This window comes from Andrographis paniculata, unplaced genomic scaffold (assembly GCF_009805555.1).
Source record: "Andrographis paniculata isolate CXL003 unplaced genomic scaffold, ASM980555v1 Contig21END, whole genome shotgun sequence".
NCBI classification, from domain to species: Eukaryota; Viridiplantae; Streptophyta; class Magnoliopsida; order Lamiales; family Acanthaceae; genus Andrographis; species Andrographis paniculata.
Genome location: NW_026137502.1, coordinates 2,100,485 through 2,222,380, shown reverse-complemented (window position 1 = coordinate 2,222,380; position 121,896 = coordinate 2,100,485). Strand labels below are relative to the sequence as shown.

General features: G+C 29.4%; 10 protein-coding genes across 17 annotated transcripts; 4 read left to right on the top strand and 6 right to left on the bottom strand.

The window, feature by feature from the left end:
- Positions 1-378: 378 nt before the first annotated feature.
- On the bottom strand, positions 379-9,654 carry LOC127244904 (uncharacterized). Its single transcript, XM_051265499.1, has 18 exons — positions 9,037-9,654; positions 8,192-8,261; positions 7,482-8,090; positions 7,223-7,396; positions 7,011-7,124; positions 6,595-6,653; positions 6,343-6,409; positions 6,183-6,234; positions 6,000-6,092; positions 5,739-5,822; positions 5,208-5,596; positions 3,706-3,767; positions 2,689-2,758; positions 2,308-2,388; positions 2,113-2,214; positions 1,691-1,815; positions 1,469-1,571; positions 379-815 (listed from the first exon to the last, which is right to left on the bottom strand). Exons 1-18 carry the CDS (start codon positions 9,099-9,101, stop codon positions 669-671), a joined length of 2,466 nt encoding a protein of 821 aa, XP_051121456.1. The 5' UTR covers positions 9,102-9,654; the 3' UTR covers positions 379-668.
- A 2,712-nt stretch (positions 9,655-12,366) lies between these two features.
- On the top strand, positions 12,367-15,550 carry LOC127244731 (CDP-diacylglycerol--glycerol-3-phosphate 3-phosphatidyltransferase 2-like). The gene is made up of 7 exons (XM_051265210.1): positions 12,367-12,963; positions 13,232-13,329; positions 13,722-13,772; positions 13,901-14,014; positions 14,635-14,691; positions 14,843-14,928; positions 15,057-15,550. The coding sequence occupies exons 1-7, from the start codon at positions 12,477-12,479 to the stop codon at positions 15,175-15,177; spliced, it is 1,014 nt and encodes a 337-aa protein (XP_051121167.1). The 5' UTR covers positions 12,367-12,476; the 3' UTR covers positions 15,178-15,550.
- A 2,716-nt stretch (positions 15,551-18,266) lies between these two features.
- On the bottom strand, positions 18,267-21,327 carry LOC127245074 (paired amphipathic helix protein Sin3-like 4). 2 transcript variants are annotated; one of them, XM_051265715.1, is made up of 10 exons: positions 21,183-21,327; positions 20,565-20,718; positions 20,315-20,440; positions 20,047-20,233; positions 19,848-19,949; positions 19,567-19,752; positions 19,332-19,486; positions 19,011-19,138; positions 18,682-18,931; positions 18,267-18,383 (listed from the first exon to the last, which is right to left on the bottom strand). In XM_051265715.1, exons 2-9 carry the CDS (start codon positions 20,615-20,617, stop codon positions 18,699-18,701), a joined length of 1,170 nt encoding a protein of 389 aa, XP_051121672.1. In that variant the 5' UTR covers positions 20,618-20,718; positions 21,183-21,327; the 3' UTR covers positions 18,267-18,383; positions 18,682-18,698. The 2 variants fall into 2 exon arrangements, with proteins under 2 accessions (XP_051121672.1, XP_051121673.1); XM_051265716.1 differs by having other exon boundaries at positions 20,565-20,708.
- Positions 21,328-27,568: 6,241 nt separating this feature from the next.
- On the top strand, positions 27,569-38,606 carry LOC127244832 (inositol 1,3,4-trisphosphate 5/6-kinase 4-like). Of its 3 annotated transcripts, XM_051265353.1 has the most exons (14): positions 27,726-27,823; positions 28,465-28,500; positions 28,849-29,113; positions 29,813-30,002; positions 30,338-30,364; positions 30,539-30,630; positions 30,994-31,062; positions 31,464-31,666; positions 32,065-32,218; positions 33,330-33,443; positions 35,190-35,252; positions 35,570-35,715; positions 35,835-35,967; positions 38,132-38,606. In XM_051265353.1, the coding sequence occupies exons 4-14, from the start codon at positions 29,951-29,953 to the stop codon at positions 38,276-38,278; spliced, it is 1,200 nt and encodes a 399-aa protein (XP_051121310.1). In that variant the 5' UTR covers positions 27,726-27,823; positions 28,465-28,500; positions 28,849-29,113; positions 29,813-29,950; the 3' UTR covers positions 38,279-38,606. The 3 variants fall into 3 exon arrangements, with proteins under 3 accessions (XP_051121309.1, XP_051121308.1, XP_051121310.1); XM_051265352.1 differs by lacking the exon at positions 28,849-29,113 and having other exon boundaries at positions 27,569-27,823; XM_051265351.1 differs by lacking the exon at positions 28,849-29,113 and having other exon boundaries at positions 27,569-27,823; positions 29,798-30,002.
- A 410-nt stretch (positions 38,607-39,016) lies between these two features.
- On the bottom strand, positions 39,017-42,579 carry LOC127244831 (U-box domain-containing protein 35-like). 3 transcript variants are annotated; one of them, XM_051265349.1, is made up of 11 exons: positions 42,390-42,579; positions 42,157-42,272; positions 41,925-42,043; positions 41,467-41,690; positions 41,309-41,366; positions 40,887-41,157; positions 40,703-40,804; positions 40,326-40,628; positions 39,495-40,226; positions 39,242-39,332; positions 39,017-39,149 (listed from the first exon to the last, which is right to left on the bottom strand). In XM_051265349.1, exons 1-11 carry the CDS (start codon positions 42,577-42,579, stop codon positions 39,136-39,138), a joined length of 2,220 nt encoding a protein of 739 aa, XP_051121306.1. In that variant the 3' UTR covers positions 39,017-39,135. The 3 variants fall into 3 exon arrangements, with proteins under 3 accessions (XP_051121306.1, XP_051121305.1, XP_051121307.1); XM_051265348.1 differs by lacking the exon at positions 39,017-39,149 and having other exon boundaries at positions 39,210-39,332; positions 41,467-41,687; XM_051265350.1 differs by lacking the exons at positions 39,017-39,149; positions 42,157-42,272 and having other exon boundaries at positions 39,210-39,332; positions 42,390-42,548.
- Positions 42,506-48,372, top strand: LOC127245037 (WPP domain-associated protein). Its single transcript, XM_051265682.1, has 6 exons — positions 42,506-42,599; positions 45,606-46,219; positions 46,388-47,845; positions 47,921-48,047; positions 48,124-48,225; positions 48,316-48,372. Exons 2-6 carry the CDS (start codon positions 45,723-45,725, stop codon positions 48,370-48,372), a joined length of 2,241 nt encoding a protein of 746 aa, XP_051121639.1. The 5' UTR covers positions 42,506-42,599; positions 45,606-45,722.
- A 981-nt stretch (positions 48,373-49,353) lies between these two features.
- On the bottom strand, positions 49,354-52,387 carry LOC127244761 (uncharacterized). Of its 3 annotated transcripts, none has more exons than XM_051265246.1 (8): positions 52,247-52,387; positions 51,924-52,152; positions 50,924-51,311; positions 50,683-50,823; positions 50,422-50,563; positions 50,181-50,328; positions 49,953-50,111; positions 49,354-49,789 (listed from the first exon to the last, which is right to left on the bottom strand). In XM_051265246.1, exons 1-8 carry the CDS (start codon positions 52,330-52,332, stop codon positions 49,595-49,597), a joined length of 1,488 nt encoding a protein of 495 aa, XP_051121203.1. In that variant the 5' UTR covers positions 52,333-52,387; the 3' UTR covers positions 49,354-49,594. The 3 variants fall into 3 exon arrangements, with proteins under 3 accessions (XP_051121203.1, XP_051121201.1, XP_051121202.1); XM_051265244.1 differs by having other exon boundaries at positions 50,422-50,581; positions 52,247-52,386; XM_051265245.1 differs by having other exon boundaries at positions 49,953-50,093; positions 50,422-50,581; positions 52,247-52,386.
- A 7,128-nt stretch (positions 52,388-59,515) lies between these two features.
- LOC127245056 (patatin-like protein 6) lies at positions 59,516-62,169 on the top strand. Its single transcript, XM_051265700.1, has 2 exons — positions 59,516-60,790; positions 61,832-62,169. The coding sequence occupies exons 1-2, from the start codon at positions 59,672-59,674 to the stop codon at positions 62,105-62,107; spliced, it is 1,395 nt and encodes a 464-aa protein (XP_051121657.1). The 5' UTR covers positions 59,516-59,671; the 3' UTR covers positions 62,108-62,169.
- Positions 62,170-76,903: 14,734 nt separating this feature from the next.
- LOC127244834 (chorismate synthase 1, chloroplastic-like) lies at positions 76,904-81,611 on the bottom strand. The gene is made up of 13 exons (XM_051265356.1): positions 81,350-81,611; positions 80,811-80,961; positions 80,478-80,554; positions 80,332-80,390; positions 79,848-79,931; positions 79,273-79,365; positions 79,012-79,092; positions 78,429-78,560; positions 78,180-78,282; positions 77,947-78,041; positions 77,799-77,864; positions 77,382-77,466; positions 76,904-77,226 (listed from the first exon to the last, which is right to left on the bottom strand). Exons 1-13 carry the CDS (start codon positions 81,498-81,500, stop codon positions 77,078-77,080), a joined length of 1,326 nt encoding a protein of 441 aa, XP_051121313.1. The 5' UTR covers positions 81,501-81,611; the 3' UTR covers positions 76,904-77,077.
- Positions 81,612-89,187: 7,576 nt separating this feature from the next.
- LOC127244835 (chorismate synthase 2, chloroplastic-like) lies at positions 89,188-105,937 on the bottom strand. Its single transcript, XM_051265357.1, has 13 exons — positions 105,765-105,937; positions 98,425-98,575; positions 98,183-98,259; positions 97,734-97,792; positions 95,139-95,222; positions 94,971-95,063; positions 92,936-93,016; positions 92,354-92,485; positions 91,555-91,657; positions 91,297-91,391; positions 91,167-91,232; positions 89,677-89,761; positions 89,188-89,495 (listed from the first exon to the last, which is right to left on the bottom strand). Exons 1-13 carry the CDS (start codon positions 105,898-105,900, stop codon positions 89,347-89,349), a joined length of 1,311 nt encoding a protein of 436 aa, XP_051121314.1. The 5' UTR covers positions 105,901-105,937; the 3' UTR covers positions 89,188-89,346.
- Between the last annotated feature and the right edge of the window lie 15,959 nt (positions 105,938-121,896).

Sequence of the window (121,896 nt, the reverse complement as noted above, 5' to 3'; positions counted from 1 at the left end):
ATGATATCCATATTGCATATATTATTTAATTGCTATATAATTTTTAAATTTTTAAACATATATTTTAATTTTTTAATTATATATATTAAATTTACTTTAAAACTATAAATATTTTTAATTATACAAAAAATAATATAATAATATCATAACTAATTATTATTAACTAATTAATCATTCTCACATTTAATACCGTGTCTCTAATAAAAAGGTTCAATTCTGGTGAGACGAATGGAGTATATTGTGTTTTAAATTTTAAAATTTTAAGATGATGATAATAATGAATTGATTTAGTACGCCTTTGTAAGAAAAATAAGTATCCGATTCTTGAATTGATATTCTAGAAGGAAAACCAAAAAAAAAAAAAACAACATAAAAATATACAAGCATAATCTCAAACAACATTGTCATATACCTCAAAGAATACAAAAAGTAAGATTACAAGAACATCACAAATTTTAAAAAGAATACAACTTTACATTTGGCTAAACTCTCACCTATTATTGCAACATTCAACAACAAATAATGAACAAATTCGCTGAGTAATCACAACCTCAGACATAGAACAGAACCAACATCTTTTTTTATGTTATATAAATAGAACACAAAGGCATATATATATATATAAATATGTATGTATATGCAAGCATCTGTCCATTGAATCACTGTTCTTACAATGTTTTCTCCTCTGCTTTATGGCCATTCATGTCTTCTGGCTCCAGGGTTGGGCTTTGTACCTGCTCCGATGATGAGTTCCCTTCATTTGGTTCATCCGATGATTTTCCATCGCCTGTCTCCTCAGCGTTGTTGGGCTTCCCCTGTCAGCATCAGAATTTTTTAGCTTTACTTTTTTGAATGTCAGCATCAAAATCATCGAGCCAAATGAAACATTCTTCATCCAAAGAACCCACAGAGAAACAAATTGAATGGAAGCAAGACAAAAGAAATGGAAGCATTCATAGTTCAAAGCTGTCATTTCATTCAATGCAAAACACAGAAATTTAGTTGTCGTAGAAAAATGTGTCGACAAGTGTTAGAAATTTTGGGGGAAAATAATGAGATTGTCTTATTGATCATCAGGCTTATATATAGGCAATATAAAGCAAACTCATAGACTCAAATCTAAGTAATCTAATCGGTAGATAAGACTAAATCTAAATATAGATCTACTAAATCTAAAACTGCATATCTAAAATATCTCAACAACAAGCATTACTATATCTTATAAAATTAAAAGAATTTGATAACTCAACTTCCCAGATATGTATGTTCTAGGTTTATTTTATTTACCACTAATTTTCTTCCCAACTTACTATGTACAATAGAATCAGCAACAAAAATTAGTAAGAGGTAAATCAGTTGCAATTATATTCCGAGTTGGAATTATTTTTTGAGTTTTTCCCCATCATGTCTTGATTTAGTTACACATTCATAATCTGAGTTCTAGAAAGAGAGGAGGGCCTATGCTAACCTTGTTCTTATCTCTCCATCCTAAACCAAATGGTCTAGAAAGCAAACTTATCTTCCTCGTCGGAATTTCTTGGGAAGCATCTTGATTATTTTGCTGTGTCGGTCTGCAAAGAACACCAACAAAATATTAACTGGAGTAGGAGGCACTAGTAATTGTTGAAATATAACATAAAACAGACTAAGTACGGCAGACATATAGCTTGAGCATCAATACTAGTATTACCGAGGGGAAGATAAGGCTTTGGTTTGCCCAGACTGGTACTGCAATGTAGCTTCGAGCATAGACTCCGCCATAACTGCCCTTTTTTCCATCTCAGCAAGATCGGATGTAGCTTTCTCATACTTCTCCTGCATTTTGCGAAGGTACAGAAAAAATGCTTGATTAGAAATAAAATCGAATGGAAAACAACAGAAAGTTCAAACATCAAAATAAGTCGGGATGTGTGCCCAACAACATTTTAGGATTCTAATGCCAACCCCCATGACTAGTTAGGTACTGTATCATAAGTATTTGCATCATAATATGTCATCATTAGTCATCCAGAACAGTGATCGAGATGGCTAAACATAGGTGGACGAGAAAAATGATTCCAGGGCATGAAAGCTAACAGCACATTAGTATTTCTGTTTAAAGAAGAATGAAACCTGAAGTACTTGAGCAGCATATTTCTGGGCAACAGCATCTTGCTCGGCATATATGCGAGCATCCTCCGTCACTTTTTGTTCTTGTTCCACCCTCATTAAAATCTGTGAAAGAAACCAGCAATGCCAAAGGCCATGTGAAAATAGACAAAACCAGAAGACTCACAGCAATTGTTAATATAAAAGCAATAATCTTACTTGAAGCATGGCATTCTCTTGTTCATGCTTTTCGAGAAGAGTTTGTCGAAGCTCAGAGACCTCATGCTCTAACTGCTCGACCTGGTACCAACAAAATGATCGATTATCATGTCAAATACTTAAAAGACGGTCCAAAACAAGGGCAATATTCAGGCTGAATATGTGTCCATATTCTACATGTAAAAGGTGGATTGCGACACTGCTATTCTTGTTTTCCAAAAATTCACAAGATGTCCATTTTCAAATGGACAGCAATCTAGTGCGCATTTCAAATGCATGAACCATTGCAACAAACTAGTGCACGCCAACAAATACAATTTCAACAAGCAAGATTTGAGAAATTAAAATACAATAACAGAAGGCATCGAGTTTTTTAGATACCTTTGCACTCAATTGTCGACGATTGTCCTGCTTAACCATCTCCACAAGTGCTGTTTCCAGTTCTTCAGCTCTGCATCAAGAATAAAAGCGTTCAATTGCATTCTAGTGAAAAGTTTAATATATGCATTTCCCTGATAAAATTATTAATATATATACATTTCAGTCAAGTTTAGCACTAATTTTGTCTCAACCATGAAATGTATTTCATTTGATCACCAAAGTCACAGATAACACTAATGTTTCACAAATATGCAGCAAATTACTGAACTACAAGATTTTACTCTTCTATCGTGCATCCAAAAATAGTAAATCTTTCTTCAATGATGAGAACATTATAAATGATGAATAACCACATTTTATAATTTCCTTTTTTGATGTCCAGGCAAACTTTACAAGTCCTATATATCAATTCATTTAAATAGAGCTTGGAGATCTCTTATATAATTGCAATAACTGCAGATTGACAGAAAAAATAAATTAATAAATTAAAATAAAATATAAAATAAATTGAAATGCAAAAACTTCTCAATCAATTCTTCAAAGCAGATCACCAAAACACTACAGAGAAATTAAGTGGGTTGCAAATGATCATGTCCTCGTACTAAGTGTTTGAATTGTTTATAGACAAACAGATGCTTTTAATGTCATAGGGGCTGAAAAAGCAATGATCACTATGTCCTTAATTATCTTAGACTCAATACTTCCACATCTGAAACATGCTTCATTTCTTGGAGAAGAAGTTTAGACTATAAAGTTAAAAATCAAGAACCACAAAAAGGACAGAAAAAAAAAAAAAAAAAAAACCCCATAAAATAGGTTATTGTAATGCCAATTCAAAGAAAAGCTGGTTTTGAATACAGAATAGCTCATGTTTCAGCAATGAAATGTAAAAGGTTCAGTCTGCAGTATATAATCATCCAACCAAGTGGAGCTGGGTAAAATGTTAAACTATCCATCTCCTAACTATAAATTCAACATAAGGTTGGAACATCCAGCGGCAACAAACTTTATGTTTACCTGAGCTCAGCAGAACGTTTTTCCTCAAGCAGCTTGCACAGCTCTACTTTAAGCCAAGTCACCTGAATAAAGCCACAGTTCACAGCATTCAGATTGATTACACATACAAAGAATACTAGAGGTGGGTTTGTGTTTGCATAGTAGTTTTATGTCATGTTTTGTAAGAGTAAACAGTGTATTTTTCTTGGGGAGCATAGGGATTCCAATCATTCCATAGTAATGAACTAGAAAAAAGTTAAAAGAATAGTGCTGGCTTTTATACAAAATTACCATTTCTCTCTAAAAAATAAAAATGAAGGCAAACTAGGCACATTCCATGCATGTGAAAATAACTAATCCTTGTATAAGTTGAAAGTAACACCCTCGGAGAAGGATATCATTAACAGATATTGTTTGACAGTAGATGAAAAAAATTATATTACATAAGGGCTGTCCAGCATATATTGCTGTTTTAATAATGCAGATACCTCTATGGTGTGGAATTTTAGACAACATACAAAAGAAAAAGGAACCTTCAAAAGAGAGTCTAGTGTGTTAATTAAATATTAATAAAAAATATATTCCGAGAAAGTGGGAGGGGAATGAGAATGGTATCATACACACTTTCATTATGATTTCAACATTGATATTTGAAGGTTAGAATGATCTTTCTCACTATGAGACATTGAGAGTGTGTTTCCTTGATGATTTTTTTTTTTTTTTCATTTAAATAGGATGTTGTTAGTGATGTTCTATGATGTTCTATGAGAGAAAATAATATATTTTATAGAAAATAATAAGAATTGTAGAGTTAAAAAAAACCAAAAAAAAATCTCAAAGTAAGCTGTGCTGAATATCTTATAAACTTGCAATTTAATTCTGATGCATACTAGCCATGGGAATGGATTTTCAACATGTTTCATTCCCAATTTCATATTCCTACCATTCATTCATGCATGGTAGCCATACCCATGAAAAGTAGTCTATTGGCATATAGACCGCCAGTTTATTTCACTTGAAGGGAGCTCCAATATTTTTATAAATGTAATAATCCCTTCGTCTGTAAATAATCTTCTCATTTACTTTTGGCACGTATATTAATATTTTATTAAAGTGCAGTATAAATGATGTATGTAAAGACAATTTTGCCCTTACATTTAGTGTACGAGTAATGTTGTATTTATTTGGGATGTAACTATATTAAAAAAAGAAAATGAAAAGATTTGAACAGACAGACTAAAATAGAAAAAATGAGAAGATTTTGAGTGGACAGAAGGAATATGCTATTACACGGAAAATTAACTCAAATGTCCAAGGGAAACAATTGTACTTGGATAAGCAAGATTTTGATTTTTAAGGTAGTTGAGGCTTTCAATACCAAATAAACATGAAGTGTTTTCAGTGATACAACTAAGTGCATATAGCACATCTCACTGGTTAGAAGCAGGCATGAAAGGAATAAAGACAAGTGAAGAAGTTTTGAAATTAGAACGTAGAAGGCGTAAGACACTGTACACAGGTACCTGGTCTTGAAGATCTTTTGCAGGGTCTATCACCACATCACCATTCAAGCTCATATACAAGCCATCCGCATTAGCATTCATATCGCTGCCCATTCCCTCTGGTTTGTCAGTTTCGACGGTTGAATTTGGATTCTTTCTGAAATCATATAGCTTTGAAACCAGACCTTCCGACTCCTTCCAAATTCTATTTCCCTTGCATCTTTCTTCCACGGCAGCATTTATAGCTGGCCGGTGTTTATTTCTTACTTCTTGTAATCTTTTTTCATTAACATTTTGGAAGCCCCTGCAAGCTGTAAATACAAGTTGACTGCTATCAAACGTGGAGCCCGCTAATGACTGAAGCAGTGTAACTGCGTCTCCAGCATCTTTGGTTGTAACCAATGCAGGTCCTGTACAAAACTGAACACATATAAATCTTATCCAATAGGAAAACGAAAAAAAAAAAAAAAAAGTAAAATAAATAAAGGAACGAATCTACTCATAAATACAAATATTTATTTTCTAAATCCAAGAGAAACATCAAGCCAGTACCATATAACTCCATTAAAGCAAGTGCGGTCCGGAATAGCATTACTCGATTTCCTTCATAGAGAAGCACATCCCAAACTCTAAGGACTGTAGAAATATTAAATGTATCAGTTTCACGGTCAAAGAATTGATACATTTTTTATTGCCTAAAGTTGATATAGCTTGCAACACTGCAATGAATCAAATTTCTGTTTACAAAGCCAATGACCACATTCTCAACAATTATCCAAATTATTATTAGATAACTAAATCAAAGAACCTGACCACTTTCCCATGGAAGCATATTCAAATATATTGTGAGGAACCAGGGTCCGGCCACACATGCCACTTGCACTCCCAGGTAGTCCAGATGGTTTACTGTGGCACACAGAGATAATAAGAGACTTACATTATACTGAAATCTCATTTGAAAAAGTAAGCAAGTGAGAAGCTATAAAAGCAACAAACCTAATTTGGGGAATTTTTCGCGCACCAAGTCCTCAAGAACAAGTTGATCAACCTACCAAGACAATTTAACACAGGAGATCCCTTATCATCGAATCATGCTACCTTATTTGAGAGATATATTTGAACAAGTAGCTCTGCTCATTACAAGTCCATAGGATACCTGAGATTCGATCATTTCTTCTGAATAGTAGCCATCGAAATAATCATCCAGAATGCCCATCAAAGTCCTGAACATTAGCCAATAATGTATTTAGGCCCATTTTAATAACATCATGTGTGTCTTAGATTCACTCCACTTTCTTGGCAGCATTTCAAGGATCAATCATGACTTAAAAATATCATGAAATGTACCTCTTGCATAAGTAGATCTAGAGTACCACAAGAAAAATATCACACCAATGCTTCAACTCACCAGAATGCATTTTCCTCGGGCATTAAAAGCAATAACAAGCCTGCAAAGAAGTTCATGGCCTGCAAAAGTAAGATATAAGCATCAGCAATCTTTCCATGTAACAGATCGAACATCACCAAACCATGATGCTAGAATGCTACTCGAAAAGTCTTAACCTAGCACCACTTCCAAGTATATATGAGAGATTTGAAGTTGACAAACAGGACAGAGTATAATTTTTTTTTCTTACTCTACAATCACTCTATGCATATATATTGTGCACAGAAAAATTAGTTGAAGTGAACAAGACATCCACACTGATGGTAGGTACCATGAGATGTCTCATTACAGAATGGAAAAGGCTAAAAACCAGTAAGAAATATTTTATCATAAAATTCGAAAGAAATAAAAAAGGAAAATAAAAAGAAATACAAAACCTGACAATATCCAACAGATGGATTATGTCGAGCATATGCTGTCAGTATACGCCTTAGAGCATCTCTACCATTCTCATCTAAAGCAGGATGTCCAGGAAAAGTTCGAGGCAAATCCTATAACAAAGGTATGAAGTTGATCTTCTATTTAATATTCTCATGGTTACTCAATAAAACTAACACTAAAATGACAGCACAAGTGGAGCTTGAATAACCTTCTCAATCTGGGTTTTCCACTTCTCAGGCATACCCAAACTCTCTGCATTTGACTCGAGATTATTGTCCTCCAATTCATTGTTCTTACTTTCCAGGCAAGCATCTTGAGCGAGTAAATTTTGATAGTATTTTTCCACTCGGCGTGCTCTAACACCAACAAAGGATTGCCAAAGCTGAAATTTCAAGTGGAAAGAATAAAAAATAAGACTCTATCAGAAAATGGCATGATATAATACAGCATATATTCAGATCTTTCACCTCTCCCCTAAGCGCCATCGGAACCCCTCCTTGAACAAGGCATTCCAATTCCTCCTTTAAGGGAGGTGAAGATTCTGATTGAGCACCATTGTCACCCAATCCCATGCCTGGAGCAGGAGTATTGTTTCCTAAAGGTACATCCTGCAAGGGATCTGATTCAGATCGATCCAAGTCAAAAAACTCTTCCTCAGAGTCCTCTTCACATGCTCCTTTTCCAGGTCTACCCTCTTCGGTGGAAGAGAACTGCTTTCCAGCCCCAGGGTTCACTTCATTTTTAGTCAAACTAACTTTCTTTTTCACACGAGAACTCATCATCTCCTCTATGGCATGTAGGGATGGCCTGATCTCCGCCCATATTTGTAATTGATGTGTTCTTTCACCCACAGCATGTGATTCCTCTTTGTTTTGCTCCCCCGAAGGGTTGGTCTTGTTTCCAATTGGATCATCAGCTTGATCACCATTACTTGAATTATCATCAGTTGCTTGAACGGTTGATTGTACATCCAAAGTTTTTGTCTCGGCAGACAATGCAGTCCTGGGCGATTGGGCGGACTCCGATTGCCTTTCCAGAAAGTTCTTCCACCTCTCTGACCTCTCCTCTTCTTCTTCCTAGAACAAATAACAAGACTTAATCTCAGTGAAGCATTCGACTATATAACAACTATTCTGGAAACGTTTACACAAATGAGACTAATCGAAAGGTGGGAAACCTTGTATATATTAGCATATTCTCTGTATCTATGCAGATTGTGAGGTCTGACAGCAAACCCATACGCATCCCTGCTCACACAATTTCCAATGTTTAATGCAGAATTACATCATGGTTTATATATCACAGAGAAATAAAACATAAATCAGGATTCATAGAAGAAATATCTAAATAGATATAGCAGTAGCAAGTGAATTTTCCTTGAACAGAATTTCTGGTTACAACAAACTCAACAAAAGGAGAGTCCATCCCCATCGAAACAATCACCTTTGCATACAATTCTCACAAGACTGGTCAAACAAGCTAACACAAGATTACATGTTGAAGAACTTTACAAACACTGCTACTTGCACTATATTTATTACCAATCCAAAGGTTGTCACTACCAAAAAAAACAGGGTTTTAGCATGGCGTCACTGTCTTCTCACGACATCACAGCTGCCACATCAAATTCCATTGCACGATGGAAGAATAAATGAATAAATCATACGGAAAACTACATCCAAAAGTTCTGAACCAATACCCAAATCATCAAAGTGTTTGCAGAAGAAGTGAAATCGAAGAGAATCACTTTACAAGAAGCACAAAATACACATCTCAAACTCCAACCTATTAGCCAATCAATCAGACCGACAGAAATAAAAGGAAATTAAACGAAATACTGTGTATCGAATTCAGTTCCAACTGTCGGCAGGACCCAGACGAACAAAGCCACCAAGAATCTCAAAACTAAGCCAATGCAGAGCAGAGATTAACAACAGAGTAACAAATCCAAACAAAAGAACTTAATTCAAGCAAAATAAAAATGGCCGACGAGCAACGAAAACGGCAAGACCATTCTAGTACCTCTTCTGATCAAAAGAAACAACAGGAGCCGGATTCCGCACAACCGCCGCCCCCTTGGTCTTCATTCTCGGAACCCAAAAAAATCCAATCCAACTCCAAACACGATATCCTCGTGCTCCTCCTCCTTAAATGGGTCTCTTTCTTCCAATTGGCTCGATCTATCCACTCTCTCCTGAAAACTCTGCAACAGAGGAGAAGAAAACCGCGCAGTCAATTAATGCGGAAATGGGTCCTCTTGCTTCACTGTTTTTGGGATGCAGGCGGCTCTCAGTCAGTAGTAAGTAGCTTCAACACAAGTGTGGGAATTGTGGGGTAAGGGAATGGATGGGAGGCGGGGTAAGGTAGGGTAGGGGGGACGCATCATCATTATCACATGGGCAAGATCGAGTTAACATGTGAGATAGAGAGAGAGAGGAAGGGTTCGATTACTTAGCACGGAGTTCGAGTGTGAATTGTGATGCAGTGTAAGGAGGTGAATTTTGCAGGCAAAGAGGCGAAATCAAAGGCGAGATTATTGTCCATGGCAGGAGCAGAATTGGTGATGCTTGAAACTGCAAAAAAGCATTCGGGAGAGACAGAGTGGTGTTGTGTGTTTTGGGTTCGGATAATATTATGAAAACTGTTCTGTCCCGTTGAGTCGAGGAATGGATTTTAAAGATGTAATAAGTTACCATAAATTATACTGTTCTGTACCGTTGATATTGATAATCAGTAAAAGTAATTTTTTTTGTCACACTTTTGCACTAAAACTTCCTCCCTCACAAAATGGTCTTTTTATTTAGATATAAGAATTTAAATAGTATAGATTAATTATTTAATGATTAAAAAAATTAAAATATATATTTACATATTTTTAATATTATATTTTAAAAAAATATATTATTTTTGTCCGGCTCTAAAGTTTTATGCGTGTTAATTTGTTTAATATTAATTATTATATCAAGACGTAGTACAAATTAAGAAAAAATTGCAAAAAATACTTTCATTAATGTCTTGAAATATTAATAGAATGACATTTATACAAATATAAATATATTTTTAATGTTAAGTATAATGACGCAAAATAAATGTGAACTTACAAGCGGACGAAGAGAGTTATATAATATGAATATCATTTTGTAGATAATAGATTTTATATAATACAAATAAATAAAAAAATAGTATATTTATTTATTTATTTATCATTATTATAAATTAGTTTTATAAAAAAATGGGGAGTTTTAAGATAAATAAAAATATTTGTTAAATAAAAAGAGATATAGAAAAGAGTAAAAATTAAAAATTAATTAAATTGATTTATATTTATTAGTGTGTTTAAAATTAATAAATATATTAAAAATTGAAATGACTTGGACAAATAAAATAATCTAAAAGAGTATTACTGAATATATAATACTGCTTCCGTCCACTTACAATATTTACATATTTCTATTTTGGGAAACATATTTATATTTTGGGACGTCCAATTACAAAGTTAATATTTCATTAGATACTCTACTTTTTTCCACAAATATCGTTACTTTACATCACATCATTACTTTTATAAAAAAAAAAAAAAAAAGAGTAAAGGCAAAATATCATTATACTATTTTTAACTACTCACTATAATTAAAATACTATTATTTCTTAAACACCGCGACTAAAAATAAATGTAAACTTTAGGTAAGAGGGATTTTTGGGAATTTGCTTTTTATTATTTCAAATATAATGTATTCAAGTAAGATTTCTTTAAATTCTTTTAGATTTTAGAATGTCTATTATTAGGGGTGAGCATTCGACTTTTCGGTTCGGATTTTGCTAAATTCGAACCGATCCGAAAATCCAAAATTTTTGAAAAAATCAATCCAAACTGAGCCGAAATATCGAAATTCGAAATCCAAAAATCCGTAATCCGAACTAAAAAATTCGAATCAAACCGAAAAATTCGAAATTCGAAATTTTTATTTTTTTAATTTTAAAATTTCTTTTATATTTATTATTATTTTATAATATTAAATATATATAATATATATAAATTAAATATATTAAAATATAATTAATAAATTTGAGTTTTTTATATTAAAATATAATATTTTCTAATAAAATATTAAATATGTATAATAAAAAAATATATTAAAATGTTATATTTCGGATTTCGGATTGGTTCGGATTTTAAGTATACCTATCCGATCCGATCTAAAAATCCGAAATTTGTTAAAAATTCAATCCGATCCAATCCGATAATCCAAAAAATCCGAACCAAATTTTAAATTTCGGTTTGGTTCGGATTGAATTATATCTATTATGAATTGATGTAAATTTATATAATTCATAAAACTAACATGAAGGTTGCTTGATTTTGTATATTGATATATATATAAATTTTGATAGATTTTACTAGATTGTTTATTAATTTTTATAGATTTCATTGAATTTACATATTTGAATAAATATTGTTTTATTAATATATATAGTTTTTATAAATTTATGTCTAGCAAATATATACAAAGTACATTTGTGTATATATATAAATTATTTAAATATTTAAAAAAAATGTTAAAAATACATTAGTATCCAAAAATTGTATTATTTAACAATTATAATAATAATACTTTGTATATTAACATTTTAAAGTTTATATTTTTTATGATATTACTCCTTATTCAATCAAAGGTATATATTTATTGTTATGGGTTAACTCTTTCAATTTCACCTACTATCTAACAGCACATGCTAATCTGAAAATTCAGCACGATAATTTTTCAAATCAATTATTTATTAATTTGTTTATAACATATTACTTTACTTTATTTACGCTTGTATCTATTTTATTTTAATGTTTAAATATTACTTCTTCCGTCCGAAAAATTTAATCCCACTTTTTTGTAAAAATACAAAGGAAATTGGCTAAATTTCCCAGATGGAGGGAGTATTATTTTTTAATTTTCATATCCAAATAAACGTACTTAAATTTTCAACCGATGAGTTATTTATTTATTTATAAAAAAATAAAATTACTATCTCCGTCGTTCTATATTATATTTACCTTTTGCGTTATTGTATTTAACATTCAAAACATAATTTGTTTTTTACAAATATCCTTCTATTAGTATTATAAAATACTAATGAAAGTATTTTTATATATATTTTGATATAATAATTAATATTCAAATATGAATACCAGACAAAGGTAGTATTAATTTATTATAGAATTAAATTATTATTATCATTAAAGATTTAAACTATCAAGTGAGTCCAGGCCCAAATCGTCCATCAAAATGGCCCAAACGAGGGCCCGGACCATTAAAGGAAGTTAAATCCTAAAAGGAAAGTAGAAAGTGGAAAGGAAAAAAGAAGCTTTCCTTCCGTTGCATCGAAATGCCGAATGTATTCTTCCCGTCCACCATCATCAAACGTGCGCCTCTCCTGCTAACCTGAGCCTCCCCATGCGCATTTAACATATGCTCCACCACCCACCCGCCATGCCAGGCGCCTCCAAACTGTCAAATTTCACCGTCCTTTGCGCTCGCAAACCCTATAAATTGTCCAACAATTTCTCCCCCTACCCCTCCGCCGTTGCTGCCACCGTCGCTTCCCCTAAGAGGTATTTCGCCGGCTGCCGGTGGAGGAAAACCGCATGGTTATCTGCCGGACGCATTGAATTCGCCGCCTATCGTTTTTGCCATATCCGGCAGAATCCTCCCTTTGCTACCTCTGATCCTTTGGGTAAAGGGACGGATTGTCGTTTCCATCGTCGTGCGGACGGTAAATTTGGGGCTGAAATGGGTGCCGCAGCTAATGGCAAGGTCGACACACAATGCAACGCTTCCGATTTAGCGTCGCAGCGAAACAGCGGCGAGAAACCTTCGGGAAAGCAGCCTAAATTTCTCACGTTGCCGACGATCTTGACGATTGGTCGCGTTGCCGCCGTGCCGCTCCTTGTCAGTAGTACGTATTGCATTATGTTTCTGGCTCCATTTTTTAACTATTTTGTCCTTTTTTTTTCCATTAGAGATACATTCGAGAATTACGGTGGAATGTTCGATGCGGAATTGTGTTTGAATTTGGAAATTGACTTGTAATGCCGCTTTCAATTGGGGATGCAGAATAAGTTTAATAGTAGAATGCAAAAAACCTAACTTGTCTATTCTGTTGAGAATTTCTAAGATTGGAGTCTTCAGAAATGGTGAAATTGACGTTAATCTATTGTGGTCAGCCTTTTATCTTGAGAGCTGGTGGGGACCTGCTGCTACAACTGGAATTTTCATACTGGCTGCCATTACGGATTGGCTCGATGGATACCTTGCTCGAAAGGTATGGCTTTGGAGCTTTGAATTTAATGGAAACTCTGAGGCTTTATTTGTGTTTTGTTAATTTGGTAAATTATGCTGTTTTTGGTTTTAATATTTGTGTAACGGCAGGGAGTTTGGTGAAGGAAAAGAAAACTAAAAGGATTCAATATTACATCTTGTTACCTTGAAGAGTTTTTGTGTAAAGAAAAATATTGAAATAGAAAAAGGAAAATCAACTAATATACCTTATAGATATTGGTTAAACAAATAATGGGTGAGGAAAATGGAATCTATTTTGGAGGACAGCCGATTGTAATTTCTCTCATGTTTCACTCTTCATGGTTAATTGAACGATTTAAAAGCAACTAATGTTAACATAATGTCAATGTTTACATTGTAAACTACTTGTTGCAGATGAAATTGCTTACCCAGTTTGGTGCATTTTTGGATCCAGTGGCTGATAAGGTAATAATGATTGCTAAATTAGTTTCTAGAGTATAGATGAACTAATGCGTGGTTTTACTTTAAAGAGCTTAATTGGTTGTCCTTGTAATGTAAGTGGATATTTCATAGTGTTTTCTTAATTGATGCAGCTTATGGTAGCTGCCACTTTGATCTTGTTATGCACCCGGCCAGTTGAAGTTGGTGTGTTAGGTCCAGTGCCATGGTTATTTACGGTCCCCGCAATTGTCATAATTGGCCGAGAGGTAACCTCTTAGGATTTTTGCTCAAAACTGTAACTATAATGAGTGTACTGCTGGAAACATCAATCATGTGAATATTTGGCATGATTTAGATTTATTGTTATTTTTAATAGATTATAAATGTATTATATTATAAAAACATTTGCACTATTAGGCGAGGATATGTCTCCAGAAATAACTTTTTAAGTAACTGACTATTCTGCTAGTCTGCTACACTTGCTCCATGATTACAAAAGAGATTTATTCGATTCCTCTGCTAGACTTCTTGTACTGGATTAATTAGTAGATGAGATAATTTCATATGAAAAACTTGCATATTTCCAGTCATAATAAAGATAATGTCTAGATGACTTACTTATGAATTTGATTGATAAAAATGGGTTATAAATAAAACGGGTGGACATAAGTAGTAAGTACCCACATGTATTTGCTCATTATGCTAAATACCTTTTGTGTTATGATTGGACAAAGATGCTAAAACATAAGATTTCTATACTGTTTTATTTGCATCATAGCCAAGTTGGTATTTATAACAAACGTGCGTACAAATGGAAGAACACCAGATAATATGTTTACTGTGCTGCTTTTACACAAACATTGTAATGATCAAATGTCATGTGTAGATAACCATGTCGGCATTAAGGGAATGGGCTGCTTCTCAAGACAAGAAGCTTTTGGAGGTACTGATAGCAGATGGCACGAACTTGCATCTAAAAATATATTATTAACCTGTGACTTTATAACTGATCCACTGCATCTCTCTCTCTCTCTCTCTCTCTCTCTCTCTCTCTCTCTCTGTATATCTATATATATATAAATATACATATACAGGCTGTTGCTGTTAATAATTTAGGGAAATGGAAAACTGCTACACAGATGTGTGCATTGACCATTCTTTTGGCTGCCAGAGATGGAAGGTTTCCTCTTAATCTTATTTTTTTTGCATTATGATAACATATCATTTTGAGGTTAGGTTTCTGATAATGCATGAACTTCCTCCCTCTCTCTCTCTCTCTCTCTCTATATATATATATATATATCTCAGTCTTGTTGGAGCTGGAACTCTGGTGTCATCTGGGGTAGTGTTGCTCTACATCTCAGCATGGCTTTCGTTGTGGTCGCTGACAGTATATATGAGGAAAATTTGGAAAGTGCTGATGCTATAGAAAGAAGTGTATTTTTGTGCAATCCAAGGCAGGCATACATACAGTCTTGACTGGGATCATCCTACCCTTACCGCTCTCGCTCGGTCATTACAAAGGGAGGGATACGACCAAGTAAGTGCCGCTCCTCAAGATTCTTTCACTTAATGCATACATAGAAGTCCAATCACATGAGAATGCTTGTGAATTTTTGTTGTCATTGTTGAGACCCGAATGTTTAGGCTTTCGGTAGGCTATAGCACTATAATTGTTGGGCTTCGACTCTCACCGGGGGGGATATGCTCACTTATCATAGTTTGTGTCTTGGTTTGTGCTTATTCATTCTTAAAGGTATCTTTGATTTCCTTCGTAAATACATGAATACAAGTATGTCCTATGTGTGTTGATTCAGGTTTGTTCACTTTGTGTCAGCAATATAAAAAATAATATTTTGTATCGAATTGTTTTGTTTTTATGAGTGAATAAGGTATATAGATTATATATATTGTGTTAATGTATATATATTGTATTTGTTTGATAATATTCATAGAAATTTATGTCATCCAAAAACATTAAATGAACAAATGTGTAGGTAGATGAAGAGTGCTATCATTTTTATATGTTGTATTATGTTTTGAGAGACTAGATGCTTTTCGATAATTAGGCTATATTATTTAATAAATAAATAAATATATATATATATAATTTAGTGAATTGATTGTTATGTTGCTGATTCTCAAATATTTGGATATAAATATTAATAAAAGTGAGTAATAATTATTATTTTATTTTTTTTTGTTTTCTATAGTAACAAATGCAAAAAAAAATGATGTGTACTTTTGCTAAAAAAGAGGTAGATAATTTTTTAATGAGCATAAATTTGAATAGATGAAAAGAGTAATTTCTATTAACAAATGTGTTTGGATTGATGATTAGACTTGTAGTTTATATGTGATTTATTTAATTAATGATGTAATATATGTATAATAAGATTGTGAAGAGATAAAATTATTTATTATAAATAAATTATATATAAATTTAATAAACAGTCGAACAACTAAAAGCCGAAATCAAACTCGGATTGAAGCCTCCAAGTAGAGATGCCTCGCCACTTATTTTCAAGAACTGTTTATTTATAATGGTTTTTTTTACGTACAATCAAGTTGTGTTTTATTTTATTCTATGATTTTCATATTAAACGTAGCTAATGATAATAAGTTATATATTTAAAAAAATAATAATTGATTGAATAAAGAAACAAAATATGTAAATATATATATATATATACATATAAGTAGCAAATAAATTTAAAATTTGTGAATAATTTCTAATATATTTTATTTAACCACGTTTGGATTTCCAATTTTTTTAATGAAAAGGTAAATAGATACATATATGGTCGTTTTCTTTGTTTAAGTTTCTTTTAAATTTTTTTTTTATTCTAGAATTTATTAAAAGATTTATAAAAAATATTTATTTATTTGTTATTAATAATTATTTTAAAAATATCATCAATGATACTTAAAATTTTAAATTATTTATATATTTATTATTTAAATTCTACAATACAAATATATTTTAATATTAAATATATAAATAAATATTTTTAAAAGGTCAATAAGTTGGTCCGCTTGGCTCATCCCGCCGGTTGCCGGTTGATTAAGGTGGATGACCAGCAAATAACCTGTTTATTTACATATTATAATGAATTGTGAACTAATTTCGCCAACTCATTTTGACGGCTATATACTAGACACGAAATGGGCCTAAATATAAAACAAAATATTAATTTTATATATATATTTTACAAAAGATATATTGATAAATACATTTTCAAAAAAAAAATTATTAGAATAATTGTTGAGCAATTAAAGTTCATATTGATATTAAAAAACAGTTAGTATTTTATAACAAAGAGATTAAATTGTCAATTTTGGGATGAACTAGAGTGGGTGTGTTTCTATTAATGCACAATAATAATAATAAATAATTTAGAGACTTAACAGTAGCAATAGCTATTGAAAACCTACTAAAAATGTACTTAAAAGGGTGTGTTCGTTTAATGAATTTTGACAAAATTTTACTATTCATCTAAAATTTTTTCCCTAAAAACATCAAATTAAACACCTATTTTTTATTTTTTACTTTATACTAAAAATTAATTTTACATTCAAAATCAACACCTATTTATATCACATCATACAACTATTCAAATTCAAAATTTTTACTATTCAAATCCTAACTCAAAATCCAAACCCCCAAACAGACACACTCCAATGTCAACAATTGCCAAAAGTGTACAATTTAGAGACCTAAGAGTGACAGTAGCTATTGACTGCCTACTCCAGAATGTCCTGAATCTACACAATTGCCAAAAAAAATGAATGATTTAAGACCCAAAAGTAGCATTACTTATTTTAAAGCTTACTAAAGAATAAACTAAATCTAAACAAGTATTTTCAATTTTTACACTAAGGTGTGTTTGTTTGGAGGTTTGGATTTTGAGTTAGGATTTAAATAGTAAAAATTTTTAATTTGGATAGTTGTATAATGTGATATAAATAAGTGTTGATGTGATATTTTGAATGTAAAATTGATTTTTAGTATAATATAAACAAACACACCCTTAAAAAAAAACAATGATATCTTACTCGAAGATGTGATCTTTCATCTTATTCAAGCTACAAATGATGCAATAACATATGATAGTTACAACTCCGCGAATGGTAAAAACTTCGACGGGTCGAGACTAATTTACTCAAACTTGACCTGTCACAGAATGTGATGTTAATCAGAGCTAAGTTTGTTACCATCTAAACCATGATGCAAATCGTGGTTGCAAATCGGCCTTGACCATTCCAAATATTTCACATATCCGGTCAAATATATAAATTACAAATATAATAATAATTTTATAATTAATAATAAAAAATTTATTTAAAAATATAAAAATTTAAACAATAAATTTACAATCAATAAAAATTTTATTTTTAAAAAATAATATTAAACCATATACATTTAATTAAATATAATTCAAATAATAATGAATTTTAAATTTATTTAAATTTTATTTTATACAAGTATATTTCAAATAATTAATACATTTAGCTAAACCCTTCTTCATGCAGTTTTCACACTTTTTCTCCCTCGCACACCGCCAGCTGCACCACAAACATCACGACGGCTCCGCACCGCGGCCTTCTTCTTCGCCGGCGAACCATGATCCAAACCTGTTTACAAATTTTCGTAATTAGTGTTTGTTTTTGCATAGTCTTACCAAATCTGTACAATTCAAAAAAAAAAAAACAAAATAAAACCAAGTAAAAACAAAAAAAAAAAAAGCATGCATAAACATGAGTTAGCATTACAACAAAAGTAATAGATATCAATAAACCAATGTCTATCACTTAGACAAACAAATAAAAATGCTATTGAAAAGTAATCCTATTTAATAAAAAGCACACATCTCAAATGATGGACCATAAAACTATTAAATGTATTGTAAGACATGAAAACAATAAATCGAACCTATTTGCTTTTAGGACTCAAGTCTTCTTGATATCTTCATGCTTATGATCAAGTGATTTGAGATAGTTTTTATGGTTAACCTTCTCCCAAACCTTATTAAACTTGGCACGGGACTTTTCGCATTCAGCCATTTTATTGTTCAACCGATTTAAGATAATCGGTAGCGACAATTTAATATTCTTCTTAAGTCCTTCAAGCACGTCAAGCCCATACTCACCATATAAGTTCTCAATGCACCGTAGATCTTTAACTGAAAATTAAAATTTGAGAGCCATCAACTTCAATGCATGATAAATCCTACGAAACAAATTAACCAGTAATCAATATACCTTTTAAATGATCTCCAATGCAAAATGTAGAATCTAATTTAATTTTATTATTTTCAATATCATTCATTAATTTCTCGACATGGCTTGCCGCTGTCTTGGCCGTTTCCAAGAGTATATCCAATTCAAACCTGAAACAATAAACAGATCAACAATAGCTACTTCAAAAGATATTTATATCATAAAAGCATATTAGATTTGTTTGGTTGTGTTTTAGGAATAATAAAATTTTAAATTGTAACAATGGACTGATTTATATAAATAAGTGTTTGACGTAATGAATGGCACAAGTATTAAAGTTACAACAGAGTTCAGTTTTTTTACCTATCGTCCTCACATTTAAACAAGCTTTCTTCGTATTGATTTTTGGGTATGTGTTTGGAAGAGTAATCCTCACTTTCTGAAGCAACACACACCCAATTGTCGTTCAAAACTTCATAACCAATCTTTGTTCTTTGGCTTGGTATTGAGATCACAACCTGTTTTATCGAAATTGGAATGCAATGAGTAACATATCAATAATATCAACTAATTCTATTTTATAAATAAATAGACCTACATCACCAGGCACAAGTTGATAACTTGGATGGTGGCTTTCACAGTTGGAGGGATTTTTATCTTCCCCATATGGGATAGGATTCCTATAAGACTGTGGAAGCTCAACACTCGCAGTCCCCGTAAGAAGAGGTAAAAAATGGGCAAAATCTATAATAAATTCAACGTGGTCCCCGAAAAGAACTGAGATCTACAAAAAGAAACATTATTCAGTATCAACTGTCAAATTCCATTCTTTCTATAAAACCGAGACATTATCAAAGAATATGGGGCATAGGAACATACCTTACTATAAACCTCCTTTGCAGACTTTCTGCCCTTTCTGAACATATCTAAAATGTCAATGGAAGCTGTGTACACATCATGATCACGATCTTGAAACGTCGCCTGCACATAAATTGTTATTTGTATCAATCAATGAAAATGGACTAAGGGAGAATCGAATAGGGAATGGATGCTTGAGTTTTATATGGCTGCACTGTACCTTGATTTTTTCTACAAATTCGATTGCGTCGTTAAATTCCACTGGATTTTTTCTCAGAAATATTTCTTCCTCATGTGGGAGTTCGATTTGAGCTTCCTCTGGCAGAAAGGCGTTTAAACCCAAAATTAGGTCCCAATGACCTTCAAATAACTCCTTGGCTTCCAATACAACATCAGCCCCAGGGATTCTAGAGAAACCATATATGTTAACATATTATTAGTATTGCACCGAAGCTAATGAAAAGTAATGAGTAGACGGAAAAACCTACTTTTGTGCCCTGAAATCTCTTAGAACTTCGATGAATTCACAGAATTTATCCTCTCTTCCACGAAAAACTTCTTTGACCGTTTGTAGATAGTTAATGCCATCCTCCTTCCCTAGAAACTCTCCAGCACTGGTAGTTGATGCTCAAAGGAGTTATAAATTAATTAAACAACAAAATTAATTGGTAACCAAAATTCAACCCTCTTTCTCTATCCCTCAAATATTTCAAGCAAATAGATTGAAAAGAAACTTACTGCATAGGTCGCGTGGGCTTGAGTTGAGAAGTCGTAGGGAACTGAACATCCATGATTTCAGCTCAGATGATCGGTACAAAATAATGAAGCAAACAATAGATCCTCCTCAAGAACACAACAACAGTAGTTGGTTGTTCTTCTATTCTGCAGTCGCCTGTATTAGTAATGACGAAAATGCACAGCCCTTTAATTTATAGGTGGAGGCGGGAGTTTAAGAAGTGTTTGTTTTAATTTATATTCTGAATAATAAGATTTTAAACATAAATAATTGTTTTTATAATATTTTAAATAGAAAAATAATTTGAATATAATAGAAAGATATACTTTAATTAATTTTTTTTAAAAAAAATAATAATAAAAATAAAAATCAGTATAGAAATATTCAAATTTCCAAAACAAACACCCTAAACAAATAAGTAACGGATTTCAAGTGGTGCTGAAATATATCTTAATTAAGTTAATGACATAACTTAATAATACAAATTATAATTATTATTCGGAAAGCATTCAGCAACTGATCCAAAGCCTTCTCTCTAAATCGATTTTTTTTTTTTTTTTTCAAATTTTTGGATCTCTTAAATTTAAAAAATATATATAGAGAGGATATAGGAGACATACAAGGCGTGTTTCTTTTGCTTCTGTTGCGAAATCTTCGGCACAGTGAAAGATGATTTTGGCGCGCAGTTTGGAGAGAAACTCGTTTGACCGATAGCTATTTCTCTTCTTCATCGGCGTGTTTCACTGGGCGGCGGCGCAGCATGATGTTAGGCGGAGACGAAGAGGTAAAATGAAAGAACGAAAGAACATAATGGGGAAATTATAAATTTAAATTCAAACTAAACAAAGGGCGAGTTTGGCAATTATCTGATAACCGTTAACTGATTCAATTAGCTGATAGTTTTAGCTGATTCAATTAGCTAGTTTGACTAGCTGATTCGATTAGCTGTTTGTATTAAAATGTTTGGTAAAATAATCGTTTGATATTAGCTGTTTATACGTAAAATAACAATTGAAGACATTTTTTTTTATTTTTGTTTGTAATATATTTAATTATGTTCTTTTGAGTTTAGAATGTTTAAAATTTTTTGTTATTAGTCATTGAAAATTGTAAAAGTGTTATAAAAGTATTTATTTTTATTACAGTTAGATTTTAAAAAATAATATATTTTTATTAAAATATATAAATAGTTTTTCTATTGAAAATGATGTAAAATATAAAATAATAAATTTTTCGTGTATATATTTATTATGTTAGTTATCAATTAGTTCATTATATTTATAATTTTCAATGAATTTAATTTATTTAATTTATTTTAGTATAGAATTTATATAATGTAATTTTAATATAAAAATAAATTATTAATTTGTGTAAAATACATAATAAATTTTTAAGGGCGTATAAAGAATAAATTATTTTTACAGAAAAATTATTTCAAAATGTTGGGTAAGTTAGCTTTTTAGAAATTAATTTTAAAAGCTAATTTACCATACACCTAAATTAGCTTTTAGACTGGTCAAACAGCTAAAAACTATTTCAATAAGTTAAGTTTTTCAAAAAGTTATTTGTCAAACACCCCCTAAATCTTTTCTAATTAATCACAAAAAAACAAACTTACAACCGATTTGGCAACCGATTTTTTATAGGTCAATTTTTTTTTTTCAATATTCTTTTAAACCTATTTTTTAATGTACGGTTTAGTATTATTATTATTATTATTTTAAAAATAGAACTAATATAAAAATTTAAGTTTGTTCATTCAATAATTTTGTCACTAATACAAATGTTCTATAAATATTAAATAAATATATATAATATACTCCACTCATTTCAAAATACATAGAACTTTCATCGATGACTAAGAAATGTTGATTTTAGATTAGTCAATGATACGAAGTGGCCTGAAGTAACCACAATTGCAAAGTGGATGTCAGCTCGATATTCTAAACCTCAACACCTATCGAAATTAGCCATAAAAAATGCTTCTTACTTACCGAAACACTCGCCGGAGGCTGCTCCTTCGCCTCTCTTTTCTTCTCTCTCTAATCAGTTTCTTCTCTTTGCACACCTAAAAAAAACTATTACTTAAAACTCATACGATTACAATAAAAATTACCTAACAAATTTTTCAAATTTTTTGGGTAGACACACATAGGCCAAGGGGTTTAAGGATTGGGTTTGGACTTGGGCTTAAGCAAAAGAGTATAGGGTCGATCCAGTGGATCGGGCTAAAGAGTGGACCAACTAATTATATTGATTGAGGAACTAGTTAAATTAGGTTTCGAACGGTCAAAATTTCAAACACTATCAATATCATGTCAAATTTATAATTCATCGCAATGAATAGTTGTAGTTCACCACATTTTTTCACATATTGTTTTATTTAGTAAGTGTTAATCACCTGCTATTAATTAAATATCTATAATTTCACATCAAAATACCGAAAATACTTCTTTCAATGGATATTTTATACGTGAATAGATAGAATCCATTGATATTTTACTTTTTATATATTTATGTTATATCTATAAAAAACTTCTTTCTTAAGTATCATTTTTATCATTTTTGTTTATCTCATTTAAAAGTATTTATTTTATATTTTAGTAAAGTAATCATACACTAATTGTTGAAAAATATGAGTCGATAATGAGGTAGCATGAAGGAATACGAGTCAAGGAAGACCTCTTCCCGCAGAGTGAAATATGAGCGGTAGTGCTCCGGTCTACTCGAATCACTCCAAAAAAATAAAATGATTTATATCCTCTCGAAGCAGTACCACAAACAAGAGTTGACAGAAAAAATAATAGAGTATATCAAGATGAGAGTACGTAGGCTTGTTTGTATATTGACTTTAGGGTCATGGTCATGCCTATTTATGGACTTTCTACAAGCTTTTGGGGATTTTCTCTATATATATGGTGTATCACCCATATATAGAATCACATCAATTATGATATGATATCAAGAGTCAAATCTCATAAGATATGATCTCAAATTTAGAGATGTAAATCAATTTTAAGATATGACTTATCTGTTTGGTATAGATAGACTTTTTATATCCGACCTGTGAGCTCACCGACTCGGTCCGACGTCCGATCCGAATACACAACTCGCTTTGACACATAATTATGTGACATATATGATAATCATATTACTAATTTATTTCTCACTCACTATAGTTCGGTTTTGAGAATAAACTAAACATTTAATTATTATTTGATTTCTTTGAATTCTCAAACGAGAAATTCTACACTAGTATCAAAATATCCTTAGTTTATTTACATAAATTACAAATATACTATTACACGTATAATTAATCTATATATAAAGCCAAAAGACAAAAGTATCAAAACACATTTTCAATAACCAGATATTTTGGAGTGGAATGAGTGAGTATAAAATGCTCCCTCCGTCCCATTGAAAATATGACATTTACTTTTTTTTATGTAAATATTTTAATATTAGTATTATATTAGATTGCAATAAAAAAAAAAAAAAAAAAAAATCTATATTATTATTATGTTATATAAAAGTAATGACATTTGTGTAATATAGTGTAAATTGAAAATGTATTTATTATGTTAAATATGTAGTACAATTACTAAATTGAAAAATAAAAACATTATTTTGAGACATAAATGAAAAATTATAATATTCCAATAAAAGGAAAAGAGTATTATTATGGAATAGAATCAAATGCTGAAAAAAGCATTTAAGCACCTAGCTTAATACATATAAATTAAGGGTGTGTTTGTTTGGGAGTTTGGATTTTAAGTTGGGATTTGAATTGTAAAAATTTTGAATTTGAATAGTTGTATGATGTGATATAAATAGATGTTGATATGATATTTTAAATGTAAAATTGATTTTTAGTATAATATAAAAAATGAAAAATATGTGTTTGATTTAATGTTTTTTTGGGGAAAAAAATTGGATGAATAATGGAAATCTAATCCAATCTCCTAAACAAACACATTTATGTTAATTTATACTCCCTTTTGTTCTCCAAATTTATTCTTACTTTCCTTTTTAGTTTGTCCATTAATTTATCTCATTACTAATTTTGACAAAGTCAACAAATCAACCTTATTTACAATAAAGACCACTGACTTTGTTACATTCTCTATTTTCATTTACTTTAATTTCTAACTAAATTTTTAAAAATACCCTCAACTACCTATTACTTTTTCAATAAAATATTCATTTTTCTTAAACTCCGTGCCGGACCCAAGTGTGTTAATTTTAATGGACGAATGGAGTATTATTTGATTATTTAATTAGTATAATTATATAAAATTAAATTTAAATTGTTCAACATAGTGCTGAAAATATTGAAAATATTTATTTCAGCACCGAATCCATCCCGTATTATTATTTCAACATGCAAATAGTCAGAAGTTGTTTGAGCATTCATTGCGGTCGTTTTCGTTACTTCATTATTTCTTTTATTACTCTCATCTCATACATTATAGTAATCATCTTAAACACATTATCTTTACTAGGAACCATAATAATTTATTTATTTTTATATATTTTTATTGTCTAATAACATTTTTATATAATACCCCCTCTGTCCCCGGCTCAATTGATACTTTTCATTAGTGATACGGTATTTAAGACAATAATATTTAATTAGTTAATAATAACGAATTATGATATTATTTTATTATTTATTATGTAATTAATAATATTGGTAATTCTAAGATAAATTTAATATATATGATTAAAAATTTAGAATATGTATTTAAAAACTTTTAAAAAATATATGCAATATGAATATTATTTTGTAAAAAATAAAATTTTCTATAATACAAGTAAATAAAAAATATGTTTTTTTTATTTATAATTAACATAAACTAATTTTATAAAAGATGTAAAGTTTTAAAGGTAGATAAAAATATTTGTTTTTTAGGAGAGGGATAATGGATTTTGAGTGATCCTACGTGATATATGATATTTTATCTTATGTAGTTAATTAAGTTAATTTAAATTTGTTAAGTATATTTTAAGTTAGGAGGTGTATTCAATTAGGATTTTAATAGACTTGTTTGTACTTTAAAAAGTATGTAGACTTCGGTGGATTTACAAATTCAATAAAATACATGCAGTGTTTAATTGATTTTGTTTATTGATTTATATGAATTTTTAAAAGATTTGATTAAATTATTTATTAATTTATCTGAATTTCATTAGAATATATAATTTATGGATTAAATATTTTTTTAATTAATTTATATAATTTCAAATATATAAAGTATACTTATATATATATAATTTCAAATATTTAACAAAAATAATAAAAATACATTATTTTTCAAAAAATATACTATTATTATTATTTCTTTTCAAAATCCAAACTCAGACAAATACACTCTAAGGGTGTGTTTGTTTGGGGGTTTGGATTTTGAGTTGGGATTTGAATAGTAAAAATTTTGAATTTGAATAGTTGTATGATGTGATATAAATAGGTGTTGATGTGATGTTTTGAATGTAAAATTGATTTTTAGTATAATATAAAAAATGAAAAATAGGTGTTTGATTTGATGTTTTTGGGGGGAAAAAATTGGATGAATAGTAGAAATCTTATTAAATCCCCCAAACAAACACACCCTAAATGTATTAATTATTTAATAAAATATACTTAATTTTAAATTTTAATTATTACTACCCATCAATTAGAAATTATACAATTATTATTTTTATTTATTTTTAAATATTACTATTTTCGTTTCACGTACTATGTCTGCTACGATACAGTATTTTAGAAGGGGTGTAATTAGTAGATAATTAAGAATATATTAGTGAAAATAATTATTCTATAATATAAATAATTATAAATTAAGATTAAAATAACTAATTAGTTTAATTAAAATTTTAAAAAAATAAAATTAAAAAGTTTAAAATGAGATTAAAGTGTATAATCATTTTCCAAAAAAAGAAAGTGATATGATACTGGGAGACGGATAGAAACGATGACGTGGACATGGTACGTGGAACGGAGGGAGTAATTTTTAAGGGTTGAAATAGCCATGCCTGTTTGGCTAAATAGACTAGGCCTATTTTGAAAAATTACTGACTGAGCATAACTTATTAGCTTGTAATAAAAAAATTATACTGATCTATTTTTAAGTTTAGGTAGCCTAGGAGTCTATTAAAGGATTATATAATAATTAAATTTTTATCTTTTAAAATTTAATATTAATAAAAAATATAAATGCAATTATTATTTTATATATATATAATTACGACTAATCAATTTTATATTGGGTTATTATCATTAAATTATTATTTTAAAAAAAATATAAATGTATAATAATTTTATATATTAAATTAAAATTATGTATATAAATAGACCTGTTTGATAGACCTAAAATGCTTTTCGTAAAGCCTATGTTCATTCTAATTAATTAAATAGGCTTTAAAATAATTATTTGAATAAATAAGTTAAGTTGAGCTAGGTCTTATGTAGGACAGGCTGCAAGCCCTTGGTTGGCAGTGACAGCGTGTCCCTTTACTGTAAATACTGAAATCTAATTAAATACCCTCTCCCCTCCGTCTATAACAAAGTATTTATTTTTCTGTCTCGTAACAAAGTATCCATTTCCTTTTTTAAAGTAACTTTATTATCTACCTAATATTACAAATACCCTTACAACTTACAATATATTACACAAATGTTACTTTTATATCACACGTACTAACAATGTTATTTTAGTTATTTCTACTTTATTCATACTATATCCTAATATAATACTAATATTTTTAAAACTACTTGCAAAAAGCAAATGAATCCTTTCTTTTTGAGACGGAGGGAGTATTAAATAATTAAAAACATATATAATAAAAATAATTTTAAATTAATATTAAAATAATTAATTAATATAATTAAAATTAAAAAATTATAAATTAAAGATTTTAGATGAAAATAGAAAAATGAAAAAGATTGAAGACTGGATGAATGTGGAAGGAGGAAGTATTAATTTATAACGACGGGTTTTAGATTCGTTTATATACATAATCGTTCGTGCCATTGCCTCACTCTTACGCCGGAGCCTGAAGCCAATAGCCATCTGTTATAATCTTCAGTTCAGCCCATCATCATCATCATCAGCTAACGGAGATCACGAGAATGGGTGCAGTGAGAGGGATCCTGTTGGACTCCTCTGTCGTATTGTCCTCTGATGCTTCCCATGGAGACGCCGTCGTTGCTCTGGCTGCCGAATATTTGCTCGGAAAGTTGCGCTACTCCAGGATCCCAATTGTATGCAATATTTGCGCTATCTGATCGAAATCAGGCTACTATGTTTCTAATTTTCGTAAGCTGCGCGAGTTGAATGCAAATTAGTGGGATTTTTCGCTACCTATTCTGTTTCTATTTCTTTTGATTTAGCTGCTTAATGAAAGCACATGCTTTCCAATGACAAATTTCAAATTTAACTCGAGCATTTTTAAATTAGAAAGTTGTGAGCGCCGGAATGACAAGAAGACGGATTTTTTATGTTTTAAAAGAATGAAGGACGAAAAGCCTTAGCTTAGTTGTAGTAATTATGCTCCCAAATCTGTTGGAGGCAAAGTATATAATTTTCCTGAGTGATCATGAATTGTTGCAGTTTCCTGCACTCTTGTAATGTCTATATTTTGGATATTGATACTACCAACGTGCATACTTAATTTTCAGTTGCTTGTAGCTCTCTGCCATTAAGGTGGAGAAGTAGCGTGAGATATTCAACTATGTTATGCATTTGTGAACTGTGTAATTAAAAAATACTATAAGCATGAGGGGGGCTAACTGAAATGTGGTATTTCGGGGAAGTTAAAACATATATTTTAATCACGTTTTCAGTTTTGTTTTGGATAGATATTAATTCTGATGATCTGTTTGAACTAATCTAATTTTTGCAGGGAATATTATGTGAGCAAGACCTTTCAAGCCCAAAGGTGAGGATATTCATGGCTTGTACTTCTCTTCTAATACTACTGCTTAGAAGTGGATTCTTTCTACTAGCCTAATTTATGATCTGATAAGTAATTGGTTTGGATAGAAAAGTCAGTATACAATTCAATTCAAAGCCAGATTGTTTTTTCACATTTACGTGCAAGTGTGTTTTTGAAAAATTAAGCAATTTTGGTAGATCTTTTATCACCAGGATTTGAAAAAATTCATACTTGAGTATTTCATTGTCATTTTGCCAAATTACTTTATGCTTTGCTGGGTCAAAACAGATGCATGAAAATTTAACAAATGCATTGAATGGAACAACTTATAGTTTATTTACTGGTTCTCAGTTCAAGTTGAGATGGCTATTTACCATATATCTGGACACAGACAAATGCATTCACGTTCAATTTTGGTGGAGGAATCTTGGATCTATATGGAATCGTTTAAGCCCATATCTCTACCCTAGAAAGCAATTCAAATTGAATAGAAATCACAGTACATCAAACTTTTTGGGCCATTCAAAATGCAGTCAATAAGTTGATTAGCGTCCATGCAGCATCAAGACTATATGTTAGAACAGGTGGTCATGGAGAAACAGCCAAAAACGAAAAGGTAGACTGAAATCTGTTGCCAAGCATAATTTAGCTTTGAAATGAGATCTTTGAAAAGCCATCTCTAGACCAATGCTTATTGTAGGTCAATAATTGGATTTTGTTTCTTATTCTATCAGTTTAATAAATTAGGGGACTTCTTCATTAGTTTCAATGGAAACTCATTATGTTCTTTATAAAGAACAAGGTCCCACATTTATAAGTTTGTTATTTTTGGATATTCTGGAACTAATTTACGTTTCTACAATTTTTCTTAAAATCTTGGGGATATCACCGGAGAATGTTCCATCTCGATTCTGAGGGTTTACATTTGTAGCTGGAGACCTTACCATTTGTAATTTATGTCCACCACCCAGTCTATCTTGTTTTTGTTCATGTTTTTCCATTTCCAGCTTGAGTCTCTAATGTCAATTGGTGTAATTGTATACATGAAGATGTCTTTTTGCACATTGTCTGTGTGACAGCAACTAACAATTCTATGCTAGTATTTATTAGATGATATGTACATTTGTATCTGAATTATTTCTTATCAATTTTGAGATATTATGATATTATCCACCTAAAGAATCATTTTGAAGATAATACTAAAGTTGCTATCTAATCATCTTCACATTTTTATAAAGCTGGTGTCTTTTTCTCACATGTTATTGATGTATTGCCTATCAAATAATAGTATTGTGAATAGTTCTACTCATTACAGGTGAACCTTATTCAAGAGGTGGCTACAAAATACTTCTGCACCGTGTTCTGCTCATCAACAGATGATATTTCAAGTGTGATTGCTCAAAGTTGGGAGGACAGAGGAGGCGATGTTGTTCATGTAGTTTCCAGTAGAAAAATGGATTTCCATCCCAAAGGGAATGATTGTACCTGGTTGAAGGTCATTGTTGGTAAGCTTTAATAGGAAATAAGTTGTATCTTTCAAAGCACTTGCTGCTCCTTAAGATGTTACTTGGAGTTACTATTTGTAGAGTGCTGTTTAATCCAATAAACAAATGGTTAATTTCTTCTACATGAATTGGGTTATAAGTTGATTGAGTCTCATCTGTTGGACATAAACTGATTAATGTAAGCTTTTATTATTACCAATAGTAAGCAATAATAAAAAAGATTGTTCTTCCTCTATTATTGGCGGAATTAATAAAAATGATTATTGAGTTGCATTCAACCATTTTGCTGGAGAATGATGCTTAACGTCTTCTATATATATATGATCTATCTGCAGGAAATGCTGACAGGGAACCATCCACTGGTAAGTGCAGTGCCTTCAAGTTCATGCTATATTTGTGATCTCATGTTTGTTCATAATATTATCTATTATCGTTGTATATGCTATTTGCTTAGGATCTTATTTTTGGGAAATCATGGATTTGTCAAGCTGCAGAAGCGTATTACTATGCTAAAATAAGTTTTACTTTCTTCACAGATGCTGAATATGTTGGTGCTACTGGAATCTCAAACCTATTTATTAGCCAGCTTGAAGAGCTGCTTTTGTTGATATGCCAGTTAAATAAAAAGGTACTGCCTGTTTTCCCCTTTAACATGTTATTGCTGCCTTTTGTTTTTTAAAGAGCATATTAGTATATAATCCTTTTGCATCTTGATGTGAGATTTTTTAAAATTTCTATTAAATATTTCCAAATTGACCTTGCTAGACACTTACATATGTCAAACATGTTGATTATTCCTTACTCAAATGTGTTTGGAAGATGAGCCACACTTTCTACCCTCAAATTCAAGCCTTAAAGTTTCTCAATCCATCACATTTACGCAAGTCCCAGGAATTGCTAATAACTGTATGTTTACGATTTCACGAATGTGTGTTATTTCACTCAAAACTTTCTGATGATATTTGTTCCTTGGAGTATCTTTATCACACAGGCAATTGGTGAAGAGGCACTGATAGTTGGATATGTAATGAAGCCTTCGCGTGAAGGAGATTTTGCCAAGGTAAATTCTATCTGGCAAAGACAACTGCATGTTGTGAGAGCAATAAATGTTCCTATCATATTTTAATCGCAACTCCTGTGCTTCTTTGACTTTTTGAATGCTAAGTGTAGGTTTAATGGAAGGTGCACATTATTTTAAGGAAAACTTAAATTCACTAGTATCTGCCTCAGACTGATGATCAAGTTTTGAACTATCTGCTAAATTTTGCTATTAATTATATTTGTTTCAACTTTGGACTTTCCCAAACTCTTAGTTAGTGAACAGGAATCTGGCATCACATAATAGTTCTTCTACGTAGTCCATCTGGGAAGGTCTATTATCATATCTCCTGTTAATTTGATGACTGATCTAATTCATCCTTTTCTAGCTGGGGACCAGTGATCACACCTCTTATTTTGCAGAGAGGTGCATTCCCAATGCACCCAACCGAAAATGGACTGATCTTTTTGCCCCTAAATTATGATCTGCCCCTTGCACCCCAGTTTCAACTACTTGATGCTGTTCTTCATAAGGCCACAGATGAGATTTTGGCTGTTGACATGGACAGTCCTTTAGGATCTATTGAGCAGGTTACATTTACTAACAATCTGCAGGAGTTGTGTAGGTAAATTTGAACTGTATGCTTTGTTTTATACTTTATTTCACTAGCACAGACATAATCTAACTGTACGCTATTGGAAAACATTTCAAAAAACATGCCTAAATGTGTAACCACCATTTTTATGCAAAAAATGAATAGATGCAGATCATTTATTTTTCTTATTCTGTTGTAGATCATAAAATATAACAAGGGCATAAAAAGTGCCGATGTTCTTTTCCCTGCTTTATTCATTATATGCATTTTGCAAGTTATCTAAAGAAGGAACTGGATAGATACATAAAATTCCTCAAAATGTATATGTGTGCATTATGAAAAGCTTGAATAACCTTTTAACTCCTTTTCTGCATTGAAGAAATATTTTGCAATACAAAACTATTAACATATTCAATTATGTTTTGCAGGCACATTAAATGCCACCTGGATTGTTGTGTTATTGACCCATTTAACAACGTGCTCCCCATACTGGATCGGTTCAGAATCCAGCAGATTCTTTTTGGCTTGGAAAAACTCAACATTCATGGCCATTGCAAAATTAGACCTCCCCATTTTCTCAAGGTTATTAATATAGGTCTACTTTCTTGCGATGGAAATAATACAATCAAGGATTAGCTTTCTGCTATAATTCTTGTATTTACTGCAAGCATATTTTGTAACAATTTGCATCAAACATTTGCTAAGATTCAAAGAATAAGAATATATTTATGTTAAGATGAGACTGATACACACACACACACACATATATATAAGATGAGACTAATAATTGAATTTTAGAGATTGGAACATCAGATTGCTTGGAGTTAGTTCTCATGGACACAATTTTCTTTCAACCTATTTTGAGGATATGACTTAACTGTTGATCTTTAACTTGAAGGAGAGAAGTGGTTGATTGAGTCTTTCTATCTTTGAACTGTTCTTCAAAATAAGTTTTAAGTTTTAAGCAAATTAAATGTACATATGTGGGTCAACAATATTTATGCATGTATCTGAATATTTTTAAACAAACATCCTAAAAAATATCATTGGAAACCTTAATCTCTTATGGCAACATTTCTGTTTATAAAGAAGTAATGTAGCATTTGCTTAACAAGGGACAATAAAGAGTACATTATTTAGCTATCATATGTTTTCCTTCTTAACTATCGGCTGCCTGTTATGATCTTTCCCTAGTGCTCTAAAACATGGCTTTAGAAAGTGATTCACTTGGTTCTATCAATGTATGATTCACTAGATATAATTGATCTCTTTTAAGAAATGGTTTTATGAGGGGGTCCTCTTTATATTTCCAGTCTTGAAAATCTGGCATGTCCAGTAATTGAGGTATTTTCTGCTCTACAAATTTTGCAATCTAAAGGCTACACTAGGTTGGTTATTTGTACTATGGAGTAGTAGATGGAATAGAAGGAAAACATAGTACATATGTTTGAGCACCAGCACTTACTATCTCTTTTAATAGAGAGTAAACATTTTATTAAAATAAAGCTTCATAGAGAACGTCACTCCATTCAAATAGATAGCTTAACGTATCCCATGGTGCCGCACTTAGCAAAGTAGTCTGAAATCCTAGAACATATTACTCTCTTTTTTTAGCAGAGTGAACTTAGTACTATCCTATTGTTTATTTTGTGAAGCTTTTCAGCATTTCAGTTACAATTGAGCCTAACTGCAGGTTGATCGATTTGATGAATCTGATTTGGAGCAAAAGTTAGCCCAAGCAAAGTTGTCTCTACCAACTATAGTGAAACCTCAAGTTGCATGTGGTGTATCCGAAGCTCACAGTATGGTATGTGTTGATTATGTGTCAATGATTGAGATTATCCAAATATTTAATTTTCAACAGCTCAGAAAATGAAGGATGAGTAATATGTTTAAGGCTTTTATTTTTTGCAAGCCCATTGTGCATCCCTACATGTATCTACCACTGTATCGCAGAATTGATTTGAAGACAGAATATCTTTTTACACTAACATATACTCATTTGCTCCTGTGATGCTGGTTTGTGCTAAGTCCAGTAGTGATCTCGCTTGATATTATATGAAGGAAGAGAATTCCAATTATTTTGCTTCTATATTCTAGTTCATCTTCCAATGGTTTCCTACACCCTTATTCTTGTTTAATAGCCAGCATCGGCTACATTTCTGAGATATGGAGATGAAGTTTGGGTCCCTTAGTATACATTTAAGTAATGAGTATTTGAATCATTGAATGATTGTTTTACTGGAGCACTTGTATAATGAAGAGCGTCAAATGTTCTTAATCTCATTGATAGGACCACAAACCTGTTGGCTATTGGATGTCTGATTTGTCCAAGGGCAAAGATAATGGGGAACAAATGATCTACTAATTGCAATAATCAAGTTATGAGATTTATTCTATTAGTTGCAAGATTATGGCTGAAATAATAGTTATATGTTAGTGTTATTAAATAGTGTTAGATTAGTGTTCGACATTAAATTTGTGGCTATCCATTTCTCTCTTTTGAAGGTCTATGTATACTCATGTAGTTATAGAGTAAAAGTACAACCTGAATAAATTAGGTCTTTGAATAAAAAATCTATCATGGTATCAAAGCTAGTTATTTGAATTTCTCCATTTTTCGAATCAGTTGATTATCTCTATCACTCATTTACTTTCAAGTATCCTATCCTTTTGGTCAATCACATTAGGATAATGGAATTGCCGAAAAATGATAGCAAAAAATAAAATTATAGGGAAAAGAAATTTAGCAAAAAATTAAAATTAATTCTTATATTTGGTAAAAAAAAATAATTCAATTAAGAAATGTAAAAAAAATATTCTGTTGAAAATGTAAAAAATACAGCGATTTAGATGAATCAATTTAACGGGGATAATATATTGCGAGTGAAAAAGAAAAAAAATGAATTGATTAGGAGAAAACTATGAATTTTGTAAGAGAGATTTTTAGTGAATTTTTATTTGTTAATCCAATTTTTCATGAGTGCACCGAACATATTGAATTTGATTGCAATTCTATCCACGAAGTATATTATGCTCATTTAATATCTCTTCCGCGTATCACCAAGATTTTCAATTTGTTGATATATTTACTAAGGCTCTTTCTCCGCATAGACACATTTTCCAGTGGATCAACCAACATCAGTTTTTTGTTTTTTGTTAGGGTGGTGGGGGGATATCAACGGTAGAGATTTTATGGCAACAATTATGGTCTACTAATTGCAAAAATTAAGGGCTATCCATTTGTCCCTTCTGAAGGTCTATATGTACTCATGTAATTATAGTGTAAAAGAACAAGTGGAATATTCAGTCTTTGATCTAAAACCTTGTCAAATAGAAATAGTCCACCTTGACATTTTGAAAGTTGATATTCTGACCATGGAAAAGTAAAGCATGATAATATGGATGAAAGGTATTGGTGTTTGTTTAGAAATAGAACAAGAAAAATTTTGTAATGTGACTAAATCAGAGTCGGGCATTTCTTAATTCATTGGATAAGCAAAGTTACCTAACGTAAACGTTCATTTGATGCCATTGTGGACATGTATTGCAGGCAATTGTTTTTAAGATAGATCAATACAAGGATCTCAATATACCTCTTCCAGCAGTGGTTCAGGTAAGCAACTTATTGCATACATAGCATACATTGTTTAAATACTGTTTATTACATGTGAATCTGATATTCCTTCTTCTTGGTTTTGCTTACGTGAAGCATATAACTGTTTCTCAAGTTATTTCTATAAGTAGAAAGGCCAGTAAACGCCAAATAAATGAATCTCTGATAATGATGACATAAGATACTCTGGTCTTGTGCGTTTTGATATGGTTTGATAACTATGTTCCATAGTTCATATTCTGAACCTGGATTCTCTTCTACTGGCTATTTTACCTTCCCGTGACAACTGAACTGTTGTCAATGAAATTTATTTGCAGGAATATGTTAATCATATGGCTTTGATTTACAAATTTTATGCCTTGGGTGGAAAGATTTTTTATGCAGTCAAAAAGTCAATTCCCAATGCTGATAACTTGATGAGTTTATCTCCTGAGAATGGAATGAAACCATTACTATTTGACAGGTATTTTATAATGTCCTTCTGTTTGTACAGTGTCATGATTCAATGCTCATTTCTCCTCTATGGCATCTAGAAAGCTGATGATAACTAACCCCCTCTGTATTTATTTATTTTTCTGGCAGCCTAAAATCCCTGCCGGTTGCTAAAGAGCAAGTCAATGTTACTAGTCACCAGATTGATCTTGATCTAGTTAATCATGCCGCAGATTGGCTCAGAAGAACACTTGACCTTACTATTTTTGGATTTGATGTTGTGGTATGTTACTTTTATTATCTTTTCTTTTCCACAATAAAATTTTCGTATTAAATATCATATAGGGCTATCTAAAAATATATATATCATTTGTTGTTACTGTAAATAAGGAAAGGTGAACTGTTGCTGTCACTAATCAGACCTAGAAGATTAAAACTAGGTAATAAATGCTGAGTTGTAGCTGCAACGAAATTGGGCTACAAGTGCCAATGAAATTAGGCAAGGCCGCAACCGAGGCCAGGCCATGGCCTAATCTAACAGGGCAATACAATGTTGATTGGGCTGTAGCCTACCCCAAAATAGCATTGTAAAGTGTGGCTAGTTGGGAAACAACTAAGGCTAATTGGACCATTTAGGCCATTCAAAATCGGTCTGCAATTGGCTGAGATCTATGGAATCCAATATTTGTTGCTTATAATCAAGGGCCATGGTTTTACCACATAGGTTAACCACTTAAAGCAGAGACCATTTTTAGAAATGAGGACATTTGGATGAGAATAAAGGAGACAAACCCTATCCTAACAGTCATTATGTTGCTTTAGTTTTTATCTTGCTTAGGTTATTATAAGTTTTTCTTTTTTTCTTCTCTATCTTACTATTGTTATTGTTTCCTTTCATTTAATTTTTTCGATTGTTATCCAAACCTGGATCCGTTCTCTTGTGGTAACAAACTTTTGGCGTGTTTGGAGGCACCCAAACTTTAGTAGTGATGGCCTTCAAAGATTAATTTGCACCATAATTTCTTAGACAAGATTGTGGAAACAAGTTGTCAATATCATCCATTTTTTTTTTTTTTTTTTTTTTTTTTTTTTTTTTTATACTAGACGGTTGTATTAGAAATTTCACAATGTTTATTTCTATGCAATACAAGGTCATTACATAATTGGATCGTGATTTTTAGAAAGCTTTATCAGAAATTTTACCCAATTTCTTGAATAAGATTGAGGAAATAAGTTGTCGATATTATTTATTTTATTTCTTTATATTTATAGAAGTTTATAGTAGAAATTTTATACTAACTCCATTATCCAAATGTGTGCTCAAATGTTTGGGCACGGATTTTAATAAAAGTGGGTAATTATTGTTACTTTTTGCCTTTTATAGTAAAAAAGTACAAAAAGGTGATCTACTTTTTTATTAGAAAAGGAAACAAGAATGTTTCATTTATGACAGGCAAAAAAGGAAAGTGAACATATATTTGGATGACGGAGAGAATAATGTTTATTTCTACTCGTATAAAGTCGTCTGTATAATAGGCGCATAATTAAAGTTTGAACATAGAAGGTATTCTATACAAACTATAAGCTAAACAAATGGATTTTTTTAATGGTAACTTGTCCAGACATTGCAACTAATGTCACAAGCCAGTAGGAATGCACCTGCAGACAATTATGGGGCCCTTCTAGAGTAACTTTTATGTTATCTGTAATGAGACCCTGGACGAGGCTTATTTTGCATCAGACATGGTCAATCTAAAATAGACTGCTTTATAGGTTTGGACTGTGTTGAGTGAGTTGGGTCTTGGAATCAGTGAAGATTAGATTCTTCAGGCCACATATTCAACCAAACTCATTGGATGGCCATCCCTGTGGGATCTTTAGTCTATCAGGGAATACTAATTTTGTCAAAATTCTCATCTCATTAGCTTAACTGTTATCTTAACTTTTGAAGACCTCTACTTTAGCAGAGTTATCTGAAATTAATACATCACCCTATTAGCCATGGCGCGCGCTTGTGCTAAATATACTTCCGCATTGTTCAACTGAAGCAACTTTTTTGTTTTGTTTTGTTTTTTTGTTTTTCGTCTTTTTTGGTCTCCAATGATCAAACTTATGCTACTATTAACCAAGATGAAGTGCTAAAGTTGGCTTGGTGCTTTCTAAATAGTTTGATACATTTTCCTTCAGTGCTAATAAAATCTCTACAGGATCTGGTGCAGGGTACCAATTCAGACCTTATTGGACATGAATAAACAAATGATATATCATCATTCTTCTCTTAATTCTACAAATATGTTTATAGCAAGGACATTATAAATTGACTGGGAAAAGAATACTCTAAACATGGTGTGAACTTTGGATATGTTTCATATATCTGACCTACCACAAGTGGGAAATTTTATTTCTTGATGTTTTGCTTATGGGGTTTTCATTTTCTTAAACATCAGGTTCAAGAAGGCACAGGTGACCATGTCATTGTGGATGTGAATTATCTGCCATCATTCAAGGAAGTTCCTGATGATGTGGCGATACCTGCCTTTTGGGATGCTTTGAAGGAGAAGATCCTGTCAGGAAAGTGCAAGAATACCTCTTAAATATCACTAATTGCTGTGGACATGGATTCAGAATGCTTCTTTCTTATCTTTTTGCTGTGGGGACATAATTACATTTTTAGGGCATGTAGTTTTTGTAGAACCCTCTATGTAACTAAAGTGCATTATAACTTATTTTAACCTATGTTGGAGCGGGTGAGCTTCTTGAGAAATTCCGTTTCTTTTGCTTTCAATTTGAGCTCTCAGGCAAATGTAGTCATGCATGACTTTTTCGTTATGTTCATAAATTAGCTACCCAGACAGGCCATAGATCTGTGTAAGTGGTTATGTCATGCAGCTTAATATGCCTTTAGAATGGGTACTGGTTCAAGATTTTAATTGACTGTTCCATTTTCAATGAAAATATTCAATTAACGAACTTGAAAATGGGTCGTTACGACTGTTAGAAGACATGCAATAGAGCCCCGGTCATCCAATTCATCAAGGCTTTCAGAAGTAATTAGCAAGCAGAATAAGAGGAATATATGTAGTTGGATTGACTTGAAAAGCACATGGACTCTGTTCTCTTGGGTCTAACCAACCAAAAGAAGGTATTGTTTTCTAATTCACCACACGAGGTTGACTCTAATAATGTTTTTCCATGAATTATTGACGCACGTTGATTACCATTGTTCTGCCTTTGGACATGATGTCTAATTAAAAATTCTTACACATCATTTTGGTGTTGCCAATATGTAGGGATGGAAACAGCGGGATTCCTTATCCAGAACTAAGCTGGAGGATAAACTGTACAATGATTTTGATTCTTCTTGTTGAGCTAGAAAAATTTCCCCCAAGACAGGAAGATATTACATGGTTTTATGCATCTCCTCAACAATGTGCTCATCTTACTAGTAAGTTTACTCGGTTGCTTCTGTAAGTTAACAGTGAATACAACAGTTAGAGATACTCAATGGTATTTAAAATCAGGATATTAACAAATCTTCAAGCTGTTGTTTACCACACCTGTTGTATTTTCTGGTATGGATGCTAAACTTGTGTTGCCCTGTGGATCAATGTCTTTGGACCTGTCACTGTGATCGCTCCTCTGGGTTTCCTGGGCAACAATTTATATGTATTTTCAGTGATTCTTGAACCTGCTAAAAGCTTTATTACAGTTCTAAGCAACTCCAAGCTGTGATTTCTAGTTGGGCAAAGATGCTTTGGATCATAATCACTTTAAAGAGTATCAGAAAGTTGTGTGCGCGTGATGACTGACCTTATGTGTACTGGAAAAGCTGGGATCTACAAGAAACTTCATGTCTTCTTCACCGAAATCTCTCAGTCTATTAAGCTCAGGCAAGATTACCTTTCCAAGGTCTGGTCTATCTTTTCGCCTTAGTTCTGTACATTTGACGGCCATTTTTGCAAAGGACAAGGCTTCTTCTACAGGCCAATCAGGCACCGCTGGATCCAGCATCTCTGCAAAATTTCCATGATCAATTGCCCGGGCAACATGGTGAGTCAAACCCATTGCTGACTTGGCTGTTAGTATTTGTAGAAACACCACACCAAGGGAATAGACATCAGATTTCACTCCAAGCATTCCTGTCTGTTGATATTCCGGATCAATGTAGCAGAAAGTTCCAGCTGCGGATGTCATTCGATACTGTGTTACATCATCAGCTACAGAAGGAGGGACGAGCCTTGCCAATCCAACGTCTCCAATTTTGCTCACATAGTTCTGGTCGAGCAGAATGTTTGCTGGTTTGAGATCACGATGGACTAATGGCTCTGGTTTTGTCTGGTGCAGAAAATGCAGACCAGTGGCAATCTCTGCAGCGATTCTGAACCGGAGTTGCCATGACAGGGCTAGTGTGTTGCCTTTCCCCCTGAGACAATCCTCCAGGCTGCCCTTTGCCATGTACTCATAAACTAGACAACCGTATTCAGGGCATGCTCCAAGAAGTAGAACCATGTTAGGATGTCTCAGGCAACTCAGCACTTCAACCTGCATTCATGCAATCAGTAACAGATGTGGAAATGAATTCTTCATTGAGGAAAATGTAAATCATCTGAATCTTTGGTCAAAATATTTTTGAAGCCAAACCTCTCTCTGAAACTGTTCCCTTCCTTGTGCAGCGTCAGGGCGCAATATCTTAACAGCAACACGGGTATGATCCAGGTAACATTTGTACACAGGGCCATAGCCCCCTTCTCCAATTTTATGGGATTCGGAAAAACACTCTGTTGCCTCTTCGATCTCATCAATGGTGTATATCCTGCATCTCAGTGAGGACACTGCCATTGGAGCTGCTTTAGCGTTCTCTACACTTATCTCTTCTTCCTCAGCAAGCCGAGCTTCTTCTACTCTTCTCTCTTCTTCCATTCGCCACCGATTAAGCTCCACAGTCTGTATGAAACGTTACATTTAAAATTTACTTTTTACAAATTTAGTTTTCATTTCATTTTCATTTTAATCCCTGCCTTCTGTTTTGCTGTGAGCGCTTCCTTGCAGGCTGTGCTGTACATTTCCATAGTCTTCTGCAGCTCGAGCTTTAGCCTTCTCATCTCAGCTTCGACATCATCCTGCATCATTCACATGATTCATGAGTGATGTTATCATTTGTAAATCAAACTTTTCAATCCTGGGATTTGATAACATGCTCACACTTTCAAATGATGATGATGATTTATCTGTGAAGGAGCTGTAGTTGCTCCCCCTGTTACTCGAAAATATTGATCCAAAGCTACTGGTTGAGCTGGTTGACATCCGAGATGAATCCATGGTGTCGAAGAGCATGCCAGACATGCGATCTGTGCTTATCCTGCTATCTGTGCTCGGTCTCTCAGAGCTAATAAATGATATATCTGAATCAGTTTCTGAAAGGTCGGCAAACATCTTCCCGGTAGGCCCTCCTCTTCCTCTTGAAAATGGTGATCTGTATATACCGCATAAATGTTAGGAGCTATTATCTTTTCATCTGCCTATATTGAAATGTCAGATAGGAGTTTTAAATAGTAATTCTGAAGATGATGAGATAAACCTGTGAAACTATTGCTTTATGATTTTAGGTTTAAAATAAAACTTACTTAACTAACTCTGTGTCATCAATTGTAGTCCTATGTGATAATCTTTGTCCACCTCCACCTGCTCAACGTAAGATTCCACATCTCAACTAATTGGGATGACATGGTTACTTTGTGAAGAAAAATATAATATCACAGCTGCCTCTAAATTTGGAAAGAACCTTGTATGTTTGATGTTCGCTTGGAAAGGACCTTAGGAGGTGAGGTATTCCCGTTGCCCGTCTCTTCGATTTTCTGGATTTGAGGTGTTAGAGGGGAGTCGAATGGCGCTTGGCGTGCAGCATTCCTCACAGAAGATATCTTGGTTTTTGAGATGACATAGACAGTGCAGAAGTCTGGTGCTGCTTTCGACACACTGCCAGGTAAATCTACCATCTTGAATCTTCTGCCACGCAACACTAGTTTTGTTCATGTTCGATTTGGCAATGCATTGAGTATAGCGCAGTAGAAAACAATGTTATCTTGCGTAAGATTGTGAAAATTATCATCACGTTGCTCATGCAAGATTCAAGATTTGAAAAACCAGTCCTTTCTTATTGAGTTCTAATTAGATTTCTGCCAGTTCGAGTAGAAAAAAAAAAAAAAGGCAAAGGAGGAATCAAGCTGGATCAAGCTTCACCTGATAAAGCCACGATGTGATGTACCAAGAACCAAGTTCTCGATTGCAGCATGAGCAACGTAGTCAGTTATTGCCCGCGCAATGTCTGTGTCCTCCAGCACCACGTCAAAGCAATGTATCTGTTGAGCATTCGAATGGCTACAATCAGGCCTTTAAAAGTGAAAAGCATGAAGATAGATATCAAAGTGAAGTAGAGAACCCAAAAAGGGAAGATTATATCAGCTTAGCGTACATCTTTGCGTGTGCAAAAGCAATGGAAGGTAAGGAGTAACTCTTTTGTACGACTATCAAATTGTTGCGCGTTCACAAAGTTACCTCCATCAGGATTATTAATGTCATAATTATTCCCTGCTGCAGAGAAAAGCTCATATAACATCTATTTGCTTCAAGAAACGGGAAATCATTATTCAACATGCTTGTGCATGGGAAAAACCAGAAAATGAGGATGCACGAGAATCTGCTTACGCTTTGATTGAGGTGATCTATGGATAACATGGATAAGAATGACAGTATGCCCTTTGGAAATGAGATTGTCGGTAGCCCAACGCAGCGCATGTTGACTGCCTTTGTCCTTGTCGATGGCAATGGCAACAAGGCCATTCCTTCCTGTTTTTCTTCCAACATTGCTGCTGGTCCTTCCACTGGAAAGCCACATCTTTAATTGATTCTACAAAGGTAAAAAGCCTCTCTTTACTTTCTTTTCGTTTTAGGTTTAATTTTGTGATATGGGATTGCTTGCTGTTCCACTTCTAAATTTAGTTATTTTGGTGCGGGTTCTGTCGGGGAACCTTTGAAAATAGACAGTGGCATCCCTTAAATCTCGGAGCTGTTCCACTTCTAAATTTAGTTATTTTGGTGCGAGATCTGTTGAGAACCTTTGAAAATAGACAATGGCATCCCTGAAATCTCGGGGAGAGAGAAAACAGATCAATCTTGAATATTTGAGAAAAGATTTACTAAGTTACATATGTTAATATGTATATAAAATAATATGTTCCGAATTATATAAAATATTTGCACACTAATTCTATGATTAGCATGTTTGTTTGGATGATTGGAGGATTGGATTTTGAATTTGGATAAGACAAGATTACGATTAAAGACAATTTGTTATGATCCTCAGCCTTGGAGAAAAAAAGCCCATGTGTCAAAGTAAAGCATAAATTTGGATAAGACAAGATTATGATTAAAGACAATTTGTTATAATTCTGTTTCAAAGTCATAGAGAAAAAATTAAAGTAACTTCCTGGTTCTATTTTACCAATTGAATTAGCTCTAGATAATATAATTTTACAATAAAAGTTTTAATATTTTTTTTCCTATGTATAGTTTTTTTTATAAAAAAATGTAATTAAATATATTAATTTTTTTTTTATAATTATTTAATTCTTTCTTATTTTGTATTTGGGTATTTTGGGATATTTTAAAATAATAAAAATATTAATTTATAAGAATATTTTATATAATATCAATAAATATTTAATGTAATATTTTTTAAAAAACAAATTACTATAGATAAATAAAAATTAAACACTAGAAAAATAATAACTTTTGTTTCTCTTAACCCTAGTTGATTCATTGGCAATTTTTATATTTTAAAAGTTTAATCTTGCAGTAACTTATTTTCTTAGGTTCAAAATTTTTGTCTTTGAAGATAACTTGGTGCAGGCGATGTCTGCATCGAAGCACTCATTTCTCTCTCGTATTTTTCATCTCTCTTTATCTCTTCTATTTTTCATTTTTTTGACACAACGTTTTATTCTTCTCCTCTCTTGGTGAGGCCTAAACCCTAATGAACCATTGCGTGTAATAAATAATACCGAACCTTCAAATTTATGATTTAATTTGACACATCAGCTTTTTTAATCAGATAGATGCTTTTCGCTCGGCGACCATTGCAGTAGCTCTTAACCCTTCAGTCAACACCATTCATCGCCATCATCTTTATTGAAAGGGTGGTCATCATCATTGTCTATAGGCTCATTTGGAATTGGATAATGTAATTTTCACTACTTCAAATAACATGTTTTTGACAAAAGAGTTTATCTTTTCGGTGAGTATTATTTTAAAAATTAAAATTTTACATTCAAAAATCACATAAATCACTATATACTATATTATATAATTATTCTAATACAAAATTTTTACTATTTAAATTTTCCGACAAATACACCCTAAATGTATTAGTTATTTAATAAATTATACTTAATTTTATTTTAATTATTATTTATTAATTATTACTATCCTCCAATTAAAAATTATACAATTATTATTATATCACTATATACTAAAAAAAATAAAAAAATACTTTCATATAAAGTTAATTGCATATTTTTAATGTTAAATAAAATAACATAAAAAATAATTGTATAATTTCTATATGAATATTATATTAAAAAAAAGAGTTTATTTGTATAATAAAAATCTGATCAATTTTGGTGTAAATATAAATTATTTTAATCAATTTTAATCTCAATTGCTGACGTGGACCTAAGAAAAATGACGTGGACGATGGATTGGATAAAACACGGCCGTATATAATAGAGGACGCCTGTGTTGTCACAGTAAAAATACGATGAATCAAAGTACACAGCCGTGCTCCATTGTACATGGCCGTGTAAATTCTTACAGCATGTTTGTCAGTTAATGGTGAAAGTACATTGCCGTGTGGGATTTCTTTGAGAATTTTGTCGGCTCCTCCGGCGGAAAGTACTGCGCAAAGATGCAACTCGATAGACGTTTTCGGTGGAGGAATTTGCTGGCTGCACAGGAAGGGTTCGAATAGCTCTCGCTGCTTAATTAGTTGATGAATTACAAGTTCAAGAAGTTTGATTTGGAGATTTGAAAAATTGGGATTGAATTAATTAGCTTAATTCATAAAAGCAGTCCTGAAAATCTAAACTTTCTTAAACTATATATATATATATATATGCAAATCAGAAGATACAAATCTATAAATATATATATATTAATGTATATACGATAAAAAAAAATAAGGGTCAAATTGAAGGCTTTTCTTTCTTCATTAGAATAGATCCTTTAATGATTATCTCTAATATGTTAATTCCAATCTTTGATCTAATTCTTGTGTGGAAGATCCAAGATGCTACCAAGAAAGAAACCCTTGTAATTTAAACCTTATAATTTAGACAGGCTGTAAGGATGTCCACGGCCGTGTATTCTTATTCAACATGTTTTTACTGTGACAACATGGACTTGATTTATAATTATACACGGCTGTTTAATTAAAATAGTTTATATTGAGATCAAAATTGATGAATTTTTTATATTGAGATCAAAATTGATGAATTTTTTATATTGAGACCAAAATTGATTAATTTCGACCAAAATTGATTTTTTTTTTCCTATGTTGAATTATATAAAATATTTGCACACTAATACTACTATTAGTGTGTTTGTTTGGAGGATTGGATTTTGAATTTGGATAAAACAAGATGATGATTAAAGACAATTTGTTATGATCCTCAGTCTTAGGATCTTAATCATATTAATTTCTTGGAACAAGTCTTCTAATGTCTTCCAACTATTTAGGATATCAACTTCTCTTCTTCCCTAATACAGGTTTTTTTAATTACACACTTATTATTTTCTGGCATTCGTGTTAAATTATTATTTCCCAAACTCAAATTTAACACAATACTATGGATGATTTTATCATAGGCATATGGCAATTTGCTGAGAATGATCTGGAGATCTTCCATGGATGAAGCTCACCTCATGCAAGAACATGGAAATGGAAGATTGATTTGCTAAATTTGGCTTCCTTTCAATCTAATCATGGAAGGTATAACCGATCAAGTCCAATGCAGAACCAAATCGGATTCGACAGTGATGAGAATCCTGCGATGTGCAATGGATGAGCGACACGAAAAGCTGCAGTCGAGAGGTGGTCTTTTCGAGTTCCTACATGACCGAGCAACCTTCTACGAGCTTGCGGCTGTCCTAGTGGAGGGAGGACTGAATATTGTCCGAGAAGAGACAGATGGCAACTCTGATAATATCCTGTCTGATTTGGTTGAAATCAAGAAGTGGCTCGAGGGACGGATCGAGGAATTGAATGAGCTAATAGTCGAAAAGGACAAAGAACTTATGGAGAGGTTGGAGAATGAGTTGAAGCTTCAGCAAACACTCGAGCTGAAGGATGCTGAAATTGTTCGCTTGCAGGAGAAGCTAATGAAGTATGAGGATGTCCTGAAACCTGATCGACCAATCCAGGAGGGCCTTTCCGAAGAGGACATCCTTAAACTCAAAACTTCGGACGATCAACAAATGGGGTACTATTATCCTTAAAAAGGTTGAGTTGTTGAGAATTTCATAGCTTTATATTTAATTCCTTCGACAGTCTCCTATGATCTGATGATTCTTTTTCCAAGTTTATTGCAAGTGATAGTACAATGTGGTATTTATTTTACATTGATTTTATACATAAATTCCTCTTACAGGTTCATGAAGAAGCAGCTAGAGGATGAGGTGAAGAGCCCGGTTCTTGACAGGAGGACGAGAAAGCATCACACCTCAAGTCCAAATCTTAGCTTCGACTTCTTGGATAAGGAAAGTAACGAAAGCCCAGCTTTATGCAAACATGGATCTTTTATATTCGAGGGAACAAATGCAAAGAGTCAGCCTTCAAGGCCTGTCCAAAAGCACACACTCATAAAGCGGATGAGTTCAGACATCGGCTCTTTGAAAGATATTCTCGATCTTGCATTTGGGAAGATGCAAGAAGCTGAGGTGTTGCCGCTCGAAAAAGAATGGAGATGGAACATCGAGAAGGATGTCGCCTCAGTTTTTCTACAAGGTGTTGTAAGAGATATACGAAAAAGCTCCATCGAAGTGGAGGGCTTAAGAGAAGAAGTAGAAAAGGCGAAAAACGAAAGAGACAGCTTAAAGTACACTTACCAGTTTCTTGCAAGAACCATGGTTGAGGATGTCTGTGGACTTTCTTGCAATAAACAAATGGACATTGAAGACGGGAGTTTCGGAGTTTTCGACGAATTAAAATCAGCTTTGAATCAGATTGTTCAGCATTGCTTAGAGAGCACAGTAAGGGAGGATATATATATGATTTTCGTTAGGGAAAAATCAGAGCAACTGAAGAGAATTGCAGAAGAACAGTTCAGGAAAGAACATCCAGCAAAGTTCACTTCAATTCAAGAGACTTCTTTCGATGCAGCAACATTCGATTATACTCTAATGGAGTCGACAATGAGCTTGATGAAGGAAGATATATACATGGTTTATTTTAGGGATATGATCGAATCGTGGATGTTAGAAACAAACGACAGAGGCATCGAGAGTCTTGTTAGGGAGAATACGAACGATTTTATCATCGGCGAGGCTGTAAGAGATTTATGCATCAATTTAAGCAAAGCGCAGGCGGCAAGACAGTTGTGCATTCAGGATCGTACGCCTCGCTCTTTGAATTTGGACTTTCAAGGAAGCACGCCGCCGCGTTCTAGGAAATTCGACGCGGATGGAGAGGACATCCTGATTCAAAAGATCGATTCTTTGTCGAAATGCCTGGATGCAGAGGAAGATCTGATGCTGAAAGCAAGCTGTGAAATACAGGAGCACAATGTGAACAATAGTTTGGTCATCCTCAACTGCGAAGAGAACGAAGAGCGCGACGTGATCAAATGGTTGATAACCGACGACGAAAGTACCTTCACTTCAGTGAGTCATAAGCTGGAGAGAGCTCTGCAGCAGGTGTACACAAGCAAGGAGTTGCTGGTGGAGTTAGAGCAGAGTCTGGAAGAGCCTGGCGACGAAGCGGGAGAGCATGACGATATTAGGGAGCTGGTTTCACCCAACGACATTTTAGGGATTACCATGCAATTTCAGCTGATGTTCGAGGATTTCGACTGCGCTGTACGTGAAAAGCTAGAGAGGAATCGGTCGAGGTAATCAACTCCCGTTTGATACACATTACAGCATAATATGATAACACGAGTTTCTCCATATCCATCGATCCTCAGGCTCGAGGAATTGAAGTGTCGAATTAATACAGCAACGGAAGGCGCAGCCTTACCGAGGAAAAGAAAATTGGTGTACAAAAAGGCCTTCATTTCAACTAGTCACAACTTGAAATTAGCAGAAACAGAGGCATCGATCTATCCTTGTATGCATATCTAGCTATTGTGATTTCAAGAAATTGATTATTTTTGTGGGAATTTTTCAGGTTGATTTGCTGGGGAATCAAGTGGATGACCTGTTGTGCCTGTTGCATAGGATACATATTGAATTGCACAAAAATGCTGCAGCTTTGTCAAGACATTTTGAGGTAATTATAAAATGAATAATAGTTGCACATACAAATTGAGCATGAGGAATTATGTGATAAATTTTGGTATGAATAATTGAATTAATGTAGGTTTATGAAATATTGAAGTTGATCAAGGGAGAGTTAGGCAACAGGGGTCCATCTTGAGAAACTCAAATCTCACTTATACATATATATATATATATATATACTATATTAGAACTGTTAACGAGTCGACCCGAGCCGAGCAAAATTTTAAGTGTTCGTTAATGTTCGCGAACAAGGCTCGTGTTCGTTCGTTAAGCTTTCGAGCTCGTTCATAGTGTTCGAGCTCGGCTTGTTAAGAACTTTTGTTGATTGAGCCCGTGTTCGTGTTGGGTTCGTTTAGGCTCGATTAAGCTCGTTCGAGTTCATTCGGGCTCGTTTGTCTTATTTTTTTAAATTTATATATAAATTAAAAAGAAAATTTAAAATTATTTTATTTATATATTTTAAATCAAAATTTTATTTATTTATAAATTATAATTCTATATGTATATATAATATTTATAATAAATATATTATTTAAACGAACATTAGCGAATAAAGTTTGGGTTCGTTCGTTAACCAAATGAGTTTGTTTATGCTGTTCGGCTCGGCTCGTTAACGTTCATGAATGAGCTTTAACCGAGTCGAATCGAGCCGAACTCGGCTCGGTTCGTTTAACAGCTCTAATATATGTATATATATATATATATATGATGTTAATTGAAAGTTTGCCTTTAGCCATGTTTAGAACTTAGAATGAGTGTGTATAACTAACTAACTACTTGTAAGAACTCTACAAGGCATTGTTTCACTCTATACATTTTTTTTTCTGAAACATGGGAACCGCAATTGGGGCGAATGCAATAACTTGCAAATTGCCAGTTAAGTTACACTAAGCAAATCTTGTGTGACATATTTGACTAAGAAAATGTTCGATAGGATATGAACCAGTGATCTTGCATTCACCGGTCTGATGTACCACATCAACTCGAATACTTCTTATAAGACTATAGGATTTAGGATTTACCTAGTGATCAACTTTGTTTTATTCGATCTATATTACATTAACATTAGTCTGAAACTACAGTGAGTGTACAAACAAAATAAACCAACACCATAATATGCATCTTATATGCAGGCATGGTCACCCAATAATGAAAATGTACTCGAATCGACATTTTCAGGGCTAATGGAACTCAAAACTAGTACTCAGATGACAATACTTTTACTTCCTGATCCAATCCCATCTTGTATACCTAACTAGATTGTAATACACAAATATTTTCTCTACTTAAAAAGGATAGCCCAATGAGAAAAGTTGGAAATCCTCTCAATTAATTAATACTGTGTAGATTAGATATACTCACGGATGTATCGAAGAGAAATCTCGAAAGAGCTGTTCCAGGACAACCCCACAAGCAAATAATCCTACAGAAATGACTACAGGGCCTGTTTTTGATATTCCCGGTAGCTCGGTACCTTGCCCTTTCTTGTTATTCATTGCCCATGCCATGGCAGGAGGAAGAACTCCATATAGCATTGTCATGCAGTAGCCTCCCTAAAATATTGTTCATATGCCAAATTAACTTAACATTGGTAATAAAGAGATTGACACAATTCTTACTTATATCAAGTTAGTAAGGAGAAGGATTTCGAGCATCCCATGACCTAGAAAACATCCTAATATTGTGGAAGGCAAGAGCGTAAAGTAGGTAACTCACAGCAATATCCGTGGCTGCAGAAAATGCATCGGGTACAGTTGTCGACACAAGAAGGGAAGGAGTGATCACCATTGCTGTTGCTGTGATGCTTGTTTTATTTTTCTGCCACCAATTGCTAATGTGTAGGAATGAACCCGATTTCTGCAATAGAGGCAGACTCTAACATGCAAGACATGTTTTGGTGTTATAAATATTACTAAGTGCGACAACAATTGCCTACTAGGCTACCTCAAGTTGTGCTGGTAGTGAATCCAATGAAACAGTGATTTGTTCCTTGAAGAATTCCGAGAAAGCAAGAAGGGTGCCAATAAGTGAGGTTCCAACTGCCAGAAGCGAAAAAACCTCAATCAAGGACGGAACTCCTTCCCATTCAACACTTCGACATGAAACAACATGTTAGTTAACTTCACGAATCTGCACTCACCATCTAGAACTATATCTTAAGAGTAATAAATGATCGATTATTTACCTAAGAAGCAACTCAACAGGATCTGAAACTTGGTCCAACTGGTTGGAGAGGCTTAGTGCTATTGCATCCCAGATCAGATATGCTACAAGTGGCACGACACTTCCTAGAAAAACTGCAGCCCTTATGCGCTTAAGATCTCCTCCTAAATAAGCACAAAGAACTGCAAGTATAATAGCTGTCAATCCCGACATTATATTGGAATTCAAGGATCGATATTTTCTGCAAGTATGATAAAGAAGAGAGCATCTGAACATTATCTACCTGGAGACAGATCATGATAGGCCAAAGTAAATATCATTACTGGTAGAGTTGCTGGGACTTTCTCCCAATCTGCAACACCGCCTTCTAATCCCGACCATCCTCCAGAAAAAGCCGCAAGACTCTCTATTGCTATTAGCAGACCTGTTTCATCAATTCATCATACTTGAAAACTTTAAACTACAAAATATTAGCCAAAGCTGATGATCATCCCAAACACTCAAGGAAGTTTGTGTTTAACTACCTATCATGGACACAGTTAGCCATTGGTTCACTTGGCCAGTGGCTCGGGTACCTCCAATAGAGATCAGAACGGTGAATAGGACAGTAAAGAGTATTTCAGAAGTTGCTTCAGGGAATCCAGTTATATGGTGAATTATTTCCCCCGACTTAGCACCGTAGGCTATCATGGAAGTGTAACCTAGGAAAACATATGCCATTGTTGCAACAACCCCGCCCCATTCTCCTAGAGTCTCTTGAGCCATTGTTGTAATCGATATCACCTTCAGCTCATCCTTTACTTTCACTTCCTCCTTCCTTAGCAAACTAACATTTATTTCAACTAGCAACATAGCCTCGAATAACATGAAAGCCCAACACATTGTCATTGTTATTGAACTCGGAAGGAGTCCCTACAGAACATATGAAAAGAAGCAACTGAGCTAGTTAATCAATTCTTCGTTTCTATGTCCTAAAATCCATATTAGGTGGTTTGCTTAATATGTTTCACCTCGAAAATAATCAACCCATTCCATAACTGAGTTTCAAAATGAAAAGATCAAAAACAATGCTCCAAACATTTTGTCTAAGAACAAAACTCATAAAAACTCTTGTTATCAAATAACCAGCCACTTTGTACTTTTGATAACCAATGTGTTGCTCAATCAATTCAATCCCTGTAATCCATTGATCAAAATTTTAGTCCATAAAGATAAATTTAGGATTCATGTTTGATGAACATATGATGAAGGTCTGGCATTCAATATAATCATAAAAATTTGAACCAAACAAAAAACTCAACTTCAATGATCAATACAATTTGTAGCCAAACAATAGCTTACACAAAATATCATTATGATCAAAACCAAACAACGAACATGCAGAAGTCTGATCAAACATTAAAATTTTAAACAAAAAAAAAAATGTAAAAGCTTGTCAAGCCCTAGCTTCGATGAAAAGCAAATGAGGTATTCTTCAATATACTAACGCCGATCAAACTTGACAAAATTAAATAGCCAAATTACCGCCGCAGAAATTTTCTTCGGAAGTGCGAGAATTCCGGAGCCGATACTTGTCCCGACAATAAGCGCAACAGCACCAGACACGGATCCCTTCTTCTTTGAGAATTTGGCAGGTCCATCCCGCAAGCGCACTCTGACGATATTGTTTTTCTTCGCTTCTACCAAATTCCAGCTGCGAGATTTCCCCCGTTGCAGTTGAATGTAGCTGCATGATCCACAGCCGAACCGAGCACTGCCGACAGACAATTCAGAAACACATAAGGAATCAAAATTAAGCAAGTTGTGGTGAAAACGGGAAAGGAGAGTGGGGAATCATATATATATACATTCTGGAATTGAAGCAATTTGCGGCATGATGATGTAGTCGTTGGGTTGAAGTTTGGGGAGTAGAAATCAGGCAATGAATATTCATTGGGATTCTACAGAGACAGAGAGAGAGGAGAAGATTCCGAATGATTATTATTATTATTATTATTTTATAGAGAAAATAGTGTAGAAGACAAATGATGAAAATATCTAAATGTGTGTTCGATTGCACTCGCAAGTTAATTTAGTTGAAGTTATTTATATGTCAAATTCACTTTCACCTCTATTTATTTTATTTTTTTAATTTTTTATTATTATTTTTTTTTTTACAGTTGCATAAATGATTTGATAATATAAAAATAGTTACAAATTCACCTACACACAGTATATATTCTACTTTCACGGTTCGGACAAATTATTTGATCATGAAAATTTAGGTAGGGTGTGTTTGTTTGGGGGTTTGGATTTTGGATTGGGATTTGAATAGTAAAAATTTTGAATTTGAATAGTTGTATGATGTGATATAAATAGGGTTTGATGTGATGTTTTGAATGTAAAATTGATTTTTAGTATAATATAAAAAATAAAAAATAGGTGTTTGATGTGATGTTTTTGGGGGGAAAAAATTGGATGAATAGTAGAAATCCTCCAAAATCCTTCAAACAAACACACCCGTAATGTAAATTAGTTACTTAGATAAAGAAGATTAGTTAATTAATAACTAAAAGAAATTTAATATATATGTTTAAATATTTTTAACACTATATTTATAAATATTATAGAATAAAATTTTATATAATACAAATTAATAAAAAATATATATTTATTTATCATTATTTTTATAAAAAATAAAAAATTTTAAAGGTAAAAAAAATATTTGTTATTTAAGGATAAGAGAGAAATAAAGAGATTTTGAATAGATGTACTAAAGAAGTTAAAAAATTTTATTAAATTGATTTATATTTGTTTAGTGTGTTTAAAATTGATAAATTTACTTAAAAATAAAAAGATACGGTTTAAACTGTAAGCAAAAATATCTTATACTTATACTAATACTAATACAATGACATTTTTTAAATTTGTCTAATCTGTCTGATGTGTTGCATCTGTTCTATGATCTGTCTGGCTATCTGTCTGTCTTTGACTCTGATTCTATTCAGAGTTCTCTCGTTTTCGGCTTCGGTGGAGAATCATGTTGTTTTTGGTTCCGGTGGAAAGTCATATCGTTTTTTGCTCCAGTGGAGAGTCATGTCGTTTTCGACTCCAGTGGAGAGTCATGTCATTTTCGTTTCTGGTGAAGAGTCATCTCGTTTTCGACTCCGGTGAAGAGTCATCTCGTTTTCGATTCCGATGGAGAGTCATGTCGTTTTCGTCTCCGGTGGAAAGTCATGTCGTTTTCGACTCCGGTGGAGAGTCATCTAATTTTCAGCTTCAGTGGAGAATCAATTGTTATTTTTATTTACGTTTTTTGCGTCTATATTCAACTTTTTTATCGGAGTACGTTCGCAAGAATGAAACTCAAATGAATTGACGGGGCCCGCACAAGCGGTGGAGCATGTGGTTACTCTTTTTTATCCGAAAACTTTCTTTTTCCTTTCAATCCAAGGGGAAGTGATCAAGGTAGGAGGCTAGTCCCCGAAAATGCTCGTTCATTTCAATGATTGTTGGCCCTATCGGTCAAATGAATCAGACGGTGACTTGGAGTCCGTTGCTAACGGGGTCTCGGTTGATTTCCCTTCTTATTCTTTCTCCCGTGCTAGGAAGCATTACTCCTCTAAGAAATTCTCTTAAATGTTCAATTTCTAATGAATCAAGATAACCATTTGTTCCGGTAAGCTCAAGTTGGTTTCTGTTATATCACTTGAGTTTTGAGAGAGGATGTTGAGATATTTTAGATATTCGGTTTTAAATTTAGTAGATTTATATTTATATTTAGTCTTATCCATAGATTAAATTATTTAGATTTGAGTCGAGTCTGTTTTGTATTACCTATATATAAGCCCCTTGTTTTGATGATCAATATACAATTTCATTATTTTCCCTCAAAATTCTAATAAATACTCCGCTATCAAATTCGAACACATCCTATTCATTCGACCAAATAAATATCATATTCAACACTATTATGTGAAAATTGCAATAAAAAAAAGTCATAAGTTTAATATGGATTGATAACTTTTTAAACCGTCGTGAGAAAATTTATGGAACTACTTTTGTGGATTTTTGCCGGTGATATATATATATATTTAAATGGTAACAATTTTGTGAAAATAAATTACAAAATAATATCCGTAACACTTCCGTAACTTAAAATAGCAAAGGAAGTTGCCTCGATCCCCTGACCTTATATTACGACTACCAGAAGAAATGAATTTGGCTTCGAAAATTATCTTGAAATCAATTTTGAGATTGTGAAAATAAATACTTTTTTCGTATACCCACAAAGTATACATATTTTTATTTTAGTTGTCTCATTACAAAGTAACTATTTCAAAAATACCTCATTTTTTTCTAACCCGTACTTTACCATTACATCGTTACTTTCATAGTAAATCATATAACACCCTCTATGTTTCAGTAAAAATTGCACAATATACCATTTTTTTCAAAGGTAAATATTAAATCAATTCAATTTTTAGTCAAAAATCTAAGACCATTTAAAATAGTCTTGAATTAAGGCAATAAAAAAACCCGACGTCTCCGGATTCACCTACCATACATGGTTCGTCTAGTGTGACTTTCCTTGTCGGACCTAGTTTGCAGAATATTAGGTTCGACCGAAGGTTTACCTAGTGCGCACTTTCGGTAGTCATAAAAAATAATAATAATAATAAATAAATAAATAATCAGATGAATGAAAAATTAAATTAATTGAATTTTATCGCAATTGGGCTCAAGCCAACGAGCCCCAATTGCCCAAAGCCTAATCTTGACCTTAGATATAGGCTAGTTTAGGCCCAACCCAAACAAGGCCCAAGCCATTAGCCCAATCTAAATCCAAACCCTCTATCGAATTTTCATTTATTATAGTTGGACCAACAATTCAATATAAGAATGAGTTAGATAAATTGTATTTTCAACATAATGTTCGTAACACATTACCTTAGTTGTAATATTGTCATAAAAAATTGTAACATTTGCCAAAATTTTCAAAATTTAACATCATACCCAAAAACCATTTCATACGAACTTAATCCCAACAAATCATCGTAAGTAGCACAAACACATAAAAAAAAAATTAAGGTAAACTATTTTTTTAATCCCGTAACTGGACTCCCTTGTCATTTATAAGTGAAAAATCTTTGTTGTTTCAGTCTTTCGGTGCCGGAGAAGCTGCGTGGCTTGCCGGAAGCCACGTGTCCGCCAAGTGTTCCGCCAAATCAGCGACACTTGGCGGACACGTGGATTTTATTTTATTTTTCAATTAGACCAAATAAAAAAATTAAAAAGACAAATAAAATTAAAAATAAATTTAAACAAAAATAAAATAAAATCCACATGTCCGCCAAGTGTCGCTGACCTGGCGGACACGTGGCCTTGGCGAGCCACGCGGGCGTTTCCGGCACCGGAGGACTAAAATAGCGAAATTTTTTCACTTATGAGACTAGTTTGCGACAGGCTCCACTTACTGGACTAAAATGATAAAGAAGTCCAGTTACGACACTAAAAAAAATAGTTTATCCTTTAAAAAAAAATAAAAAATAAAAAGGTTGGCCGAATTCATATTTATTTTTCTGCAATCTATATATGTATTTTATGTAATTTAATGACGGTGATATTATATAGAAATATATGTTTTGCAGTTTATGTATTATATTGTATTATATATATATATATATTTATTTTGCTAAAATAAATAATAAATTATGTTATATAAAGCAATATCACATCAAAATATATACTGTATATTGTATTATTATATACTATTTATATTGTTGATTTGTGTTGATTATGTTAATTTGACCTGATCAACTATAAAATTGAACTAAATTTTAATATAAGTAATAAAATAATTTATGCAAATTTTATTGTATAATTCACTTTTGAACTAATAAGAAATATAAAAAAATAACTTTTATTTTGTCCTCAAACATAGCAATTTTATGTATTATTCTAGTTAATGTAATAATAATATATATATATATATATATAAACTCACCTAGAAACCATTGAATAGATGTGGTGAGTCGACTTGTGGTGCCCCAAGTTTAAAAATACAAAGAAAACAAGTCTTATTGTTCTTTCATTTGAATAAATAAACTTTTATTATCCTCTTTATTCAATTGTCTGCTCATTTGATCGGACACTAGTTTTAAAAAATATAAGTTAAAATATAAATTTTTATTTTTTAGGATAAAGAAAAAGTAGAAAAAATTTTATATTTTTTTACTAAAAAGGGAAATAGGAATAAATTTAAATGACAAAAAAAAAAGTAAGAATAAATTTAAGTGACGGAGAAATTCTATTTATAATACTCCATCCGTTCGCCTCTAAGGGTTACACTTATTTTTTGCGTCATTTTACTTAACATTAAAAATATCCTTATATTTGTATAATATTTTATACAAATGCCCTTTTATTAGTATTATAAAAAACTAATATAAGTATTTTTACAATTTTTTTAATTTATACTCCGTTTTAATATAATAATTAATATTTAAATATGACACTCAGAATTGGACAAAAGTAGTATTAATTTACTCTCTAAACCACTATACTAATCTTTGGAAAAGTCTTCAAGATAGCAAAAATAAAATCCAATATACTAATCTCATTAAAAATCATGAATATATTCAAAAATAAATCAAGATTATATATATATGGTGGCCGATCTTATATTAATTGGATCGCTCATTTGACCCAATCAATATATAATAAATGTATCCAGTATATACTTCCTTCGTCCGTTCATATTGTTATTTATATGCGATCCACATCTTATGTTATTTTTTTTTAAAAAAAAATATATATTTTAATTTTATTTTAAATTTTTTAATTTTAATCAGACTAAGTAGTTATTTTATTATTAATTTTTAATTAATTATATTATATTTTAATTATTTTCGCTAATATATTTTTAATTATTTACTGATTATATTATTTATAAATATTTATAAATTCTCATATCTATAGTAACATGGACACAGTCGTTGGGATGAAATGAATATTATATACAAAATAACATATTTATAGCACATTATATTTTTTGCATTATTTTTATTATATGAGTTGATTTAAGTAAGTTTTGTTTTTGTTGCTTTTAGGTGAAATCATGTTTAGATATGAATATATATATATATTTTTAAAATAAAAAATTAATATATTTTTTTTTAAATTATTTTTTAGTCTTGACTTATTTATCATTTTAATCTCGTAATTAAAATATATTTAAGAATGATCTTGTATTTCATTATTTTGGCATAATTAGTCATCTAGTGTCGAAACTGTGTATGTAGCGGCCACGTAACTTATTGGAGCTTACGTGTGTCCGTAAAATAAGTGTCATATGTGGACACTTGTATTATTAATTAATGTAAAATTGAATTGAATTTGCAAATGTGCTATTTGGTCCAATTAGACCAAATAATAAATATCATATTGGATAATAGTAATATTTGTAAGACTAAATTAACAAAACTTATTTATGATTTCACGAAATTGCACAAAATTTCTCATACTTTGAAAATTGTATCAAACTCGGTTGTCTTTTCATAAACTTTGCGCTTAATCCCCTCAATCATATTTATTTAATGGTGTTTGAATTACAAATATATTTATTATTATTATTATTATTTTCGTCCGTCCCACTAAAAAAATATCACTTTCCATTTTTTAAATTATAATCATACAATAATACCAAAATACCCTTAATTTTTATTCAAATTACAAACATACAATTACATATACAATTACCTTTTATATAAAATCAACGTATTATATTTTGAATTTTATGAAAAATATATATTGAGAATCCTCGAAAGTCTGAGCAAACAAACCCTAAAGATTTGTTTAAATAAAGATTTTGGAATATTTTGAACTTTTGAAAATTTAGAAATAATACAAAATTAATACTTGATATTAATTTTTGCATAAATCAAAATTATTACATGCACAATTAATTTATATATAAAATATAAGATAAAAAATATCAAAATAATTTATACACTTTCACATTAACTAATAAAATATTATTATCTTCCTCCACATGAATGATATAAATTTTCATTACCAAAACAAAAATGCAATATTTTAATTTAGTAAATGTACCATATATCAAATATAATAAATATCTTTATAATTTATTTACAATATATTATATAAATACTGTTACTTTTATAAAAAGAAAAACAATGCTAATATATTACTCCCTCCGTCTCATTTACTATGTCCATATTGCCGTTTTTGTCGTCACTTTCCTTTTTTTGAAAAAATATTACACTTTAATCTTATTTTATAATTTTTTAAATTTTAATTAGACTAATTAGTTATCTTAATTTTAATTTATAATTATTTATATTATAAGATAATTATTTTTTCTAATACATTTTTAATTATCTATTAATTATACTTATCTACGGTAACCCGAACACAGTACATGAGACAAAGAGAGTAGTAGTATTATTATTATTATTATTATAAATTAATATAATACTCTTAATATTAAAAAATTAACATAAAAAAAAATAATAATACTCTTCTCAAGAAGTAAAAAAATATTATCAAAATCTCAAATACCTGTTTGGATTAATAATGACCATATGTTAAATTAATTTAAAATACACAAAAGAAATACAATACACACAAAGCATGCCCTTAATTCAATCTTTAATTTTCCCGACTTATTTGTTTATAACGCAATCTCCAAACCAAATATAGTAACGTTACTATATTAAAGATTCCATTTTTTCTCCAGAAATCAATGGAGGAAGGACATCACTGCTAAATGTTTTCCATTTACCTTTCACTGTTCTAAGGAAAAACAAAATTAAGCTCACCACACCAAAAATTAAAAATATAAAATATAAAAAAAATTATCCTTACCACTTTCTTCTGCAGAAATCATTCGAAAAAATAAAATTATAAATAAACCCAGATTTTGTCTTGAGATTTCGATCTTCTGTGCAGAATTTTCCAAAAATTTCTTCTCGGATTCCCCCAATTTGCCATCCCCTGAAATAAAAGGCAAATTTTTTACTCTCTGTTACTCCCACATCCATCGTTTTGTATATAAAAAGGCCAAAACAAGAACAGACATCCCCTGCAATAAATCTGTTGTCCTTGCGTTGTGCCCCCCCACCCCACCCACCCCCCCCATCCCTTCCCTTCTTCCTTCCTTCCATCCATCACCGCCCTCCGTCTCTCTTTGTCTCTGTCTCTCTCTTTTTCTTGGGTTTTCTGTTCGTCGATTGTTTGGGGGGAGTTATGTGAAGAGGGATTGGGGAGAAATGGCGTGTGCAGATGTTCATGGAAATAATGGGATTGTGAATCCGGAGGAGCCGAGTATTGATACGGACAAATTGAGCTACGAGATCTTCTCCATTCTGGAGAGCAAGTTTTTGTTCGGATATGATAATCAGAAGGTTTGGGTTCCGAAGAAGATTGAGGAGGAGGAAGACGACGGCGGTGGTCAGGCGATCAAGTATCAGCGGGGGAAAATCTGCATTCTCAGCATCGACGGCGGCGGGATGCGGAGCATTTTGACAGGGAAGGCCTTGTCGTATTTGGAAGCGGCGTTGAAGAAGAAGTCAGGGGATCCCAACGCTACAATCGCCGATTATTTCGACGTCGCCGCCGGAGTCGGCGTCGGCGGTGTGTTCGCGGCGATGCTCTTCGCTGCCGACGAGAATCGGCGCTCGATTTTCAGCGCGGATGATACGTGGAAATTCCTGATTGAGGAGGGTGGGAAACTGTGCCCCTCCGGGAAGGGGCGGAGTTCGAAGGGAGGTTTCTTCCGGCGAGTTTTCAGGAAGAGCGGCAAAGCTTCGACGGCGGCGGCGTCGGCGCGGTTGGAGAAGGCGATGAAGGAGGCGCTGAAGGATTCCGAGACCGGCCGGAGCTTGACTCTGAAAGACACGGTGAAACCGGTATTGATCCCCTGCTACGACCTCTCCAGTTCGGCGCCGTTCCTCTTCTCCCGGGCGGACGCCGTCGAATCGGACAGCTTCGATTTCAATCTGTGGGAGGTTTGCCTGGCGACGGCGTCGGAGCCGGGGGTCTTCGACCCGGTCTACATGAGGTCCGTCGACGGTTCGACGCGGTGCGTCGGCGTCGCCGGCGGATTGGCGATGAACAACCCGACGGCGGCGGCGATAACGCACGTGCTCCACAACAAGCAGGAGTTCCCATTCGTGAGAGGGGTGGAGGACATTTTGGTAATTTCACTCGGGGCAGGCGGGCAGTTGCTAGAGAGCAGTTTCGACCTCGAGCAGGTGAAGAAATGGAAGGCGCAGGATTGGGTTCGCCCCTTGTCCCGGATTTCGGCGGAGGGCTCGGCGGAGCTGGTTGACCACGCGGTGGCGATGGCGTTCGGGCAGTGCCGGAGCACCAATTACGTCCGCGTTCAGGTACCTGAAGAATTTACCCAACCACTTTTACCTTATGCATCATCACTTTTTCTTTTCAACTGTTCCAATTCACCAATTTCAATTTCAATTTCACTCTTTTTGAGGATGATAAAAATATTCTGAAAAGACGATGAAAATCTTATTAAATTTGCTTCTTTTTTCTTGTGTTTTTGACTGCTCCGTGCTTCATCTTTCTTCTTTCTTTTGAATTGTGAATGTTCTGTGGTGGGGTTAGGGTGAATTCCTTTATTTATTTATTTTTTACTTGAGTGCCTTCTGCATCTTCACATGTCTGGACTGTCCTGAATGTAGTGGTTTTACTTTACCTGATTTTCCCTTTGTCGATATCATACATTTAACATAAAGAACCCTAAATTGCGCTGTGAACTTTATCTGCACTGTTGTGTGCACTCTGTAAATATTGACAGCACTTGCTACAAAGAAGTAAAGGGTCAGTTTAACTCATCTTTCGGTCAGGTCTTTTATAGATAGATAAATGCATATTTGATATTTTTTTGATCTTGTTGGTTGTCGGTCAAGATTTCGACATTATTATGAGTGGCTTTTTGGGTTTAACTAAATCAAGATTGTCAAATGTGTGTTGCTGGATTGGAACAGAAGTGGTCTATCTGCTCTTGTGCACCAATTTGATGTGTAAATGCAAAATTTTTTAAATGTTGTTTCTATAATGAAGAGCTCTATGTTAGAAGTGAACGATCACATGATTCGACTATAGTTCCCTTTTTGCATGACATTATTGGGAGGATATTCGGTGTTATTTAGAAAATTGATGGTTGTGATCTTTCTTGTTTAGGCAGGATGCCATGTGGGGTTGATTTATTACAATGAGGATACTGTTGAAGCATATGATTTGTAATGGCATTGCATCGGATAATCTTTAAGATATGGAATAATACATTATATCAATTAGTCCAACTCGGTTTATGCTAATCAAAGCTTCACCAAATTTTATAATTTGTAGTTGAGTTTGCAGTTCAATATAATTTGTTCTTTCTGTTTATCGTTTTACTGAATTCTCAGGCATACGGGTCCAGCTTAAGCCGGTGTGGGGAAAATGTCGACTCGGATCCCAGTCCGGGCAACGTGAAAACACTGGTGGCGGTGGCAGATGAAATGCTGAAACAGAAGAATGTGGACTCAGTCCTCTTTGGCGGCAAGAAGATCGGAGAGCAGAGCAATTTTCAAAAGCTCGACTGGTTTGCGGAGCAGCTTGTGCTAGAGCATCAGAGGAGGAGTTGCAGGATAGCTCCCACTGTTGCATTCAAGCAGGCTTCGTCTAAACCATCCTCAGTGTAATGAAAAACAATGTCCCTTCAAGTTTGATGAAAAAATTCGGAAAAAAAAGCATATACATGGTATGCTCTCTCTCTCTCTCTTCAACTATTATTACTTGGTTCAATCAACTTTGAAATCATTTGTGGCCATACATGATTGATTACATATAGTCAGTCTGGTGAAGAATCGAATCCTGAAAGATAATACTTACTACTTACTATATAGTGTTGTTGTCTGTTTCTGGCACCTCCCTTCATCCATCCCTGTGGGCTTTTGTCTGTCTGTCTGTCTGTCTTTGTCATGTCGTGATGTTGAAGAAGAAACAACAAATCTAACACCATAATATTCCCTGGTTGTTGCAACAGTTTGGTTTTGTGTCTGAGTGTACCAAAAATGGATTTATTCTTGAATTTTGGGTGTTGGAGCCTCACCGACACTGATGGTCAAAAATGCACAGGGCCATATTGGTCATTCCAGTAGCTCATAGCGCTGAGCTGGGCTGGGTGGGTAGGTACGTAGGTAGGCTGGCACTTGGAAAAATGCATGGGTGTGTGTAAAGTGAAGGGCATTCATTCTATTTTATGTTTGACTCTTTTCACAAAACCTCCTCCTCATCCATTCTTTTCCTGTCCCCAGCACATTTATGATTATGATTATTATAATTATAATTAAATCTTTTATTTATTTGGATCATGCAAATCCTGTTGTGCTGCTGACCATGGGTGTGTGTTTTAAGGATGTTCTGATGATTAGGGTTAGCAGTTATTTGCCTGGTTATAAGTAAGCAAGCAAGGATTTCTTGTCTTGGCTGGCATTGTTATGGTTTCATTGTTGTTTCTAAAAATGTTTCTGGCAAATGGGACATCCGTCAATTGTCCATTTTGATGAATTGGGTCTACCATTAATTGTATTTATTGGCATTCATTTTGAAAGGGAAAATTGCAGAGGAGAGAAGAAGACTAGCCAGAGTATATGACTGTTTTGATGTGTGTCATCATGGATCTTGGTTGTTGTTAGTTTCAAGAAATAGTGGGGTATGAGGGTATTAGTATATGCATTGTATTGGTGGTGGTGATGAAACCATTTGTGGGGTGTAATAGACTTACACTCACTCACTCACTCTACTGCTTATACTTGTACTTGTTCATAAAAACAAGTAAGAAAGCTTTACAAGTAGTGTTTGGTTTTGAATAATGAAATGATTCTAATGATCCATCGTCATCATCATCATCTCTTTCTTCCATTCTCATAGAACTCTACTTACTACTGCTTTCTTGCTTGACTTTAGTCTCCCTTTCAATAATGTCTATTTATCACTTTTCTGCATTGATGCAGTTCAGTGGGTCCTTTCCATATTGCCATTGCCATTGCCATTGCTGCTAATGCTGCTACTTTATGTGAAAAAGGACTTTGAAAATACTAATAATAATAATAATTATTATAAGTATTGATGGATCTTTGTGGGATTCTTTGCCTGCCAGAGCCCAGGCAATGGTCAACTACACTACACGCCACACCACACTAGATAGAGTGCACCTTTTTTTTTTTTTTTTTTAATAATGACGTGGAAATTCGCGGACGCTACCCGAAAGTGCGCCTCCGATTAAACTTAATATCCTGTAAATTAGGCTCGACAGATAAATCACACTATGCGAATCATGTGTTGCATGGCAGGTGATTAACTAATTGTATGCATGATTAACTATTTGGATACGAATTCAAACAAAGGTATATAATACTCCCTCCCTTCTGGATATTATGTCTACTTTACAGTTGATACGAGAATTTAAAAATTATATAATTAGTAAATAAATAATACTCATTCCATTTCAAAATAATAAAGACATTTGAGATGGACACAGGAATTAAAAAATAATAGTATTATATTGACAATGTGTATTTAAAAGATCATATTGTTCCTACTTTATGTAATTATTGTAAAAAAATAGGAATAATTTTGTAAAAATGTAGGGAGAGAGTTGCCAAAAGTAGAAATGAGACTATTATTTAATTAAAATTTTAAAAAATTAAATTAATAAATTTATAATAAGATTAAAGTGTATAATTCTTTTTTAAAAAAGAAAAGTGATAAAATAAGTGGAACGGATAAAAATAAAAAGAGAGACATGACCAGGGATGTCAACGGGACGGGTTCTGCAGGCCCCGAGACCCGCCCCGCCCCGCTTCCACCCAGCCCGAGGACCCGCCCCGCCCCGAACCCGAAGGGTTCGGAGCCAAACCCGACAAACCCGTTTTCTTAAAAATATATAATAATAAATATTTTTTTAACAATCGAATACTAAAACAAATAGCATTAAAAGAAAAAACAATCAAATATTATCCATAAAAATAAGATAAATAAATAAATAATATATTTTTATTATATAAATATACATATATTATGTATAATAATTTTTAAAAATTATCTGGAGCGGCAACTAATTGAATTTTATATTTAAAATTATTTAAGTAAATAAATAATATATTTTTATTATATAAATGTACATATATATATATATATTAGTTATAATAATTTTAAAAAATATCCGGGTTCGGGTCTGGTCCGAGTTGGGACAAATTTTTAGTAAAATCCGTAAACCGCCCTGAACCCGGCCGGATTTAAAATTTTAAATCCACAATCTGCTTTGAAACATATTATTTAGACCCGAACCTGCCCTATTAAGAACGGATCCGGGCTAACCGGCCTCATTTGACATCCCTAGACATGACCGAAGGAGTAATTACTATTTTTTTTATTTTTATAATAAAATGAATACCCAAAAATTGTCTATCTTTTGCTAACAAAGTAAATGGAAAAATATATATATTTTTTTATGACAATGCAAAATGAAATTACACATAAATTTTAACAACAGAAAAAACAAACATTTCGTCCCTTATTTATCTGTTCGTTTGTTTTTTGTATGGAATTTTAGAAATATTAGTATTATATTGGGATGTGATATGAATAAAGTAGAAAAAACTAAAATAATCTTATTATGTGTGATATAAAGGTGATACATTTGTATAATATAATATAAATTGTAAGGAAATTTTTAATGTTAATATAAAGTACAGTTACTAAAAAAAAATAAAATAAATACTTTATTATAAGACGGACCAAAATAAAAAAATAAATAAATTATTAAGTACACAGAGATTAATAATTTGCGGCTTCCTTTTCATGTAATGTTAATACTCACACTCACTCAATCACTCACTTTTTAATTTCAAAATAACATATTATATATATATACATGTACATATACACTAAGAAGTCCGTGCTTACCAAAGTTTTGACCGCAACTAGGTTGTACACGGTTTGGATATTTGTAAATATGTAGGTATTTGTTATTCGAATTGAATCAAATAAATATTCGAAATCGCGAACCGTATCCGAACCAATATTTGCAAATAATCTGAACTAAAATTTAAAAAAATATATTAAAAAATAATTAAAATTCTAATTAAATCAAAATATTTGCATATATTTCAAATATCCGATTTGAAACCAAACTGTAACCGAACAGAATATAATTATTAATATAAATTTTAAAATATAATAATATAAATATATTAGGTTCGGAATCGAACCGAACCGAAAAAAATATCAAAAACCAAAACCGAACCGAACCGAACAAATATCAAATATACAATATTTGTATTCGAACCAAATTCGCTCGGTTAATCGAAAATTCGATTCGGTTGTTTTTGCCCACCCCTAACGGCAACTCCAACTCACTCCCTAAATTCAGTAAATTGTGCAAAAATTAGGGGAGGAGTTTCAATCCACCCCAAAATCTTTAACGCAGTGTACATATACAGTGTTACCCCATAAATACCTCTCATCTTTTTTTGAGTAGAGTTTTTGTAGTATTTTGTGTATTTTTATTATTTTTTTAAGGTATATTGTGTAATTTTATTTTTTTTGAGTGATATAATTTTATATTTTAAAAAGTGATATTTAATTTTATTTTTTGAAAATAATGTATAATCTTCTTTTTTTTAAATGATATATAATTTTTTTTAAAGTGATATTGTATACAGTATAATTTTATATATATATATAATTTTTAAAATAAAATGTAAAATTATATATGTTTGGGTTATAATATAAAAATAAATTAAAATTGAGGTATAATTTATAAATATGAAAAATTATATAAAATAATATAAAAGAAAATATATAAAAACTATATATATATATATTTAAAGTAAAAATTGAAGTTTATAGTTGAAGTAAAATTATCATAATTTTACTGCAATTTTTACTATAAGAACTGCAAAAATTGAGTAATGAGTTGAAGATGAATTAAAACAAATTTTACATTGCTTATTGAAAATCCAATTTTACTCTTTGAAACAAAAATATTACTATTGCATTTAACATATAATTAATTAAACCAATTTACAATATCATTCAACAAATTTACATAATATTCAATAATTTCAATACCATAATAATGTTTCATACAATTCAATAAATTTTTTGGACGATTCAACATATTTTTTATATCACTCAATTTCAATACATAATTAATTCAAGTATTCAACAAAGTATTCATTTTTCCATTTTAGTCCATCCTCATAACAAAGTATTCATTTTTTTTTAAGTAACTGTATTATCTACCTAATATTGCAAATACCCTTACAACTTACAATATCTTACACAAATGTCATTACCTTTATATCACACATACTAATAAGATTATTTTAGTCATTTCTACTTTATTCCTATTATATCCCAATATAATACTATTATTTTTAAAACTACATGTAAAAAATAATTGAATATTTACTTTTAGGACGGAGACAGCGTAATATTTAGAAAAAGATGTTCACATTTCCTTATTTTAACAAGCATGTCCATAAACTATCACTAAAAAAATATCAATTTTTACAAATAATAATAATAATAATAATAATAATATATTTGTGGCTGTTACATACTCCTTTCGTCTCATGTAATATGAGTGTATTATTGTAGACACGAAAATTTAGGTAAAGTATAATTAGTAAGTAATTAAGAAGTATATTAGTAAAACTAATTATTATTTAATAAAAATAATTATAGATTAAGATTAATATAAGTAAATAGTTTAATTAAAATTAAAAAAATTATAAAATTTAAAATGCGATTAAAGTGCATAATTATATTTTCAGAAATAAAAAATATAAGTTATGTGGGACGGACGAAAATAAAAACTAGAGACAAATTACGTGGGAGGGGGATAAATAATTAAATCAAACATCCCAATGAATTCCACACGTCATTCTTATGTCTTCATAAAAAGATGTTATTAGTATTCAATAGTAAATTATAATGACACTTTAACTCCTAATTTAGCAATCTTTATTGTTTATTTATTTATTTATTTTAGGTCCAACTTTTTTCTTAAAAAAAATAAAGAAATAAAAATAATAATTGAAAAGAAGATAGGTGTGGGCAATAATATAATAAAATAAAATAGTGGGGCAACTTTGGAGCTTTCCCATCAAATTGTTAATGAGTTTGTTTGGTTGATTATGGTGTTTTTATTCGATTTATATTATATTATATTATATAATATTTTATTTTAATATATATAGGCTTTCAAAGCAATGGTGATGGCTAGTTTGATAAACTACTTGTTTTCTTACAATAATTGTACTTAATTTAATTATTAAATGTTTTATGTGTAGACAATAATCCTTTTCAAATCACCAAAATATTGTAGTGTTTTTTTTTTTTGTCTTTAAATAATATTCCCTTCGCCCACACACAAACTAAACGTTTACTTTTAGTACAGTCTTTAAAAAATAATAGTATTTTAATTATAATGGGTAGTTAAAAGTAATATAATGACACTTTTGCCCTTGTTTTTTTCGTGTAAAAGTAATGATATGATATAAAGTAAGAATATTTGTGGAAAAAAAGTGAGATATTTAATGAAATATTTACTTTGTAATTGGACGTCCCAAAATAGAAATATGTATACTTTCTAGCTGAACGGAGAAAATATTTAATACGATATTGATAACAATAGAAATATGAGTATATATTTTGACTACATAAATTTCAAAAAGTAAAAAATTTAATCAAATTACTTAGCTTGATAATCAACAATAACATAAATGAATTAATGTTGCATAGTGACAAGGCTATGATGGGAACATCTGGGGAGGGGATATATATTGAACCAATTTAAATTTGGACAATTACAACATAATTAGTTTGAGGAACATGTTTATTACTCCCTCCGTCCACACATAAAGTATACAATTATTTTTGACGTGGTTTTTAAGAAATAATAGTATTTTAATTATAGTGGGTAGTTAAAAATAGTGTAATAATAATTTTGCCCTTACTTTTTGTTGTAAAAGTAATGATGTGATGTAAAGTAGGGATATTTGTGGAAAAATTGTGATATTTAATGAAATATTTACTTTGTAATTTAACGTCCCAAAATAGAAATATGTATACTTTCTAGCTGGACAGAGAGAGTATGAGTTTATACAATATATATATATATAGTGAACATATTTTTTTGTTTATTACTTCCTCCGTTTCACTTACCGTGTCTATCTTTCCAAATTTATATATCCCACTTATTTCATCACTTTCTTTTTTTGAAAAAGTATTATATACTTTAATCTCATTTTAAAATTTTTAATTAAAATATTTTTAATTTTAATTATATTAATTAATTATTTTAATCTTAATTTAAAATTAATTTTATTAAATAATAATTATTTTCAGTGATACATTCTTAATTATTTATTAATTATATTTCTTTCAAATTCTTGTGAATGCATTAAAGGGACATCATATCAATTATAATTATATAAGCTAAAGCTAACACTCTATATAATTATTGCCAAGTTAGGTATTATGGGTGAGTTTACTTGTATTTTTAAATTTGTTCTTGAGTACTTATATAATTTATATATATATATATATTCACTTAAAAATCATCATATTCAACATGTATTATTAAAAAATAAACAAGTAAAACATGTATTTTATGTAACATGTTATATATTGGCTTATAATATTTTTTACGTCTACAATTTTATGTAAGTTTGCTTGAACACGAAAAATTAATAAATAATAATTTTTAGTATTAAAGTTGAAAGGTAAAAAATAAAGTGAATATATTATAGAAGAATTGATAAGAAAAAATAATAATACTTATTTTTCATTATTTTAAAATAGAAAATACAATACACACCCTATAGTTAATAATACAAACTAATAGCAATTATTGAGAAGTCCCTATTGCTACAAATTTATTATTATTATTATTATTTCCTACCATCCATAATACTCCTTCCGTCCTCTAAGTAAATATCCATTTATTTTTTGCACGTAGTTTTATAAATATTAGTATTATGTTGAGATATAGTATGAATAAAGTAGAAATGACTAAAATAACCTTATTAGTATTTGTGATATAAAATTAATGTCATTTGTGTAATATATTATAAGTTGTAAGGGTATTTGTAATGTTAAGTAGATAGTACAGTTACTAAAAAAAATGAATACTTTGTTATGGGACGGACTAAAATGAAAAAATAAATACTTTGTTATGAGACGGATGGAGTATTAATAATTTTTCACAGTTATATTCTCAATGTTTTCTCCTTAAAGACACTAAAAATAATTAAAAAAAAAACAAAACTAAATAAATTCTAATCACGATATTAAAGAATTGCAAATTAAAGCAAAAAAATTGTTACATGAGTATTTTTCTATTTACATACACAATTTTATAACTTAGACACTATTAATCAATAATTTTTTTTTTCAAAAAAAATAAATCAAATATCTATTTTATTTCATAAAATATCACACAAAGCATACAAACTTTTCGTATTTTCAAAATTTCAAAAACCATTATAAGCTTAACACATATATTTTTAGAAATTTTCACATTATTCATCGACAATATGTTTTGAATATTGCATCAAATATATATTTGATCTCACAAAATATTACATCAAATATATATTTACCTCCGACGCCTCAGGTCACCTGCCACACATGGTTCGCCTAGTGTGACTTTTCCGTCGGGTCTGATTTGCAGGGTATTAGGTTTGGCAGAGGTTTACCCAGTGTGCACTTTCGAGTAGCAGCTGCGGGTTCCTACGTCATATAAAAAAAAAAAAAAAAAAACATCAACTTTTTCACTATTAAAATAAAAAAATTCGAAACTAGAAAATTCTATGGAATCAAAGCCTAAATTATTGGATAATTACAAATTTTTGGTGTGAATTTTCATTAAAAAACATGGAATCTACTTCAAAATGTTCATCTTTAACATGACATGACCAATAAATTAAAGCCTATCCTTTTGTTGAGTATATTGTAATAATTATATATGATCAAAGTGCTTAATTAATTAAAAGTACTATCATTATATATATATATATATACATAAATGTATGTATGTATAAATGGGATTATTCAAATGCAAGATTATGAAGTATGGTGGGGACTTATCAAGTCTTAGTCTAAATAGGACAGCCATTCGTATCGATCTTTAAATAATATTATTTTTGTCCGGCTCTGATGGTCTCAATTACTTTTTTTGTGTATTAATATTTGAATATCAATTATTATATCAAAGTGTAGTACAAATTAAGAAAAATTTGCAAAAATACTTCAATTAGTGTCTTATAATACTAATAGAAATACATTTGTATAAAAAATTATACAAGTATAATGATATTTTAATGTTAAGTACAATTATGCAAAATGTAAATGTGACTTTTAGAGACGGAAGAAATAACTACTTCCTTTATTCGGTTAACTTATGTAATTTTAGTTGGATTGAGATTAAAAAATAATACTAATATTTTAATATTATAATAAAATAGATAAAAGATAAATTAAAAGTATTTTGAAAATTTAATTAGAAATTTGATTAAAATGTGGTAAGCAACTAAAAAAAATAATGATAAATTGATTATTATTTATTAAAATATAAGTAATACAATTATAGATCGAATAAAATTATTTACTATAAGTATAATAGACATGAGTTTAACGGAAAAAAAATAAAAATAGAGTAATATAATTTTAGCGGATGAAGAGAGTATATTGTTGTTGATTATGACTTAGAGCATTAATTTTTTATGAACTTTTTTTAAGTATTAGACAATTATTTAGAATAGTAGAAATTTGGATATTAATATAATATTTTATATAAAAAAAAAATTATATATAAATATATGGCATGATATTTTTAAAAATTATTTTCATGAATAATATCAAAATTTTAAAAAATATATATATGTAAATAAAATCATAATTTCATTTCATTTCCCCTATATGTATAAATACATAACTTAATATTTTTTAACTTTAGTTTTATTTTTTTTTTCAATATGCAATCATAATGATTTTCTATAAAAATAAGTACAAATATATACTCTTTCGGTTTCACTTAATTTTTCTATTTTCGTTCGTCTCACATAATTTATTCTTTTTATTTATTGAAATATATTATACACTTTAAACACATTTTAAAATTCATAATTTATAATTTACTGTATTTTCTATTTTAATTAAACTATTTAGTCATCTCAATTTAATCTATAATTATTTTTATTAAATCATAATTAATTTTACTAATATACTTCTTAATTTCTAGAGTGTGTTTACTTGTCCGATTTGATTTTCGATTTTACTATTTTTAACTTTATTTTTTTTTAAAAAAATCAAATCAAACACATATTTTCCATTTATTATATTACACTGAAATTTAATTTTACATTCAAAATATTACATCAATATATATTTATATCACATCAAACAACTACAATTCAAAATTTTTCTATTCAAAATTAAAATCCAAAACTAAAATCTTATAAGTAAACACACTCACTAATTGCACAATATCTAAAATTTCGTATCTAAACTAAAATGGACAAATTAACTGGGAGAGAAGGAGTATATATTATTTATTATTAAAATATTATACTCCCTCCGTCCCAATACAATAGTCACATTTACCATTTTTGTTCGTCTCAAAATAATAGTCTCGTTTCCATAAATAATTATATCACTATAAAACTACCTTTACTTTTTCATTATTATTACACAATTGCTACTACTTTTTACACTAATACACTCACAAGGGCAAAAAAAATTTTATCCATACTTTTTACTCATTACTAATATAATATCAATATTTCTTAAATCTCGTACTAAATCCAACCCAGACTATAGTTATGAGACGGAGATAGTATTAAGGGTGTGTTTGTTTGGGGATTTGGATTTTGAGTTGGGATTTGAATAGTAAAAATTTTGAATTTGAATAGTTGTATGATGTGATATAAATAAGTGTTGATCTGATGTTTTGAATGTAAAATTAATTTTTAGTATAATATAAAAAATGAAAAATAGATGTTTGATTTGATATTTTTTGAAAAAAAAAAATGAGATTGAACAGTGAAAATCTAATCCAATCCCCAGTACAAACACACCCTAAAATTACTATTAAAAAACTAAAAATCAAAAGAATAGAGGTCGTGTGCGCTTGAAATCATGCACTTTTTTCTTTATTGATTAGTACTAAACATAAACCCAACCACTCAACCACTTTCATTGCTTAAGTCAAATCCTTGTTGATCAAAGACTACCCTTGCTCGAGGGTAGGCCTATTTATACGTTAAATGACAATTGAAGATATTTTTATTTTATTTATTTTCAATATATTTAATTGTGTTTTTTTGAATTTAAAATATTTAAAATTTTTTATTATTAGTTATTGAAAATTGTAAAAGTGTTATAAAAATAGTATTTATTTTTATTATAGTTAGATTTAAAAAATAATATATTTTTATTGGAAAATATAAATAGTTTTTTTTTATTGAAAATTATGTAAAATATAAAATAATAATTTTTTTGTATATATATCTATCATGTTAATTATCGATTAGTTCATTATATTTATAATTTTCAATAAATTTAATTTATTTTTAGTATAAAATTAATATGATGTAATTTTAATATAAAATAAATTATTAATACTTATATTTTCTATTTTGTGTCGATTTTAATAAATTTATATATTTTACAATTAAAATACTTTATATATAAAAATGAGTTATTTTAGATTTATAAAAGTAAAACTATAATATAATAAAATATTCTAATATAATTAATAAATAATCAAAATTTATTTGTGTAAAATGCATAGTAAATTTTTAAGGGCTAAAAATTTTTTTACATAAAAAACTATTTCAAAATGCCTTGGTAAGTTAACTTTTCAGAAATTAGCTTTTTAAGTCCAAAAAACTAATTTACCAAACACCTAAATTAGTTTTTTGACCGGTCAAATAGTTAAAAGTTGTTCAATAAGTTAAAAATTCTAAAAAAAAAAAAACTATTTGTCAAACACCCTCGAAATAATATTGGAAGGTGATTGAATTATTAATTAGTTGGAGATTAAGGATGGTGTGGTTATTTATCTAGATAATAAACTATTCATGGATGCATTGAATCCATGTTAATTTGTTAACTGAATTAATTAAATATCAATGAATGAATTTAAATATATAAAATATTATTTTTTTTAAAAAAAATAAAAATATAAGTTTAGAATATGGAATAGGTTTGATGAGTCAATATCTTAATGTGGTTGGAGAAATAGGATGTACATTATTTTATACTTGAGTATCTATTTCTTGATTTGTTACGTCTTCTTTGACTATACGGATTTTCTAAGCTCATTTAAATTTAATTAGCTTACAAGTGCTGCAAAGATCCACATCAATCATTGATTATAATAATAAATAAATAAATAAATATATTTTTTGTATTATAAATTAACAATTTTATCTTTGAGGTAAAATAGATAAAAATATATTCGAATAAAAATGGTAAATAAATAAAGAGTAAAAAAACAATTATGAACAGGGAATAACAATAACAAATAATAATAATAATAATAATAAATAGATAAAAAAGAACCCTATAGCATCCTCAACATTTTAGAATTGATATTGTTCGGGCCGGTGAAGCCCGCCCATCTTGGATGCAACTGGGTTGGGCCTAAGGTAAATTTGGCCCGGCCCAAAGATGGTTTAGATTGGGTTGGCCCATCTATTCATTATATATATATATATATATGTATTCAACAACTTTAGCCCAAGCCAATTTTATAGGCCAAGAGAGGGGGTTGATTAGGGTGTGAATTGAAAAAAATTGTTGATTTTTCAACTCAGCACATGATATATGTATAAACAGCACATATTATTATTATTATTATTATTATTATTATATACAATATATGTTGTGTATAATAAAGTTATGTATTGTTTTCTTATAATAACAAGTTTGTTGTATAAGAATATGTCATGTGTTAAAATCAACTGTTGTGTGTACTATATAAGACTATAATATGGGTTAATTTGTGTGTTGTATTTGTATTATATTAACATATACAATGTATTGTATATAATCATATGATATGTTGTTGAGACTATGACATATATTCTTTTTTTATGTAATATATTTGTATTATATTAATATATATAGTGTATTATATATAATAATATTATGTATTATTAAATAACACACCATATATTATTCAACACAGTGTTGAATTTTAAATTTAGCGTATATTCGCAGCATTGTTTACCATTTTTGTCCGTTTCAAAACAATAGTCTCATTTTCATAAATAACTATGTCATCATAAAATTATCCCTACTTTTTCATTATTATTACACAATTGCTACTATTTTTTACACTAATATACTCACAACGGCAAAAAAGTCATTTACTCTTACTTTTTACTAACTAAATGTCGTGTCCAACGCAATAAGACTATACTTTTGGGGGACTAAGAGATTATGATAGAAAATTTTCGAACAACATATAAATTATAAGTAATGTTGCCTATTTTTTATATATAGATATACATTTTATAATATATGTATACATTGGAAGAGGAAAACTAAATCGTGTGTAAGTTGAAATTATATAATGCCTATTTATATTAAATAAAACAATACAAAATATTTCTATAATTATAGTTTTTTACATTGAACGGCGGCGGCGACTTTGGAATGTTGCGGGCGAGTAAGGCGGAGGAAAGAAGAATGAAAAAAAAAAAAAAAATGGAGAAGAAATTATTATATATTATAAATTGTTATAAAAATAAAAATAATATTAAAAATTATTAATGATATAATAATAATAATAATAATAATAATAATAATAATAATAATAATAATAATAGCATAATTTTATTTTGTATATTTATATTTAAGTTCTGTAATTTTTTAAAATTAATTATATTTAGAAAAAAATTAATTTTGTTCATGGTATAGTCAAAATATATCAATTGTGTTCTCAATATTATCAAAGCAAAAGAAGATGACCTAAAGTCAACACGGGCATGTACACTGAAACAAGCTCGTGTTTAATACAATCAACACTGCATAGTCATGTACCAATTTGATGATGTACAGACACGGCCGTATAGAACTAATTAATTAAATGTGAGTTTTTCCGATGAAGTAGAGGAGGAGGAAGAAGAAGAGAAAAAATTAACTTTGAGATTTTCCAACAACATGTAGCGTGTAAGGAGGAATTAATTCAATTTGATATTTGTTTGGAGGATTGGATTTTAAATCCATTGTTCATTCCATTTTTTTCCCCAAAAATATCAAATTAAAAACCTATTTTTTATTTTTTATATTATACTAAAAATTAATTTTATATTCAAAACATCACATCAACACTTATTTATACCACATCATACAATTATTCAAATTCAAATTTTTTATTATTCAAATTCCAATTCAAATCGAAAGCCCCAAACAAACTCTCTAAATCTAATACTTAAGGATTGATTAATTAATTAGTTAAGGACCTGACCTAACCTGACCTGGCAGAAACATCGTCTGTCTCGCATTGTATTTTCGTTAGTAACTTATTTTGTTGGGTTTAATTTGCAGAATATTAAGTTTCGCTAAAATTTATTCTGTGCGTCTGTGCGCACTTTTAGATACTGACTGCGGAATCCACGTTATATATATATATATATATAATTCACCTTAGATTTAATTAATTAAATGAGTTTTTGGTGATAAAAAGAGAGTAAAAAAGAACCTGAAAATTGGGACATGACCGTCTACGTACATCTGGATACATGGTTGCAAGAATAAGCCCGTGTACAATTGTACACTGTTGTGTTATGTGACTATGTAGTGTTGACATTGTAAAACACGGGCGTGTTTTTGTGTGCATGGCCATGTTGCTTTCGGGTCATTTGCCACATCGACTCCGATACATCTATATCAACATTTTTTGTTGATTTGATAACAGTGAAACTAAAAATTGATTATATTAAGACCGATTAATAAGTTTATTATAGTGAGACCAAAATTAATATATTTGAATTATATTGGTATCAAAATGATTTTTTTTTTCCTTACGTTTAATTTAAACTATAAATCAATATTTGTATAATTTAATTTTATTTAGTTTAACTCAAAATTTCTTTAATTATTTTAATATTGTAAAAATCTAATCAATCATATTTATATGATTTTTACACAATAAATAATAAATATAGATCTAAACAAAATCAATGTCGAAATTAAAATTTTTTAATAAAATTTAAATTTAGAAAATTGGAAAATAAAAATTAAAAATATTAAAAATAAATATCCATAAATCATAACCTAAACTTGTCAAATAGTAACTGAAACTCATTTTCGGAAGATTCAATTTCAGTTTGAAATTTTGACAAATTCAAAGTGTTTGTTTGGCTAATTTCTTAAGATTTATACAATTCACTGAAGTTTTCAAAACTAACATCAACGTATACTTATATCACAATCATAATTATTAAAATTCAAAATTTTTACGTCATCTCATAATCCAAACCCCAAACAATAGAAAAAAAAAAAAAAAAATCTTTGGTGATAAATACATCAATCAAACACATTCAAAATACGAAATAGGAAAAAAATTCTTAGTATAACGAGGATCATTAGAGGGAGACTTGTGCCTGCTCGTTATTGGGCGACTTAATAGGTTCCTGCAACGCCGGATTGATCGGGAAGAGCGTACATTGTGCATACTGAGCCATTAACTGATCTACCAGCACGAGGGCGACCATGGCTTCCACCATCGGGACAGCTGCATCAAGTACGTGTTACATACATTCATTGACAAGTTTTGCAATACTTATATCATGTGGATATGCATTACAGGACTAGTTCCGAGCTTTTGTCGAGAGACATAAATCAATGCGATTATATATAATCTATAAACACTTCAATCCAGTGGCTTACCTCTTGGAACTACACAAGGATCGTGTCGACCTCGAGCTATGAGCTCTGTTTCATGTCTGTCTCTAGTCACGGTATTCTGCTTCCGCTGCCAATTAATATCATTTTTTTTATAAGTGTCGTGTATATGTTGCAAGTGGAAAATGTCATGCCATATTTTTATTATTTTTTGGAAAAACAGGTAGGAACGACATAAATTAAATATTCATGGAACTAAAACAGAGTGTTTAAGTGAATTGCACTAGTAGTGCATAGCGTCGAGGGGAGCTAACCGTAATCTGTTAAAAAATGATAAAGACATAAATTGTATATTAAGAGCTCAGATTTATAGTCAAGTATCGAATGGTTGCAAGAAGAGTAATTGATGCAAGAAAGAGAGAGAGAGAGAGAGAGAGAGAGAAAGAGAGGGAATGTACTCACAGAGATTGTGGATGTTGGCTTGAAAGCTATTCTCATATTGATAGTTTCTCCATTTGATATTCCACCCTAAAAATGGACACAGAATCAACGGCATGCAGTGAAAATGATGAACAAACATATGATCAAAGCAAGTATTAATAAACCTTACTTGTATTCCACCAGATCTATTGGTTCGTGTTCTAATTCGACCATGTTCGTCCATGTAGAATTCGTCATTATGCTCGCTGCCAGTCATAAATGTACCTGATGAGTTTTAATTAGAAGGGTTAGAACTCAAGATATTGTCCCGGTAAATAGGTACCTAGAAAAGTTTATTTTAGTAGATCTGTATATCACAGTGTCTATGAAGTGAATTATTCAGAACCAAATAAGATTCCTCACCAGCAAATCCACTGCCAAATTCAAATCCCTTCGTTGCAGGTAGCGAAAGAGCAGCTTTTGCCAATTCAGCTTCAAGTTTGTCGAAGACCGGAGAACCAAGACCCTGACAAGAGATATTCTAGTTCAAAATAGCTTCATATATATATATATATATATATAGATAGATAGATAGATAGATAGATAGAGAGAGAGAGAGAGAGAGAGAGAGGTCTAGCAGAAATAATGAGCTGTGCAGGGAGGTAGGGATACCCTTGGGACATTTCGAACAATGCAGGTGACAACACCACCAACTGAGTCACCTTTCACTCGGACAGCATCAATAGCAGCAATCATTTTTTCGGCATACTCGGGATTCGGGCACCTCACAATATTACTCTCTACCTGGCAACATCAAGATTATAGACATTGTTTTTTTCTTTAACAAGAATAAGTCATAATATCATAAAGAGGAAATGAAATTGAATGAAAACATGCAAAGTTAAATTAAGGATTTATTATTCAGCACGATTCACATTTTAACTCCCAATATGCATTTATTTTACTCGTCTGCATGCTCAGACATATGCGATAAAACCAAGTCTAGTAATTCACAAGTAGTTGTGTCTGTATTAAACAAATTATTGCTGGTTACATACAAAATAATTGTCATATAACTTAGCTGATCCGGGGAACATAATTAGCTGATTATCTAAAAAACTTCACCGAATATGATTGATTTATACCACCACAGTAGAACTTAGGTGGTATTCCCACCCGAAAGTTTCATCCAGAAAGAGAGATCATTGACATAAATCACATGCAGATGAAAATAAGGGTCAATGATTGTTTGCACCTGATCAAGTGTCAGAGTTTCATGATCGACCAAGTTTTCAGGAAGCACAACTTTGTGCACTTGTGAAACATAAGCTAGAATCTGCCAAAGAATACAAGAACAAATCGATTCATGAAATAGAAGGTATCCACAGCCAATATTACAAGGTAAGCATTTCTGATATCTTTCATCGTCTCATTGATTTCTCTGAAATTTGAAACTCCCTTTATTTTTATCAAAATGTGCTCATATATTTTTCAAAATTATAACTAAAGAGCTTACTTCAGTCCCTGCATATTGTTTCAAAATCTTCTTCGCAATAGCTCCAGCAGCAACTCTCCCAATGGTTTCTCTTGCAGAAGACCTACCACCGCCCTGAATTCCATGAAACACATAATGTATTTATACCCCACAAATTCATGATACATGTTTTGCAATATTATATTGAACAAATCTACCAACAAACAACATAAAAAAAAAAAAAGAAGAAAAGAAAAAGGAATTAAATATAAGGAAGTACAGATTCTAGAACATAGTTGGGTATACTAGTGCATGCCAACGATACCAGTGTTATACTATGAAACACGGCTGAATTAAAGCTCACTTGAACAGCACCACTTGAGTGACTCTTACAGTTCTCAGATACTATATTTGAAATTATTTACATTTTTTTGAATAATTATATAGCTATATCTTATTTTTGAAGATTATAGTAATATTTATAGATTTAAGAATTATTAGTTGAACTGCGCGATGTATCCAGTGTTAGCCAATATTATGACACTACAGGTTTGCACCACGGTACAGCATAAACAACTGAATCCCGCAACTCTTGATTATATGTAATGCGACCTTACCTGCACCGATCTTACACCATACTTGAAATCATAAGTTGCATCTGCATGAGATGGCCTATAAGCTTGTGACATTTCACTGTAGTCCTGCAGATATCCCACATATTTGATTTATTAAGCATCACGATGACAAGCATACAGCTATCAAGACTCTTTCAATTTTTTACAACATTCATTCATGCTACTTGTGGAAGATAGTTCTACACATCTGTAACATATGTTTTAGTTTATTTACTTATTTTTCCATCAGATATACCATAAATATTTCCATCCATAAGAAAAAACCAAAGTTGCAGGAAGTTAGAACGAAAACATATAATCAAAAGATCAATTGTGACGGAAATAATCAATTCTTTCATTTCTAAAACAATAAAGCTATTATCAACTAGTATCTTATTAATTCTTTCATGTCTCCAACTCAATTCCCTGGTAGACCTGAACACCAGCAGTAATAACACGAAAAGAGAAAGACAGCCTTGGTACTTACATGTCCTCTTTGATCTGTATTTGGAACTTCTACCTTGATAGGAGATCCAGTCGTTAACCCTATAACGAGCACTCAATAAATTAATATAGTTGTTAAATCACAAAGAGCAAAAACAAAGGGGAAGGCATCTTCATTAGTCGGCTAACCATCAGCAATTCCAGAAGCTATTTTGCATGTGTCAGTCTCCTTTCTTGGGGTGGTTATTCTGCTCTGACCAGGCCTCCTAAATAAAATAAAAAACATAAATTCAAGATCAACCTATTGCATTCATAACTAATTTGATCTTTCCAACAAAAAAGTCTCACTGGAAAGTATATTTGAATATCATTTCATGTTTCTCAGTTCAACATATGAAATCAGGAAAACATCAGTAAATTTTTAACTAGCATTGCCACAACAATCAAGATGATCTATTGTCCAGATTTTACATGCCAAATGACACAAACGAACCAAAGAAAATCAAGTAGCTCTGTAGGTACCTTCTGTCAAGATCCACTTGCATATCAGCTTCCGAGAGAGCAAGCCTAGGAGGGCATCCATCAACTACACACCCTACACCACCACCATGAGATTCTCCAAAGGTTGTTACACGGAAATAAGTTCCGTACGTGCTACCAGCTGCCTGTATTTCTGTTGAAATATAGAATGTCAAAATCTACATTTCGACACAGTATTCTGGACTTTCCCAGAGGTTAACATTTATCTCGAAGGAAAAAAATTTACTTACAAATCTCAAGAAAAAACAACAAAAACACCAATTTTAATCAGAAGAAAATTAACTTAAATGTCTTTAAGCTGAGGTTGAAATCAATTCAAGACTGAATGCCAAAGAACAACCAAATTAAAATGTAGCATATGATTTTGGGGAAGTGGCAGGCAAGTTATTGGATACCAGAAGATTAGATAATCAATCACCTAAAGCAATCCAACCCCAGGAAAAAAATAGAAAATCAAATTTAGACAACAAAAAAAAAAAAAAAAAAAAAAAATTCACTGAAAACAACAATCGATTTTGGACCTAAACGTCTGGATTGCTGGAATCGGCGATCAGGCAGGTGGAAGCTCGGCGAGGGGAGCTTGGTGTAAGAGCGGCGGAATCCGAGGCCGCCGAGTCCATCGGAAGAATATTGAGCACCGAGAAAGTGTTTGGTGGAGAGGGACGAAGCCATTTCTTCGTCGTTTGGGTGGGTGGGTGGATGGGTGGGTTTGGTAGGTGAGGGAGGGAGATCTTCGCAAGAAGATATATATACAAACACAGGCACAGTCAGTCAAGGTTTGCGACACAATTTTTGGTGTTTGGTTGTTGTTGGAATGGATGTTCACCCAGATTTATTTATTGATTTTATAATATATATAATTTAACTAAGATTAAATATCTTCAAATATTAAGTTTTTGTTTTTTTTTGTTTTTTTTAAATTTATGAATATTTTTATTGTAAATATTAAAATTTGTGTCGATAATATTCCAAATATATTTTATATTAAAATATTTATTTTCTATAAATTGATAAAGTATTATAGAATATATTTTATATAAATATATGTACGTCCTATTTTTTATTAATATTGATAGGGAAGCATTAAAAAAACTCAATTATTCAATAAAAAAATATTCTTTTGGTAAAAAAAAAAAATAACTATATGAATTATATAAATATAATGAATATATAGTATATTAATATTTTATTTAGGTAAATGTGTTAGTATAAATAAATTATATTTGCTGGTTTCCATTATTTAATTTCTTGATATAAATATGATTTAAATTTCTTATTTTGTTATTATTTTTTATTTATTAAAATATTTTTTAAATAACATATATCGAGTTAATTTTGATTTTTTGTATTTAAATTAAATTTATTTATTTGAGTTTAAATGTAAATAGGAGTATTTTTTTGTATAAAAATATATACTTCCTTCGTCCCGCAGAAAGGTTGTCATTGGCTTTTTGCGTATTGATCTTTGAATATTAATTATGATATCAATATGCGGTACAATTCAAAAAAAGAAAACAAAAATATGTTTATTAGTCTCTTGTAATACATATACGATATTTGTTGAGTAAATTATTCAAATATAAGGATATTTTTAATGTTAAGTACAATGACGCAAAAACCAAAATGACAACTTTCTTACGGGGACGGAGGGAGTACATTTTTTAAAAAAAAATGACACAAATTGAATAATACAAGATTGATTTAAAATAGAAATCAAACGAATTTTTTTAGGAGTCTTTTTTCAATAAAAATGTTTGAAACAACTTTCCAATTAATTTTTAAAAAATAGGGTGTGTTCGGTTTTGATTTTGAATAATAAAATTTTTTATTGAAATAATTATTTGATATGATATAAATATGTATTGGTGCGATGTTTTCAATGTAAAATTATATTTTAGTTTAATAAAATAAATAAAAATTTGATATTATTTTTTAAAAAAAGAAAATTAAAATAATAAAATTACGGTAAAATCCTATATAAGTAAACACACTCATAATATGTATACAAAATATAATATATATATATATATACACTGAATGTTACTCTTCTCGTCTAGTAAAATTATGTAGGTTTAATTGTGTATGAAAATAAAAAATAATAATTATATTTTAATATTAATTTGTAAAAATAAAAAGTAATAATTATATTTTAATACACCGTCCGTTCTAAAAGAGTTGTCTTGTTTTCCATTTTCGTCTGTCCCAAAACAATTGTCCTATTTCCTTATTTAGTAATCGTGGTCTCCATTTTATAACAAAATTATTCATATTTTTTTCAAACTATCCCTAATTATTACTCTAATCTATTTTTTAAAATTCTTAAAAAAGTAAGGACATTTTAATCTTTTACATTCTATTTTATACCCACTTTCAATTAAATATATTTTTTAATTTCCGTGCCAACTCCCAACAAGACGCTTCTTCGGGATGGAGGGAGTATTAAATTGTGAAAATAAGAAGTAAAGTGAGAGTATTATAAAAAAATATTAAAAATTGATTTTTTTTTTAAAAAAAAGTTATGAAATTAGTAGAAAAAATAGTAAAAGTCGGTTATTATTCGATAAGATAAAAGTAATAAAATTGTATATATATATATAAATAAATAAATTATGCATAAATTTATTTAATAATTAGAAAACTAACGATATAATTTTGACGGACAAAATAATAATAATAATATTATTTATTATTTTTAGGAAAATTAATTAATAAGAATAAATCTTAGGTTATGAATTTATGATATTAGTGAGTAATATAGTTGGTATCAATAAAAAAAAGTTAGGTGAGTAAGAATGGATGGCCCCTCCTCACTACCTACTCATTAGTTTATTATTATTTATTTTGGTGTGCTTCGCCTCTTCTGAAATTTATTTATTTTTTACCGCTATCGTTGTCCAATTGTATGCTCATTTGATCGAACACTGATTTTTTAAAAATAAAATGTAAAAATATAAATTTTTACTTTTTTTTGGTAAATAAAAGTAATATTTTTTACTAAAAATATAAATAGAAATAAATTTGGATGACAACCAAAAAAAATAAAAATAAATTTGAATTACAGATGGAATAACATATTACTAATGTATGTACTATTGGAAACAAGAATTTGCCATTTATACAAGGTTTTAAATAATATTTTAAGCAAAAAAATTGATATAAAATATCATTAAAAAATAATAAAAATTAAAATTTTAAAAATAATAAAAATGACTCTACCTAAAAAATCTTTTTAGGATAAATGCATTGAAGAAAAGACGTGTTTTTTATCCTAAATTTTTCAATTTTTATTATTTGAATTTTTTTTTCAAAATATATATATATTTCTTTTATTATAGTTTAAAATAAAATTCAAATAAAAAATTTTCAAACTAAAATACTTCAAATCACAAGATATGATGGCTTTGTTTCTTAAAAAGGGTGTGATTGTTTATTATTGATAATCAGATTAACAATCTAGATATAATCTTTAAAATTAAATTGTCAAAATGAATTATATAGTTTAAAAAATCCAGTTCAAATAAAATTTGATTTCATAATTTCACAGAAACATAACTACTCAACATTGATGTTACATATTCAAATAAAAATATAATTACGAATATCATAAGATATGTTTCTTTAATCAAATTTTCTCAAATTTTACTATTTAAACTCTGCGTTTTCGGAAAAAAATACATTTTTTTTTATCACAAAACATCTCATCAAATATTATTTCATTGGGTAAATAGATTACATATCCGAACATTTCTGATCATATTCTCTTCAATTACTCTTATTCTTTTACTAATTTTGTCAAATGACTCATAAATCAACAAAAGATATCAAATATTCACAAAATCATTAGAAATCCATAACAAAATATTAACAAAAATAAAATGCATAACATGCAAGTTTTCAGATACTCCCTCCGTCTCATATCTATATATTCATTTGTTTTTTGCACGAACTTTTAGAAATATTAGTATTATATTGGGATAAAATAGAAATAAAGGTAAAATGACTAAATTAACCCTATTAGTATTGTATGGTATAAAAGTAATGACATTTGTGTAATATATTGTAATTTGAAAAGGTATTTGTAATGTTACGTAGATAGTACAATTATTAAAAAAGAAAGAAATTGATGGGACAGACCAAAATAAAAAAATGGATAGATTATTAAAGGATGGAGAGAATATATAATACCCGAACTGATCTTTGAAAAATGGACCCGATCCAAAATAAATGAGTCGAATACGAGTCTCGAGTCTATTTGGATTATTTGTCATTTTTAATTTTTTTTTGTTTTTATATTTTTATTTGATGTAATGACATTGATATAAATAATGTGTAGTGGGTCATACTTATTTAAAAAATAATAGCAAAAATATCAATAATACACATATGATTCAAAATTCGGCGTCATTCTCCTGTATACTTTATTAATTGTATCGTGCTTTTTAAAACAACAAATGGTAGGACTTGAGTTTGGGCTAAAATTAAAGGTTTCGGGCCGAATTTGATGAACCGAACTAATGAGTGAATTAATTTCTTATATTATTGAGGGATAAAATGAATTAGGACTCGAAAGACCAAAATTTTTAACAAAAATAATAACAAACGGTGCAAATTTAAAGTTTAGACAAAAATGATAATAAATTAATACTTCCATTTTATAACTAAGAATTTAGAATTTATTAATTACGTTGTATGTTTATTATTATATTCTAAAAATAAAAATAAAATATATTTTATTTATTTATTTTTAAAACCCAAGCCGAGATGGGAGCTATGTTAAACACATATTCGAGCTTATTTTTAAAGTCCATACTATGTTGTGTTGTCACACAATTTTTTTTTTTTTAATATTTTAAATATTCAATTTTAGATTTAATAAATTTATTTAGAATTGGTCTTATCTATAATATATATATATATCTATATATAAACCTCTCATTTTAATGATCAATAACGCAATCTTATTATTTTTCCCCAACATTTCTAATATGGTATCAGAGTCTATTTTTCTCATGTTGTAGATATAGCCTAATAACCCACGTTTCTCCAGGTACATTCAACCTTCTCTGGTTACATTCAACCTGGATTGTATCCGGAGGTCTTGTGATTTTGAGATCATGCTTTACACGTATGTATTTTTGCAAATCTGTCTCTGAAATATGTATGCTTTATGTCATCTCACCGTTGTTGTCTGCGCGTAATCTGAGATCTATCTGTTATCTGCCATTTGTGCGATGTCTGTTTGTTGCCTGCGTGGGATCTGAAATCTGTCTGCGATCTGTCATCTGTCCGCTACTTGTTTGTTAGTTGCGTGCGATCTAATTTGTCCGATGTCTGCGATTTGTTCTGCGATCTATTCTATGATTTGTTTGGTGTTTGTGATCTAGCTGGTGTCAGCGATCTGTTCTGCGATCAATTCTATGATTTGTTTGGTGTTTGCGATCTATCTGTTTCGGCTTCGGTAGAGAGGTATATCGTTTTCGGCTCCGGTTGGGAGTCAACTGTTTTCGACTCCGGTGGAGAGTCATATCGTTTTCGACTCTGGTGGGGAGTCATGTCATTTTTTGCTCCGGTAGAGAGTCCTATCGTTTTCGGCTCCGGTAGAGAGTCATATCGTTTTCGGCTCCGGTGGAGAGTCACTTGTTTTCGGCTTCGGTGGAGAGTCATGTCGTTTTCGGCTCCGAGTCAACTGTTATTTTTTATTTGCGATTTTGAGTCTGTATTCAACTTTCTTATGAAACTCTAGTTGGTTTCTGATATACGACTTGAATTTGAGGGGGAATGTGAGATATTTTAAATATTCGGTTTTAGATTTAGTAAATTTATATTTATATTTGGTCTTATCCATATATTATATTACTTATATTTGAGTCTATCGAGTTTGTTTTGTATTGGCTATAGGTCTCTCATTTTGATGATCAATGATACAATCTCATTATTTTCTCCCAAAATTTTTAACCTCTTAATGTTTGATATTCTTAAGGTAAAAAATTATGTTTGATGTTTTCTAGTAAAAATAAATATTAAATGCAATATATTGAAAATAAAATTGAGATATAAAATAATTTAAAAAAATTGTAAAAAAAAAAAAACTTTATAAAGATGAAAGTTTTTATAATATTAATATTATTATTTTTTACTATTTAAATATTTAATATTTATTTCTTTTAAAAATATTCTAATACAAAATGACAGTAGTATATATTGGATTTATTTAGTTTGTGTTTGAAATAATTTAATTTGAATTTTTTTAAAAAAAATAATTTTTTTAAAAAATAATATATTTTTATTGAAAAACTCTGTCGAAAGAATATCTTTAAAATATATTTGAACCATAACAAAAACACACCCCATGTTTTCACGCATTATAATTTGATTATATATTTAACATGAAAGTTTGACATTTCCATTTGTAAATTTTTTTTTTTATCTTCTAATTATAATGTAAAAAAAATGAGGGAAAAATATATTTAAGTGATGACATAAAATTTTGAAGAGAGATCTATAAATATATAAATTAATTTTATAAAATATATAAAAAAAATAAATTAACAAGTAATTTCTATTTGAATATATATATATACATATATTTTAAAATAATATTGATATAGTATTGATATAATAGTAGAGGATAGTTTTGGATAAATCAAACAAAGTCATCTTTCCTCTTTAGACATGGTGGAGTTAGTGTCATGCATGAATTTGTAACTATGAAATTATGAATTCAAATTTATTTTAAGTTTTATCAGCAAAAAATTTACCAATAAAGGTAGTAGGGGTGAGCATTCGGATTTTCAGTTTCGATTCGAAAATTTGAAATTTTTTAAAAAACTAATCCGGACTGAACCGAAATAACCAAAATTCGAAATCCGAAAATCCGTAATCCGAACTAAAAAATTCGAACCAAACCGAAAAATCCGAAATTCTAAATATTTTTATAATTATTTTTTAATTTTTAAATTTCTTTTAAATTTTATTATTATTTTATAATATTAAATATATATAATATATAAAAATTAAATATATTAAAATATAATTGATAAATTTGAGTTTTTTATATTAAAATATAATATTTTCTAATAAAATATTAAATATGTATAATAAAAAAATATATTAAAATGTTATATTTCGGATTAGTTCGAATTTAAGTATACTGAAAATTCAAAATTTGTTAAAAATTCAATCCGATCTAATCTGATAATCCGAAAAATCCGAACCAAATTTTAAATTTTGGTTTGATTCGGATTGAATTTTCAGATTTCGGATATTTTACTTACCCCTAAAATATAGTAGTCAATGACAGTGGCGGATCCAACCACTTTTTCAAGTAAGTATACAATCTAATAAATTATTATTGAATTTTTTTCTATGTCGAAAATTCTACAATTTGTAACACTTAAGCAATTTTTTTTTAAAAATAAAACACACAAGACAATCACAACAGATGTACTACACAATCTAAAATTTCAAAAAAGCAACCAGACAACCATAACATCTAGAGCCGAAAAAAAAAAAAAAAAATTAAATAAATTGAGAAAAATTTAAAATAGCTGACATGGAAAAGATAATTGCAGTCCAAATATAGAAATTTGAAAAAACTAAATCAATACCCAAATCATTCTAGAGAGGATAAAAATAATATATTATATAATTAATTATTAAAAAAATTAAATATAATCATTTAAAATAATTATAAAAAAGAAATATATAATTAAAATTTGTATTTTGGGCCCATTTTAATTAAAAGAAAAATAAAAAATTAATATATATAAATAATATATAGAAATCAAGTGGTGGGGTCCCGTGATCTGATCAAGGTGGTTCATAGATAAACCTTATTTATTTTTTTGCATTGTGTTTAATAAATATTTTATTTTAATGATAGTTAGTGATAATTTTGTATATAAAGACTATTTTATCTTTATGATATGTAAAATTATTATGAAAAAATATATAAATATAAATATAAAGGCATTAGCAATATACAATGAGTCCATATTTATTAAAAATATATAAAGAAATAGATATTTTTTTTTGTTTGAATAATAAAAAATAACAAAATATATACCAGGGGTGGGTGTGTTTGTTTTGGATTTTGAGTTGGGATTTGAATAGTAAAAATTTTGAATTTGAATAGTTGTATGATGTGATATAAATAGATATTGATGTAATATTTTGAATGTAAAATTGATTTTTAGTATAATAAAAAAAATAAAAAATAGGTGTTTGATTTGATATTTTTGGGGAAAAAAATAGGATGAATTGTAAAAATCCAAGCAAATACCTCAAACAAACACACCCTAAGTGGATGAGAAAAACTGTAAATAGCAATAAATAAATAAATAAATAAAAATGTTAGAAGTAAAGAACAAAGGAAGAGCATGAGAATGTCTACAATAAATCTCCATTACTTTTTGTCTTCCACGTCACTTTCTCTTTCCGCCGGATGTTGGGAAGTAAATATCTCATTTTTCTAAAAACAAACAAATAATAAAATGATGTGGCGCATCTCCGGATGGCCTTAGAGGGAGACTTGTGCCCGCTCATTATTTGGCCATCTTAGAGGTTCTTGCAATGCCGGATTGATCGGGAAGAGCATACATTGTGCATACTGAGCCAGTAATTGATCGACGAGCGCCAGCGCCACCATTGCTTCCACGATCGGAACAGCTGCATATCAACCACCGATCACATAATTAAAAAAAAAAAAAAAAAAGGTACGAGCCGCGTGCATTGAGAACAACTTTGCAATAACACATTCATTCATCGAGAAATGTCAGGAGACACTTATCTATCAATGCAATAATATAAAATACATGGAAACCTTTAATTCATCGTCGGGCTTGCTTACCTCGTGGAGCTACACAAGGATCGTGTCGACCACGAACTTTGAGCTCTGTGTCGTGTCCATCTCTAGTAACAGTGTTCTGCTTTATCTGCAAAGAGTATTGCCAAATTGTTCGTTAATGTTGCGCTAGTTGTTTTGTAAGTTAACAACTCATAGTAAATGTTCGAAAGGGTAACTATTGTGGCTTTTTTTTGGAAAATTGTTAACTACGACACAAAATACGAATATTCATGGAAATAAAAACACCTTATTCACCTTACACAAGTCTACCCTCGTATCACGAGACGGGACAATATTATTTTGTATTTAAAGCCAACGTGAGAAGGTTCTTTGAGTGAATTGAACTAATAATGTATTGTATCAAAGGGGACTAATCACATATTGTTTCAAAAATGAGAAAAACTAAACATATAAATCTCTGTAATAAAAAAAATATACTACCTCTGTCCTATCAAAATATAGTACAAATTAAGAAAAAATTGTAAAAATACTTCCATTAGTGTCCTATAATACTAATAGAAGGACATTTGTAAAAAAAAAAATATACAAAAATATTTTTAATGTTAAGTACAATGACGCAAAACATAAATATGACCCTTAGAAACGAACGAAAGGAGTATATTCATACTTTGAAGCAGAAATTTTAATGTAAATAAGTAATAACTTGTATTTTTATTTCTTTATATATAAGAAAAAATATAATGAGTGTGATCATTCAATAGAAAGATATACTAAAATTTTTCAATGACAAAAAAAAAAAAAATAAATAAATATTTATAATAATAGCGGAGGTATATATTGAAAGTGACTTTCTAATATATTTATTTATATATATATATATATATGGAACTTGTAAACTATTCATCAACATTAAAATTTTTAAAACATGAATATATACTTGTTCTGTCGTAAACAAAAGGTACTTATACTTTTGGACATAATTTTTAATATAGATAGATAATAATTGGTATTTTTATCTTTTATAATAATAATAATAAAAAAATGCAAAAAGAAAAATACATAAATATAATTTTTTACTAGAAATACAAAAACTATTACTCTACAAAAATGAGTACAAGTATATATCAAGAGCTCAAAAGTATGCTAAAAAAATGACTAAGATATTGGATTAGTCATAAAACCAAATACTCCCTAAGTCCAAACTGAAAGTATTCTCTTAACCATTGTTGTCCGTCTACTTAAAAATATCTATTGTCTCCTATAATCAAATCACACACTAATATCAAAATATTTTTAAATTTTATATAAATTATAAATATACTGTTACATATATACATAAGTATAAAGAATAAAAGTATCAAAATTATCTTATATATTTCTACTAATCAAGAATATTATTATTTTTTAATTTACTACGAAAACCCAAATATATATTTTTTCCGAGACTGAGGGAGTAAATCTAGAAATGAGCATCATGAGAGAGAGAGAGCGCTAGGGAGACAGAGAGCTAGAGAGAGAGAGAGATCACTTACAAAGATTGTAGGTGTTGGCTTGAAAGCTATTCTCATATTGATAGTTTCTCCATTAGATATTCCACCCTAAAATTGCAATGAAAATGATGAACAAACATATGATCAAGAAGCAAGTATTAATAAACCTTACTTGTATTCCACCAGATCTATTTGTTCGTGTTCTAATTCGACCATGTTCGTCCATGTAGAATTCATCATTATGCTCACTACCACTCATAAATGTACCTGATCAATTTTCATTACAAGGATATATATTAGAACTCAATGTATAATGTCTCTCAGTAAACTAAAAGGCTACCTAGAAAGGTTCATTTTAGTAAAATCTTTGATATATACCACAAGATCTATGAAGATGAATTATTCAACACCAAATAACTACATTCATCACCTGCAAATCCACTGCCAAATTCAAACCCCATCGACGCAGGTAATGAAAGAACGGCTTTCGCCAATTCAGCTTCAAGCTTATCAAACACCGGAGAGCCAAGACCCTAACAACGAAAAGAGGTACATATTTTGATTCTAAGTTATATTGTGAAAGTTTGGAAAAGAGTATCACTTGGGTTTTTACTTTTATTGCCTACATTTACTTGTACTATCTCTTAAATTAAAATCTAAAACAAACTACCGAACGTTGTGTTTGTTTGAGGGTTTGTATTTTTAGTTGAGATTTAAATAGTAAAAAATTTAAATTGGAATAATAGTATGATGTGATATAAATAAGTATTAATGTGATGTTTTGAATGTAAAAAATAAAAAATTAGTGTTCGATTTGATATTTTGGGGGGAGGGGGGGAATTTTGTGTGAATAATGTAAATCCTTCCAAATTTTTGAAACAAACACACCCTAAAGTTTGGCCACCCTTGGCGTAGGTTCACCAAACTCTCCTCTTTCGTACCTATATTTTCATCTTGATTTCACTTAATTTCGCTACACTTCATAATAGCTTCATAGCTAGAGATATTGACCATGTATATATCACTGATCGTGATCATGTTAGACCCAAACCTCGAAAAATTATAAATATATATATATTTTTCACAAAATATCTCATTAAATCTTATTTTAATATCAAACTGTTTTCCAAACCAATCAAAAGAAACACACCTTTAAATTTTTTTTTGAGAGAGAGAGAGCGCGCAAGAGAGTAGCAAATACAAAAAGTTGTGCAAGGAGATAGGGATACCCTTGGGACATTCCGAACAATGCAGGTAGTAACACCGCCAACTGAGTCACCTTTCACTTGGACGGTGTCAATAGCAGCAATCATTTTTTCGGCATACTCAGGATTCGGGCACCTCACAATATTACTCTCTACCTGGCAACATCAAAACTATAGACATTGGTTTTTTTCTTTAACAAGAACAAGTTATGATGACATAAAGAGGAAATGAAGTTTAAATTAGAAAACATGGTAAGCTAAATTAAGGACTTATTATTCAGAACAAGCCAATAGATTGATTTAAGGTGAAGATTTGAACTCCCAATTAGGCTTTATTTTACTCATCATCCTTGTATCGAACAAATTAGTGCTGCTAGCATATATATACTGTGGGAAATAAATTGTAAACGACTCAAAAATTGCATTATTATTCATAATCAAAATAAAGACCTACATATAGGCTCAAATCATAACAACCTAACATATGGATAAAACTAAATTTATAACAATCTAATCTAAAAAACTCAATAACTAAAATATGTCAAGACATACAATACAATCATTTGCAGAACAAAAAAAAAGAGTCAGATGATTGTTTATATATACCTGATCAAGTGTTAGAGTTTCATGATCAACCAAGTTCTCAGGAAGGACAACTTTGTGCACTTGTGAAACATAGGCTAGAATCTGCCAAGAACAAATAGATTTATGAAATACTAACAGCGCTTCTGATATTTTCCATCAGCTCATTAGTTTCTCTTAAATTTAAACCCCACATTAGTGGGGCATGGATCAGCTGCTGATCCCGTCAAGTCAGCATGATGCTGATTTGACCGAATCAACATATATTATAGGAATGGTCATCGTATTTATACATATCTCAGCATATTAATTGTTAGAAATTTTGCGGAAAAATAATGAGATTGTGTTATTGATCATCAAAAGAAAAAGCCTATATATAGCAATAAAAAATAGACTCGATAAACTCAAATTTAAGTAATCTAATTTATTAATAAGATCAAATCTAGATATAAATCTACTAAATCTAAAATTGAATATCTAAAATATCTCAACATCCCCTCAAACTCAAATGGTATAACATAATCCAACTTAAGTTTGACAAGAAAGTTGAACATAAACGCAAAAACAAAAACATAAATAAAAATAATAGTTGACTCTCCATTGGAGCCGGAAACGAGACAACTTTCCACCCCGGAGCAAAAAACGACATGACTCCACCGGAGCCGAAAACGAGATGACTCCACCGGAGCCTAAAGTGACATGACTCCACTGGAGCCGAAGACGACATGACTCCACCAGAGCCGAAAACGAAATGACTCCACCGTTGCCGAAAATAAGATGACTCCACCGGAGCCGAAAAACGAGATGACTCCAACGGAGCCTAAAATGACATGACTCCATCGGAGCCGAAAACGACATGACTCCATCGGAGCCGAAAACCACATGACTCCACCGGAGCCGAAAACGAAATGACTCCATCGGAGCAGAAAATGAGATGACTCCATCGGAGTCGAAAACGAAATGACTCCACCGGAACCTAAAACAGACAAATCGCAAACATCAGAAATATCAAATCGCACGCAGGCAAGAGACAAACAGCGGACAGATGGCAGATCATAGACAGATTTTCGGCAACAAATAAGCAACGAAAGATGGCGGATCGCACGCAGACAACAGACAGGCAACGACAGATGACAGATCACACGCAGCAACAGACAGACGATGGACATATGGCAGATCGTTTTAGATCGCTCGCAGGCAACAGACAAGCAACGAAGATTTCAGATTGCACACAGTCAACAGATAAGCAGCGGACAGATGGCAGATCGGAGACGAGACGAGACAGATTTGCAAAAAGACAACTTGCAAATGCATGATCTCAAAATCACAAGACCTCCGGGTACAATCCAGGTTGAATGTACCCGAAGAAACACGGGTTGGTAGGCTATATCTACTGTATGAGAAAAATATGCTCTGATACCATGTTAGAAATTTTGGGGGAAAATAATGAGATTGTGTTATTGATCATCAAAAGAAAAAACCTATATATAGCAATGCAAAATAGACTCGATAAACTTATATTTAAGTAATCTAATCTATTAATAAGATCAAATCTAGACATAAATCCACTAAATCTAAAATTGAATATCTAAAATATCTCAACATTTATAATACAACATATATTATATTTTAACTCAGCATATGCTGAAATATATATGAACATATGTTGGTCACGCATATGACATATGTTAATCCTGCTAAATCAGCACCATGGTGATTTGGCCGGATCACTACGGGGGCAGCCTTATTATTATTATTCTTATATTTTATTACTTTTTTTCTTTTATCAGGTGCCTTTGGATTTTGTAGTAGATTAAAAAATGATAATATTTTATTAGTCAGTGGAATGTGTAAGGTTTTGACATTTTTGTCTTTGACTTTGTATGTGTAATGTTATGTTTGTAAATTAAGTAAAAGTTAAGGGTATTTTGGTATTAGTGTATGATTACTTTTACTAAAATAGGAAATGAATACTTTGGAGCGAGATGGACGAAAATGGTAAAACAGGTACTTTGAGTTTAGAACGGAGAGAATACTAAGTAATAAAGAGCTAGCTTACTTCAGTCCCTGCATATTGTTTCAGAATCTTCTTTGCAATAGCTCCACCAGCAACTCTCCCAATGGTTTCTCTTGCAGAAGATCTACCGCCGCCCTGAATTCCATTAAACAATAATATCTTGGCCACAGTCATAATTGATTAAATGTAATGCAATGGGATCTTAGTTACCTGGATTGATCTTACACCATACTTGAAATCATAAGTTGCATCTGCATGAGATGGCCTATAAGCCACTGACATGTCACTGTAGTCCTACAGGCAGATGATCACCATATTTGACTTAATGAGCATCATAAATACCAAGAAAAAAAAACAACAAAAAAAAAAAAAAAAGAGATTCATGATGACGAGCATATAGCTGTTACTGGTTTGTTTACATTGTGTTAGTGTTTCTTACATGAAATAGCTGATTGGATGTAATAAATTTTTTCATATAAAAAATTAGTATATTTTTATAGGCAGTTGTGTAGAATTGCATAGAAATAAAATTGAAGGAAAAAAAAAAAAAAAAAACTCAAAAGTAAAGAAAAATAAAACCTAAAGAATCCCTCAAATATTCTGAAAAAATAAATAATAAATAAACTCTCAATTTTCTTACAATATTTCTTTTATTCAAAATTTCCAGTTTTTACTATTTAAAATCTGCGTTTTTAAAAACAAAAAAAAAAAAAAATACAATTTTTTTCTCTCACAAATAATCTCATCATATATTATTTTAATACCAAAGTCAAATCAATTTTTTTTCAAAACCATTTAAAAAAACATACCCTCAGTCATTCATGGTACTCGTCAAAACTGTAAATATGTTTTACTTTAATTATTTAAAATACCATATTGACTTATGAGCATCGTATACTCAAAAGAAATAAAAATAAAAAAAGGACCTCAATGACAAGCATACAACTATTACCTGTTTGTTTACATTGTTCGGGTATATTTAGACTCTGCGTTTTCCGAAAAAAATACATTTTTTTCCTCACCTATCAAACAATATTTTCATACTAAACTCAAACCAATTTTTTTTCAAACTCATCAAAAGAAACGCACCCGCGATTTATAGATTAAATAGCTTGCGGGATGTAATACTTTCTCTAGTTCAAAGTATTCAAAAGTATTTTTTTTTTTTTCTAAAAATGATCACACACTAATATTAAAATACTTTTAATTTTTATTTAAATTATAAATATATCATTACACATACAATTATTTTATAAAAAAGTCAAAATCTTTACACACTTCCACCACCGATCAATAAATACTATGATTTCTTAAAACCCCAAAGGAATGAAGTATTTTTCATTAAAAATTGGTATGTTGAATGGTAATAAAATTGAAAACAAAAAGTAAATAGAGGTAGTATATTCTTTTAACAAAAAAAATGTATATACGTATTTTTCAAAAATATTAATATATTACACATATTATTTTTATATTCACCGCACAATTACCCATATCTCATATAAAAAACATATCCTTCAAATTATCTCACTACAATAATATTTTAAAACATTCAATTTGATTATGTTTTTATAGTTTTAAATAATGTAAAACATATTTGAATTGCATTATATATACACTAAATAATTTTTTAAAAAAATGAACATTACTTAGAACACGGTGATGTTCAAAACAAGATCGTGAACGTGACCTAAAATATGAATATTTTAAACAAATGTATAAACTCAACAGTGTTAGTGTTCAATGTTTACCGCGCCGCTTAGTTAGCCTTTTAATCTATGTCAACTATCATGAGACTAAAAAAATTGATTAATAAATATTTTTTTTAATGAGACTATTATTGATTATTATAATTTACAATGGAACCAAAAATTATGGATTTGTTTGTTTTGTAAAATGATTAGAAGAGATATATTTTCTTTTGTAAATTATAAGGAAGTGTACAAATAATATAAAAATAATAAAAGTGTGTAATATATTATTATTTTCGGAAAATAACCAATTTTCTCTCTAATAATATTTCAAATATAAAATATAAATTTTCAATCTATGATCAGATATAATAAAAATTCTTTTGTTATTTTGTAATTTCCCTCCATCCCAGCAAAGATAAGCTATTTTGTCAGGGACATGTTATTTTAGGTAGTATAATTAGTAAGTTATTAATTAATAATAAATTATGATACTATGTTATTATTTTTTATATGAATAATATTGTTGGTATTTTAAATATCTTTAGATAATATTTCAATAAAATATATGGAATATGAATATCATTTTATTAGATAATAAAATTTGATATATTATAAATAAATAAAAATATTTATTTATTTATTTATAATTAACTTAAAATTAATTTAATAAAAAATAAAAAATTTTAAATATAGATAAAAGTATTTGTTTATAACGAAAGAAATAGAAATAAATGGTATTTGATTGAAAGTAAAAAATTATAAATTTTATTAAATTAATTTATATTTGTTAAGCATATTAAAAAGATATAATAAATTTAATAAAAATAGAAAAATATCATCTTTTATAGGACATATAAAAAAGGAACGTAGCCATCTGCGACGACCACTACAAAAAAATAATATATTTGTAACGGAATTCCGTCACTAAAGTTCACGTAGTTAATGTAATTCCATTACTAATTCCGTCTCTAATGTCATTAGTAACGGAAAAAGTAGATTTAGAGACAAAAAAGTTTTGTTACAAAAATGATTTTTTCTTGTAGTGGACGCAGCTTGAGTGAGTGGAACGGAGGGAGTAGTAAAAAGAGAAAAATGAATATTTGATACTTACAGCTCCTCTTTGCCCTGTATTTGCAACTTCCACTTTGATCGGAGATCCGGTCGTTAAACCTACAGCCAATCAGTACTCAATAAGGCTATCTCCAATCCATTTAACTCTAAATATGCAGTTTCTATAGTAATTTCACTGTAATCACAATCTATTTTTTATTATTATAATTCAAATATTCAATTTTTCTATTATTTAAAAAAAATTATTTTTATAATTTAAAATATATTTTTTAAAATTTAGAAAAATAAAAAATATATTTAAAAATTAAAAAATTTCTTTTTAAAAAAAAAAAAAAAAAAAGGCAATGCCCCTTGCTCGGCGCTGCTAGAGTGCAACCATGCCAAATGAACCAACCCACCAACCCAGCGCCATAGCTGAATTAGTATCAATACATCGCAGTGAATAGCAATTAATAACATTTGAATATTTGATTCAATTAGGTAACCAACCATCAGCAATTCCAGAAGCTATTTTGCAAGTATCGCTCTCCTTTCTAGGGCTCGTTATCCTGTTCTCGCCAGGCCTCCTAAAACACATCAAATCAAAATTCACAATCGACCTATGTATGCGTAACTGATTTAATTTGCTCTTCTTTCCACGAATCCCCCAAAAATAGTATCTAATTTAAACCTAATTTCAAGGTTTTCAGCTTGAGAAATGAAATCAGTAGTAAAATAATCTGTATGTATACCTTCTGTCTAGATCTAGCTGCAGATCAGGTTCGGAGAGAGCAAGCCTGGGAGGACATCCATCAACAACGCACCCTATACTGCCGCCGTGAGATTCTCCGAAGGTTGTTACCCGGAAATAAGTTCCGTAGGTGTTCCCTGCGGCCTCTATTTCTGTTCACATATAATTAATAATTAACTGTGTTTTTTTTTTTTTTTTTTTTTTTTTTTTTTTTTAAAGATTTGGGAAAATTTTGGTTTAAATTTGGTGTTGTGTTCTTTGGTAAATTTTACCATATATTTTTACTATTTAGATTATTTTTTTTTCTCCAAAATTATTGCACCAAACAATTATTTTTCTCTTATTATATTATAATATAAATTTATTTTACATTCAAAATATTACATCAACTTCTATTGATATCACATCAAACAACTATTCAAATTCAACTTTTTACTATTCAAAAATCCAAATCCAAAAACTAAAACCCATAATCAAGAGTTTTGGCATAAGAAACATACCCAAAATACTATAATTTTTCACAACATTCTCGACTTTTCTAGAGCTATACATATATAGTTGCTGGTTTGGAGTTGGGCATTGAATTTTGAATGGTAAAAACAAAATTCCTTCCATTCCAGAAGTAAAGTCTTTGTTGCCGGATACGAAATTTATGAAATATTGATATTATATTAACAATGGATAAAAAAATATGGGTAAAAGACTTTTTGCTTTTATGAGTGTATTAGTGTACAAAATAGTATCAATTGTGTAATAATAATGAAAAAATAATGGTATTTTTTATAATGATATGGTTATTTATGAAAATAAGACTATTGTTTTAAGACGGACAAAAATAGTAAATAAGACTATTGTATTAGGACGGAGGAAGTACTTTTTTCCTCTCACTCAAATACTCCTTCCGTCCCATATAATATGGGCTCGTTACTGTAGATAGGTAAAGTATAATTAGTAAGTAATTAAGAAATGTATATCAGTAAAAGTAATTATTGTATAGTAAAAATAATTATAAATTAAAGTTAAGATAACTAAATAGTTTAATTAAGATTAAAAAATTATAATTTTTTAATTTTAAACTGTCTAATTATATTTTAAAAAAAAAATGATAAAATTATGTGAGACGGATGAAGTATATCTTTTTAAGGTTTTGTAATAAATTTAAAATAATAATATTTTATTGGTTAGTAAAAATTTATAAAAAATTTGATATTTGTCTTTTGATTTTATATATAAAATAATTGTATATAATGATATGTTTGTAATTTAAAAAAAAATTAACGGTATTTTGATATTAATATACGCTTATTTTTACTAAAATAGAAAAAAGGTACACTTTGTATAAAATAAACGAAAATAATAAAAATGATGATGTGAATGGAGAGATATGAAAGTATAAATTTAAATTGATATTTTGTATTTAAAATTAATTTTTAGTATAATATTATAAAAAAAAATACAAAATAATTTTTTATTTAATATTTTTAAAGAATTTTTTTTAATAAATAATACTCCCTCTGTCCCAATACAATAGTCCTGTTTACCATTTTTGTCGGTCCCAAAACAATAGTATCATTTTTATAAATAACCATATCACTATAAAACTACCTTTACATTTTTATTATTATTACACAATTGTCACTACTTTTTACACTAATACACTCACAATGGCAAAAAAAATTTTTACCCGTACTTTTTACCCACTACCAATATAATATTAATATTTTTTTCCGTACCAAACCCAACCCAAACTATAGCTTTGGGACGGAAGGTGTAATAAAATTCTGGCTAAAATCCTACACACAGCTCCAAGAAAAATATACATAAATAGCAATGTTAATCACAAAAATTAGTTTGCCATTTGCCCATTTATGTTTTGAGTGTGATTGGCATAATTTTAAATTTAATATTATTTAATTTTAAATTAAATTAAAACTAAATAATCCTATGCTTGCATTTTTTTAAAGATTTTTATTTTGGAAAACTTTTACCTCAAAAAATATGAAATCAAATATATATATTTTTTACTATATTAAAAATTAATTTTATATTAAAAAATATCACATTAAATACTAATTTATATCGCATAAAACAGCTATTTTGATTTAAAATTTACTACTCTCTCCGTCCTAAAATTATAGTCTAGGTTGGGTTTGACACGAGATTTAAGAAATATTGATATTATATTGATAGTGAGTAAAAAATACGGGTAAAAGATTTTTTTGCTACTGTGAGTATATTAGTGTAAAAAGTAATAGTAATTGTGTAATAATAATGAAAAAGTAAATGTAGTTTTTATAGTGATATGATTATTTATGAAAATGAGACTATTGTTTTGGGACGGACAAAAACGATAAATAAGACAATTGTATTGGAACGGACGAAGTATTTAATACCTCGAATACGATTCCAAAATTTACAAACAAATAGTTGAATGAAAAGTCTGACATAGTGTTGAATATGAACGAAAATTTAGATTTTGTTATTTAATTTTAAAAACAAAAATAAATAAATAAATATGGTATTAAAAAAACAAATGCTTATGTAATACTATTTGTTTGGTTTATGATTTTATTTTTTATTTTATTTTATTTTTATCGGAATTGGTTTATGATTTTTTTCGTATGTGGTACATTGTTTATTTGTATATTTTCTTAATATTATTTTTTTATAATATCACATAAATTATTGTCTAATATATAATATATATATATAAACACAACCTAAAAAATTACACACCAAATATGACAAAAAAATTAGTTCAACTTATTTTTGAGCTATTTGAAAGTGTTTATGGTGTAAATGAGTTAATCAACACTACGTTGATTTCAATCAATAATTGTTACTCTTTCCGTTCCAATTAATTTGTCCACTTTAGCTGGATACGAAGTTTTAGATATAATATAATTAGTAAGTAATTAAAAAGTGTATTAGTAAAAATAATTACGATATAATAAAAATAATTATATATTAAGATTAAAACAATTAAATAGTTTTATTAAAATAAAAAAAAATTTATAAATTATGAATTTTAAAATATAATTAAAATGTATAATTATATTTCCAAAAAAGAAAGAGACAATTTATGTGGGACGAATGAATGTGAAAAAAATGAACAAATTAAGTGGGATAGCGGTAATATTTTGTATTTTATAGACAATACATGATTACTCTTAAAAACATGTATTGTATATATCTTTAGGATGTAATGGCAATCAATGATAACATATACTTTCTCCGTCTCATATTTATCTATTCATTTACTTTTTGCACGGAGTTTTAGAAATATTAGTATTATATTGAGATGCAGCATAAATAAAGATAAAAAGACTAAACTAACATTATTACTATTATATGATATAAAAGTAATATCATTTGTATAATATATTGTAAATTGAAAGGATATTTGTAATGCTAGGTAGATATTACCGTTACTAAAAATATAAACGGATACTTTGTTATTGACCGGACCAAAATGAAAAAAAAAATAGATAGTTTGTTAAGGGACGAATGGAGTATTGTGTGAACAATTGTTATATTATGATAATTTGATTTTGTATAATACTCTATCCGTCCGTCTCTAAGGGTCACATTTAACTTTTGTGTCATTGTACTTAACATTAAAAATATCCTTATATTTGTATAAGTTTTTGTACAAATATTCTTCTATTAATATTATAAAACACTAATTGAAGTATTTTTATAATTTTTTATTAATTTATACTACATTTTGATGTAATAATTAATATTCAAATATCAATATGAAAAAAATAAATAAGACTTTTACAGCCGGACGAATGAAGTATTAATATAAATCATAAGATATTAGATCTATAATATCCAACATTTTGGCCTAGCTAGAAAATGAGTAGGGTGAGTCAAGATTCTATAAATTAGAATAAAATGTATATAATATTTATATCATCAATAAATATGAAAATATTATGTAAATAGAAGTATAAATTTAAATTTAAATTTAAAATTACTTGTTAGCTATATAGTATATTATTGTTATTTGTATTGTTCTTTATATTACTTATTTATTTTATATTTTATTTTAGGCTCAAGTACATTTTTGTATATATATATATATATATTCATTAATGTACGCATTTATTTTAGTAAAAATAATTTATAATTATCTCACCAAAAACTCTAATATTGTTAATAGTTGATATTTTTAAGGTTAGTATATATATATATATATCATAAAATGATTAAAATATAATCAGTATTTTCTAAAATATACCACAAATATTTGTTTTTTAAAAAAATAGATTATAATTGAAGTTTTTTTTGATAAAATTTTATATATATTTAAAAATATTTTAAAAATAATTTAAAATTTTAATAAATCAATTTTCAATTAATTTTTAAATTATTTGAAGTGTGTCTATTAATATAAAATATATATACTTACACTTTTAAATAAAGTACCCCATTCGTCTCTCTTCAAAGGGGTTTTTTTTAGGATTTATAGTAAATTAAAAAATAATACAATATTTCACTGGTAGAAGTGTACAAGAGATTTTGATATTTTTATCTTTTGATTTTAGGTATAAATTAATTGTATGTGTAATGATATGTTTATAATTTATGTAAAAATTAAATGGTATTTGATATTAATGTATTACTATTTTTACTGAAAAGAGAAAAAAAAAATATTTTTGAGTAAAACATACGAAAATAATAAAAATGGTACTTTGAATTAGAATATAGAAAGAATATATAATATTTTGTACAAAAATATGTACACATTATTTTAAACAATTATATTATCCTTGTCTTCTAAAAATGTGCCCACTTTTTATTTTTTGTTCGTCTTTAAAAATATTCTTATTTTTTTATTTAATAAAATATTATACAATTTTTTATATTTTTTTACTATAAAAAAGCAAAAATAACAGAAAAGTATCAATCAAAATCCCATATTTTTGTAAGACAATGGGAATATGTTGAATTATACAAATAAACTTATCATTAATAAATTATTTATAAAAAAAATAATTTAAAATAAATATTTATAAAATAAACATCAAAACAATTTATATAAGAAAATAAATAAATAAAAAAGTAATACAAAATCTATTTCTTTTACTTAGAAAATTTTATTTTAATTTTGTTTTACAAATAATCTTTAAAATAATTATATATAAAAATATCATATATAATCTTAAAAATTGTGAACTTCATCTAAAAATATATAGGGTGTGTTTGTTTGAAGGATTTTGGTGGATTTCCACTATTCATCCAATTTTTTCCCCCCAAAAACATCAAATCAAACACCTATTTTTCATTTTTTATATTATACTAAAAATCAATTTTACATTCAAAACATCACATCAAACCCTATTAATATCACATCATACAACTATTCAAATTCAAAATTTTTACTATTCAAATCCCAACTCAAAATCCAAACCCTCAAACAAATACACCCTATGTTTGTTTATTATTTTAGTTAGAAGTATTTATTTTTTTATATTAAGTATAATAAATTATATCGGTAATATAAAATAAGTAATATTTTAATGTTAAGTATTAATTTTTTGTAAGAAAATAAAATATATATACTCCCTCCATCCACAAAAAAGTATACAATTACTTTTGGCGCAGTGTTTAAGAAATAATAGTATTTTAATTATATTGGGTAGTTAAAAGTAGTGTAATGACATTTTTGCCCTTGCTTTTTGGTGTAAAAGTAATGATATGATGTAAAGTGGGGGTATTTGTGGAAAAAAGTAAGGTATTTAATGAAATATTTACTTTATAATTGGACGTTTCAAAAAAAAAATATGTATACTTTCTAGCTTGACGGAGAGAGTATTATATATTGAAAAGCGTATAAATAATTATATGTAAAAAAACAACAGAAAAAAGAAGAAGAAAACTAGAAATAGTCCAATCGCATAATAGTGTAAGGGTAAAGAAACATAATAAATTAGTTTAACTAAAATCAAAACAAAAATTAGTAAATCCATCAAAACCAAAATTAAGAAAAGAAACTAGATTGTCCGTAAGGGATGGTCTGGTAGTGTAGGGGTTGGACTTGCCACACATGGTTCGCCTAGTGTGATTTTTCCGTCGAATTTAGTTTGTATGGTATTAAGTTCGACTGAGGGTTTATAAAAAAAAAAAAAAAAAGAAACTAAACTATGGATGTAACTTCTTGTTCACGTATTGTTTTTAGGTGAAATGATTTCTTATAAATACTATTATAAAAATCCAATATATATACATATTAATACAAAATATTATTTTTTATATTATCAATAAAAATTTTCATACTTAATACTACATTCGTTCGTTTCTCAGAGTCACATTTACCTTTTGCGTCATTTTGCTTAACATTAAAAATATATTTATATTTGTATAATTTTTTGTACAAATTTTCTTCTATTAGTATTATAAAACACTAATGAAAGTATTTTTATAATTTTTTTTTTTAATTTGTACTACGTTTTGATATTATAATTAATATTAAAAGATCTATACGCAAAAAGTAAATGAAACTCTTAGAGTCGGACTAAAGTAGTATAAAAATCATATACATTCAAAAACACGTAGTATAAAAATCATCTACATTCAAGAACACATAGTAAACAAAAACTAACTAAATAAGGAAATTTAAATAATAAACTACTTGAACTAAATTGAGAACCAAAATGAGTTGGTAAATTATATCCATTAAAATTGAATTTGAAAAATGAAAAAAGATTTATTTAAGATGTTTTTCTATATGTGAAAAACGGTATGATAATATAAATATATATATATATATATATTTATATTAAATAATTGATTTTTTCTCCGTCCCGCAAGAGATGAACTATTTTGTAACGGACGGACACAGTATTTTTAAGTAGTGTAGATGAATAAGTTATTAATAATAAGTTAAAATATTATTTTATTATTTTTTATATGAGTAGTGTCGTTAGCATTTTAAATATTTATAGGATTATATTTCAATAAAATATATACAATATGGAGGTTATTTTGTTGATAATAAAATTTTATATAATACAAATGAATAAAAAAACATATTTATTTATATAATTAAGTTAAAAATAATTTTATAAAAAATGATAACTTTTAAATTTTTAAAAATAAATTGTTTATTGCTTAGAGAGATAAAAATAAAAAAGTTTTGAGTTGTCCTAATAAATTAAAAATTTAATTAAATTAATTTATACATTTAAGATGAATAAATTTATTAGAGGTCATCCTTCATAGGATTGACAAAAAATTTTAAAAATCATAATTTATAATTTTTTATTTTAATTAAATTATTTATAGGACAATTTATATGGGACGAGAGTATATAAAAAAAATGATAGGGTGGACCTAAACGTGGGGAATGTTGGGATCGGCGGTCCGGCAGCTTCGAGCGGAGTCGGAGAGCGGCGCCGGCGAATCTATCGGAAGTATTATATGAATATGGAGCAGCCGGAAAGTGTACGGTCGAGAGGCACCATGCCATTCTTTATAGTATTTCTCACTCGTCAGCCTCACGAGGGTTTCCTTGCTCAATGCTCATATATATATATATATATATATATAGGCACACAGTTCAATGATGGCGACGAAAATTATATTTGGTTTTAAAGGTGTGAATTTGCTCGATCTATCATTTACAAAAAGAATAATACTGCCTCGTAAAGCAAATATGTGCTCATTTAATATGGCACGAGTTTTAAACAAAGTGAGTAATAATTGTTATTTTTTTATAGTAAAAATAAATATAAAAGTATAATGATTTTTTACTTAAAAAAAAAACAAGAATAATTTTTTATGACTAACCCAAAAAGAAAAGTGAGTATAAATTTGAATGACGAAGGTGTTAGCATATTTTTTATATATTGTCATTTGGGGCCCACATATATATATGCATATATATATATATGCATATTGAAACACTCTTTTTTTGGTTAATATATAATTTTTATTTTCCGCAAATATTCAAATATGGTATTAGAGCTTATTTTTCTTCTGGGATAGACATAGTTACTAATCCTCATTGCTTTCGCCGCGGACGCTGGCATGCGGGGCAGCCGCACGCGCCTCCGACGCAAATCGACTTCGTATCCCTCTGGCGACTGCTGCCTTCCCGCCGCCTCCGGCAATTTCCGGCCGCCGTCTCCTACTTCGATTCCCGATATCCTTGTATGGTCAGTTTTGCCATCTGACTTGAATTTATTTTGCGACTGTTACTGGGTTGACTTGTTCAGTCTGATTTTCTGCACAATTCTTTTGTGCACGCTACACTATTTTTGATTTTCTAGCTTCATAGTATAGCTCTTAATATGGATCGTGTAGACGCTTCTTGGATTACTGTTATTCTTTCTGGTGATAATTATGATTTGTAGGCTGAATTCATAAAAAGTTGCTATATTACTGGCGACTTTTCTGCACCGGTTGCTCTTGTTGTCATTTCTACGGCGCCCCCCTCAACAATAAGGATCTCACGGACTATCGGAATGGAATTATTTGCAACATCGATATCAAACCACTTGAGGTATGCATTATTATCAGTTTATAAGGTCATTGAATGCACTGACACATGACTCGCGCCAATATATAAATGAGTTCTTCTCTTCTATACAATCTATGTGAGATCGCATTGATGAGACAAACATACATATTGAGATAATTTAAAATATTTATTAGTAAAAATAATTATAAATTAAAATTAAAATAATTAAATAGTATAATTAAAATTTAAAATACTATAGATTATAAAATTTAACATATAATTAAAATGTACAATTATATTTCTTAAAATGAAAGAACAAATAAGATGTGTCAGACAAAAATGAAAATAATGAACAAATAAAATGAGATGAATGAAGTATAAATCTAATTTTTAAGTATACTATTGAGAAAACAAAAAATTATATATATATATATAGTGATGGGGACGTATCATTATGCAATGATAATACTATGGGCCCAAACAAGATTCTAGAGCAACGAACGTGAAAAAATTTGGAAAATGACATCAAGCATATTGGTAAAATAATTAAAGGTTTATTTTTGTTATTTCAAATTGAAATCAAAATTATTTATTGGTATATTTTTTTAATAAAAGTATATTAATTGTTTTACAAAACATTGTACTCCCTACATTCTAGATTGTCTTTATTTTCTATTTTCGTCCGTTCTACATAATTTGTCATTTTTTTAAAAAAAATTGATTATACACTTTAATCATATTTTAAAATTTAATTTTTTTAATCTTAATTAAACTATTTAGTTATCTCATCTTAATCTATAATTATTTTTAGTAAGTAATACTCCCTCCATCCCACATACCATATCCACGTTGTTGTTTCTGTCCGTCTCACATTCCATGTCATTTTCCCTTTTCGAAAAATAATTACACACTTTAATCTCATTTTAAACTTTTTAATTTTTTTTTAATTTTAATTAAACTAATTAGTTATCTTAATTTTAATTTATAATTATTTATATTATAGGATAATTATTTTCACTAATGCATTCTTAATTATCTACTAATTACACCCCTTCTAAAATACTGTGTCTACAGTGTAGCAGATACGGCATATGGGACGAAGGGAGTAATTATTTTTACTAATATACTTCTTAATTGTTTACTAATTATATTTTACCTAAATTCATATATTTTCAGTAATACGCCCATCTTATCAGGATGGAAGGAGTATCAAAATACCCAATTCAAATCAATACTATTTATATATGTCTATGGGTTTGTTCAACACAATGTTTTTGGATAAATTTCTCTTTTATATCAAGTATAGAAAATTATTTTGTATTAGAAGAAATAGTATTTGTATTAAATTATTAAATTTTTGTAATGAATAAAAAATATATATTATATATTATGTTAATATGAATATATATAATTTTTTGCTTATAATATTTATACTGAACCATGCTACCAAAAAAATATTGAATTAACAAATTCTAGATTGAGAAAATGCTAAAATTGAACCAAAATTCCAACTGAATATTAATGTTTGTCTAATTTTTTTTTATTAATACCGACTCTCAATATATATATATATATAAAATATATATTTTGTTTTCTCATAAACAATAGCATTCAAAATGATTGCATATATTATCGATACTAATTTTCTTATTTTACATAAAAAAATAGCTTAAACGAAAATACTAAGCAAATATATTTATAGGTAACTACACATATTTTTAAATAAAATATTACATTTAATAATAATGTAATCCAAAAGGAAAATTCTAAAATAATAATTTTTTTTTTTTTTGGATAAAATTTTTGTATTTTTTTACTAATCAAATATACTCCCTCCGTCGCATCACAAATGACCTCTTTTCATTTTTTATACGTCCTACGAAAGATGATCGTTTTTCTTTTTTTTTTTTTGTAAGTTTATCAATTTTAAATATTTTTAACAAATATAAATCAATTTAATTAAATTTTTAACGTCTTACGCATAGGATTTACTCAAAACCCCTTTATTTTTATATCTCCCCAATTAATAAATATTTTTATTTACTTTTAAAACTCCTTATTTTTTAAAAAACTAATTTATGATAATAATAAATAAATAAATATATTTCTTTATTCATTTATATTATATAAAATTTTATTATTTAAAAAATGATATTCATATTGCATATATGTTATTGAAATATAATTTTAAAAATATTTAAAATACCAACAATACTATTCATATAAAAAATAATAAAATATTATCATAATTTATTATTAAAAATTTACTAGCCTACACTACTTTCCCTGACAAAAGGGCTCATTTCTTCGGGACGGATGAAGTATTTTATAAAAATTAATACTATATGTTTATTAAAAACAATGAATTTGTAACAAAATAATTTATAAGAAAATAAAGTCTCAATCTTTTGATATAAATGTCTATTTAAAAATGTTAGTTTTATTATTATGTTGAATATATTATTCTATTTTTAATTTTATCAATAATTTTTTATAATATGAAAATTTATTGTCATTACTCTTCGAGAGCATTAGATAAATTTTATGTAGTATGCTTAATCGAAAGAGTATCTATAATATTTAAATCTGTGATATTACAGTTGCAAGTCCTCGTAATGTTCAAATCAGATCGAGTTTGGGCCTTTCTTTTTATTTGAAGAGTATTTTCACTCGTTTATGTTCATCTTATCATTGAAAGAGATCGACTTCGTACTCTCTTTTGGGTTGTTTTAAACGTCGAGTTTAACAACTACAAATATTTTGGTAACTTTAGCATTTATTATTATTATTTATTTTATTTTTTGTATTTGAGGTAGTTTTTTAAATCCTTACACAAGGAAAATAACTTTATAGAGAATTGTGTAGATAATATAAAAATAATAAATATGTGTAATATATTAATTTTTTTCAACAATTGTGCGAAAAAACACACCCTTTATTACTTTTGCTATATTAAAGGCATAATGTACTTTCTTGTACATGCTTTTTTGGATTCTTTTTTTGAAATATTGCAACAATTTTTAGTGCTATGTCATTCAAATTTATTCTTATTTTGTTTTGTTGTCATTCAAATTTGTTCTTATTTTTATTTTTAGTAAAAAATACTATATATGTCCGACTATAAAAGTTTCATTTATTTTTTACGTGTTGATTTTTAAATAGTAATTATTCTATCAAAACGTAATATAAATTAAGAAAAAATTGTAAAAATACTTCAATTAGTGTCTTATTAATACTAATAGAATGACATTTGTACAAAAAAAAATTATAGAATAGGATAAGTTTAATATTAAGTACAATGACGCAAAAGATAAATGAGACTTTTAGAGGCAGGCGAAAGAAGTATTACATTTTCTATTTTTTTTACGATAAAAAAAATCTATTTTACTCATTTTTTGTTAAAATTTACTAGCGTTTGAACCCGTGCTATGCACGGGTGTATACATAATTAAAATATTTAAAAGATTGTTTTATTTTTCTTATTTTTTTAATCACACTTTATATACTTTTATCACTCAAATATATTATTTGATATTACTTAATTATAGTATTACAGTTTTTATGTTTATTTTTATTTTTATTTTTATTTTTTTGGATGATATAGAAATCTGCAGCCGCTACCGAAAGTGCATAAATTTCCGGCCGAACCTATTACATGCAAACCAAGGCGACGAGAAAGTCACTAGGACAGTTTTTATATTTTGATATATGAAAATGAATTGGCCAAAACATTTAGAATTAATTGAGACATAAAAAGTTGTGAATCCGCTTGTCGTAGACGTCTTGATGGGTGGGGTCCACGTCACTATTGGCAGCTTTCGCTGAATTTTGGAATGTTTGTCAATTAATTGTTACTTTTTTTAAAAAATATATTTATATATTTTAATTATATTTTAAATTTTATATTTATAAATTATTTTATTTTAATTAAATTATCTAATTTTAATTTTAATTTATAATTATTTTTATTTAATCACAATTATTTTTATTAATAAACTTTCTAACTAACGTGGACAAATTAGTTACGGCGGAGGGAATATTTGATTTAATTAATCGTTAGTTGTTAGTTGATTCAATTAAGTGGTTTGACTAGTTGAATATATTTGTTTATGCTAAAATGTTTGATAAAATAGTTGTTTGATATTAGCATTTTATATATAGGATGACAATTAAAAATATTTTATATATTTTTTAAAAATATTTAATTGTATTTGTTCGGTGCATAGAATTTTTTTGAATTTTTATTATTAGTTATTGGAAAATTTGATAGTTTTATTAATATATTTTTTTATTATTTTATAAAAATATTTTTCAAGAAAATTATTATTTTATTAATAAATGAGCATTTTTTAATTAAAAATAGTGTAAAATGTAAAAGAACAAATTATTTGTATATGTATTTTTATTAGGTTAATATCTGATTTTTATTAAAATTATAATTTTAAATAAATTTATTTTTAAGTCATCTTTAATAAAAAAAATTATGTGATGAAATATATAAAAATAAACTAATAACATTTATTTTTTTATATTTATTTTACCTTTATTTTAACAAACTTAAAAAGTTTACAAATAAATACATATAAAAATATAATAATTTCAATTACCTCTAAGCTTATAAAATATATAATTTATAAGTCTTTGGAAAAAATAAATAATTAGTAAATATTATAATAAAAAATATATTAATATATTAAATAAATATTTAATTCTTAAGAGTAAAAAGAAAAAAAAAATGAGAATGAAAAAATTATTATGAAAAACTGGGATACCTAGTTTTTTAAAAATTAGTATTTTAGGTCCAACAAATTATTTCAAAAAATTAATTTATTGAACACTTGAATTAAATTTTTTGACCGATAGAAAACTAAAAATTCTTCATAAAGCTAAAAACGGTATAAAAACTATTTTTCAAAGACCCCATTAATATAAGAAAATTGTTATGCCAATAGCCCACATAGAAAATCTTTAATTTATATGTTCTGAAATTGGGGCAGATAAACTTTATACATAATTATCATTCTCAAATTTATAAAATGATGTTAATTAAAAATTCAATTATGGGTTAAATATAACTATTGGGCTATCAGATTAAATCTATTAAGGGATCTATTAAATAGATCGAGCTTAAATATATTTAGTAAGTGCGAATTTCCTATGTGCAGAAATTCGATAAATTATTAATTGAGTGATGATCTTAAGTCTAGCATAATATTCATTACTTTTCATATCTCATCGCGAAAGTAACGAAAAAAAATTAGAATTTTATTAAGAGGGGTTGCGTCATAGGCTTGAAGAACACGAAGATATCCCAATTAATTCTAAAATCCAATCAGATCAGATTTATCAGTTTTATTTTCTTATCTCAATTATTTTAATACGATAAATCTTTGAACTTAGGGTATAATTATGATAAATTCCAACAAAAGCTGAAATTTTTATTTCTAACACTTTGCTGAATGTTTATATTAATCATGCAATTGCACATGACTTATAATTAAACATTCAGCAAGATGCTTGATCCATCATCTTAGATCATTGGGAATATTAAATATATATTTTCTATGAATATATTTATTTATATTTTATTATGCAATTCATATTTCTCAATAAATATATATTTATATTTTATATAAACTATTACATTCAATATTTTATTTAGAAAATAAAATAAAACAAAACAAAAAATACTTGCTTTATTTTCTTCGATATTTTATTATTATTATTTTGTTCTTTTTACTATGTAATCCTATATTTCCTATAAAATATACTAATTTTATTATATAATATATTATCGAACTCTTATTTAAATACAAAATATATAAACTCTTATTTATATATTAAATATTAAAATGTTATTCAACATTTTGTTGGGTTTATTTTTCAACAAAATTATATATATAGTTATATATAATATATTTAGTAGTGGTATATCTTATTAAAATTATCCGTAAATAAATTGATTTATTACTATCAACAATATTATTTTCACTCTTCAATAATATTTATTTTTCAATACTTTTGTAAATTTTGAGCGATTTTACATCCATACAATAGTATTTGACACACAATTAAACTATTGATTAAACTAAAGACGTAGACTATATTATTATAAATGTTGGTATTTCATACAATAATAATAATAATTGGGCCTATCATTTGCATCAATGTAAATTGGGTTTTGAATTGGTATAATTTGGGCCAAGAGAAATGTAAATGAGCTATTTTGTTTTGTTTTGTTTTTTGTTTTTTGTTTTTTTTTTTTTTTTTTTTTTTTGTTTTTGGATAACGTGGGATCTCGCATCCGCTGCCCGAAAGTACACATTGGGTAAACCCCCGACGTGTGACCATAAGGTCATGGGTTCAAACCCCCGACGTCTCAGGTCACCTGCCACACATGGTTCGTCTAGTGTGACTTGCCTATCGAACCTAATTTGCAGGGTATTAGGTCCGGCCGAGGTTACCCAGTGAACAAGTATATTACTTCATCACTTCGTCAAAATATAAGTCATGTGTACTATTATTATTATCCAAGCTCATTATCATAAATAATCTTAAATTCATAAGCTATCATCATTTATTATTATTATTATATAAATACTACTATTTTTTATACTTAATTTAATATACATTCACAAAAGTAAAAAATATTTGTAACTAATAATTTGTACTCATTACAAATTTTATATAGATATCTTTTAATTTTGTGCCAAAAATATAACACTAGAACATAAGTATATATATATATATTTTTTTCACAAATTGTTTCATCCAAGCTATTATTTAAATAATTAAAAAATCCAAATTAACACATGGTAAGGTTTAATGCAATAAATATATATATTTGAAGTGTTCCTTTAAATTAAAAATAATTATTTAATTTAAGAATTTTGATACAATTTTTGATAAATAACTTAAAGTGTATTTTTCCGATGATTTGAATTATAAATAGTAAAATATTGAATTTAAATAATTATTTAATGCGATTTAAATCATTTATGGGATCGCCAATCTAATTATAACTTTGTTTAGCTGGTTTCCAATTGAAGAACCAATTGTAAGACAACATATGTACATATTATTATTATTATTATTATTATTATTATTATTATTATTATTATTATTATTATTATTGTTGTTGTTGTTGTTGTTGTTGTTGTTGTTGAAAAATATATAAAAATTAGTAAAAATGTTTAATTCTAATTTTGTTTTGGTAGTAGAGATATCATTCTTTTCAAGTTAATAGTTTGATTGTTGGTTAATAATTTCATTGGTGATCGCTGTTTTGTTGTGAAAGATTTGTAGTACTCAAATTTTTATTTTATTAATTTTCTTGAAATTTGAATCTTATTAGTTTAAATTTTATCAAATTTCATATTTCTTCTATCCCAATTGAAAAGTAATTTTTTTTTTTATATATATCTATTTTTGTGTATCCTAATTTAAAAATGTATCTTTTTCTTATCATAGTAAAAAGAATTATATACTAATAGAAAAATATCATTATCACTTTTGTCCTGTATTTATCTCTCTGGCAAAATATATCTCACATGTTTTCAAAAGTCGCTATTTCTATCATTTGACCGCGCGTGGCCGCGTGTGATTGCGCGTAAGGGCGCGTGGTGTGAATTTCACGCGCGAGAAAAGGACATAAATAACGACTTTTGTAAACATGTGGGATATATTTTGTCAGGGAAATAAATACAGGACAAAAGTGATAATAGGGTATAAGTGTGGGATATTTTTTGCAATTTACTCTTCTTTGGCAGTGTGAAATTAGTCTCTTTATTGCATGTTAATTATTTATTATTAATATTATTTATTAAATTTAATAAAGATATTATTATAAAGATTCAATCTATTTTAACATTTTACAAAATTGTATAGAATACATACAATTTTTTTTTTTTTTTTAAATCTTGTAAATATAAGAGGGATAATGAAATTGAAATATATTTGAGAATGCAACAAAGGTTCATAGAGGTTCAGATATGTTTGAAAGTATTTCGGAGTTTATAATTACTTTAGGAATAGTACAAAGTTCAATAAAAAATTTGTAACTAATTTGATGTAATTAAGTATTAAATATTATATTTTATATAGGGGATTGTGCATTTTATTTGTCATCTTGGTAAGAAACACTATGAAAATAGCTTATCAAATCAGAAATAACTATGTTATTTTATATATAATTCTTTTATTTGCGTGAATATAAAACATATATTATTTTAAAATAAGTAGAGTTTAATGAAATGATCATATCCTTCGTGTTTATATTTTTTAGTTGTTATTATATCCCGTGGCTATTTGGGTCATACATTCTTTTTTTTTTTTTTTTTCAAGAATAACTTTTATATTACTTTCTTCGTCTGTCAAATTTATTCTAATTTGTTTGTTAGTATATTAAATTTATTCTATTATTAATTTTAGGAAAGCCAAAATATCAATATTTTAAGTATTATTCATTATTAAATATTTATTTATAATAAATATTACTCTCATTATTACGCATTTAAATTCTATCTCTTTATTCTCTTTAAGTTTCTATTTATATTTTTAATAAAATATTCAATTTTTTTAATCTCTTTATCTATCCAGAGCAATGGATCCAAATACCTTCAAATGAGCCATGCTTGGCTTTACTCCACGGTCAAGCCTTGAACTTTAAAATAGAAGGGTTTTCCAGAGTAATACAAGCGTCGTGCTGCTAGGCGAAGCAGCGTGAATGCTGCCTTATCTGAGAAGTGCTAATTCGGTTCGGATAGACTTCATTCAAGAATGCCGCCGCCCTTGGAATCATGGGCGATATTTAGAACATGGTCGGGAAAGGTTTGAAGAGGTTGGTACTTACTTGAATACAAGTGTTGCATGGTTGTCGTAACTTTGAAATATCAAATAACCATTTGATTTAGAGAAAGTATGCTCCTGGCTTGGCACCCGAAGAAGGGAATTCTATTGAATTTCCGAGAGCCGCCCGCCCTGAACAAATAGGAGGCGTGGGCCACGGCAAGAGATCGTCGGTTTAAAATTTATCCAATTTAACCAATTTAACCAATTATTTTATAACATCTGTTCTGACTTTTTAATATTTTTTAAATAAAAAAAAATTAATTTAACTAAAATTACAATTTTACCCTCCAATTTTTTATTTTTCCTTTCATTCGTACCCACTTCCACCCAAATTTCTCTCCCGTAATATCATCGACACTCTAGCTCTAATGAATTAGGCTTGATTAAGTCTCCGTCTTCACGTAGATTAGACTTTACGAATATGGAAAATGATGATCAGTTCTATAACCATCATATTTCTCCCGAAGAAATACCTCAAATTGGAAAGGAGCGAGAACGTCTTTGGCGGAGGGTTCGGCGGTCAGTATTGTCTTATTCATTCCTCAAACCTAAATTTCATCATAATTCCCAAATTAAACTTCCCAAACTTGCATTTCTTTTCTATTTCTTTTTCTTCCTCTCAACTCTCTTTTATTCTCTTCCCCCTTCATTGATCATCGATTCACCTCCGACGATGCCCTGCGCCGCTGCCAAAGCCACCGCCCGCCGTTCAGCCTTTTTCCTACCCGTCATCGACCGCGACACCAGCCATCGGGGTCTGCTCCACCGAAGCCGCCGTCATCTCTCCTTCCCCTCTTCTTCTTCTTTTCACCGGAGTATTTTCCTCACAAAAAATTACGGTTGAAAGAGAGAAAAAGTAAATTAGGTGGGAATGTTTAATAGGAATAGAAGGAAATAAATAAAATATTGGAGAGGTAAATTATAATTTTAGTTAAGTTAATTATTTTTTTATTTAAAGAAAATATAAAAAAGTCAGAACAAATGTTATGAAATAATTAGTTAAACTGATTAAATTGGATAAGTTTTAAACCGAGGATCCTTTGTCGTGGGCCACAAGTTAGAGTATACCTTCGCAGTCCCATGCGTTCAATCTTCCTGGGTCCTCCTAGGGACGTATATCCCCAGGCCCCAGAAAACCAGTCCCCAGTACGCACGCAGACATGGCCTATTCGAAGTAGAAGGCGCTCTGAAAGAAAAGCTACATCCATCTATCCTACCTAAATAGTGCGATATCTCCTTGTTCCAAAATGGTCACGTACCGCTCATAACGGTGATCTTGTAGGTTCGAGCCCTACTAAGTTTTCTTGCATGCTTTTGGTGAACCACTTTTTTAATAAAATATTCAATTTTTTAATCTCTCTATCTATCCAAAATGCGCTAAAATTGTTGGATAGAGAGAATGTCTATGTAATTGTAGTGATTGAGTTGCAAGAATTGAAATTCAAATAATTTATAATTTTGCAAATATTGGTTGGAATAGAGGCTAAAATTAGTTTTAATTTTATAATTTGTATTGATATGAACAACATATCATGTTTAGCATTGATTTTATTTTTATATTTTTTTTTCTTAATGTCACATTCCTCATAAGCTTATGAATTATTTTTTTTTTATCAATTTATGTAAAAAAATTGTTGCTAACATTTGTATTTGTAAGTTTATTTTTTAATAGTTGTAGTATGAAAGTTTATTTTTTAATGTTTGTAATATGATGTATTCAATCACTTCCTTGATGAATTCATAAGAATTTTGTTAATGTAGGTCACCTGTTAAAATATGAACTTCACATATCAAACGCAATCCAGATAGAAAATTTTAAAAGATACTAGAGTTAGTAAATATGAATGAATAAAAAAAAATAAAGTGAATGAATTGAAGAAGGAATCAAGAAGTAAACATGTCTAGACATACCAAAAAGAAAGTTAAGAAATTGAAGAAAATATTGAATCATTTTGAAGGTCCGGCCCTCTAAAGAAAAGTGTTTATGTGGTTGATGGTTGTTTTTATTTTTGTGTGCTTTATTTTATACTCCCTCCGTTTTAAACGAAAGTATCCATTAATGTTTATGTAACCGATTAAGAAGCAATAGTATTTTATTGGTTAGTGAAAGTGTGTAAAATAATTTTAATATTCTTGTCCATTGTACTTTAAAGTATGTTTGTAATTTATGTAAAATTTAAAAGTATTTTGGTTGATGTAAAAAGTTAAGGATATGTTGGTATTAGCGTATGATTACTTTTATTATAATAGAAAATTAATACTTTAGAGTGTCATAGACTAAAATTGTAAAAAGAGCATTTTTAGTTGGAATAGAAGGAGTATTGGATTAGAATGTATAATGTTGAAAAATATTTTATAATGATGATATGCACTTTATTTTGTTTCATGTAATGTGTTTAATATGTTATTAATTACAACAAGTTTTTTATGTTGTTCGATTGAGATATAATTTGGTATGTTTATTAGAGAAAATAAGTTGTGAGACATGATTTGGTATGTGTATTAGAGGAAATAAGTTGTATAAAGTATTATTGTTCTTGTGTTTTCTCATTTTTTGTTCTCAAGTTTAGACATGTTTGAGGTCGGTTACTCTTTATTATTGAGAGGCTCTTCAGATTCAAGTCAAACACACATCATTATTAGACATGATTAAAGTTGGTTGCTCTTTCATTATGTTTTATCTACCTTGCAGACCGGCACTATGTTAATGATATCATATTTTATGATTGGAGTTAAGCATTTCATATCATAGTTTTTTTAGACCAACAATAATCCGACCTAAAAATGTGGAACTCAATAAAATTTTTGAAAGTTTTAAACACTGACAAAATATATATATATTTATGTAACATACCTTATGATAAAGTTATCCATACATTGATAACTTTCGCAAGTATTGAAATTCATCATTCATTATACAACAAAAAATTTTGTCAAAAAATATTTACAACCATTGTAATTTGAGAAGATGATCACATGAGTAATTATTTTCAACATAGCCGGAATCAAACAAAAAATTTAAGGTTGTAGCTATAGCAAGTGACAAGTACTCCATGCATTCAACAGAAGCAATAATAGCTCGCAACATATGCTTAAAGGCCCGCATTAATATATTACTATTACAAAGTATTTTAACTTCTCGAATTATAAATGAAAATATTGAATATATACTTCATTCACAACGAAAGTGAAATGTTCACTTCCACATATTCTAAAGATTACATCTGTAGTCCTATAAAATACATGAAGTCGGTTAATGTACTACAATCAATTGAAGACAGTTCAAGTGATGCAAAATTTGCAACATGATAATTAGTTATAAGGCACATAAGATCTAAATCCAATTCCACATGCCCCCTATAGTTTATTAAAAATGGAGTCATTTATTAAATTGTATCAACTTAGGAAATGCAAGATTGTCATAATAATCATGTGTCATCTTCACCAACTTTTTCATTAACTGGATGTTTTAAATAGTAAATTAAGTTTTATCACGATATATGAGTAAATTTAAGAACAAAACATATAATGACACCTAAAAAAGAATATCACAAAACTATAATAATTTTAAAATATCAAATATGAAATATATGTTCTAACTATACTCTGTGAGTGTTTAAAAGTATACCCGAAAATTTCATCACTTCTTTCATCGGCAATAGAAGATGACTGAACCTATATAAATGCATGATGAAAAAATTAAATAAAAATTAAATAAATTAATTCATTTCAACATAAAGACATATCATCATAAACAACATACTTCAAGTAATTATGTGAATTTCATAGAATAAGTCGGCTCATTGTGGTAATAAGATTGTATGTTTGGTATTGGATCAAGTACTTGCATCTAAAATGTATAAGAATAAACAAAAAATAAAATCACAATATGAGATTTTTTTTTTTCAAACTAACTTGACTCTCGAGGGATTTGATTAAATTGTAATGCAATACCAACGGATACTAAATATGCCGCATTAACAAATAAATGTATAGAAAATAAAATCTTCATATAAATTTTAGCATAGTAAATAATTTTAAAATGCATTAACATGTCTGCGCTTTTGTCTCAACTATATATTAATTTTTTTATACTTCGATTTTTTATTTTTTTTTGCTTTTTGAATTTCTTTCTAATCCACATTTGGGTCTTTTACTCAAATATATCTTTACTTTTTAACTTATAAGTGTTCATTCACTCTTTCAGTTGTCCTCAATAGTGTAACTTTGACGAATTTATAAGTTTCTTTACTTTTTGAAGTTTCCATTACCAATTTGTTAAAACGTACTCAAGTTTTTATAGTGAAAGATCAACTCAATTTTCCAATCATCCATGCATTGGTATCCGTCATGTATTTTACTCTGTAAAAATCACACTCTCGCATCTTTTGTTCACCTCTTCATTATATATTGATCTAGAATTTAAAAAACATTATTATTATTATTATTATTATTATTATTATTATTATTATTATTATTATTATTATTATTATTGTATTTTTAGTCCATAATAGCATAATTAATATCTTGGAACAATCAATTTTTTTTTTTTTTTTTTGCAGTTGCAAGAAACTATCTAATATGATGAATTGTATTTGATAATATAGTACCTCGATCTCCTAAAATAACTAACATGATATTCTATAATAGTTTCATGTGTGCTAGTAACAACTCTAACATAATCAAACATTTTTTCCAAAATTTCTTTTGAAATATTTTATGGTATACAAATTCGCGGAATGTTTCAAAACTAATATTGATATAACAGAAGCATTGGTACTTGCTTTGAAAAAAATGCTCAAGTTGTTCTTATGATTGACATACTTTTTAATGACATTATTAATACTCCCACTATGTTGTTTCATCATAATATCAACACAAAAAAATTAGTGGTCATATAATAAAGTTCATTTTTCTTTCACTTTAACAATCATTTCAACAAATCATTTTTAATCAAATTATACCTCACTACTATTTTATTCTATTCATGCAAAAATTCATTTCTTTGTTAAAATCGTAAATACATCTTCCAAAATCATAAAAATAGTTTTAATGCTCAGAAAAAATACTACCCAAATGTATGACAATATTTTGATAAATATGTCAAATACATAATTTGCAAAATTGAACAAATTAGAAATAAAATTATTTGACTCAAGAGATTAATGTTTTACCAAAATTACAACTCAAATGTATTGCACTATTTTTGTCTAATATATAACCTGCGATGAGTTATAAGCTAATTCGAAGTCAACAAATTTTTGATACCTTGATCTTGATCTGTCAACATCTTATTCGGCTTTATTTTGTACGTGGTGCCAGAAAAAATGTCAAACAATTATCAAATGAGATAATGGTCTTAGTCATATAAAAGTGTTGCACAAAAAAACCACGGCTTTTATTCTACTATCAACTCAAAATATATTTGTAATCAAATCATCTCCGCTCATTTGATTAGAATATGAAGAATTTGCGTTCCCATTTAGCATCACTTGCAAATATTCAAGAATCCCCGGTGTTCCCAACTTTCACATACTTTGTTCTTTTAGATCACAAGTAATTTTATAGTCTTACTTGATAAATCCTAAGCTATCTTGGCTATGTACTTTTTAAATCATAAGATCATGTGAAACTTTTGGATTAAATCTCACACATTCGACCATATCAACCTAAATAGTATGAGTATTATCTATCCTCCTATGCGACCAAGGTAAATGAATCTTCTGAGACCTGTGAGATGATAAATGTGTTCAATAAACTGTGATACTTCGTATTTCACATTATCTCAATTTTTATAATTGTCTTGCACCTGAATCATTTTGTTGCCTATGGAATGCTTTCATCTTATCTTCCTCCCTTGTACATTCGGGAAAATATTTTAAGATTTTATTTTTCATGCTCGATCTCGATTCATTTTATGTCTTCACATTCCAAAGCATATTTTTTACCGTAAGCTAAGAAAACCAAAATTAATAGACATCTTCTTCATTGTCAAACACCATTTCAATTTGAGGTATTTCTTTGGAGAGATGTGATGATTTTGTGACTAGCATCATTTTTTATATTCGTAAAGTTTAATTTACATGATGACGAAGACATATTCATGGTTAAATCGTTAATCTTTATAACCTATAATATATATACACTACTAAT

Coding starts and splice junctions, on each gene's coding strand:
- LOC127244904 (XM_051265499.1), bottom strand. CDS start 9,101: ATGAAGACCAAGGGGGCGGCGGTTGTGCGGAATCCGGCTCCTGTTGTT. Junction 6,654..7,010: donor CATCTGTTGGATATTGTCAG/GTTTTGTATTTC, acceptor TTACTTTTGCAG/GCCATGAACTTCTTTGCAGG. Junction 2,215..2,307: donor AAGAGAATGCCATGCTTCAA/GTAAGATTATTG, acceptor TTTCTTTCACAG/ATTTTAATGAGGGTGGAACA.
- LOC127244731 (XM_051265210.1), top strand. CDS start 12,477: ATGCTCCACCACCCACCCGCCATGCCAGGCGCCTCCAAACTGTCAAAT. Junction 13,330..13,721: donor ATGGATACCTTGCTCGAAAG/GTATGGCTTTGG, acceptor TACTTGTTGCAG/ATGAAATTGCTTACCCAGTT. Junction 14,929..15,056: donor TTGGCTGCCAGAGATGGAAG/GTTTCCTCTTAA, acceptor TATATATCTCAG/TCTTGTTGGAGCTGGAACTC.
- LOC127245074 (XM_051265715.1), bottom strand. CDS start 20,617: ATGGATGTTCAGTTCCCTACGACTTCTCAACTCAAGCCCACGCGACCT. Junction 20,234..20,314: donor AGAGATTTCAGGGCACAAAA/GTAGGTTTTTCC, acceptor TGGTTTCTCTAG/AATCCCTGGGGCTGATGTTG. Junction 19,950..20,046: donor AATTTGTAGAAAAAATCAAG/GTACAGTGCAGC, acceptor ATTTATGTGCAG/GCGACGTTTCAAGATCGTGA.
- LOC127244832 (XM_051265351.1), top strand. CDS start 27,692: ATGGGTGCAGTGAGAGGGATCCTGTTGGACTCCTCTGTCGTATTGTCC. Junction 31,667..32,064: donor AATCTGCAGGAGTTGTGTAG/GTAAATTTGAAC, acceptor TATGTTTTGCAG/GCACATTAAATGCCACCTGG. Junction 35,716..35,834: donor AAACCATTACTATTTGACAG/GTATTTTATAAT, acceptor TTTTTCTGGCAG/CCTAAAATCCCTGCCGGTTG.
- LOC127244831 (XM_051265348.1), bottom strand. CDS start 42,579: ATGTGGCTTTCCAGTGGAAGGACCAGCAGCAATGTTGGAAGAAAAACA. Junction 42,044..42,156: donor GCTTTTGCACACGCAAAGAT/GTACGCTAAGCT, acceptor AATGCTCAACAG/ATACATTGCTTTGACGTGGT. Junction 40,629..40,702: donor CGCTCACAGCAAAACAGAAG/GCAGGGATTAAA, acceptor CGTTTCATACAG/ACTGTGGAGCTTAATCGGTG.
- LOC127245037 (XM_051265682.1), top strand. CDS start 45,723: ATGGAAGGTATAACCGATCAAGTCCAATGCAGAACCAAATCGGATTCG. Junction 46,220..46,387: donor TCGGACGATCAACAAATGGG/GTACTATTATCC, acceptor TTCCTCTTACAG/GTTCATGAAGAAGCAGCTAG. Junction 47,846..47,920: donor CTAGAGAGGAATCGGTCGAG/GTAATCAACTCC, acceptor ATCGATCCTCAG/GCTCGAGGAATTGAAGTGTC.
- LOC127244761 (XM_051265244.1), bottom strand. CDS start 52,332: ATGAATATTCATTGCCTGATTTCTACTCCCCAAACTTCAACCCAACGA. Junction 52,153..52,246: donor AATTGCTTCAATTCCAGAAT/GTATATATATAT, acceptor GTCTGTCGGCAG/TGCTCGGTTCGGCTGTGGAT. Junction 50,582..50,682: donor CTATCATGATCTGTCTCCAG/GTAGATAATGTT, acceptor TTATACTTGCAG/TTCTTTGTGCTTATTTAGGA.
- LOC127245056 (XM_051265700.1), top strand. CDS start 59,672: ATGGCGTGTGCAGATGTTCATGGAAATAATGGGATTGTGAATCCGGAG. Junction 60,791..61,831: donor CCAATTACGTCCGCGTTCAG/GTACCTGAAGAA, acceptor CTGAATTCTCAG/GCATACGGGTCCAGCTTAAG.
- LOC127244834 (XM_051265356.1), bottom strand. CDS start 81,500: ATGGCTTCGTCCCTCTCCACCAAACACTTTCTCGGTGCTCAATATTCT. Junction 79,932..80,331: donor ATACAGATCAAAGAGGACAT/GTAAGTACCAAG, acceptor GGATATCTGCAG/GACTACAGTGAAATGTCACA. Junction 78,561..79,011: donor AAACTCTGACACTTGATCAG/GTGCAAACAATC, acceptor TGATGTTGCCAG/GTAGAGAGTAATATTGTGAG.
- LOC127244835 (XM_051265357.1), bottom strand. CDS start 105,900: ATGGCATGGTGCCTCTCGACCGTACACTTTCCGGCTGCTCCATATTCA. Junction 95,223..97,733: donor ATACAGGGCAAAGAGGAGCT/GTAAGTATCAAA, acceptor ATCTGCCTGTAG/GACTACAGTGACATGTCAGT. Junction 92,486..92,935: donor AAACTCTAACACTTGATCAG/GTATATATAAAC, acceptor TGATGTTGCCAG/GTAGAGAGTAATATTGTGAG.